This window comes from Delphinus delphis, chromosome X (genome assembly GCF_949987515.2).
Source record: "Delphinus delphis chromosome X, mDelDel1.2, whole genome shotgun sequence".
Classification (NCBI taxonomy): Eukaryota; Metazoa; Chordata; class Mammalia; order Artiodactyla; family Delphinidae; genus Delphinus; species Delphinus delphis.
In genome coordinates, this window is record NC_082704.1 from 29,685,188 (window position 1) to 29,829,366 (window position 144,179).

At 38.4% G+C, this 144,179-nt stretch overlaps 2 protein-coding genes and 1 pseudogene across 3 annotated transcripts; 1 reads left to right on the top strand and 2 right to left on the bottom strand.

Moving 5' to 3' along the window:
• Window positions 1-11,308: 11,308 nt before the first annotated feature.
• On the bottom strand, window positions 11,309-98,619 carry PLS3 (plastin 3). 2 transcript variants are annotated; one of them, XM_060002415.1, is made up of 16 exons: window positions 98,502-98,619; window positions 53,205-53,285; window positions 35,754-35,917; window positions 29,615-29,744; window positions 28,974-29,106; window positions 26,677-26,758; window positions 25,506-25,671; window positions 24,109-24,251; window positions 21,565-21,660; window positions 17,723-17,918; window positions 16,561-16,639; window positions 15,633-15,747; window positions 15,311-15,444; window positions 14,536-14,659; window positions 14,191-14,315; window positions 11,309-12,539 (listed from the first exon to the last, which is right to left on the bottom strand). In XM_060002415.1, the coding sequence occupies exons 2-16, from the start codon at window positions 53,275-53,277 to the stop codon at window positions 12,407-12,409; spliced, it is 1,893 nt and encodes a 630-aa protein (XP_059858398.1). In that variant the 5' UTR covers window positions 53,278-53,285; window positions 98,502-98,619; the 3' UTR covers window positions 11,309-12,406. The 2 variants fall into 2 exon arrangements, with proteins under 2 accessions (XP_059858398.1, XP_059858399.1); XM_060002416.1 differs by lacking the exon at window positions 98,502-98,619 and adding an exon at window positions 68,703-68,771.
• On the top strand, window positions 73,555-74,078 carry LOC132418090 (ferritin light chain pseudogene; annotated as a pseudogene).
• LOC132418091 (heterogeneous nuclear ribonucleoprotein A3-like) lies at window positions 90,285-97,268 on the bottom strand. Its single transcript, XM_060001988.1, has 2 exons — window positions 97,199-97,268; window positions 90,285-91,854 (listed from the first exon to the last, which is right to left on the bottom strand). The coding sequence occupies exons 1-2, from the start codon at window positions 97,266-97,268 to the stop codon at window positions 90,728-90,730; spliced, it is 1,197 nt and encodes a 398-aa protein (XP_059857971.1). The 3' UTR covers window positions 90,285-90,727.
• Window positions 98,620-144,179: the final 45,560 nt, after the last annotated feature.

Genomic DNA, 144,179 nt, shown 5'->3' on the forward strand with positions numbered 1-144,179 from the left:
CAGAGCGAAATTAATACCTAAGAGGAATGTGCCAGTGGGTTGGGGATTTTGTGGTGTTTTACAGCATGCCTGTTTGCATAGAACTCTTCTTTGTTTTTTTTTTTTGTTTTTTTGCGGTACGCGGGCCTCTCACTGTTGTGGCCTCTCCCGTTGCGGAGCACAGGCTCCAGACGCGCAGGCTCAGCGGCCATGGCTCACGGGCCCAGCCGCTCCGCGGCATGTGGGGTCTTCCCAGACCGGGGCACGAACCCGTGTCCCCTGCATCGGCAGGCGGACTCTCAACCACTGCACCACCAGGGAAGCCCTAGAACTCTTCTTGAGGTTGGCGGGTAAGGTTAGAGTTAGGTGGCAAGCACTCTAACGGCTTTTAAGTGCTTGACCTGTACCCACCAATTTTGTGGCTATGGTTTCTGAGATTCCTGTTAGCAATAGATCTATTATTCGTTTCATGAGAAGATTTCTTTACAGTGGCAGACATCCTAATGGTTTTTAATAGTCTGACTTGTACCTACTTAGATTTTGATGTGCCATTGGTCAAAACAGTCGAATTTCTTGTCTTAATTTGTTCCCCCAAGTCCCACTCTGGCTTATGCTGTGGACTTACCTTGAGGCTTTGTGACTCCCCTAACAGCTGCCATCTTGCTTTCTTAGATTGAAGAGTACCCATTATTTTCCCCTGTCGAAATAATCCTCCCTAATTCAATGAGACTTACTGTTTCTGGCTGCCTGTGCCCAGTTCTTGAGACCTATGAGGACTTCCTGAAGGCAGCTCACCTTGTAGATGAAGCTGGCAACAAACTCAAATGTTGTGGTGCAGTAAGTCTCACCCAGAACAATCTGGAGTCTTTCACATCCTAATTTTCCACTCAGAAGAATGAGGACAAACAAACTTAAAGAGCTCAGAACACAAAATAAGCAGGGATAAACCCAAGAGAAGCTTACCAGAGATCCCGGAGAGTGGCTGAAGAGGCCGCAAACTAAAAGGGCTCTGTGGGTAACTTCACCTGTGTTTTGAAGCGGTTCATGGGATCTTCAGTAGCTGTCTTCAGGTCCCAACTCATTGCCAAAACCATCAGTTGACAAAACAAAACAACTTAGTAATGAGCTTGATGTCCTTTATTTACAGGAAAACAGTCCACGGATTGGGGGAGTACAATGCCTCACATGTAGTGAAGCGCTCTTCCTAAGGGATTTTGGCAAGAGCGAGTTTTATAGAGTTGAAAGAGGCAGTGCCAAAACAGGGCATGATTGGCTACGAGGTCGGGGATTTCCTTATAAGGCTAGCAAGTCCTGTTTTCTAAGGTAAATTGCTAAAGCTGAGCTGGAGGATAGTGATTGGTGTATGATAAAATTCCTTGACAGGTGTTTCCTATAAGTGCTGGCTGATTTAGGTTTAGGTTTGTGATGTGGGCCTGGCCACCCGGGTGGGCTTCACTATATGGGTCCTGATATCTGAATCACCTTTATCAATAGGTACAGCAATAGTGTTTGCTGTAGCATAACTTCCCCTTTGGCTGGTTAAGAGGGAATTAAGGACTGCATGATTGTCCATAACAATCCTAACTAATGGGTTTAGACTAGTTTGTCTTTCGAAGCTGAATTTGTGTTACTTATGATTTTTGTTAGGGTCTAAGGCAAGTTTTGAGCCGTGTTTGTCAGTGATATTATCCCTAATGGGGGAATTGCCAGTTACATAGTATGCATGAAAACAGAGTTACTTATACCTTCTGGGAGTTTTGTTTTGTTTTGTATTTTGTTTGGTTTTTTTGCAGTACTCGAGCCTCTCACTGTTGTGGCCTCTCCCGTTGCAGAGCACAGGCTCCGGACGCGCAGGCTCAGTGGCCATGGCTCATGGGCCCAGCCGCTCCGCGGCATGTGGGATCTTCCCGGATCTGGGCGCGAACCTGTGTCCCCTGCATCGGCAGGCGGACTCTCAACCACTGTGCCACCAGGGAAGCCCCCTGTTTTGTTTTTTAATAAGCTTGGGTGCATTGCATTTTGAAGGTTTCTGGGTTGTATTTTTTCCAGAGAAACAGGATCCACAGGAGGGATGGTACCTCTAAATATGTAAAAGTGTCTCACAATTATCCTGAATACACAGGATAAATCAGTGTGTGGCAGATCGGTGTAAGCCTATCCACATAAAATGGAGTACTCTAGTTGGAAGTAAACTGTACTGGACGTATAAGTATCATTTATCACAACAGGGGTAAGCCAGTTTGGTGTCCTTCGAGGCAGACAAATTTTTGAGTGGAACTACATAGTTCAGCAAAGCAGGGTGTTTTCTGAAGAGGACGAACTGACTGTCGTGGTCAAGAAAGCCTCAATAATGTTGCCTACTCCTGGTTGGCAGGTCTCGCTGATGGTATTATAATAACCTTAGCAAAAGCCTTCTGATAATGTGAGGTCAAGGTCCATTTTTATAAGGCTGAAGGTTGGGATTAATGATATGAGGGAAGCTTAAGTGCCAGAAGGGGCCTATAAAAGGGAATCTGTCTTCCGAGATGTTTAAAGGAAGTGATATTATATTAGTGTCAGCAGGGTCTGGTGGAGGATACTAGATCCAGCAATCAGTTAAATTCAGAGCAGCACCTATGAGTGGGAAAAACATATAGAAGAGTTTTCCCTGAAGTGGCAGAAGAGGGCAATAGGGGTTCAAAAATAATAGGATGAAGATAAGGGAGATCACATAGCGTTCTGGAGGGTGTAAAAGTGTCTTAATAGGTAATATTAGTAGAAGGGCAAAGGGACAGAAAAAGAATGTTGAAAAATGAGAAAATTAATCTCACTCTGTCATCTTGGGTGGAACCTATCCCCTTCCGAAGACAGCAGCTTTTGTTGTCTCAGGGAGAAGTTGCCCACTTCCGCTGTTAGAGGCTTCTGGAAGATTCCTAACAATCCTTAGTCTAAGGTCTTCTGATGAAATAGATGTCCAGTAGTGTGGGAGGAAGTGATGTATATCTTTTAAGTTAAACATTTTATATACTGAAAAAAAATCTAAGTATCAATACCTTGGAGTTTTACTGATATATCAGTTGTTAATAGTACCAACAAGAAAGTTTTCACTAAGGGTCAATGGAAGTTTTATTTCTGTTGCCTATTTCAGAAGACCAGACCTCCAGGTGGCAGATCACACGGAGGATGTGGTCATAAAGTTGGAGATATTTTATGAATCTCCTGGAATATTCAGTCACATTAACTTGTAATAGAGTAGAACCTGGGATTGGAAGTGAAATTCTCAAATGCATGAGGCAGTTTTTTATTAACATATAAGGAGGAAACTTGTGGATCCTTGAGTGGTTTATCATCATCGGGCTAATGGTAGTACTTTGGGCCTGGGAAGTCTGAGGGTTTTTGAGAGCTTTAATAATTAAAATTTTAGAATTCTGTTAATTTTCTTTATTTTTTTCTGAGTTTGAATATGGTATGTACAGAGGAATTTCTGAGTAAAATGTAATATTTTAAAGGATTTTAAAATGGCAATACCAGCAAAATGTGTGTCCCTGTTACTGGAGAGATACCTTGGGATTTCCCATATCAGGAGTGGGAAACCATTTCACTCAGCTCTCCAGCAAGCAGAGGCCTCAACCCACCCTAAGAATACACAACAATAACCAGAACACACTCATTGCCCATTTGGAGATGTTTAAGGGGACCTCGAGGCTCTGGTTCCTATTTCCTACCTTTACAGACTTTCAGGATTTGTGAGATTACAGGTAGGACATGCCTCAGCAATACCTCTTACCATTTCCCCACTACTGTTGGTTCAGTGCTGTGGCCAAACCATCTCTGCTATTAAGGGTGATACCATGAAGTGTTTTTGCTAAAATCTGTTTTTATCATGGTTATCTTAGATAATGGCAAAGCATCTCAAGGTCTTTTAAGTCACCATTTATTTTATAGAGGTTCCTAGAGAGGTCAGGAAATCTTCTTCTAAACCATGAGGACATCATGGAATTAACCTAAAATCACATATTTACTATCAGTATGAAATATCCTCTTTTATATTTTGTCAGTTAGTCTGAGCAAGGGCAATTAAGTTAGCTATCAGAACTGATTTAATTTCTATGAGAAGCTTATATTTCAAGGGGACATTTAAGTCCATAATATCATACCCTATTTAGCAATTTTTTAGTTTTACTTTTCCTGTTTGAACCATTAACAAATACAACTAAATCATAGTTATTTAAGAGTCTCTAGAAGGTCTGTCCAGGGCATAGATAATCTCCTAAAAGGCATAAGCAACCATGGGGGTTTTCTGTTTCAGGTGAAGGAAGGAGTGTGACTTACAGCTTGCAAAGTGGATATGTTTTGGTTATTGGATCTAAGCAATAGGACTTTCATGAGTCCTATGTAACTGAGTCAGTACCTCAAGTGCCTGTCCACAAATATTTTGAACAAAAAAGAAAAATGGTTTGTGAATCCAGAATCCTGGAAAAATGTTTGGAAGAGAGTCATTGCATCAGTCTTTGTGCTTAAATGTATGTTTCTTTTAACTTGAAATGTATTCAATCATTGAAAGATATAACTACCATATTTAATTATGCATAACTAACATAGGAAGATAAACTCTTAATTTGTTAAGTTTATCACCATTATTTTTACAGTTTGAACTTAATTAAAAGGTAGAAAAATTTATTCTTATTGTTCTTTCTTGTATAGAATTGAGAAGCAAATCTTCATATTCCCTAGTGGCCATTTCAGGAAACCCAAAGATAGTTTAGGCATAAAAGACATTTTAATAATTTTATTATTCTGAATTTGGAGCCTAGATTTGGGAGAGGCGAAATCAAGGCTAGCTGTCAGAGGAGATAAGGTGTAAGTCATAAGTATCTAAAGACAAGAAATATTTATAATCAACACTGTAAAACTACACTAGATTATACCAAGGCTAAAGCTGTATTGGGGGAAAAAAGACAGCAGCAGGGCCTCATATAAGCCAGTAGAGGAGGATGTTTGTTCATTTCTGAGATTTGGATGACATTCGTATTTTGTCTGTGTTCAGACATGATTACACAGTGGTCTTGGTTTTGTCTCACTTCGTTACCATCATAGAGGGGCCTTGTCAGACGTTGGTGTGTGAATTTCTCTATGCTCACAGGAGAACAGGCTGAGCCTTGAGTGCCAGGCCAGCTTCCATATGCCAGGGGCTGTTTTCCTCTTTCTCATCAGTGACATAGACTCTGAGAGGACTGTCTTATCTATATTTTAAGTGTCAGCTGTCAAGCCTTACAAGGAGCCCCTTCCATGAAATCTGAGTGTAGCAGTTTTGAAATAAGATTTTGAAACCCGGGAGTAAGTATGGGTCAAATCTGGACCTCAAGAAGAAGCCTGCAGGGTCTTTAAAAACTCATCTGGGCCCCTTTATCTCCAGTCAAATTTGTAAGAAATAAATCAGCAGCTAAAGCATCACTTTGCATTGGGGATTTTGCTGACCACCACGACCCCAACCCACACACATTTTGTTTACTCCCATCCAAATTTACCATTTTGGACTTTGTGCTCCTGATACAAACTTTCATAGACATTTTACTTAGTGATAAGTGTTTACGTCCCAGATCCGCAACTATACAGCTCAAGCAAAAGAACGTCTCTCATTCATCTTATTCAGGCCTTGGACAAAAGCCTGAAATTAAGCAGGTGCTCAATATTGTTTAATCGATTAGTGAATTATTAATGAAAAACATTTAAACAGAAGACTCAACATAAAATGTAACTTTGAAAACTTCTCTATCCACAGGAAGTATGTTGAGTAAAAAGCAACAAAAGAGGAAGACTTAAGTCCGAAGTTCTTCCCTGGGGACATTTCACAAAGTGGACAAAATCTGATCAATTCCTCAGGAGTCGCTGCCAAGTTCCTTTACCTGGTTTTTAATTTTTTAAAAAAAATTATTTATTTATTTTTGGCTGCATTGGGTCTTCGTTGCTGCGCATGGGCTCTCTCCAGTTGTGGCGAGCGGGGTCTACTCTTCGTTGCCATGCATGGGCTTCTCATTGCAGGTGGCTTGTCTTGCTGCAGAGCACAGGCTCCAGGCGCGCAGGTTTCAGTAATTGTGGCTCGCGGGCTCAGTAGTTGTGGCTCGTGGGCTCTAGAGCGCAGGCTCAGTAGTTGTGATGCACGGGCGTAGTTGCTCCATGGCATGTGGGATCCTCCCGGACCAGGGATAGAACCTGTGTCCCCTGCATTGGCAGGCGGACTCTCAGCCACTGCGCCAGCAGGGAAGCCCCAATGGTTTTGTTTAAAAACCTTTCACCAATACTATTTGTTTCCCACTAAGTCGTTGTCATCTCCCATCTTGTTGATCCTTAAAATACACCTTCCCATGAAGTGTTTCTGGGAAGGTATATGAAGGACAGAGGACCACTTCCCATTAAATTCGAAATGATTTGTTTTTATCTTTAAAAACATTTAACAGGGAGATCTACCCTCTTAACAAATTTTTGAAGATGACACGATTGTATACGTAGAAAATCCCAAAGAACTTACCCCAAAACTCAAAATAGAATGAAATACTTACATATAAACTTCAAAAACTGTACACATTCTGTATACAAAGAAATTTTAAATGCTGATTAAAGAAATCAGAGAACACCTAAATAAATGAAGAGATACACTATACTCAGGGATTGGAAGAGTTATAATAAAGATGTCAGTTCTCCCCCAAATTGATCTATAGATTTCACACAATTCCCAGCAAAATTCCAGCAAAAAAAATTTTTGGTAGACATAGAAAAGCTTATTCTAAAATGTGTGTGGAGGGACTTCCCTGGCGATCCAGTGGCTAAGACCCTGCACTCCCAATGCAGGGGGCCTGGGTTCAATCTCCAGTCAGGGAACTATATCTCACATGCTGCAACTAAGAGTTCGCATGCCGCAACTAAAGATCCCGTGTGCTGCAACTAGGACCCGGCATAGCCAAATAAATAAATAGAGATTTAAAAAAAAAATAAAATGTGTGTGGAAAAGCAAAGGACCTAGGATGGCTAAAACAATTTTGAAAAAGAAAAATAAAAAATCACTAGACTTGATGTTAAGGCTTATTATGCAGCTATAGTCATAAAGATGGTGTGGTATTTATTGGCAAAGGGCTATATACATAGATCAGTGGAAATTAATAGAGAACCCCCAGATAGACCCCAGGGTTAAGGATGAAGGCTGGTGGGTGTGGCTATTAAAGGGGTAGCACTAAGGAGCATTGATTGTGGTGGTTGTTCCATGACTCTACAAGATACAATTGCACAGAGTTATACATATATACACATACACATACAAATGAGTGCATGTAAAACTGGTGAAATATGAATAAGCTCTATGGATTGTATCAATGCCAATTTCCTGGGTTTTTTTTTTTTACTCTTTTTCAGTTCCTGTTTTTTATTCTTTAAATTGCAGTAATAACTGACATATAACATTGTGTTTGTTTTAGGTGTACAGCCTAATGATTCAGTATTCGTATATATTACAAAATAATCACCACAATAAATCTAATTAACATTTGTCACCACACGTAGTTACAAATCTTTTTCCTGTGATGAGAACTTTTAGGATTTACTCTCTCAGCAATTTTCAAATATACAATACAGTGTTATTAACTATAGTCACTGTGCTGTACATTACATCCCCAGGACATGTTTATTTTGTAACTGGAAGTTTGTACCTTTTGACCCCCTTTACCCATTTCATCCATCTGGTGTTTGATATTGTACTATATACATATACACCTCATTTTATTGCAATTCGCAGATAGTGCATTTTTTACAAATTGAGGGTTTGTGGCAACCCTGCATCAAGCAAGTCTATCAGCACCATTTGTCCAACAGCATTTACTCACTTCAGGTCTGTGTGTCACATTTTGGTAGTTCTCACAATATTTCAAACTTTTTCATTATTATTATATTTGTTATGCTATCTGATCAATGATGTCACTGTCGTGACTTGCTGAAGGCTCAGATGATGGTTAGCATTTTTTGGCAATAAAGTATTTTTTAATTAAGGTATGTACAGTTTTTTTTAGACATAATGCTGCTGCAAACTTAACTGACTACAGTATAGTGTAAACATAACTTTTATACATACTGGGAAACCAAAAAGTTCACTTTATTGCGGTGGTCTGGAACTGAACCCACAATCTCTCCAAGGTATGGCTTTATTGCTATATAGGACATTATTACTGGTGAAACTGGACGAAGGGTGCATGGGACCACTTGTTCACTTTTTGACACTTCCTCTTAACTTATAATCATTTCAAAATAAAAATTTTAAGTGACCCCCTCCCCCCAAAAAGCCATGTCACTTATTCAATTGTACCCACCTAAAACAAATGCTACAAACTCATCATAAGCTCATTTATACCAGGTTTTGTAAATATTATTTTGTCTAAATGGCAAATAATTTTTTTCCCTTCTTTTCACAATCAAATTCAGATGTGGGTCATCCTACTACAAAACTGGTCTAAACTCTTAACAAATGTCAATGGCACAAAAGACGAAAAGAGCAACAGATTGTTCCTGTGTCTTACATTTTAAAGGCAGAACAGGGACTTGACAATCAAATGCAATGTGTAAATTTTTATTGTATCCTGGATTAAAAAGAACATCTTTAAAGATACTTTTGCATATAACAAACCCACAGGTATCATCATTCTCAGTGGTCAAAAGCTGAAAGCATTCCCTCTAAGGAACAAGGCAAGGATTCCATTGTCACCACTTTTATTCAACATAGCTTTGGAAGTCCTAGCCACGGCAATCAGAGAAGAAAAAGAAATAAAGGGAATCCAAATTGGAAAAGAAGAAGTAAAACTGTCACTGTTTGCAGATGACATGATACTATACCAAAGAAAATCCTAAAGATGCTACCAGAAAACTACTAGAGCTCATCAATTAATTCGGTAAAGTTGCAGGATACAAAATTAATACACAGAAATCTCTTGCATTCCTATACACTAACAATGAAAGATCAGAAAGAGAAATTAAGGAAACAATCCCATTTACCATCATATCAAAAAGAATAAAATACCTAGGAATAAACCTACCTAAGGTGGCAAAAGACCTGTAGTCTGAACAATATAAGATGCTGACGAAAGAAACCGAAGACCACACAAACAGATGGAAAGATATACTGTGTTCTTGGACTAGAAGAATCAATATTGTTAAAATGACTATACTACCCAAGGCAGTCTATAGATTCAATGCAATCCCTATGAAATTACCAACAGCATTTTTCACAGAACTGGAACATAAAATTTTTAAAATTTTGTATGGAAACAAAAAAGACCTTGAGTAGCCAAAACAATCTTGAGAAAGAACAGAGCTGGAGGATTCACACTCCCTGACTTCAGACTATACTACAAAGCTACAGTAATCAAAACAGTATGGTACTGGCACAAAAGCAGAAATATAGATTAACAGAACAGGACAGAAAGCCCAGAAATAAACTCATGCTATGAACCTAAAACTGCTCTAAAAATAAAGTCTACAGGAATTCCCTGGCTGTCCAGTAGTTAGGACTCCACGTTCTCACTGCTGAGGGCATGGGTTCAATCCCTGGTCAGGGAACTAAAATCCCACAAGCTGTGTGGTGTGGCAAAAAAAAATAAATAAATAAAGTCTACTAAAAAAGGCAATTCTTTGTTGGTTTCATTACTTTTTGAGAATCAGCATTTGCTTTTTATGTTCATTGGTTAATTATAGGTTTTAAGTTGGATATTTACCTCCTTTGCCCATTTTTCTAAAGGAACTTTCTCTTTCATAGATTTGTTAGTGCTTTGAATATATTAGTGATTTTAGCCCTTTATTTGGAGGAAAGAAGAAATGGTGTGTTCAGGCCAATTGCTTTATGTGAACACTTAACAGACCAAAGGTGCATTCCTACAGACTGTGGGCCTTGTACAGTGAACCACCCAAGAAACCAGCTCTTTTTTTGAATAAAGGACAAGATGGAGTAAGCCTTTTCTCTTGCTTCAAAGGCATTTCAAGGCATTTGGGACGTAGTTACCAACAGAGAAGAACTTTTGTACTTGGAAGGAAACAATGTAGATAAGCATTGGAAATATAAGGTAGAAGATAGGTCATAAGATACAGTCATCCCATCTCATCAGTTACCCTGGCATATGTTTGCAGAAGACTTGTCTTTTATTTATTCGTAAAAGGTGTCCTTATATTAAGAAAATCCATGATATGGGCACCATAGACCAAATGTTTGGGTCTCCTCCAAAATTCATATATTGAAACCTAATCTCCCAGTGTGATGGTATTAGGAGGTGGGGCCTTAAATTATAAGGGTGAAGTCATGAATGGGATTAGTGCCCTTATTAAAGAGCCTCCAGAGAGCTTCCTTGCCTCTGCCACCATGTGAGGCTACAGCTAAAAGACAGCCATCTACGAACTAGGAAGTGGGCCTTCAGCAGACAGTGAATCTGCCAGTGCCTTGATCTTGGACTTCCAGACTGCCTAACTGTGAGAAATAAATTTCTGTTATTTATGTCACCCAGTCTATGCATGGACTAACATATGGGACTAAACTTTTTTCCTTGGTCATCTATATTTTACTTTATTATATTTATTTATTTATTGCAAAAGCAGAATTGTCACATTTATCATTCTTTCATTTTATGTCTCTGGGGTTTGTATCATACTAAGAGAGGTCTTTCTTATTCTTAAGACTATAAATACAAACTATTTTATAGTATCACCATGCACTTCCTCAAAGGACTACATTTCATATTACTCATTCACACAAAACCTTGAAATGGTACCATGAACAACAGGTTGTCAACTAGGGATGATTTTGCTCCCACCATGGAACATTTGGCCAGGTCTGGAGACATATTTTATCTACACACTGGGGGTGTGCTACTGACATCTGTGGGTAGAGGCCAGGGATAGAGCTAAACCCCTGCAATGCACAGGACAGCTCCCTCCCACCTCCAACAAAGCATTATCCAGCTCAAAATGTCCATATGGTGATGAGGTTGAGAAAACCTAACGTAAACCATCTCTCTTCCCTGGTTGTTCTGATACCCACTGTTTCGATCTTCTGTATAAAATCAAACATTGAAAAGAGTGAATGAGATGGAAGAGAAAGAAAAAGGGAGAAATTGGATAAGGAAATTTTGGTAAGTTGGAGAAAACCATCTCACCCCACTGATCGTATCCTTAACTCAGTCAGCCCCTGTAATTCAGCTGCAAAAGCTTAAATTTAACAAACATCATTATAAAGTACACCAGAAAAAGAGTTAGAATATTGGAGGAAAAAACCTGGCAAACATTACTGGCATACTACTAAGGGACAGAAGCATGAAGAGACTAATTATTATGTAAATGCCTTTATTTGAACTAATACATTGCTACCAGATTACATCACTTTTCAGAGTTAGAGTAACATTGTGATCTTGAAAACTATAGCAAACAGCTTGACAAAGCAAGAGTACATTAAGTCCTACATATATGTTTATTTTTTAGTGACCACATCTCCTTGTCTTAGGTGTAAAATTAGAAAATTTATTATACACTTAGCATACTTGGCCTACCGTATCCTGCCTAAATTCTGAGCCCACTCTCTCCTCAAAAGTGTCATATTCAACAGCACTTTAAATCTAAAGAGAGAGTTTGATGATACAGGTTTTAAAACAAATAAGCATATATTGAACCAAGTGTTTTAAGACAAAATATGTCAATTGTTTACAGCTTCGGTGTGAGAGGGAAGATGGAAATTCAAGGTACATTTTTCTTCTACCTATAATGTATGTTTTTTACTTACTTGAAGACCCCTTAAAAAAAGTAGCAAAATCAGCAGTCTTATTTAATGTAATCAAAATATTCTTAAATGTACAAAAAAGGATCATGTAGAAAGAATACTGTAAAAAGATACTGATTTTTAAGAATAAACGAATATGAAAAGCTTCTATTACATTCTACACAGCCAGTTACTTCTGTAAATTTTCAGTACTAGAGAGATAAGCGAAGGATACTCATATCCAAATACCCTCTGACCACAGTTCTTGAATAAGAACTAGCATACTGGATGAAAAGCAGAATTATTGTCTAATAATATTCATATCCAATCATCTAAGCAAGTCCCAGGAGGTGGACATTCTAAGAGGGAAACAGAAACAGAGAGAAATACGTACAGCAATGGGAAACGTCAAGGGCAGCGATCTAGGAGGAGCGAGTAAATGATTTGGCTATGAGCACATTTCAGGTGGGCATGACAAATCCACCTTGACTACGGGAAAGAGGAGTTGTTATTAAAACTCTTTCCCCTGAGGGCTCCCATGATGAGCTTAGTCTTGTTAAAAGTCCTTTAAATAACCAATGGTTCCTTAAGCCATGAGCACTTCACCTGGAAATTGCTGACCTGCTAATCATGCACTTGGGAGCAAGGTTGTTTTTATTCAAATTGGTTATTTTACACTCTCTTCATTCCCCTGCCCATCAAGCATGCAAACACAGTCATGACCATCTTGGGCTTTACTTCCACAAGGTCTTCCGGGAGAGCGTACACCCTGGCTCCAATTCTTCTAGCCATTGACACTGCGTACCTATTTTTGGAGGAAACAATAATTAAGGTGAAATTCTGGTCAGTCAAGGGCACAACATGAGACATCTATTTCCTCTTATATAATCATTTGTCTAGGACGCAAAACTTCTATAGTGAAAGTTCAAATCGGAATGATTTCATTTTTCGTTATTTTGTTTTCTGTTTTATTTTGTTTGCGAGGTCACTTATAAGTGACACCAGATTTTTAAGCTCTACTATTTTGGGCTGATAATATTTATTCACTCTTTTTCTACAATATAAAATGAGAAATAATTTTGGAGCACTGATTTGATATGAAAAAAATAGTTTTCTAGAATATATAATTACCCAGATTGATATTCTCGTTGAGCATGTAATAAGATAATAGTAACTCTCATGAGATCTTAGAGATTTGGGGTGGAAAAAATTATGCCAGACGCAAAATACAAGTTGGTAGATGCAGTGAATACTCCCAGATATTCAAAGGAGGGGAGAGAGCCTACATGGTACATGGCCAGAGTGGCCGAAGCAAGGAATGCAAAGTGTAGAGAAAGGAAGGGAGAAAAGAACATGACATGTCCAGCTGGGGAAATCTGCAGGAGCTTCCCTCAATTAATACACAAGGCATTTCTAGGTGTTCCGTAACAGGAATCTTTAAAGATGATCAAGCATCTGGAAAAAGAAGCCTCAGGAGTTCTCTATAAATTATGGATATTAAATCTTTATCATATTACGCTACAAATATTTTTTTAAGGAGGGCAGAAATGACGTGCTTAACCACGAAGTTTTGCAGTAATGTTTCTTAGCTATCCTGTGAAGCCCAGCTGGGGGCTGATTTTCAGTGTGTACTGGGAAAGTTTTCATGGGTTACCCGTGAAACCAGATCACAGTCTAGGTCTTTGGAGAAGGGAAGAGACAGGTGGAAAAGACCTCAATACTGTTGAAACACAGGAAACTTTCAAGGCACAGTTCCACCTGAGGGTTTAGCATCCTACCCACTTAAGGGACCAAGATAATAAACTCAACATACATAGTAAATTGGTCTATGCAAGTAAGAGAGACATCACTAGATAATGTGTGTTAAAAGAGTGCGACAGAAGAATACTCTTATCAAAGCCATGGTTATTCTTAGCTCATCTTTCACTTGTGAGTTTGCAGCTAAGTTGCATTAAAACATACATTATTTCTGTAATCTACTAAAGCAACGACTGACTGAGCACCTACCTACTAGGTCAGGTGCAACGCTAGGCTCTTACAGATTTTATACATTTCAAAATCTCCAAGGTAAGTATTATTATTATTATTATTATTATTTGCAGTACGCGGGCCTCTCACTGTTGCGGCCTCTCCCGTTGCGGAACACAGGCTCCGGACGCGCAGGCTCAGCGGCCATGGCTCACGGGCCTAGCCACTCCGCGGCATGTGGGATCTTCCCAGACCAGGGCAAGAACCCGCGTCCCCTGCATCGGCAGGTGGACTCTCAACCACTGCGCCACCAGGGAAGCCCTCCAAGGTAAGTATGATCGAGCCCATTTTACTGATGAGGAATCTGAGGCTAGAAGAGGTTTCCCCCAGGTGACATCATTCTCAAGTGGCAGAACCTGAATGAGAATGCAGGTCTGCCTGACTATAACGCCTGTGCTCTTGCCAGGATATTATGCAGCATCCCTTACTTGGCATTATTGTGCTTGTCATCTTCTGTTAGATTGCCGCTCTTAACAAGGTCATAGTTTATGCAGCCTGGCTGGATGGCATCAATTAAATCCACAACTGCCAAACTGGAGCTGATCGTCTTGTCCTAGTGTAAAAGGACAATACATCTGAGAATTTCAATGTGTACAAATTAACGTGGATTACCTATATAAAGCTGCCAGAAACAAAGTCCAGTGAATTAAAAAAGAATCACGCCATTGGCCCAACAATGATTCTCACTCGCAAAGAAACCAAAAGTTAGCCTTCCAAATTACAGATACTTTCTAGAGCAAACAGTGTTTAATAGTCAAACATGGAATTCTTACCTTAAAACTCTGAATGGAAGTTGATTTTCCAGCTTCACTCAATGTTCTGTTCACCCAGCTTACAATGATGTCATCATTAGCTTTCTGACCGTCTCCAAGATCTTCCAGGACATTGAGGGTATATCTAAAAGAAGCAGAAGAAAAGGTCCTGATCTACTTCATGAGAAAAAATTCAATTAGAAAGATGCTTTATCTTTAATTTCTTCTCTTTAGGTTTAGATTTCATGGAAAGAGAGTTGCACTGTATGAAAAAAAAACAACCAACATTTCAAGTAGTAGTGGCTTGCCATTGAGCTGCCTTTTGCACTGGTGGGGGGAAGATTCTCAGTGCTTTAATGAGTAAGCCCAACAGTCTACTGCAGTCTCATTTTGTACTAGTCCAACCATGGTAAGGACTTAAAATAAGCTGTGCTTTGGCTGGTACCCAGTTATAATGAATGCTTTTCAGCATTACAGTTAAGAGATCTTTCTCAAATGTATACGTAGGGTATTCATAATTTTTGCTATTTTTAGTCACCGACACTAAATGAGGCTCAAGTCTGTCTGTCAGGCTTCCTATGCAAAAAGGGAAATAGTCACAGTTCTGCTGCCTCACTTTCAAGAAGCCATCTCTCATTGGCCATCCAACATATATTCATTACTTAAGCTCACTTCAGAGTCTAAACACAGAAATTTCAAAGATGTAGTCCTCGATACATTTGCTTAAAAATAATAAGGACTAGATCACAGACTTGTATTATAGTGAAGCTTAAACAGCTAAAATTGTGTACCATACCTTCTCATCAGCTGCCAGACTAGAGCTAAAGTCAGGGTTTGGTTCCCATCATTCAGGTCTTGCCCTCCAATGCCAACCAGGGAGAATTTGGCAGGATGCTTCCCTAATTCAACAGCATAGTTGCAGTTTTCTAGCTGCAAACACACAAAAGCAAATGCTTAAAAGATTTTTCACTTGTTTAATCTGTATATGGACGTGTGCACAAAACTAAGACACAGTTCCTTTCCTTAAGAAGCTCAGAGCCAACGAGTTTCCCAAACAAAAGAAACAAATTGTGAATTAAAAGTCTGTAAGAAATACGTGCAGCAACCTAATTATCTACCTTTTTCATGTTGGCTCCAAGTTTCGGGTATGGAGGTTTATTCACCTTACTCCAGTCAACAGGAACTTTAATTCGTTCGTATAACTGTAAGATTACCAGGGCATCTTGCAGGTCACTAATGATTTAAAAAGAATTTGATCAATGCTTTCAGACAGCTGGGCCTATGTTTCCTTAAAAACAATAACACTACACTGTCAAACAAGATATATAAAACCATAGATAATACCCAAGACTCCTATTTTTTTAATCAATCTGTGCTGAAAGTAGAGCTAACACCATCCAATTCTCTTAAAAATATTTATTGAGAGCTTATCGTTTGAAAAGTACTGTTCTAGAAGTTGGGCACATAGGACAAAAATCCCTGGCCTTTAAATCAGAGAGAGAGAGAGAGAGAGAGAGAGAGAGAGAGAGAGAGGGACAGAGAGAGGGAAGAAACAAGTATATGGATAATATGATTTGGGGTGTATTTAATTGCTATGAAAAAAAAAAAAGAACGAGGTTAGGGGTTAGGTAGTGGTAGGTGGTGGTCAAGATCTGAATCAGTGGCTTGAATATAGCAAGGGAATAACGCATTAGATGTGGAAAAGAACATTCCGGGCTGAGAGAACAGTGAGTACAAAGCCTTCAAGGCATCATGGATGGTCTGCTTAAGGCACCCTCTGGTCTCTGTTTCAAAATATAAATATCTATTCCCTACGGTGTTAGAAAGACATTTATACATTCTTTCACTTAATGTTAATGATCATGTAAAGAAATAATCTGGGCTTTTGTGTATTTGGAAATGAAAATGGGAGTCACCACTCAACATTTTCCAATATAAGTAATATGCTACAAACTAACATTTAGGAAAGGTTTAGAGCTGTAATTATTTGTGTAGCGTCCATTCATGATGTTCATAACTGTTTACAATAGCAGTAGGAAGGCTTACGCATAGAGATGGTTTACATGGGGATTAACACCAAGAGAGTTCATCCAGTTACGGAAGGTTCTTTCTTCACGAGTTTCTCCTATTAAAAATATTCACAATGTTTATATATTCACTAAATACCTTGTATATGTGCATATAACATCAACCCACATATAAGATTATTTTATTTCTTCTTTACAGATCTAGAGCTTTTTCTCCATTGTGAGTCTCTAAGCAGCCTCTCTAAATACATTCTCTCTAGATACATGCTTCTTTTTTAAACTGGATGAATTTATTTTAAAAGTAAAGAATACAACCTTATTAATAACCAGTTAAGCAATTTAGAGGTGTATGAAGTTTTTAAAATCTCCTCCTCTGTCTAATTCTTCTCCAGTATCTCCCCAAATCCCCATAACCTCTAAAGTAACTGATGTTATCAGTTTAGTTTTTATTTTAAAAATTTGCTAGGTTCATATCATATAAACCTCTATACTCATATTAATCTACATCTTCCCTCTACCCATTTAACAAATACTAAACTACATATATGTACTCCTTTTACATGCCTATATTAGAGCAACAAATTATTTGAAACTTCAAAAGCATAAAATTTAAAGATTTTATAGTAATGATAGTAGACATGCAATGAACTACTATTTACATTTGTTAATTTTTAAGTACTATACTTCATGCATATATAATCTGGCAAAGGTAAACTCTGCCTTTCCTGAACTTAAACGAATAATTACCATGCATTATTATTATTTTTTGAGTAGGTTAAGTGTGAAAGGAACTGGGGCCAGTTTCAGTTAGTCTGACTGGAAGAATGAAACATAAATATTGTAAATTTATAAATTTTGTGCAAATGTGTGTAAATTTTATGCATATAGGCATTTTTCTGGTGAGAGGTTTAAAAAGTGACCTAATTCTAAAATATTAAAATAAAACATTGGTTTACTAAGTGGCCTTAAACTAAGTGACCCTAGGCTAGCTTACTTTAAAAGTTCCCTTGTATCATTCCTTTCTATCAGCTGCCACTTTTTACTCAGCCCTTGGGACTACTTCTAGCAGACGGTTGCTAAAGGGGATAAGGAAACTTATTAAAGTCAAGATTATGAAATCACTGTGGCCTATGTATTTCTACTCTGTAGTCCCAAACATAATTTAAGAAACGTTTAGTTACCTTCTAACAGAGTCCAGTCAATATCCTGGTTCTCTGGCTTAGTTAGTGCCGGGTATTTATTAAACAGGTTAGCCACAAAGGCTAAGTTCAGTTTGGGGTTTCCACTGACGACATCAGCAGGGGTAACAAACTGTCTGCAACCTAATTTGTCTGCTTGTTGAAGCATGCTCTCGGCTCTCTTCAAATCATCTGTTTCCTGTTGAAGTAAAATAAGAAGACATTTTTTAAAAGACCATACTAAAAATATAGAAATGTTTTCCTACAATGGTAGGCTGGGTATACAGTTCTGTTTTCTCTTAGTCAATATATGGTACTTATTGTTTTGAATGCAAAAAAAAAAAAAAAAAAGTTGGCTGTGCTGGATATGCAGTACCTTGAAAATACCCTAGATGGCACCAGATCGTATATCTAAGGACAGAATACATTTAACTCAATAGAGATTACATCTCTCATGGCAAAATTCATCAAGAAAAAAGCAAAACCTGTTCAGATTTTTAAATTAAGCCCTAAAGAAGGTGTAAGGCTGAAAAAGATGATGGAATTATGAGAAAATATTTTAAAAATAATAATCAGGGATACCAGGTTCCGATAATTTTATTTCAAGTTTAAATTGCATATTTTAAATCATTGTTTTTCTCTTCAACTATTTTTTGTTTGTTTTATTTTACTTTTCCACCCGGGAAGCAAAGTTGTCCATTTCTGTAAAAAAAAATACTTACTTTCAACTAATTCCTAGGACTCCTAACTTTTCTTCTTCTCCATTTTGCCTTTCTTTTCTTCTGGAAAGATGCATGCTGATCTCTTGACTAACGTATGGTTTGGTGAAGATTTTTAAGTTATAGATCTGATGATTTCAGACCAATGTAAAAATAGTTTCCCAGGTGCTCACCATTCCCACCTCCCACCAATAAAAGTTCCTCCTCCTGGAGCTGCAGGAGAAACAGTTGCTTTTGGATTATTCCTTTCTAGTGACCTGCCCTCCAGACTGTTCTTGGCAGCTACAACAGACATCTCCACCCCAGTCTACCCCAGGGCAAAAGTAGCTCTTCTGGAAAACAGTGTCATGTGAAAAGAAAAGGGATTTTATAACTGGGAGGAAAAAAGAGAGAAAGGGAACTTGAGGAATGTTACTTCTAAACCAACACGGTGCATGCAGATTGTATAGTTTGAGAGTCTTAACTCTGTCTTTAATGGGTGGTGGTATTTTTAGTTTTTTAATCTCCAGTGAGGTGCCTTGACTGTCTGGGACTCCAGAACAATGTGTATTTATTGTGTTACCCTTCTCTGTTACCATCTGCAGAGCAATCAGTAACCACGAGCAGATGGGCAATCGAGTGGGATTCAGCCTTTCTTCAGGACTCTCTGTGAGCCTAGTGACTTCCTCTCACAGAGCCTATTTTATTTCTTGTAACCTATCAGTTGTTACTTTAATGCCCCTGGTTTATGCTATTTACCATCTTTATTTTAAAATCCCTTATTTATTGATCATCTTGGCATTCCTAAACAAAAAGCATTGATAATATTGGAATAGAAGGAAGCTTTAAAATAGCCCAAAATTTAAAAAATTCAAATAGTTAAATACATTGTAGAATAGTGAAACAAAAAATAATCAAATAAAAAATATACATATGCAAAAAAGAACTTCAGCCCATACCTCACATCATATTCAAAATTAACCCCAAACACACACACACACAAATGTATAAACCCAACACTATAAATCTAAAACCCAAATGTAAAACTAAATGTAAAACCCCAAACTATAAAACCTCTAGGAGAAAACATAAGGAGAAATGCTTGTGACCTTGTGTTAGGCTAAAAGTTTTTAGATACAACACCAAAAGCATGATTCGTAAGAGAAAAAAATAACTAAATCTGACTTTGTCAAAATTAACAACGTCTGTTCTTTGAAAAACACCGGGACTAAATATTTGCAAATCACATATCCAATAAAGGACTTGTATTCAAAATATATAAAACACTCAAAACTTGACAAGAAGAAAACAAACAATGCAATTAAAATGGGTAAAGTGTTTAAACAAAGATATATGGATGGCAAATAACTACGTGAAAAGATGTTCAACATCACTTGTCATTAGGGAAATGCAAATTAAAATCACAATGAGACACCTCTACACCTGTTAAAATGATTCATGTTTAACCACACTAAGGTGTCAGTGAGCATGTGGACGTACTGGTACTTTCACGTCCTGCTGGCGGCAATGTGCGAAGGTACAACTACTTTGGAAAACAACTTGGCAGCTCCTTAAAAAAGTTAAACACACACATACCATACTACCCAGCCATTCCACTCCTAGGTATTTACCCAAGATAAATGAATGCGTATATGCATACAAAGACTTGTATATGAATGTTCAGAGCAGCTGTATTTGTAATAGCCCCAAACTGGAAACAATTCAAATGTTCATCAACAGGTGAATGGGTAACAAATTATAGTATATCCATTCACTGGACTATTATTCAGCAATAAAATAGGAATGAATTTATGATACATGCAACAACATGTATCTCAAAATAATTATGCTGAGTGAAAGAAGCTAGATAAAATAAGAATACATACTGTATGATTCCATAAAATTCTCAAAAATTCAAACTAAACTTAAAGAAAGTAAATCAGTGGTTGCCTGGGATGGAGGAGTATGGGAGTATGGGGGCAGGGAGGAATTACAAAGGATCATGAGGAAACTTGATGTGGTGATGGATGTATATATATATATATATATATATATATATATATATATATACACACCCCTAAAGAAGATATAAGACTGAAAAAGATGAAGGACACTGAGAAACAAGGGGAAAAGCAAGAGGAAAGGCTCAGAGGTAAAATGAGTGTGTGTGTGGTGGGTACAGAGTAGTGGGAAATTGCACTGGTATAGCAGGGCCTTACATGATCAGCAGAACATTTCGGATTGAACTCTAGAGTCAACGGGGAAACCTTGAAGGATTCTGAGGAGGTAAGAGACAATGAAGGGAGTGCTTTAAGATCAACTAGGGAGGAGTGATAGAGACAGCTCCCTTAGTGCACAAGAGGGCCCCTTGTTCGTGCCAAGAGTGACCTGAACTGAAGAATTTCACAGTTAAAAACAGACAGAAATATAAGCACTACAAAGTCAGTTACAAATTCAGTTCTGATAAGGGCAGCATAAATGGTTTACCCAGTGTAATCCACTCAATCCTACTGTGAAATATGCTAGAAATGTGGATTTTTAAAAACCAGTAGAATACATTCCACATCTAATGAGTACTAGCAACAACAGGATCCTAGAAAGTTGGGACTAAATAGTCTAGGCCAACTCTTTACTTCATGTATGAACAAAGTGAAATCCAATTTCGGGAAGGAACTTGTCCAAGGTCATTGAACAAATAAGTGATGTAATCAGGGAACATGTTCTGTGACAGTAATTCCCCAAACCGGATTTCAGGGAGCAGCAGTTTGTAAACATATTCACATTACTCTCAACACAGGAATATTACAGATGCATATATGAATATGTAGTCATTAAATCTATCACTGTGATTGTAATCCAAATACTTGGAAAACGTTAGTCTTTAGTGCTTATTTCCCCACACTTGCTTTGAATATTTTATGCCATCCATATGAACCAATGCCACCATAATTACAGAACTCACGAATAAACTGTTAACGTAAATCAAAGCATCTTTCTGCCTCTGAATTACACCTACAGTAATAAATTTTAAAATAATGCTTAAAATTGTCAACACCACAACATGCAATTATAAAAATTCTTGTTATTTATAAGAAATTGACAACAACTTTGTAAGCTTGTAGAATTCAAAAGAACACCTATACTTACATTGAAACCTGACATGTTAATATCTATCCGTGGTTCACCTTCCTTTTGTCCTTTTGGTGCAATTTGATTGAGAAGATGAAAATAGGCTTTGGAATCCTACAAATGAATTGAAAATGTCAGTGCGATCACATTTATAAAGAATGAATGTATCCTATTGTCCCATGTTTGGAAGGATGCTTGCATCGGATTTTGTGAGAATGTACGACACAAATCTCTATCTTCTAATTTAACAGCTCCTTTCCCCAGAAAAGTCCACTTTTCTGGCCTTAGGTCTGCCTTGAATATGGATGAACTGGATTTTGTCATGACTTTACAATTTATTGAAGTCATCAATACAATAATGCTAGTAAACACGTAACTAGTTCTGTACCTTCACTGAGTTACTGAAGTCAATAAGCTTGATAGATAAAACAAGCAAGAGAAAAAAGTAGGACAGGAGAAATCCAGGAAGCATAGGGAAAGAAAAAATAAACAGGTTACATCATTACAAAGCACAATATGTATATATCATAAGGTATGGAGAAGAGATTAGCTGTGTTAAAGATGTATTTAAGTGACAAAAATTTTAAAACGAGTTAACACTTGAGGTGGTGAAATAACATTAAACCCTTAATTATCTGAATATATTTAACCAAACAAGCTTCTCTTTGTTTTAAGCCCCTGAACTCTTTCATCATTTGAACACTTTCACTTGGAATCCCAATACCTAAAACAAAATGGCATTGCTCATACGGGGTGTGCACTGGGTGCATGCAGGCTGTGTGGACACTGCACAGAACAAAACGTGAAAACCACTGTACCAAGCGCAAACACTTAGGAGGGTCTTCAACACACATGTCAAATTGTACCAGAGGACAGGAACTGGAGTGAAGATTCCTTAATCATGTTATATTTGAAGATCACCTTCCCAGCTATGACAGTTTTCTATTACTAGGCCTTGACAGTCCAGACAGATTATAAAGGAATGTTTCTTGTGGTAAACCCTACGGATTATGTGCATCCTAATCCCCTGGAGAAGTTGTTCAATATGGAGATTGCTGGATCCAACCTCAGACCTACCAAGCACAGATCTCTGGGAGCTGCCCGGAGAGCTGCATCTTAAATGAGCCACCCCAATAAGTTTGATACACTCGCCAGAAACGATTCTAAGATCGGGGAGAATCAGGTGAGTGAAAGTCACTTCAGAGCAATTCATGGAATGCAAACCCAGATCATACCATTAGTGGGCATAAGGGTTATCTCCTTCCAAGGAGTAGTGCATTACAGTTGCACTGCTTTCGCTTACAATTACCTACTAAAGGTGCAGAAACAATTCGTAATCTAACCCTATGTACTTGAGAAAGACAGGTAAAGAGCAGACCCCACAGAGTTTGTACTTACTACCCTGAAAAGGGGCTGTACAGGTGAAAATCTGAACTTGAACATACATTACCTAACAATCCTCTGCTTTTTAAAAATATTCAAAGCAGAATATTTTTTAAAAAAATATTCATTTGTATATAAGATTCCCTTTTATACATTTAAATTATGTGCTCCGAACATAAAATACATTTATGAATGGTTTTTGGGAACATATCTAATGTGTAAAGCAAAATATAGCTGGCTAAGCATGTTGCATAAATTAAAAGAAGAGGTGGGGTCAGTTGGTTTTATAATTTTGGGGCCATCCTTAATTTTCACTGATGAAATCAGTAATGCAAATATATCCCATTACTTTCTCTCACCACTGAATAAACTGATGTGGTCACAGACTATTTTCACAGCCCTATTGGCCAGTGACATCTGGTGAAGATCCTTGAGTTTGTTCCCTGTGTTCCAACATCCGGATTTTGGAGAGTCGAGTTGGTTAATGAGAATGCCAAGATATCTGCCCTGGTGATTTTGGCCCTGTCTCCCCGAGATGCCAGAGGCAACGTGTGGTAAATGAATGCTACCGATGTCTCCCGCCCTTGCGAGTTTTCCCTAGTGCTCGTGGTGAGCAGTGAGTGCCAAAATTCAACTCAACGCAAGAAATCTTTGTGGGTCTTTTATGTGCCAGGTGTTGTGTTAGAGGTGGGCTTTAGTAGGAGGGCGGTAATGCAAGGGCGGGGGCTGAGGTAGGAGACACAGACATAAATAAAAGTATGTAACTACCCTCAAGAACTCAGTGCCTGAAGGAGGGAGCACATGACAGAAGGAGACAGGGAATCCTGAGGCCCTTTCTCTTCCAGGTCTTTACTAAAAGGTACACTGAGGCCTGGGAAAGGCAGTTAGCAACAGAAGAGTCATGACTGCCTGTCCTTTCGTACTCCATGTTGAACAGTAGGTAGAATAGAAAATGTTAGGACTATAATATAATACTTTTTACCCCTTTCCGCAAAATGAAAGCTAGACTTGGCGCTAGTGCTCCTTACTTGGCTCCATCTCTCTACTGAAATCTACCGTCAGGGCCAAGAGGCAACAAGGCTGGGTGATAAACTCATAGGAATGACCCCCTCCTTTAAGCTGGCATGAAATCTCCCGAGTCATTATATTCCCCCAAAGTGTCGATAACTGCACAGTTACCTTGATGTCAGCACTAAAATTGTTGATTTTCTGCCAGCCTGAGTTTTCCAAATGAAAGTTTGCCCATCTAAGCAGAAGCTCTTCTGGAGATAATTTCATAAGCTCCTCCAAGGTCTCACCGTCTCGAAGTAAAGCAGCCAAGGCTATAAGGAAAAAACCCACAACCAATATATTCCATGTAACAGTTATTACAAGTTTATTGAGTCTTTTGACACTCTATTAAGTAAGTAAGAGAGGTACTAAAAGTACTGTGACCTAGTGCCTGGTTTTCAGGTACTCACAGTCTAATAACAAAGATAAATAAAAGTAGATAATTATGATACAGATAGAAACACTGTATTATGAGAATACACAGCAAATATATATTATAACATATTCTTTATTATTCTTCACATTCCAAATACCAAATGTTCTAGCTTTTAAGTTGAACATTTTCACATTATGTCATATATTTACGTAAATTGTTCTTAAATAATATTAAAATCAGAGACTTGGGGGAGTATGTTTAAAATTTTGGAGCCCTTTACTTAACCTTTTGATTAAACGAGTATACAAACCCTAAGGTATTTATATTTAAGTATAACTAATTAACTCTTGAAGTGTTAAACCTACTTTTAAAGGAATAGAATTCAACTTTACATTTTCTATAGCATCTAACATGTAAAGGCTGCTCAATAATTTTTTGTTGTTGAATTGAATGCCTAGAAGAAGCCAAGGGTTTTCTGATAAATATTCCCAGAGGTAAGAGGTAGAAGCTTGGGTGTCTGTACAAAGCACTGTCTAAATTCAAGCACTGTTTTATGAAGAAGTTGTGTAGTCCTTATGCAATAACTACCTCCCATAAGATAAAAAGAGATTTACATTGAACAAGACTGAAACTGCCTGACTTCCAAAGAGGTCTAAGCGATACCTCTAACAGGCAAATTTCATCTTTCATGGACTCTGCTTCATGCCATGTCACTCTGGCACTGAGGGATTTAAGCAAGGGCAGAGGTAACATTCTTACTTGTGCAGAAGCCTCTGCTCAGAAGAGGCCAGCAATTAGAAAAATTTTATTTGTTTAAATATAGGCCCCTTTGAGTGGATTGAAAGTGTAAGTGTAATCAGAGCAGAAAAGAATACATATTAAGTTTGGGGACTTTGGGCAAGTTCCTTAAACTCTCTGGGCTTTCGTGCCTTTATTGTACAATGAATTCTAAAGTGCCAGACAAATGTTAATTACTACTAAAGAAGAAAGTTATAATTAGGCTATTTTCCTGAATAACACTATAACATTACCTTATGTTTAATTCTAGTTATCATCTAATCACCTCAATTAAGTGAAAGCATGACAGTCTGCATGACTAGAAAAAAATAACCAATAAACGACTTTCAAAATTATGACTGTGTTCCATTACCTTCATTCCTGCTTAATTCAATGTCAGCAAACAAACCGATCTTAATGATCTGCCAAAGCAGTCCCAAAACCAGATGAGGTTTCCCAGCCCGCAAATCTTCTGCACCAATATTCACAACGTGACACCCAATGGCAGAAGCAGAGTTCAGTGCCAAGTTCAAGTTTTCCTGCAAGACAGCCAATTTACAACACTTGCTTCTTAACCTTTCTGCGTTTTTGCAGTCTATTTCTCCCTTCACTGAAAATAACACTCAGCAAGGAAATTATGTCTTAATTTTACCCATACGTGATCCACAGAAAGCAATATCCAGGCTTTGGTGTTAAAAGCATAGCTAGGGTCTTCCCTGGTGGTCCAGTGGGTAAGACTCTGTGCTCCCAGTGTAGGGGGCCCGGGTTTGATCCCTGGTTGGGGAACTAGATCCCACATGCATGCCACAACTACGAGTCTGCATGCCACAACTAAGAAACCCACGTGCCACAACTAAACATGCCTCAATGAAGTTCCTACGTGCCGCAACTAAGACCTGGTGCCGCCTAAATAAATAAATATTAAAAAAAAAGCATAGCTAAAACAAATCTAGCCTCATTGTTGTTGTCTTTTTCAGATTTACAGGGGAAGTTAACTCGGTATTTTTATTTGGTCCCTTCTTAAGGACACTGACACTAAAGGGAAAGGCTGAGTTACTAGAGTAAGGATATCCATATGGGTTAAGTGTCGTATTTCTAAAAATGCCTAAATGAGAGGTCTATTGAATACACCTCAGAGTTCTAGAAGTTCTCAATCTCCACATCCCGAGATGCTCTTGCCTGAGGGAATTTTGCTATCTAACAGTCTAATACTCACTAAATGGAAAATAAAAGCCCTTTGTTCTTTAAGCATGCTAATTAATTAAGAGCTTATTTCTGTATGTTTGAACACAAAATGCAATGAAAAGAACACAGAACTGCTTCGCAGTTAGACCTGGATTTGAACTTTACTTCCAGCAGCAACGTCAGTACAGCTCAGAAGCCTTTCTGAGTCTCAGTTTCTCTTTTCTATGAAATCTGGAAAACAATCCTCAACTCAGACTTGTTATAAGAATTAAATGAGAAGATGAAAAGTGCAGAGCCTATGGTCTGTAGAACAGTCCTCAAACAGTAGTTTCATGGAAGGAGGGGAGAATGGTGCATACCTGAATGATGAAGGGTGTAAGTTTCTTCTTGTTGATTGCTCTCTCATCAATTGTATCAGGAACTGAAAGGTTGATCATTTTACTGAAACAAATTTTGAAATGAGTTGACTTATTTTAAAATAATCTTTAATATACACAAATACTGTAAGGCTTATTATAACATGTCTCTCATATAATCTGAAAAAAAATGCAACATATGACTTTTAACATGTTGATCTCAAAAAAACTATACATATAAAAATGCAAATAAAAAAGACCAAAGTATTTACAGTAGTTGAGTATTTCTGAGTTGGGCATTAGGGTATACTGTCTTATTTAATTTTTTGTAACTTCCACATTCTTTTAGAAGAATGAATTACTCGGATATTAAAAAAAACTTTATTGAATAAATATTAAAAACAGATAATATCGCACATTGAAACTGAATCTCTCTTCTAGATTACACAATGCACAATTAAAACGACCATTTATCTACAAAGAGGTAAAATTAGTTGAGCATGAGATTCTTTCATTCACCAAATACTTATTGAGTGCCTAGATGATGTACCAGGTACTATATTTGGTGCTGGAAATACAGTGATAATACAGAGAAAAAGAAAAGTTATCTTAATTAGGTTAGAATCTGACTTAGGAAGAATCTCATTTGGTAAAATTTGGAGTTAGACTCTAATATCTTAGATGTTTATAATACTGCCCTAAAACAAGTTATTCTGCATAGGGAAAACCATGCTTCTTTCCATGCAAAATTTAAATATTAAATAAATAGTACCATATGAGTCTCTATATTAAAACATATCGGGAATATCTCTTTACAGCCGATAAGTGGCAAGTAAGGGGATATTTCACATTTTTAAAATCAGCTTTTCAAACAACCAAAATGACCTTATTGAAAGAAAAAAGAATTTTATATATTGTACACTGTCATCAGAAATATACCCATTGCACTGTTCTAAGTGCTCTATATATAGTCACTTAAAGCTCACAACAGCCCTGTGAAGCAAGTACAATAATATGGGGATCATAATGGATGGATCCTGAAATGCAAAGTGATCAAGTACCTTTTATTTATTAAAAAAATTCTTCCCTATTATGGTTTATTACAGGATATTAAATATAGTTCCCTGTGCTATATGGTAGGACCTTATTGTTTATCTATTTTATATATAGTATATTTTATATATAGAGTGTATCTGCTAATGCAAAACTCCTAATTTATCTCTTTCTCCCCCTTTCCCCTTTGGTAACCATAAGTTTATTTTCTGTCTGTGAGTCTGTTTCTATTTTGTACATAAGTTCATTTGTATCATTTTTTTTAAGATTCCACATATAAGTGATATCATGTGGTATTTTACTTTCTCTGTCTGACTTACTTCACTCAGTATGACAATCTCTAGGTCCATCCACGTTGCTGCCAATGGCATAATTTCATTCTTTTTTATGGCTGAGTAGTACTCCATTGTATATATGTACCATATCTCCTTTATCCATTCAGCTGTCGATGGACACTTAGGTTGCTTCCACAACCTGGCTATTGTAAATAGTGCTGCTGTGAACATTGGGGTGCATGTATCTTTTCGAATTATAGTTTTGTCTGGATATATGCCCAGGAGTGGGATTGCTGGATCATATGGCAACTCTATTTTTAGTTTTTTAAGGAACCTCCATAGTATTTTCCATAGTGGCTGCACCAATTTACATTCCCACCAACAGTGTAGGAAGGTTCAAAGGGGTCAGTATCTTGATTGCAGCTATTGATACATAGCTACTGAGTGGCAGAGCCTGAACAGGAACTAGGCAGACTGATTATGGAGCATGCTCTTAACCACTGTACGCCACTGCCTCAAAAAAGAGTTGCATTCACTGACAAACTGTTGATAATCTTATATCATTTCTGCCAAGACACTGTTGGGTCTGGGGCAGCAGGAGTGACAAATGCATTTTTTCAGAAATAAGTAATTGGAGGGTGAAAAGTGCCAAGTGGCCTGTTTTTCTCTTTTGGAACCTATGGTACTTGAGAATAAAGAGATGCTGACATAAAAAGTTCAACTAAGTTGTATTGTTTAGCTTACTCAGTGGTGAGAAGAAATTGGAAGCTGAGAGCTTCTCTAGGAAGAGGTCTCTGGTCTAAATGACTGAGTTTTAGATTCACCTTTGGTGGTACTTTCACGGACAGGCCTAGAGATGAAATGGGCAGAACCTAGACAAATTTCAATTCTGGCTATTCCCCGAGATGAATCCGTCAAGCATCCAGAAACAACTATGTCAATTACATGGAAGACTATTTTTGGAAATCTTACCAAAGCACAATTCCATCACCAACAGCTTTGAACAGGTCATCGGTATTTGGGTTCATTGGTATGACATGACGGCAATCTGGATCATTTTCCAAAGCTTTGTTTATCCAGTTAACGAAAGCATATTTTTCTTCCTCTAAAATTATGTAGAATAAGAAGACATTAGTTCATACTCTAGGTTAACTATTTGACTCTAAAGCCAGAAATAGTTGTTCAGGAGAGCTGTATGTTAATGTATCACAAGCCTGTTGTTATCCTCTTTGGAAACCCAGACAAGTGAATGCAACACAGTGGCTATTAGGAGCTATAAAATAAACAAAAAGAATAGAGCAGGGTTAACTGATCCTTGGAAGTTAGTTACAAAATTCTTTAGAAATTCTATTTATATTACTGTAGGGCTCTGCTGTAATAAAGCCTATCTGTGCACGTATTGTATCATGGCTCTTACAAGCTAACGAAACCGTACAATAAATACCTGTAATGCCTTTATGGGAAGTATTAGTCCCAAGTCCAAATATAGGTCACAACGACTTCGACTGTATTCTTAATTAGGAGACAATGTATTTCTAGAGCCCCTCCTTGACATTATAGCAGGCAACCTACTTAGTTCACTGTGGTCACCTAACACATGTGAAACTATTTACCTGAGTAAGAATGCTGCGTTCCTTCACTGGACAGCTCTGAAGTTCCTCCCAGAGCACAGATCCCTTCTTTCCTATTGATTGCTTTGCGGAAGGTTTTGGCAATATCGCTGCTTTTTACCTCTTGGAAAATCTAGTAACGAAAATATGTTGTTGATTCACAATTTTCAATCAGGTACAACCATAAGCATATTTATCTTCTTTTATACTGTGGTAACCTACATTTTCCCCCATAGGTGATGAGTGTTAAAAGATAAGGCAAACTAGGCTTGAGTTTTAAGATGCTAAACAAGTACTTCAATACTGCTACCAAAAATGAAGTGCCAGAGGTCAACTGCACACACTTGTCAAAAACATCAAGTGCCACATGCGCTGAATCCGTTTTAAGCCAAAGACTAGTGTTGTTTAAAGGCACAGGTAAATCTGTTAATTTTCTAGAACAAGGAAGGCTTTGTTCCTTTCCTGGAGAGAAAAGACTGAAGGATTCCCCCTTCTTTAAGCACGATTCATAGTGCAAAGAAAGATGAAAATTTTGGGACCTCCCTGGTGGCGCAGTGGTTAAGAATCCGCCTGCCAGTGCAAGGGGACACGGGCTTGAGCCCTGCTCTGGGAAGATCCCACATGCCGCAGAGCAACTAAGCCCGTGCGCCGCAACGACTGAGCCAGCGCCCTAGAGCCCACAAGCCACAACTACTGAGCCCGAGAGCCACAACTACTGAAGCCTGTGTGCCCAGAGCCCGTGCTCCGCAACGAGAGAAGCCACTGCAATGAGAAGCCCGCGCACTGCAACGAAGAGTAGCCCCTGCTCGCTGCATCTAGAGAAAGCCTGTGCGCAGCAACTAAGACCCAACGCAGACAAAAAAAAAAAAAAAAAAAAAGAATAAACCCAGAAAAGAGGCTTTTCAGTGATCAAGCTTCTCTTCACAATAAGGCACATGGCTAATGAAATTAACCTGCACATTCTAAGTGTACAAAAGCAGGCTGTAACGGAACAAATTTCATACCCTACTCTAACCGCTTGACTGAATGACCGGACATTCCAAAGGTCTGCCTATACATGTCTGAAATACTGGAACTTACCTAATCTCCAATTTGTTCCTGAGCTACCAATGTGCATGGCTAAATTAGCCACTGCCAGAAAAACAAGAGCAAGATGTAGCATTTTCATAAAAACTTCTTTAAAACATGTTTAGAACACAATAGACTTATCGAAAGAAACTTACGGCCCTAATGGAAAAGTTGCTGAGCAAACAGAAGATAACCCAAAGGCCTTTAACATTACTGACAAGTACATACTCACAAACACACCTCAGGAGGGGTAGCCTATGTTTGAAGGTCATAGAACAGGGTCACCGTATTTAGCAGTTCAGGCTGTGTCTATGAGAGCAGGCATGAGTAGAAGCTGAAATCCAGCCCATGCTCCCCTAAGCAGGCCTGGTGTCTAGTGAAAGACTGTGGCAGGCAGAAAGAGGAGTGCCTTTTTACATTTAGTCTCTCCAGGAGAGCATCTTTTTGTAATTAATCAACTGAGACAGACTCTTTCTAACTGGTAGGAAAGTTGCTGTAGCCCCATCACAAAGTCATCTTTTCCTGTTACCGTCCTGAAATCCTGGCCTTCCTTGGACTTATAAACCCAATTTTATTTAGGAAAATAGTTAGTAAGCAGTAAGTTTTACAAAATCAAGCTTACTCAATTTCCATAGCTGTGATTTTGTGCTATACCTGTAATTTCAGAGGTAGACTCAGAATGTGTGCGCGCGCGTCTATGTCTGTATATGTATATAGACACACACACACTGACTACTCTAAATATTACACACAGCCAATGAAATCACTCTTCCTCCTCTCTGGCCATTATACTGACTCCTGTTAAGTATCCATAATGTGGAACTGACTCATGTACTCTGGGTAATTTCAAATTATTAAAATTATTTTTACTCACACTGATTCCACCTGTAATTTCATTTAATTTACCTTACCTTCCAAGCCAAGATTAGACAACAAAATGGTTACTTGGGAATGTAGCAATCTTAACTGTGATGCATTCTGTTCCCACAGCTCCCTCTTTGATAACTATACGTATCTGCTCAGTGGAAAAACAATATTTACTATTCTACCTCATTCTGAACTTTACTTCATTTAGTATAACACTGTGTAGTAAATTAAAATATAAAATGTGTGCTTCTCCTGACTGAGATACCATAAATCACTGGAACGACAAAAATCTCCAAAATGTGATTGCCTCGAAGCTACTACCCTCAGAATGACATATGAAAAGTTATTTTTCTTATCACGACTATTTTTGCCTTAAGGATCATTAGCTTCTAAAAATTAGGTTGTTTCCATGATCACTATTTCAGCTGAAAAACTTTGTAAACATCATGGAAAAGAGGAACAACACAAATAACTTTTAAAGAAGAATGTCTACTGTACAATATTCTAATGCAATTACTTACATAGCTCTACTTAAACTCCTGATGCTTGGGAACAACATGTTGAATACAAAGTTGCAATTAAATGAGTTAATTTTCAATTGTCTTACAAAAGTTACATGACCTTCCTTCTCTAAATATTTTAAAATAAATTCTTCTAGCCAGGCTCAAATTTTCAGTTTCATAGTATTTTCCTCTGTTCTTTAGGTTTAAAAAAATGTTAAAAGATAAGTGATAGTTGAAGATTTATGTATCTGTTAAATTGATTCACTACGTGAGAATTTGCATTTTATTTTCTACTTTAGTAAAGGAATCAGTCGAGTGGATGATAAAGCAATTTGAGTATAAGCCTTGGCTTTACAAGAATCTCTGAAATCAGAGACAGCACCAGGCCAACTACTGTGCTGGAGAGTTGTCAATGAATCTTTTCAAAGCTGCCCGTGGTGATACTAATGAGCTCACTGTTTCATGCTGTTTTCCCTCCATGAGGAGGGACTTGCTTTATCATGTGTGAACAAACTCCTGGTGTACACTGCTCACTCTGGTTCTATATATCTTTTCCAGTCTCTTTTATGAAACGTATATGTTTCTTATTCCTTTCAAAAGTGTCATCACCTTCCTAGATCAGCACTAGTGGCCAAACCAAAGCAATGCAGAGGCACAGGACTTAAGAAGGAAAGATTTTAGAATGAATTGCAAAAAAATACTGACTGGCTTCCAGTGTTTGAGGCTTGTTTCCAACGCAGCAGGTTTGAATTTTTACTTTTCGGGGAATCTGTTGTAGGCCTAAACTTAGTAATAATAGGAAAAGAACACTGCCTTTTTAATAAATAGAAATAACTACCAACAACTAACACCTGTATAGCATTTGCTATATACCGGGTATGGTTCTAAGCACTTTACATATATGAAGCTACTTAATCCTATGAGGTCGGTAATATTAGTAAAAGTTCTAAAACAGGTCAATAACTTATTACCATTATGTAAGAGCAAGGTTCTCACTGTGAAAATAAGAGTTCAATGCAGATTTCTCTGCTGAAAGAACTTATCGCCATACCAGTCTTTTTACAGATGAAGTAAAAAACCCCACTATTGGGATTCCCTGGTGGCGCAGTGGTTGGGAGTCCGCCTGCCGATGCGGGGGACGTGGGTTCGTGCCCCGGTCCGGGAGGATCCCACGTGCCGCGGAGCGGCTGGGCCCACGAGCCATGGCCGCTGAGCCTGCGCGTCCGGAGCCTGTGCTCCGCAAGGGGAGAGGCCGCAACAGTGAGAGGCCCGCGTACCGCAAAAAACAAAACAAAACAAACAAAAACCCCACTATTACCTCGGAAGTATAAAAATCCAGTAATTTAGTTTTGAAATACTTAGAAGAAATAAGATCAGTTAATATATTTAATTTTAACACGTGAAGTTTATATATGATTTGGGGGCTCTTTTCTGCCATATATATATATATTCTTCTCCAAAATTAATATAAACATGTTGTTTGTAGCCTGGTTTGCAATTAACACCTCTTAGGTAGCAATTTAAAATAAAAACCAAAAATCTAACATGCAAGAACATGTTTACTTCTACTTCCTATGTTAATCCCTGACAGGAATAATGTGCTTCCTCTTGCTCAGGTAACTAGGATCTACCCATACTTTGTCTGACAATTTGTAAGATGTTTCATTGATGACAAGGCAGATGGGAGTGGACAGACATTTGGTTGGTTACATACCCATCTTTCTTTCAGTACAGTCACGGTGGTATCATTCTGAAACTTCATGTGGGTTATTTTACTGTCCTTCAGATTTCAAATTTCTTGAATAGAAGGGAGGTAACTGGAAAAAGCCACTAGTCCCCTGTGTAATGTTGGGCAAGTCACTTCCTTTTTCAGGAACCCAGGTTTTTTTAATTTGAAGAATGAAGGAGTATAAACATATTGATTTCTTCCAATTCTAAAATATACATTTTAACCAACAAGGTCCTCATTAGTATTTTATTTTTTAAAAAAATCCCTGGTGATGCCAAAATTATTATGCCTGTTATTCACTTTTTAAGAAAATACTAGGGTAATCACAGCCTTCACTTAAGAGCCACAAACAGCTGTGTGGAATCAGCAACGTTTCAAAATATACAAAATTAAATATTTCCCTAAGATGATTTTTCTCAAAGACAATTTCATAACTGTGTCCTTCAAAATACTGGCACACTGCAAATCTTGATTATTTAAGTCTGTTCTTTTTAGTAGATTAAAAAATTCTGAGCAGAAAATTATATCAAAAATAAGTGATCATAGTTATCTACTGCTCTAAGCTGCTTTAAACTCACAATTAAACATGCAGTTACAAGGGAGGCAAGTTATACATCAGAGGACATGCAAGCGCTCATATTGCAAGTCAATTGCAACTTACTATTGAACATAGGATTCGAAACAAAAGGCTTTGGCAATAACTGGAGACAAAAAATGGTGGGGAGGAGATCAGTATTTCAAAAGGAGATGGCAAGAACTATAGCATTATAGTTATGAAATATGTCTGCATTTTAAAAAAAAGTAACACTCCCCTCCTCCCAGCCACGCCCTGCCCTGCCCCACCCCCAGGCAAATGCTATCAGTTGAGTAGACACCACTACTTAGTCAATTTGCTTCTGGAACTCTCAAGGTGTTCTAAAGGGGTTAATTCTAGTTGGAAAAAACATATCAGAATTTCACCTCCTTTACTGAGCTATGGTTACTGATGGGAGTATATGCTATCATTTCAGGTGTCTTGGGGCAAAAACAAACGTGGAAAAGGATAGGAGTGCTAGAAAGTTTGTGATAAGTATTAGGCACTAATTACCTATCTGCAATATATATAAGGAATGCCAAATTCGATCTAGTCAAACTCAGCCTTAAATGAATAATAAATAAAAACAATAAAATCTTAAGTGTCCTTAACTGAGGGGAGAGGCAACAGCTATTCTTTAATGTATATCTCAAATACCTTGTTAATGAATATGGATGGAAAATGCCGTATGTCTAGAAAAACCTTGACCCTGCTAGTTAGCAGCTAAAAGCATTAGGCTTCAATAGTGAGTACCACACATACACTCTCTATGCACTGAGTATGGAACACTAGGTGCTTGGGGGTAGAGGAATTAAGAAATCAGCCCCTAACCTTGAAGAGTATTTGATGATACTAGAGAAGAAAACAAGAATTTTAAGTGCCTCTTCCAATGGACCGAAAAGATGTGCTTCTAACTTTTAATTATCAAAATCATCATCCTAGGGAAAACGGTACAGTTAAATACTACTACCACAAGAGTAGCAAACATCTTTTTAATCAGAAAGTTCAACTCAGGAAGCATCCAAGACTGTGAGTCAGGGTGTATCGTTAAAATTTGGGAGTACACTGTTCCCGACAGAAAAAGCACTTGGAGGATGTCATTTCACACCTTGAAAAATGCCCTTTAAATGATGCCCCCAAAGGAGACTGTTCACCTTACACAGTGAGCAGACGCATTATATCTTTGATTCTGTAAGTGTTCTTTTCTTGATTCTTTTGTTAAGATATTCTAATGGCTAAAAGAATGAACTAAATGTAGTGGGTGGGATGAGAGAAATTTTATTAGTTATAACAGTACTACTATGATATATTTAGGAACTTAATAGGACTTACTACTAAAAGACCCCACAAGACAAAGGAGCAATCATCACTTCTAATAATGGTAGGTTTTCACATACTTACATAAACAAATTCGTCAAAACTTATCTTCCCATCTTTATTCCTGTCACCATCCAGCATGAGTTTTTGAATAATTTCTCTCACTTTATATCCCGGTAATGGCATATTAGCTTCCTTGAAAAGCTCATGAAGTTCATAGTCACAGATGAATCCATTGCTGTTGAGATCTTTGTAAAAAGGGAGACCAAGCAAACAACGGAAACAAATTAACCTATTAGAGTATTTTTCTTCATTTTAGGCTCAGTTCATAAGCTCGCCTAAATACAATGTTTTTCTTTCTTATTGTTTGGTACCAAAGGCTGTTTGAAAGGGAAATGCAAATTTTAACTGAAAGGGCATGGTTTACATCATGTTTTTAATGTTTTAAACAGTGTATAAGTAGCTTTACTTAAAAATAGCATCCCTAATTTTAAGAAAACATAGCTGCTGAATAAAATTATTATTAAATCATAAAGCTGACAGGACTTTAAAAATTAAACAATTAATATATTATACACCAATAAAACACTGCCATGGTATAAAACAATTTCTACTGTAGCTATTTAGAAGATTTATGCCCCTTATTCTCCCCTTAGTCTAATAGAACAGTTTATGAATTAATGCTGATTATATTACATAGTACGTCTGAAATTACAATACCATCTTCAGTGCCAATTTTTTCAAGAGTTAATGTAAATAAACGTTTAGCCAAAACAAATATAGAGTTCATAAAAATAAATGCAGTCATGAGTAATCCAAATGTATAAATAACTTTTAAATTTTTGTGCTTTCATAACTTAACACTGTATCTAAGTGCTAATGAGCTTTATTCTGAAACTGTTAAAAATGGGGGAAAAAACTGATCAATGACAAAAAGTTAATTTATCGGAAAAGAGGGCTAATGTCCTGAGGGTTATAATCACTTGGGTATATTTTTTTAGTAAAGACAGTTGGACTTTCAACAGCAATTTCAAATACTTATTGTTCAAAAATGCTTTTTATTCCTTAGGTCCTCCACTGATTTTCATATATAAATTTAATTATAATAAAGAGAAGCAATCTGAATAGAGAAATGACTCAAGATGAACACAACACCATTCAAGAAAATGTACTATGAAGTTAATCTATTTGATATATTACTGCTTAAAAACTGTACCAGATACTGTTCCTGGGATCGGGGATACTGCAATCAATGAAAGAAAGTCTTGCTGTACAAAAGCTCACATTCTAATGACAACTAATAAGCAAATAACATATAACATAAGGCATGATTATAAACATAATGTAATATGGCGTAAGTGCTATGAAGAAAAATAAAGGGGTTAGGGGTTAGACTAGGGGCTATTTTGCCCCTCAGGGAATATTCAGAAATGTCTGGAGACATTTTTGATTAGCACACACAGCTGGGGGTGGGGAAGATGCTCCCCGCATCCAGTACATAGACGCCAGGGATGCTGCTAAATATCCTACAATGCATATGACCCTCCTTCCACAGAACTGTGTGGCCCAATATGTCAACGTTGAAGTTGAGGAACCCTGCGTTATAGTGACAGGTGGGGATGTGGGCGGTGGTGGGGGTGCTATTTAGATAGAAGGTTCAAGGACAGCCACTTTGATGAGGTTATATTTGAACGAAGACTTATGTGAGGAAAGAAAGCACATCATATGGCTATCGGGGGGGGGGGAATTTTAGATAGAGGAAATAGCAAATGCCAAGTCTCTGACGTGGAAGAGTGTCTGGTGTGTTTTGGGGACAGCAAAGATCCAGTATGACTTCAGCAGAGTGAGCAAAGGAGAAAATGAGAGATGAGGTCAGGGAACTGATCATAAAAGCTCTTATTAAAATATTAAATCCCCTGTATGAAACCAATACATTGAAAGCTGATGATATTGTTACGTTTACTTTTAATGAAGTATATGATTTTAGAGTCAAATATTTTTAAACATAGATTACCATATTTTTAATCTATCAATTAAAATATCTATACTTTTAAAGCATCATCACCAAACTACCCAACACTTCTGAAAACCACTAACATTTCCTTTGAGGTAAAGCACTTGATTCCCCTAGGGCACATCTTCAAGTTTTTTTGCTTTGAACTTACAAAAGGCCATACATCAAACACTTGATTAGTAAAGTGTTTATATGCAGAAATCAATCCAGCAACAACATCTGCAGCTGCTAAAAGGAACAAAGTAATCCACGTGGCAGGATTTTAGCTATTTTTAATGAGTGAAATTCGTGGGTTTCAATACACCTTCTCCTATGCATATACCAGTCTATTTCTCCCATTTTCTTTAAAAAGTTAAATGAGAGCTCAGTACTAGAGAGTTAAGTGTGACAAAGTGAAAGAAACACAGCATAGATGAAGGGACACAACAAGAGAGAGTAATAGGACACCGGATCTAATTTCATCTTGGCTACTAATTTGCCCAAGTCATCTCTCCAGATCTTAGTTTTCTCACCTGTAAAAGGAGGACTTTAGATCAAATGATCTCTAACGTCCCCTTTTAGCTCAAAAAACTGGAGATAGGGCTTCCCTGGTGGCGCAGTGGTTGAGAGTCCACCTGCCGAAGCAGGGGACACGGGTTCGTGCCCTGGTCCGGGAAGATCCCACATGCCGCAGAGCGGCTGGGCCCGTGAGCCATGGCCGCTGAGCCTGTGCGTCCGGAGCCTGTGCTCCGCAATGGGAGAGGCCACAACAGTGAGAGGCCCGCGTATGGCCAAAAAAAAAAAAAAAAAAAAAAACCAACTGGAGATAAAAACCATCATACACAGGAAAAACAAATATAGAGTAATAACATTCTGATCACTACTATACCTCAGTATCTAAATACTATATTCCTTCATTTTACGATATCTTTAGAGAAGGAGATAGCTTATTCCTTGCAACTATCAAAACTCTTTCCAAGAGACCTTCAAGATGGCAGAAGAGTAAGCCATGGAGATCACCTTCCTCTCCACAAATACATCAGAAATACACCTACATGTGGAACAACGCCTACAGAACACCTACTGAATGCTGGAAGAAGCCCTCAGACCTCCCAAAAGCAAGAAACTCCCCACGTACCTGGGTAGGGCAAAAGAAAAAAGAAAAAACAGAGACAAAAGAATAGGGATGGGACCTGTACCAGTGGGAGGGAGCTGTGAAGGAGGAAAGGTTTCCACACACTAGGAAGGCCCTTCGCGGGCGGAGACTGCGGGTGGCGGAGGGGGGAAGCTTCGGAGCCACGGAGGAGAGCACAGCAACAGGGGGGCGGAGGGCAAAGCGGAGAGATTCCTGCACAGAATATCGGTGCCCACCAGCACTCATCAGCCCGAGAGGCTTGTCTGCTCACCTGCCGGGGCGGGCGGGGCTGGGAGCTGAGGTTCGGGTTTTGGAGGTCAGATCCCAGGGAGCAGACTGGGGTTGGCTGCGTGAACACAGCCTGAAGGGTGCTAGTGCGCCACAGCTAGCCGGGAGGGAGTCCGGGAAAAAGTCTGGACCTGCCTAAGAGGCAAGAGACCACTGTGTTGGGATGCGCGAGGAGAGGGGATTCATAGCGCCACCAAAATGAGCTGCAGAGATGGGTGCGAGCCACGGCTATCAGCTTGGACCCCAGAGGCGGGCATGAGACGCTAAGGCTGCTGCTGCCGCCACCAAGAAGCCTGTGTGCGAGCACAGGTCACTGTCCCAACATCTACTCCGGGGAGCCTGTGCAGCCCGCCACTGCCAGGGTCCCGGGATCCAGGGACAACTTCCCCGGGAGAACAAACCGCATGCTTCAGGCTGTTGCAATGTCACGCTGGCCTCTGCCTCCGCAGGCTCTCCCCGCATTCCGTACACCTCCCTTCCCTAGGCCTGAGTGAGCCAGAGCCCCCTAATCAGCTGCTACTTTAACCCCGTCCTGTCTGAATGGAGAACAGATGCCCTCAGGCGACCTACATGCAGAGGCAGGGCCAAATCCAAAGCTGAATCTCAGGAGCAAACAAAGAAGAAAAAGGGAGATCTCTCCCAGCAGCCTCAGGAGCAGTGGATTAAATCTCCACAATCAACCTGATGTACCTGCATCTGTGGCATACCTGAATAGACAACAAATCATCCCAAAATTGAGGCGGTAGACTTTGGGAACAATGAAATATATATATTTCTTTATTGATTTGGTTGCTCTCTTCCTTTACATATATATATGTGTATATTTATATTTTCTCTTTTTGTGAGTGTGTATGTGTATGCTTCTTTGCGTGACTTTGTCTGTATAGCTTTGCTTTTACCATTTGTCCTAGGGTACTGTATGTCCGTTTTGTTTTTTATTTAAGTATAGTTTTTAGCACTTGTTATCATTGGTGGATTTGTTTTTTGGTTTGGTTGCTCTCTTCTTTCTTTCGTTTTATTCCTTTTTTTATTACTTTTAAATTTCTTAATTTTTTTTATTTTAATAACTTTATTTTTCTCTTTCTTTTTTTCTTCCTTTTTTTCTGAGCCGTGTGGCTGACAGGGTCTTGGTGCTCCAACCAGGTGTCAGGCCTGTGCCTCTGAGGTGGGAGAGCCAAGTTCAGGCCATGGGTCCACCAGAGACCTCCTGGCTCCACGTAATACGAATCAGCAAAACTTCTCCCAGGGATCTCCATCTCAATGCTAAGACCCAGCTCCACTCGACAACCAGTAAGCTACAGTGCTGGACACCCTATGCCAAACAACTAACAAGACAGGAACACAACCTCACCCATTAGCAGAGAGGCTGCCTAAAATCATAATAAGGTCACAGACACCCCAAAACACACCAGCAAACACGGTCCTGCCCACCAGAAACACAAGATCCAGCCTCATCCACCAGAACACAGGCACTAGTCCCCTCCACAAGGAAGCCTACACCACAACCCACTGAACCAACCTTAGCCACTGGGGACAGACACCAAAAACAATGGGAACTACAAACCTGCAGTCTGCGAAAAGGAGACCCCAAACAGTAAGTTAAGCAAAATGAGAAGACAGAGAAACACACAGCAGATGAAGAAGCAAGGAGCAAGGTAAAAACCCACCAGACCAAACTAATGAAGAGGAAATAGGCAGTCTACCTGAAAAAGAATTCAGAGTAATGATAGTAAAGATGATCCAAAATCCTGGAAATAGAATAGACAAAATATAAGAAACATTTAACAAGGAACTAGAAGAACTAAAGAGGAAACAAGCAATGATGAACAACACAATAAATGAAATTAAAAATACTCTAGAAGGGATCAATGGCAGAATAACTGAGGCAGAAGAATGGGTAAGTGACCTGGAAGATAAAATAGTGGAAATAACTACTGCAGAGAAGAATAAAGCAAAAAAAAATGAAAAGAACTGAGGACAGTCTCAGAGACCTCTGGGACAACATTAAACGCACCAACATTCGAATTATAGGGGTCCCAGAAGAAGAAGAGAAAAAGAAAGGGACTGAGAAAATATTTGAAGAGATTATATTGAAAACTTCCCTAATATGGGAAAGGAAATAGTTAATCAAGTCCAGGAAGAGCAGAGAGTCCCATACAGGATAAATCCAAGGAAAAACACGCCAAGACACATATTAATTAAACTACAAAAAATTCAATACAAAGAAAAAATATTCAAAGTAGCAAGGGAAAAACAACAAATAACATACAAGGGGATCCCCATAAGGTTAACAGCTGATCTTTCAGCAGAAACTCTGCAAGCCAGAAAGGAGTGGCAGGACATATTTAAAGTGATGAAAGGGAAAAACCTACAACCAAGATTACTCTACCCAGAAAGGATCTCATTCAGATTCGATGGAGAAATTAAAACCTTTACAGATAAGCAAAAACTAAGAGAATTCAGCACCACCAAACCAGCTTTACAACAAATGCTAAAGGAATTTCTCTAGGCAGGAAACACAAGAGAAGGAAAAGACCTACAGTAACAAACCCAAAACAATTAAGAAAATGGTAAATAGGAACATATGTATTGATAATTACCTTAAATGTAAATGGATTAAATGCTCCAACCAAAAGACATAGACTGGCTGAATGGATACAAAAACAAGACCCATATATATGCTGTCTACAAGAGACCCACTTCAAACCTAGGGACACATACAGACTGAAAGTGAGTGGATGGAAAAAGATATTCCATGCAAATGGAAATCAAAAGGAAGCTGGGGTAGCAATTTTCATATCAGACAAAATAGACTTTAAAATAAAGACTATTACAAGAGACAAAGAAGGACACTACATAATGATCAAGGGATTGATCCAAAAAGAAGATACAACAATTGTAAATATTTATGCACCCAACATAGGAGCATCTCAATACATAAGGCAAATACTAACAGCCATAAAAGGGGAAATCGACAGTAACACAATCATAGTGGGGGACTTTTAACACCCCACTTTCACCCATGGACAGATCATCCAAAATGAAAATAAATAAGGAAACACAAGCTTTAAATGGTACATTAAACAAGATGGACTTAACTGATATTTATAGGACATTCCATCCAAAAACAACAGAATACACTTTCTTCTCAAGTGCTCAGGAAACATTCACCAGGATAGATCATACCTTGGGTCACAAATCAAGTCTTGGTAAATTTAAGAAAACTGAAATCGTATCAAGCATCATTTCCAACCACAATGCTATGAGACTAGATATCAACTGCAGGAAAAAATCTGTAAAAAATACAAACACATGGAAGCTAAACAATATACCTCTTAATAACCAAGAGATCACTGAAGAAATCAAGGAGGAAATCAAGAAATACCTAGAAACAAATGAAAACACGACGGCCCAAAACCTATGGGATGCAGCAAAAGCAATTCTAAGAGGGAAGGTTATAGCAATACAATCCTACTTCGAAACAAGAAACATCTCAAATAAACAACCTAACCTTATAACTAAAGCAATTAGAGAAAGAAGAACAAAAAAATACGAAACTTAGCAGAAGGAACGAAATCATAAAGATCAGATCAGATAAATGAAAAAGAAATGAAGGAAACAATAGCAAAGATCAATAAAACTAAAAGCCAGTTCTTTGAGAAGATAAACAAAACTGATAAACCATTAGCCAGACTCATCAAGAAAAAAAGGGAGAAGACTCAAATCAACAGAACTGGAAATGAAAAAGAAGTAACAACTGACACTGCAGAAATACAAAGGATCATGAGAGATTACTAAAAGCAACTCTATGCCAATAAAATGGACAACCTGGAAGAAATGGACAAATTCTTAGAAAAGCACAACCTTCTGAGACTGAATCAGAAAGAAATAGAAAATATGAACAGACCAATCACAAGAACTGAAATTGAGACTGTGATTAAAAATCTTCCAAAAGGGCTTCCCTGGTGGTGCAGTGATTGAGAGTACGCCTGCAGATGCAGGGGACACGGGTTCATGCCCCGGTCCGGGAGGATCCCACATGCCGCGGAGCGGCTGGGCCCGTGAGCAATGGTCGCTGAGCCTGCACGTCCGGAGCCTGTGCTCAGCAGCGGGAGAGGCCACAACAGGTGAATTCTATCAAACATTTAGAGAAGAGCTAACACCTATCCTTCTCAAACTCACCCAAAATATAGCAGAGGGAGGAACACTCCCAAACTCATTCTACGAGGCCACCATCAGTCTGATACCAAAACCAGACAAAGATGTCACAAAGAAAGAAAACTACAGGCCAATATCACTGTTGAACACAGATGCAAAAATCCTCAACAAAATACTAGCAAACAGAATCCAACAGCACATTAAAAGGATCATACACCATGATCAAGTGGGGTTTATCCCAGGAATGCAAGGATTCTTCAATATACACAAATCGATCAATGTGATACACCATATTAATAAATTGAAGGATAAAAAGCTATGATCATCTCAATAGATGCAGAAAAAGCTTTTGACAAAATTCAACACCCATTTATGATAAAAACCCTCCAGAAAGTAGGCATAGAGGAACTTTCCTCAACATAATAAAGGCCATATATGACAAACCCACAGCCAACATCACCCTCAATGGTGAAAAACTGAAACCATTTCCACTAAGATCAGGAACAAGACAAGGTTGCCCACTCTCACCACTACTATTCAACATAGTTTTGGAAGTTTTAGCCACAGCAATCAGAGAAGAAGAAGAAATAAAGGGAATCCAAATCAGAAAAGAAGAAGTAAAGCTGTCACTGTTTGCAGATGACATGATAGTATACATAGAGAATCCTAAAGATGCTACCAGAAAACTACTAGAGCAAATCAATGAATTTGGTAAAGTAGCAGGATACAAAATTAAGGCAGAGAAATCTCTTGCATTCCTATACCCTAATGATGAAAAATCTGAAAGAGAAATTAAGGAAACACTGCCATTTACCACTGCAACAAAAAGAATAAAATACCTAGGAATAAACCTACCTAAGGAGACAAAAGACCTGTATGCAGAAAACTATAAGACACTGATGAAAGAAATTAAAGATGATACAAACAGATGGAGAGATACACCATGTTCTTGGATTGGAAGAATCAACATTGTGAAAATGACTATACTACCCAAAGCAATCTACAGATTCTATGCAATCCCTATCAAACTACCAATGGCATTTTTCACAGAACTAGAAGAAAAAAATCACACAATTTGTATGGAAACACAAAAGAGCCCAAATAGACAAAGCAATCTTGAGAAAGAAAAACGGAGCTGGAGGAATCAGGCTTCCGGACTTCAGACTATACTACAAAGCTACAGTAATCAAGACAGTATGGTACTGGCACAAAAACAGAAATGTAGATCAATGGAACAGGGTAGAAAGCCCAGAGATAAACCCATGCACAGATGGTCATCTTATCTTTGATAAAGGAGGCAAGAATATACAATGGAGAAAAGACAGCCTCTTCAATAAGTGGTGCTGGGAAAACTGGACAGCTACTTGTAAAAGAATGAAATTAGAACACTCCCTAACACCACACACAAAAATAAGCTCAAAATGGATTAAAGACCTAAATGTAAGGCCAGACACTATCAAACTCTTAGAGGAAAATATAGGCAGAACACTCTATGACGTAAATCACAGCAAGATCCTTTTTGACCCACCTCCTAGAGAAATGGAAATAAAAACAAAAATAAACCAACGGGACCTAATGAAACTTCAAAGCTTTTGCACAGCAAAGGAAACCATAAACCAGACCAAAAGACAACCCTCAGAATGGGAGAAAATATTTGCAAATGAAGCAACTGACAAAGGATTAATCTCCAAAATTTACAAGCAGCTCATGCAGCTCAGTAACAAAAAAACAAACAACCCAATCCAAAAATGGGCAGAAGACCTAAATAGACATTTCTCCAAAGAAGATATACAGACTGCCAACAAACACATGAAAGAATGCTCAACATCATTAATCATTAGAGAAATGCAAACCAAAACTACAATGAGATATCATCTCACACCAGTCAGAATGGCCATCATCAAAAAATCTAGAAACAATAAATGCTGGAGAGGGTGTGGAGAAAAGGGAACACTCTTGCACTGCTGGTGGGAATGTGAATTGGTACAACCACTATGGAGAACAGTATGGAGGTTCCTTAAAAAACTACAAATAGAACTACCATATGACCCAGCAATCCCACTACTGGGCCTATACCCTGAGAAAACCATAATTCAAAAAGAGTCATGTACCAAAATGTTCATTGCAGCTCTATTTACAATAGCCAGGAGATGGAAACAACCTAAGTGTCCATCGACAGGTGAATGGATAAAGAAGATGTGGCATATATATACAATGGAATATTACTCAGCCATAAAAAGAAACGAAATTGAGTTATTTGCAGTGAGGTGGATGGACGTAGAGACTGTCATACTGAGTGAAGTACGTCAGAAAGAGAAAAACAAGTACCGTATGCTAACACATATATATGGAATCTAAAAAAAAAAAAAAAAAAAGGTTCTGAAGAACCTAGGGGCAGGACAGGAATAAAGACACAGACATAGAGAATGGACTTGAGGACACGGGGAGGGTGAATGGTAATCCGGGATGAAGTTAGAGAGTGGCACGGACTTATATATAGTACCAAATGTAAAACAGATAGCTAGCGGGAAGCAGCCGCATAGCACAGGGAGATCAGCTCAGTGCTTTGCGACCATCTAGAGGGGTGGCATCGGGAGGGGGGAGGGAAATGCAAGAAGTAGGAGATATGGGGATATATGTATATGTATAGCTGATTCACTTTGTTATAAAGCAGAAACAACGCACCATTTGTAAAGCAATTAAACTCCAATAAAGATGTTTAAAAAAATGAGTTACCAAGAAGAAAATTAAATATAAAAAAAACCTGTTTCCCCGCTAGCAATTTCTGATAGAACGATATTTTTAAATGTATTCTACTTTTCTCTGACTTCTGAAATGACATATCTGAGCAAAATTTAAGCATGTTATTTAATCCAGTTTAGAGCTAGAGTGTTGTTCTTTTTGTGTTCTTAGGGATACAACAGAAGTGGAAGGTAGAGATGTTTAAAAATAAATACTGGAGAACTATAATGAATTCAGGGCTACATGAAACTGACAAAGGCCCTGAGAGTCTAGTCTATCTGGCAGTTTCTTCGCTTTAGGTAGAAGAGAGGTGCAGGCAATGGGGGAACTACCACTTGTGCGCACCCTCTCTGAAATAACCTCTCTTGAGCATTAATTAGAAGCTCACTGATGTGATTAAAAGATGCCAGGAAGTAGCCACCCTAAAATATAACTAACATAAAATAGCCACATGTGGAAATACCATTTTGAAGTAAGTGTAGTAATAACAGATGCTTTTAGTAATGGACAGGAACGTTTTAAAGGGCGGTTGGAGGAATAAGAATTTGTCATTACCTGACAATCTTATGAGACTGTAAATCTCTTGATGAAGATTCTTCTAAACCTTTTTATCTCCCACCCCAATATGTAGCACAGTACCTTGCATAGAATAAGCAGAGGGAAAAGTAATTTTTGTGGAATCATTGATCCTCAAGTATTTTTTAGTTAATTTTTATTGGAGTACAGTTGCTTTACAATGTTGTTAGTTTCTGCTGTACAGCAAAGTGAATCAGTTATACATATACATATATCCACCCTTTTATAGATTCTGTTCCCATGTAGGTCCCAGTACTCATTACAGAGTATTGAGAAGAGTTCCCTGTGCCATACAGTAGGTTCTTATTAGGATCCTCAAGTATTAAACCAGGAAAAGAATGCTCTAATCTAATGAGCATTTAAAAAACAGAACTAAGCAAACAACAATGACCAAAAAATGCAGAAATAGCACTGAAAAACTGAATGGCAATTCATCAGGAAACCCTGAGGACAGAAATATCCCTTAAATAACATTCAATCTCATTCCCTTTGTTCTAATTCTGTCCCCACCCAGCAGCCTTCAGATCTGTAATTTGGTTTTCTAACTGAACACACCCACCAAGGAGTCTCCAAGTAGACTACCAGTGATGGCTGTCAGGTCAGGACCTCTCTCTCATTCTAAATGTAGAAACCTGCTTTGACTTTATTAAGAAATACCTGTGCATTTGTATAGCAGGAGTCAACCTCCAGAGCAAACTGAGTACCTACTCTGTGGCAAGCACAGCGCTAGACACCAAAGATACAGAATTAATCAGACAGAATCTGTGGCTCTTTCTTGAAACTGTGGCTTCAAAATACTTATAAAAATTTGGAGTCACTTTGAATCTCTTTCCTGTATCCTTCCTGATATGGGAAAAGAATCACTGACCATGTGTCATCTACTTTTACATATTTGTAAAGTTTTATCTACTCTGTTTCTCCATATTTTAACAGCAGATCTGGCTTGTACTACCTCCCGAGATCAAAGGCATTTTAGTGTTAGTACTAGTAAATTACTGCAAGGTTTTCTTAGAGTCCCCAAATCATACCTTTTGAAGAAAACAATTTTAATTTCAATAAGGCAGAGGGAGCCTAAAAAGGCAGCTTGCAATTAATTTTGGAAAATCTCCCAGCTGCTAAAGTACTTGAAAGACAAAACAGGGTGCAATTATTTTAAAAGAGTTTTATGCTAATTTTATTTCCAATCCCCAGCCAAAACACACATACGCACACACACACACACCCTTAAACAATATCAGAGATCTAATGTGCTGCACTTTGGAAGGCTAGAATATGGGACAGCACAAAGGCATTTTAGAGAGCTTCTCCCTCTTCAGTGACGTTATTAACCAGGAGCTCGAGACTATGTTTGATGGTGAACTTTTCGTATTCTGAGTTTTGACATAAACATGAGAATTTAATAACAAATGGACCCCAAAACACAGCTCTAGACTGAAAGCAGTTTTAACAACTGGAAATCACAACCTCCTGGCAGGATGGCAGTCCTTTATTTACTCATTAAAGCTGCCAATATTCTGAAGGCCCTTTCTGGCTCATTTGCCCCTTCCTCATTAACTACAGATTGGTGTGGGGTGGAACAGGTTCTGCATTTCGAAGACTCTTCCGTTCCAGCATCATATTTTCGACCACCCGATAAAGTAGATATTATCATACAGCCTGTATTATCTACAGTGTTCTCAATGTTTCTGCAAACACAGGTCTCAACTGTTCGGTTCAGAAAATATGGCCAGTGTGGGCAGACACTGACGGGCTGCAGGGAAAAAGAAGAAACTCCACCTACTCAATGAACAAAGTTCCCGCATGGAGTCCAGAGCTGAACTTCAAGAAATGGATCAAGTGTTCTATTTTTAAAGAAAGATCGCTAGACTTGAAAAAAAAAATCACTAAGACACTCCCAGTGCTGTACCAGAGAGGCCAGTGTCTCAGTGTCTTTCAAACTGGCTGCTGAATTCATCAGAGAGGAACCAAATGTTTTTAACAATAGATCCTCTCTGTCTGTCTGTCTGTCTCTATGATGACACGTGTAGATTCACATCTGCATTGTTTTGAAAGAAACCTCATTATGCTCTCTTACCAAGTATTATTTCAGATGCCAGTTAACTCTCCCAAAACCCTCCCCCCAAGTAACCTTAAAGTAAATAAACTTATTATACAGCCATGTTCCTGCAGAAGTTTGAATCACACCAAGAATGCATATCCTTAAAAGGAAATGTTTTCCCTCCCCTTGCATCCTGTTATTTAAGCTATTTTAAGTACTTGTCTGGCGAAAGCTGAGCCAGAATTCAAGTAGTTTTGATTTTACCTCTGTTTTACACTGCCCATGTCCAGGTGGTATGTGGTACAATCTATCACTTCAAATGCATCTTTTGGGGTGCTACTTTGTCTTATAAATCTGACAGTGAGACAGAATGGGATTTCCCTTGACCCCTGGGTTTTGTGTGTATCTGTGTGTTGCTTTATTCATCCTTGAATCTGTTAAATCTAGTGTCTTTCTTTATAAACAGGTCACGTATGTGTGTCCTCATCTGCAATACATATGCAACCTCTTTACAAACCCACTACGGACAGTACTCATTAGGACTTAAAGAAGAAAACCAATCAAGTGCAGATGCACATCCTTTCAGAAAAGCTGTGTTTAAAAGTTCCATTTAGTTTAACCAATATATTCCACAAATTTTTTGCACTAAAAAAATGACAAAAGGAATCTATATATCTAACAATAATGGATTTAAACACACACACACACGATCCTGATTGCCTATGAAAGCACACAAAATATTAATTTAAAAGACTCAGCCAAAAGACTTGTGCAGAAGAATTTAGATTATATTCCACCCTCAGATCTAAGCAATAAAGTCGAGCTTTCATTAGGCATTAAAACTTTAGAAAAGGCAGCTGCTAAACATCTCCAGATGCTTAAACACGGGTTTTGCCTTTCACAGCTTATACCTTTTGAGGTAGCTCATTCCAGCGAATACATATAAGAGGCAGTTTAATGAGTCCCAGCTAAGGATAGAATAGAGGTCGCTACCAAAGAGTTCATCCTAATAGTGGATCCCCAAAGGTGGAGGTCAATTACAGCTGAAGGCTGGACAGGGTTAGAGGGCTGAGACCAGGCAATCAAAAATGCTGTCTATCAACTGTTTTCCAACTCAAAATTTCCAGCAGTTTGGCTATCATTTTCCACCTGCTACCGCTTTCCCACTTAAAAAATACACACACACACACACACACACACACACACACACACACACACGAGCGCATTCTCGCACACCCCCAATCTGTGTTCCTATCTTCCACACAGTCAAAACATGGTTTTCAGACTATCCTGAGACCTTCATTTCTAATATTCCATCGATAATTAACCAGATGGCACAGTGAAAGAGCACTGGTTTATTTATTTATTTTGGTTGGGCTGTAGTTTTAATTTTTTAAGCCATAATTAAACAAATATGCACTGGTGTCATCTTATTGAATACTAAAAGTAAATTAAAAGAAACCACCATGCTTTTTGCGGCATCATCCTGATGTGGTTTTTATATACTAGAGAATATCAAGTAATTTGAAATAACTCAACTTCCTGAGATGAGAAAATCTGGTACAGCTACAATCACCATAACCAAAAATTGTTGTCTTAGTTTGGTGGGCAGCCTCAAAGGAATAAACCCACATTCTTCCTAGTCATTTATGAAACCCCATGATTTTATTTCAGAAGTGTTGAATTCCTGTTTGGAAAAAAAACCTGAGCGGCTATTGCTCAGGAGAGAAAAAAGCGTTTGCAGGACTAAAGCCAATCTGAGAAGATCTACAATACATGAATTTATCTTTATGACAAGGCATCATTCAAATGACCTTTAGCTTCTATAACAAGATTAAAGTCCCAGAGTGTAAAAGACATTTTCTCCTTGGTAAAATATTTACTTCCTATGTGTTCTGAAAAGTTTTATTTATTCTTCTTTAGAATGAACTTATACAGCATTGCAGCATTTTAAATTAAAACAGAAACATTATGAAGTAGGAAAAAATGAGAGCCAAGGATTCTGCTATCCCAGTGGAAAATACTAGAAACAAATGTTGAGAAAACGAAAATAATTAAATGAAAATATACTGCTTGGAACTTAACACTAAGCAGGTGCAGAAAGTGAGTGAAAGGAGAATGTAAATCTTAATACTCGATTTTTATTGCTAGTAAAGAGAGTTTCAAAGCACTATTAATTGATTGAACAAAACCCATGATTAGTGGTAATTACAGAGATTTTCTCCACACACTATTATTTTGCTGAATTTCTAAAGAGATAATCAAGGCTATTATTTTTAATAGACGGGAAAAATCATATAATGATTTCCATATTGTGTCACAATTGAACTGAGACAAAGTAGTCTTCCCTCCCCTCCCCTCCCCATAAGAAAGAATTGTCAGGAAAATAGGTTATAGAGCTTGTTTTTAAAATCAAGTTTCCCTGAATGAAAAAAAAAAAGGATTTCCATAACACCTTTGACAGTTGCCTAAGGGCTCTGCAAATAAGAATAACTAAAAACTACAAATATTTTAAGGGAAAATCAAGATTCAGTTGGGTCTTTAAACACTTTTCTAAAAGACAGACTATACACAAGCATATTAAAAATATGCTGAAAAATATAAATTTTATGTGTTACATTGTAATGGCCAAAGCCTTCAGAATAAATTCCGCCATGATGAAAATCTTCATAACAAAGACCGCTTGTGATAATGACAAAGTCCCAGTACATGAAAAGACTACCTATAATTCCTTGGAATTCAATCAATTAACTATTTATGTATTGAAAACCTAACATGTGCAACAGTGAGCTAGATACTGAGGGGGAATAGAAAATAATAATATGTGGAACAGGCAGAAATTTTGGACTCCAGAATTCCTATTTACAGCATATAGAGTAATAAGAGTCTACATATCATAGAAGTACATGCCTGGTAGGGCTTCAATAAGACACACGGCTCAATCTCCCACCTTTGGGAAGGTGTTTGCCTACCCTAAACCCTCCAAGATGTATGATTTAAAGTAAGACAGTAGTTCCACAATGACCCTTTCTTGCAGTCCAAGCTCTAATTGATCTCTCAGACCAATTTAGCCCTGTTTCCTCCTTGGAGATAACTGGTCAACCCTCTTTATATCATTAAGCTTTAAAAGAGCAATTAAGCTCTTTTACTGATAAAAGTATCCCAGTGCCATCAGGTAAACCATATTCAAATTAGCTTTAATTTTTAAAAAATACTGCACACAAATATTTCCAAGATGCTGCACATGAGGATAAGGCTTGTATTCAACAATAAACATTGATTTGAGGAGGTGAGGCCTTGAAGATTAAGCAATAGCAATAAGGTCCCCCACCCCCAAATCCTATTCGTAAAAAAAACAAATCAGGCTGTCCCAAACACTGAAAGATGAATATAAATAAAACAGAAGGTTTGAAGGAAACAATTATGATAAGAACAATTTCTACAGAATAATGCGATTTAAAAAGTCTTGCAGCCAAGAATTCACCTGCTGTTTTTCATAATCAACCTATATTAAACTGAGTAGTACACTTCTTCCAGTAAGTGGTATCTATGGCAAGTTAATTGACTGCCTTTTTTTCATACACACACACACACACACACACACACACACACACACAAAAGTGTTAGATCCAGGACTTATTTTTTCCTAGTTAGAATTCTGATGGGATTATGAATAGTCACGCTGGCTGGGGGAGTCATTATTTTTCCCAAGGCATGTTGTTATTACTAAATGACTTCATAGAAAATGTTGCTCATAAATGTATGGGAATAGGGATGTGTATTTCCTCACTTTTCACTGATGGGGTTCCCAACACAGGTCAAAGAGTAGATTCTGATTTAAATAACAAATCATTTTGATTTAACTTCATACCCTTTAATCAAGGAGATACCAAATAGTATTAGTCTTCCTCGCAAAGCACATGTTGACTCATGTGAGCACACACATCAATAATCAGGTCTTACCCTGTTTTCTCATTATCTTCACTGACTTGACCTGAGCACTGAAATTTGGAATGTAAATACTATAAATTGCTTCCAATTCAGCTGCTGAATTCGAAGACATGTTATATGATGTTTAAGGATAAACCAAGTGGCAGGCTAATCCTTCCCATCTTATACTGATGCTAATTCAATTTAAGAAGGTCGAACAGTGTGCATTCTCCAAAGGCACATAAGATCCATGAAAAAGGCAGGAAAGCCACGCTGATTAGGGAAAGGTAAAAACATCATCTAATGGTTCTTAACATCTTCAGGGGTCACCTGGCCCTTTAAGAATATGGTGAAAGCTCCAAATCCTCTCCTCAGAAAAATATGATAAACAAAATAAGATAACAACACAAAATTTGTCTAAAAATTTCAGGAGCCACAGCAGCCCCCAGTTAAAGACTGGGATCCTGGACTAAAAACCTTTGACCATATTAGACACTAGATATAATTAGCAATAACACAGTTTAAAGTGTAGCTTCTAAAACTTTATTCCATTGGTTCTAACCATCTTGCCCTAAGTTTCATGATTAACCATTCATATAATTTTTCAGAGAAATAACTTTGATTAGTACCAAATAAAGTTTGCTTTACTATAGTTACTCTACAAAAAACACTTACCGACTTTTGCAAAGGCCTCTTTGAGTTCATCAAGCTCATCTTTGGAAATCTGAGTGGTAGCCATCTCATCCATTTAAAGATCTAAAGAGAAACCAGAAGGGTTTAAGACTTTAAACAGAAACAGAGTCATAGATACAGAGAACAAACAGGTAGTTGCCAGAGGGGAGGGTGGAGGGGGAGGAAAGAAATGTGAGGGAGCTTAAGAGGTACAAACTTCCAATTATAAATTGGAAAATAAATAAGTCACAGGTATGAAATGTACAGTGTGGGGAACACAGTTAATAACTATGTAATATCTTTGTGTGGTGACACATAACAACTAGACTTATCATGGTGATCAGTTTGAAATGTACAGAAATATCGAATCACTATGTTGAGTAACAGGAACTAACAGTGTTGTGGGTCAATTATACTTCAAAAACAAACTCACAGAAAAAGAGATCAGATTTGCGGTTACCAGAGGCAGAGGTAAGGGGAGGGGGAATTGGATGAAGGTGATCAAAAGGTACAAACTTCCAGCGATAAGATAAATAAGCACTAGGGATGTAATGTACAACACGATAAATATAATTAAAACTGCTGTGTGTTATATATGAAAGTTGTTAAGAGAGGAAATCCTGAGTTCTCATCACAAGGAAAACAATTTTTTTCTATTTCTTTTATTTTGTATCTATATGAGATAATGCATGCTTACTAAATTTATTATGATAATTATTTCATGATGTATAGAAATCAAATCATTTTGCTGTTCACCTTAAACTTATACAGTGCTGTATGTCAATTATATCTCAATGAAACCGGAAGAAAAAAATTTTTTAAGACTTAAAAAAATTTTGTGATGATTATAAGCGCTCCTGCAAACTCTCATTTTAGGGATAATTTAGACTTTCTAGAAATGCAAACTACTAAAACCATCTGAATAGGTCCTCATATTTCTAGCTACAGCCATAATAAAGAAAACAAACAAATGAGAAGTTATCATTTACCAAAAGTTATTCAGAAAAAAATACTTGTGAATCTTCCTTTCAAGGACAAAATCTTACGTTACGTTCAAAGAATGTAAGGAAGGGGAAGGTACCAAGTAATGACAGAAATTCTTGGTTACATGTGCCAAAACTAAGTCAAAATTATGTGACCAAAGATTCGTGTAAAATATAACTTTTTTGGGACTTCCCTGGCGGTCCAGTAGTTAGGACTCCAAGCTTCCACTTCAGGGGGCACGGGTTCGATCCCTGACTGGGGAACTAATATCCCGAATGCCATGTGGCATGGCCAATAAATAAATAAATGAATGAATAAGTGTTAAAAAAAATAACGTTTTCATTTAGCATTTACATATCTATCTATCTTACTGGCTATTTCCATTTTTCCCATCTTTATTGAGATATGTGACATATGATACTGTGTGAGTTTAAGGTGTATATCATAATGATTTGATACACATATATATTGCAAAATGATTACCACAATAAAAGTTAACACATCTATCACCTCACATAGTTATCACCATTTTTTCCATTTATATATCACCATTTCCATATATCACCATTTTTTTTCCATTAAGCCATTTAAAAATCTTTCACTGTGAAAAAACTGATTTTCAGGTAGTATAAAAACAGCTATCAATCATTCCCATTAAAGGAGGAGTCAACTGGGCTTCCCTGGTGGCGCAGTGGTTGAGCGTCTGCCTGCTGATGCAGGGGACACGAGTTCGTGCCCCGGTCTGGGAGGATCCCGCATGCCGCGGAGCGGCTGGGCCCGTGGGCTATGGCCGCTGAGCCTGCGCTCCGCAACGGGAGAGGCCACAACAGTGAGAGGACTGCGTACCGCAAAAAAAAAAAAAAAAAAAAGGAGAAGTCAACTAAAACAAATTATTTTTGGCTTTGATACAGAAACACACACAAGAGCAGGCTAATTAACACATCTTTGTGTACACAACTTATTAATATTATTTGAGTTTATACTCTTTCTGATTTGGCCCTATTTTACCTATTTAACCAATAGTCAGGGCTTGGCAAACTATGGCCTGTGGGCCAAATCTGGCCCACTGCTTATTTCTGTATGGTTCCCAAGCTAAGTATGGTTTTTACAGATAAACATTTGCTGTCAAATGTTTGAACCTCAGTTAAGTGAAATGTTACCCCAGGGGGCGAAAAAAATTCCATTCTTCTCATCAGTTGAGTTGTATTACCAAAAAAGGTACTCAAATATTTATTATATTTTGACTTTTGTCAGTAAAAATCTGTGGAAATAATATTTAAACCCTTGATATTAATAATATAATATTCTTATTTTGCCTCTTGGCGTACAATATACATGATGTGGACCTTTACAGAAAAACTTGACTGAGCCCTGCAACAGAGAAAGGAGGTCTGTACCACAATGGAAAATTCCCACATACCAACCTATTAACAATTTTTAGACAGAAGGAAATGAAAATGATTATGTGTTGTCCTTTTTTGTTTTGGCTTTGTTGTTTTCTGTCTTTTTTATCTTTTTAAAGAACTTTACTCTTTAGAACAGTTCATGGCAAAATTGAGCAAAAAGCACAGAGAATTCAGTTCCCATATACCCCCTGCCCTCACACTCGCACAACCTCCCTCATTATGAACATCTTCCATCAGAGGGGTACATTTGTTACAACTGATGAACCTTCTTTGATACAGCATTGTCACCTGAAGTCCATAGTTTACATTAGGCTCACTCTTGGCATTGTAATACATATTACGCATTTTGACACCATGATAGTATCATACAGAATAGCTTCACTGTTCTAAATGTGTTGCCTTTCCAAAAAAGTGTAAAATTTCACAAACTGTGAAATGCCAATTTGAGATCTTATATTTACCCCTTTTAGACATTTCAAAAATAATTTTTGAATAGCCTTTCATATGTATTTGTGGGATTTATTTATTTACTTATGGCCGCACCGCGGCATGTGGGATTTTAGTTTCCAGACCAAGAATTGAACCCATGCCCCCTGCAGTGGAAGCATGGAGCCCTAACCACTGGACCACCAAGGAATTCCCCCTTTTAGACATCTTTATTAAGAGTTAAAAAATTACTCGCCAACTCATCTTTTTTGCCATGATGACTAATACTTAGTACAGAGACGCTCAAGGGAGAGCTGGGCCACATCTGTCTTTTGCACACCCATAGCTGTCACTTCTAGAACTTATCACAGTCCCAGGCAGGTAGTAAGGCACTCAATAAAATCGTATTTTCATAAATTCATCCATTCAACAACTTGCGTCAAGGCCTACATTAGACAAATTCATATTCCTACTAATTCCCTGAATGCTCATAACAGCCTTTTGAGGTAAATATTCCTACTCCCTTTTTTCTTATTAGAGATAACCTAGGCTCAGAGAGACCATGGACCTGGAATTCAAACTCAGGTTTCTCAAATCCCTGGGAAGTTTTAGCTAAGTTTCCACCATAATGTAACACATTTATAATGACTCATTTATTTAAAAAATTAAATAAAAACAGACTTAAAAAACATAAAACAGAACTTGCCGGTTCATAAACTTTTCTTACCTATGGTGTTAAAATGTCACTAAAGAGGGACAACTTCTCAGTAGAAAGTTGGGTAAATACACCTTTCAGAGCAGTCTAGGGATCTATAAGGTGAAGACCTTCAGTTGGACACGAAGGCAGACATTTTAAAGATTAAGAGTAAAAAGTGATTTTGCATACGTTAAGCTGCAAAGTGATAACAGTACTTTTAAAAAGTATTGTAGGGACTTCCCTGGAGGTCCAGTGGTTAAGACTCTGCGCTTCCACGGCAGGGGCTGCAGGTTTGATCCCTGGTTGGGGAACTAAGATCCCACATGCCCCGTGGCGTGGCCCAAAAAAAATATTCTATATTTTATTCACATGGTGTTCAACACCTCTCATTACAAAAATACTATATAGGATTTACTCCAATTTTCTTCATGTATATTTTAAGTAATGATGTTTTCAATATAAAATTATTGCCCATCTCAGAACAATGGCACAGAAAGTTTGAAAGTGAGACTGTCTCAGAAAATCCAAAACATGTGGCCTCTCCTTTACTTCTTTTCTTTAAAAAATAAATTTATTTATTTATTTATTTTTGGCTGCGTTGGGTCTTCGTTGCTGTGTGCGGACTTCCTCTCATTGCGGAGATCGGGGGCCACTCTTTGTTGTAGTGCACGGGCTTCTCATTGCGGTAACTTCTCTTATTGCAGTGGCTTCTCTTGTTGCAGAGCACGGGCTCTAGGCTCGCGAGATTCAGTAGCTGAGGCTCGAAGGCTCTAGCGTGCAGGCTCAGTAGTTGTGGCGCACGGCTTTAGTTGCTCCGCGGCATATGGGATCTTCCCAGACCAGGTCTCAAACCCGTGTCTCCTGCATTAGCAGGCAGATTCTTAACCACTGCACCACCAGGGAAGCCCCTCTCCTTTACTTCTAAAGGTCTTTTCTAGTTTGGGCAATTCGTGAGTCAATAATAATGTAAAGTAGTTAGTCTTTTTTTTTTTTTAAAGACGATTTTATTCTCATACTACTATATCACTTCTATAAAAGAGAAAATTAGACAAAGATGGTTCTGGACATACCCCCCGCCCCACCTCACCCTTTATCCCTGCTGAACAGTGGGTTCTGACTCAATCCTTCCCTCCCACTTCTCCCCTTTGCAAGCAGAGGGTCTGAACAGGGTAGAAATCTCTTTCCTCTTTTTATACACCTCCCCCAACACACACCTCTACCCTCACACAATTTACCAAGGCGTCTGTTATATGCCTAGTTCCTGCCCTCAAGGAATCTACAATCTGGGGAAGACAAAAAAATGTAGATAATTATAATTTGACACAAAGTGAATTAGTGGTTGTAATAAAAGGTAGAGAAGGAGAAAGACTCTGGAGACCTTAAGGATTATTAATTCCATCTCAGGCAGGCCAAGAAAGTAGTACTTTTGTTCTTTGTGCAAAATTAGGAAATACATAGATCTCATAGAAATGATTTCGAGGCACTTGTTTACTTAAAAAAATATTAACACAATGCAGCATTTAAAAAACCCAAAATATACTTTCTGCTCTTTCTTTCTTTCTTTATATGGCTGCACTGGGTCTTAGTTGTGGCACATGGGCTCTAGTTCCCCGACCAGGGATCAAACCTGGGCCCACTGCATTGGGAGCGTGGAGTCTTAACCACTGGACCACTAGGGAAGTCCCCAAAATATAGTTTAAAGTTTTCTAATTTCTTATTCCTGTCTAATTATCATAATGAAAGCTTAAAGTGTCCCCTTTTACACCTATAACTCAGATTTTTCATCTACAGAAGACATGAAGAGGCACAACTGAGTAAGAGTAAAAAGAACTGCAATACACATATATTCCCAAAACAACATTTGTTTGATCCAGGATAACAAAATAGCTTAATTTAGGAGTCTCTCACTTGAATAAATTCAATTTCATTTATTTACAATTATTTGAAAGTAAATAAATAAATGCTACCCTGAAGCACCTGAGCTAAAAACTAAGAAATCCAACATAAGGTTTAAAAGGCTTACAATATACACTTCAGTTGACAAAAATCACAATATTTAAATTAGCTACTTAATGCAGACTTTTTTTTCCCACTATGAATAAAAAAAGTTTGTCCTTAAGACTTACTCAAAGGTACTTGATGGAATCTTTAAGGAAATCAAGCAATGAAATACTATCTTGGGAGAAAATATCACATTTAAATAATTCAGGGAAGACAGGAACATCAGATTTTTAGAAAACCTTGCGAATTTACTGAAAGCTCTATCCCTCTTCATTGGGCATTCATTGAATTTTTTCTCTCAAAGCAAGTAAAACATCCCAGACTGGGGTTTAGGAAGCAAAATAGATGATGATATCATTATTGCCCTATAGACACGTTGATTCAATCCTGAACACTTGCGGCAAACTGTTGTTCCCCACCCAAGAATGCAGTATGTTATGATAGGAAGATTGTGAGATGTGGAATCAGAAGACATCAATTAATGCCCCGGCTCTGCTACTTCCTAGCAGTGTGTCTATGAGCGAGTTTATTTAATCCTGCTAAGGCTCAGTTTCCTCTTTTGAAAACAGCGATAATAACTACTTCCCCAGGGTCCTTGTGAAGATTAAAGATGGCATGTGAAAGCACACTGTAAACTATAAAGTATTATACAGCAACTTCAAATCCTTAATGAAAGAAAACGGTGAACAAATCAATGCCTAAGTAATTGTAAGAGGCTATATAAATATAAGGCATGAGTTCTACTAAGAACCTTTTAAATGGAATGTACGAAAAGTTATGTCATTTGCCCTATAATTATTGACTCTGACAGAGTATAATAGATCTCCTTCATATATAAAAATTATAAGCCTTTAAGTCGAAATAATTTAAGAAGGATGGGACTAACAAAAATCTGTCAGCCATTTTTTACCCATGACTCAGTTTGGCTCCTGCATAAGACCAGTTTCTAAACACAACTTGAAGAACGGCCAGGAGATTTTTTTTTTAAATACAATTTTTACTTTATATCAGGACCACTTAAAAAAATAGCTAACAGCTTGTCAATATTGTCACATTCCTCCTACATTGCACATTTTTTTCATAAGCAATGCAAAATAAAAGGTGAAGAGGTAAAAAGTAAATATTATTGCTGAATAAAAGTTTAACCTCAATTTCACAGTATGTGATTGGTAAGTAAAAAGAAAGTCTGACTTTTGAAATATGTTGAAATGTGTCCTTTTCCCCAGTCTGTCTTCCCACAAAAGTGAACTTTATTTACATGGAGAGAGCAGGCGCCGATATTAAAGAAAGAAAGAAAGAAAGAAAGAAAGAAAGAAAGAAAAGAAAAGAAAAGAAAAGAAATATATTTTCCCTCCATTTAAATTTAGCCAAATGAAATACCATCAAAAGTAAAAGCTTCCAGGGTCTCTGCATTTTTCTGAATTTTCTCATCTGCAGAGCACTTTGATCTGTCCCCAATTCTGTTTCCTCCCTAGCTCCTATGCCTGCCTTCGCTATAAAGGGAAAGCATCAGGAGAAAAGCAAACCCTCTCCCTAAACATCTGAGACACAGGAAAACAGATTTTCAAATAAGGGAATGAAAGGAAAGCAAACAAAACCTTGTTTGTTTGTTTTGTCATAAAAGGATATGGTGTACAACTGGGTCTGAATTCAGGGCGTCACCCATAGAGGAATCTTATGCCTATGAAGTCATCCCTAATTACAGAGTTTGACTAACAATACAGCAATTATGAAACCACTCCACTGGCTCCTTTAACTATACTTAAACCCTCAACACAAATCTTTGCTGAGAAAGGTGTACCTACAACTACCTACCTGAAACTATTACTCAAATTCTAAAAGGTATTTGATGGAGATGAGGAAAGGGGGGGTGGTGCCTGTTTTCATCCCCTAAGGTGATTCACGTTAGGAATGCTGCTGACTAAATAATCTACTTACTAATCTGTGTCATTCAGAACCACTCGGGTCAGGAAGCAGGGCACACAATGGGAAACTTAACCATAGATAATCAAGAGTTGATTACGAATTTTATATTTTTTTCTTGAAGTTGAGAGGAACTAAAAGATAAAAGCAGGGCATATTCACCATAGACATTATCCAGCCACTTGTATGCCAGGTAAACAGAATTGGTAAAGTGAGGCTGATGACTTAAAATCAGAGATTTGGCCACACACACTTAAGCTGGTAAGCTCGAATCATGAAGAAGAGAGGGTGGACAAAACATGGAAGAATACATTATTTGTAGTTGTGTATCTGTCACCTTCCTCTGTCCAAAACAGGCAGCACTTTGGAGCAGCCACACTTCACATACCTACCTGTACCAACAGAAACCGCCACCCTGCCTCCTCACTAGTAGGTAAGTCAACAGCACTAGTCTCCAGGTCAGATGGGCGTGCAGCACTCTCAGCTAAAGCTCACCCACTCTCACTATGATTACTCAAGCTCTAGTGCCGCATTTCCAAATGACTTGAGAAAATTTCAACTTGAATGTCTATCATATTCACCCACTTATTCATTTATATTCAAGCCTTAATTGAAGGCTTAATATGTACCAGGCACTGTGTTGGGTGCTGCAGATATAGAGATTTAGGACCCAAAGCCTCCTCTCAAAGACCTTACTGTCCAGCGGGGAGAAAGATGGAAAAACAAAGACATAATATTAATGCCATCATCCTATTCACTGAGTGGTGGCGTGACAGTGGTGGGCTTCAGGAAAAGTTTTCCAGAGAAGGTGACTTTTGAACTTTATCTTAAAACATAAGTAGGGCTTCCTCAGACAGATATCACTGGTAAAGGCATTCCAGGCAGAGAGAAGATGATATTCTAGAGCTGTAGAAAGATAGTGTGGTTGGAGCACTGTGCCTAGGGTTTGAGAGAGACACAATTGGAGCAGAAGGTCAGGGTCTAATTTAGAAAGGCCACACTTAAAATCTGGACTTGACCCTCTGGTCAAGGGAGAAGCAAGGTCAGTGAGGAAAATTCCAGTCAGGAGAGTCTAAGTGTCTACATTTGAACTTACTGCCACATTATTTCTCCCCTTTTCAAATCTCTCTCCTGTCAAATCAGGTCTCCTTTTCAACTTCCCTACTTTCCTCAGTCTCCAGGTTTACAAATTTGAGAAGTTTGGCCACAAGAAACCACTGGAGATTGAAGTAAATCACTAAGCTCTCTGGATTCTTCCATCATACCCCTTTATCACCTCATGTCTGGCCTTTTCCAAAGGCCTTTTAGCTGATCTATCTATGGTCCTGTCTCCCTCCAATGTAATCTCTACGCTGCTAACTTCCTGAAGAGCAGATCTAAGGTATGTTTCCTACAAAAGCAAGTCCTAACTTTTTTTTTTTTTTCTTTTTGCGGTATGTGGGCCTCTCACTGTTGTGGCCTCTCCCGTTGCAGAGCACAGGCTCCGGACGCGCAGGCTCAGCGGCCATGGCTCACGGGCCCAGCCGCTCCGCGGCATGTGGGATCTTCCCGGACCAGGGCACGAACCCGTGTCCCCTGCATCGGCAGGTGGACTCTCAACCACTGCGCCACCAGGGAAGCCCAAGTCCCAACTTTTAAGCACAACATCCTAAGCCCTACACTCTTCTGTATTGATACCTGTCTATCTTTCCAATGTTTCTTCCGATTACACACACTGCACACCCTGGAATCACACTCTCTTCACACCCTATTCCCCAAACAGGCCATGTATTTTCCCACCTCTGTTCCTTCTCCTCTGTGCTTCTCTCTAGTGGAATGCTGTTCACCTGTCTCCTATGTACTTTTCAAAAGCATCTTTGAGAAAGTCTCTTTGGAGTGTCCCCACCTGAGAGAAAAATTCTCTGTTCCCAGGACTCTCACAGAACTGCATGCTTTCTTCTGTTACAGCCAGTGCTGGATCCTTCCAGACAGCTCCAATTTTAAATATCTTACTGTCAGACCATATGTACTAATTTTTGAATGGGAAAATATAGTCACCACAAGGATAGCATTTAATACTACTATACATAAGCTCTCTGATGGGATGGAAGGGACCGTTTCCCATTCATCTTCATATTCCCAGCCCCTCTCACTGTGCCTACAGAGTAGGTAATATAAATAATTAATATAATAACATATCATTGTAAGTTTATACTATAGCAGCTAACATTCTTGGAGGACTAATTGTTTATATGGACTGTGTTAAATGCTTTATATATATTATGTAAGTTATTTCTCAGCAAAACTCTATGAACCACGTAATATTGTTATTTCCATTTTACGGAAAAGCAAACAGGATTAGAGAAGTTGAGTAACTTGCCCAAAGTCACATGGCTAGAGAGAGGCAGAGCCAGGTCTCAAACCCAACTCCACCCGACACCAAAGTCAGCATTCTCAATCGTTATGCTGTACTGCATAGCTTCCTCAACCACGGCTTAGTGAATGAATTTATCTCCCCACAGACTATAAACTTATTAAAGTAGAAACACAGCTTACTCATCTCTGTATTCACCACAGCACTCTACGCAGAGACACAATGCATTATCAGTAAATATCTTGAATCAAAAAAGGTCCACATCTAGTACCCACAACAATTTTGATCATGTCAGTCCCATTTCAGGAAGCTATAATTTCTTATGCCTAAACAGCTGGTCTAAACTTTGCCTGGTATTCCTGGTCCTCTAGTGTTCCTACGAGTCACATCTAACCAGTTTAACCTTTCAACAACACTCAAAATTAGCTTTTTGATCACAACCATCCTCCTGAACGATACCCGTCCTATTAACTCTTACATCAGCATCTTTTATCCTGCCGCCACTACCTCCTGCCCTCCCTGCTAGTAAGAACTCCCTCTCTCTGTATCTACCTTTCACACTTATAATGCCCTCCTCTTTATTCCTCTTATCTTCTTATCCAAATCCTACTCATCCTTCAAGTCTCGGCAGAAGCCTCATCCGCTCCCAAACCACATTTCCCAGTGACTCCACACCCCTGCTGACCTTTCTCTTCAACTCCCACAGGATCTAGAATCTTGCCACAAAATTTAGCAGTTTAATTATAGACTTCCTCCTATAGTTATATAAGTGGATGTGAGTACAGTCTGGCTGGGACATCCATCATCCTACTAGATTCAGTTCATCTGCCTCCTCCACACTGATCCTCAAACTTGGTCCAAGAGAATAGTCTTCCCCAATCAAAGACAACCATTCTTTCACCAAGAGCACACAAATACTTGTCTAATTACTTGCTCTGCAAGTCTTATTTCAAGATTGTTTGTTTCTCAAGAACAGAGTCTAAACTTCATCTTCCTCTCGGATACTCCCACAATGATAATCCACTGCTGGATGCTGGGTACAGAGGTATGGCTCAAAAACGATTCCAGTTGACTGCAATGTTTTGAGGGTGGTGCTAATCTGCAACATGCCCAATATTCAATGATTACTGAAATTATATTAGGGAAGAAACAAGAGCCTAGGGTAGTTGAGTGACTTTGCCCAAGACACAGAGCTGTGCAGCAAATGTAAAATTTAAAAAAAAAAAGAGTATGTGAGAGAGAAGGTAATTAACTACTCGTACCGTAAAAATAAAAACAAAGAGGCTACACACTGCTTTGTGGAAAGAAGGCTCATGCCTATTATACCCTATGGAAGATAATTTAAAAACTCCTAACCAGGAATTCCCTGGCAGTCCAGTGGTTAGGACTCTGTGCTTCCACTGCAGGGGGCACCGGTTGGATCCCTAATCAGGGAACTAAGATCCCCCATGCTGCATGGCACGGCCAAAAAACAAAACAAAAACAAAAAAAACCTCCTAACAAATGTGACCATCATATTGAGAAATATGAACGGTTGCCAGAAAATGCAGTTCCTTTCAGCTAATTCGTTTTTATTACTTGAAGGAGGGATTCACTTAATCCTTGAACTGAAATCACCAAAACTCTAACTGTGTAAAATATATAGAATATTGGCAACGGGTTCAGTAGATACTATATATTATAGAGTTCTAAAATTTCTTTATTCAAAATACTGGTGTTAAATAAACAATAAACAGGCCATACTTTTTAAAAAGAAGGACATGAATGCTGACCTTCTCTTGTGGCACATTCATTCCTATATATGACATGTTTCTGCTTCCCTGTATTTAATATCCCTTAATTTCAGCCACTTACATGCTAACTACTGTAAACAACCATTCCCATTGTATCAGTGCTAATAACTTAGTACAAATGTAAGCAAACACTCAAGTATCAATGTGACGATTTGATTTTGAGTTTAGGATTTCTTTTTTCATACATAAGCCATCACTGTGGTACTCCTAGTTTTTTTAGTGATTAGTTTTTTACCTTACCGCTGATTTTTCTCCAGGGGCAAGCGGCTTGGAGTTTTGTTTGCTTACTTTTAGAAAACTTTAATGGAATCTTGGTAAAGGAGCAACTGTAATAATTTAAGAGGTTATATGCCTCTTTCTCAATTTAATGATCTGTTGCTCTGAAAGTCACAAGTGAGTCAAACTCTAACTGGTCTCACCTGTGTCACAGGTTTCTAGTCCTGAAACTTTAGGAAAGGTAAAAGCAGACAGAAGAAGTGGTGAAGGATTTTACTGTTTATTATTCCAGCACCTCAGCATTATTAAAAATTGTTCGTTATAGTCAACGTGGAGAGCAGACTTCTGTGATGAAAGCAACATTCAACATGTAGAACATACTTTACTTAACGAGGTTGTTTTTCAGGCCTAGACCCTCTGGTAATTCTACTTGACATTTCAGCTGCAAATTGGTAAAACTACACAGAGGACATTGATAGATAACCCCCAATAGAACAGACAGTATTTTCCCATGAGGCACTGTTATATATGCTGTTAGGCTGTACAGGATTCGGGACTAGAGAATAAAGCAGCTGGCTGATGGAACACACATCTGGATACATTTAGCAACTATGCTTCTACAATTCATTTAGATTAAAATAATAGGAACACAAAAACATATCATTTTGGTAACATAGCACACTATTTCAGGGACATTTGTGAAATGACCTAAAAAGCCTTACTTACTATTTACATGACAAAATACGTTTCAAATTCCAAATCAATTGAGCAATGAACTCTGGAAGGTTCTATCAGGGACTGAAGGCTAACTCTCCCTTTTATCCAACCTCAAGTAGCTGCCTGCCTATAAGTGCAATTTTGCTTTGGATGTACCCAAAAACATTAAGGAGACTGAAACATTAGCTCACTATATTTAATGTGAAGAAGTGCGTGTATGCTGCTCCAACAATGCCCATGGATGCATGAGAGAGGGTGAAGGTTTATTAAGAAGGGCAAGGGAGCAGAGGCGGCTGTTATTTGCCAAGTAATGCGCACAGAGTTAAACTAGCCCTCTTCCTACTTCCCTAATACCTACAACCAATTAAGCCACCTCAAATGTTCTGTCTGTGTTGTTTTAAAGGAGATGCAGCATAGGGTTCTGGTTGCTAACCAGTGACACCCCTTCCCCAATTACAGGAGCTCCCCACCCCCCAGCGTGTCCCACCATCTACTTCTCTATCTCCTCCGCTAGGCTGTGAGCTCCCTGAAAGCAGGGCTGGTACCTCATTTGACTTTGTATCTTGGCTCACAATAAGCCCCTACTAAATGTTTGTTGAATGAACTGATGTTCGAAAGTAGGGAAAGTGAACAGACTTAAACATACTGCAGGCTAAGTAGTTGTCACGCGTGGTTTTCAACATGCATACTCTATAGAGAAAGCTGGGAACAAAATAGTCAAGACATAATAATGTTCCCACATTCTTCACAGGCACTTGGCCTGTTAGCATGCTTTAACTATCTACTGGTCTTTAATACTTCAAGATACTACAAAACTCTTCAAGATGTTTGCAACCTGTTCTTTGAATTTAGCTGAAAGTCAAACAAAGGTTTTTTTTTCTTTCAGAAACAGTTTTTACTTGGCAACAATTTTGGCAATCAAGCAGCACATTTCACCTTTACAATAATATACATCACGCACACATCATGTTTTGACAAACGTGCAATTTATAGATAAATGTATCATTTAGAAATAAATGTAAATTGCTGCAAACTAAAGCTGTACTTAAAAATTTTATTATGAAAATTTTCAATGTATACAAAAGAGAAAATGTACAGCAAACACCCATAATCCCATCATCCAGATTCTACATTTATCAGATTTATCAGGATTTCCACACTGATTCTCTCTTCCTGTCCTCTTCTTTTCCCTTGCTTCCTCCCTCCCTCCCTTCTCGACCCCCCTTCCCTATCTCCCCCTCCCCTACCCTCTCTCTCTCCCCCACCTCCTGAATTACTGTAAAGCAAACCCCAGACATCCCATGAGTGATTTCACCCTACTTAGCTATTAAATGAGTTCATTTCCTGGAAACACCTCTATTCTGTTCTAGGATCTAGCATAAGCTAGATTCTAATTGATCTTTTTTTCAAGTACCAATATCTGTGAGTCACTTAAACCCCAAAGGGTGCCCAATCCTGTGTCATTTCCTGGAGGAATATCAACTACTTCCATTTTAAGTAAAAGTTTACTTTCCTCTTTTTGTCTTAATAAAGATAAGATCTTTAAGCAATGGCTATTTTAAAATAAGTTAATAATTTTTCCCATAGAAACATTCACATCAATTAAGTCAGATTGAAGACATTCTTTAAATTCTTGCTAGACAAGAGTTTTGTAGATATTTAATATACATCTTAACCGTATTCTAAAAGCCCCCTTTCCTATTATGAAGAATACTATATCAAACCCAAAGACACAACAAAGTTATACCTCTACTTCCCCATCTTTACAAAGCTAAGAAGTATTAACTCCTTGGATTGAAATAGCACATTCTTCTTTTAAAAGGTCCAATCCCTTTATTTCCTAAGTAAACTCTGACATTTTCCAAAAATATCTGAATAATTTATGAAAAAAACATATCTGCCGCTAATGAAATTAATTAACCATCACACTTGAGGAGTAGTTCCATTCTCCTTTCCTGTGAAAAATAACACGGAAGCCAAGGGCAACCTTCAGGTATATATCTCTCAGAAGGCAAGATCAGACCAGTTAACTCAAGACAAAATATTATGATGTACAACTCAGAAATCACTAGAGATAAAATTTCAGCTTAGACTTTGAGCTAAGCTGGAAGTTTATCTATTAGTCACTAAAATGGCCTCTTGCAGTGTAACATACCCTGCTTATATGTTCTCAAATATGGTACTTGTTAATTGAGAAAACTAGACTCTTTTGTTTCATACTTCACTTTTTACCTCATACGGGTGTAGTTAAGTACAACTAATTTGAGAGGTTACCCTTGATTCGGAGTCGAGATTTATACAACCAGCTATATTGAAATAGGAGAAATAAAACATATGATCACTATGTGATAGAAAACTCTGGTGAGTTTGTGAGCATCAGAAATCACTATCACTACCATATTATAGTAACACCACCAAAATCTCATCACCAATGATTTTCATGTATTTTGGCAAGTATGAATAAACACCAGTACAACTGTTTGTCATAAGTTATTTTGTAAGAGTAGAATATCAATCTGTTTGCCATATTCTGTCATGACAGCTACCCTCAACTTCTATTTCACAGAATTTTGAAAAACCATTTAACAGTGATCAAAAGTATTTGAAATTCCATTCCCCTTCGCCCCACCCCCAAGATATAAAGTAAGAGTTTCTGTCATTTAAACCTTTGGCATCTGACTTGATAGATACAGCTATATAATTAGGATTACAAAACCAATTTTTAAAAAGTACAAAGTCCCTAAAATATTCCCCAAATAAAGAAAAGACAATATATAGAGAGAGAACAAGTCAGATTCTAAACTTCAAATTTTTCTCTTAAAACAAATTTGCTTCTACTTGAATACATAAGATTTAGAAAGCGTCTCCAAATGTGTAACTACCCAAACACATAATAAGGATTTCGAGATGTTTAAAGTAAATTTCTGCTTAAATATTCCATAATATAAAAGTTAGAGCCTAACGAAATAATATTAAAATTGTTACCCTTCCGGGATGAGAGCAAACCTGTTGTTTCTTTCTCGCAGCACTAAACAGAAGGAACCTCCCACGCCCAGAACGCCAATCTGGAAACCCAACATTCTTCTCACAATTGCAACTTTAGAGAGCAAGTCATAACACTTCCTGCTAGAGAGAGAGAGCACCCTGACAAAGCTATGATACAATACTTACGAATCCCCTTCCTGTCAGCCTCACAGTATTTTGCCAAGTATTAACAAATTGGAACTTCACAACATTTAGAGAAAAGTGAATTTTTTCATTGCAGCTCCACTGAAATCATGCAAGAACACAAGGGAATTTAAAGTTGGTTCAGGTCGAATAGCTACAACCCACATACCTATTTAAAGTTTGAACATTAGCCAAGTAACCTGCTTATTTTAGAACACATGGAACCAGCTTCTCCCCAGAGGCCAAGTCACTCGTCCATAGGAAAGTGCATTACTTAGAAAGGCAAATGAACTGTCCCAGACCACTTACGTTCTATTATTCATCTCGATCCATACTTACGTCTTTATACAACACTTACACTCCATATGCTAGGTGTCAGAGCATTAACTGCGAGTATCTATATCTTGTTTTCGGTTGAACACATAAGCTGTTAAGTGTAGGAACTATATTTTCTACCAGCCTAGCATACAGGAACGAAACCAATACTTGACAAACTGAATTTTCTATTGAGAGGCAGTACTGCTGAGTAGTTTAGAGTTCTGGAGCCAGAGTGGGTTCAGATCCTGTCTCCACAATTTTCTAGGTTGTCTTTGGACAAACTGCTTAAGCTCTTGTGCCTGTTTTCTCATCCAGGGATGATAATAGTAACTACATCACATAATGATAACTATTTTGTACATTGTTGTGATGCTCAAATGATTTAATGTGCGTTCAAATTTTAGATCATAGCCTGGTAAATTGTAAACACTAGGTATGTGATAACTGCTATATTCTTATTATTGCAATTTGTTTTTTTAACTGGTCTAGCAATTCTAATCAGTTAATTGTTAAATGAAGCAACTGGTTAGCTATGAGTTCTCACCCTTTATGGGAGAGAACAATAAATCAATAGGAGTACTGTGCTAGGTTCAGGAGACCATTTCTAATACTGACATAGGGCAAGTCAATCATTTGAAAGGAAATGGAGTGCAATGGGAGCATCAGGGCCTTAGGAATCAGACTGACTTCAACTCTGTGTGACCATGAACACATCACTTAGCTTCTCTGAGCCCCAGGTTCCTATCTATAAAAATGGAACTAATTCCATGAACTTCAGAGGGTTGCGATGATGATTAAGTGAGATAAATGCATAAGGGGGTCTGGCTGCAGCAAGGTGCTCAGTAAGTGGTGGCCATCGTTATAATCTGTCTGGGATATAATATGCATGATACCATCTGCTCTACCTACCTAATCTGCTCTACCTACCTAATAAGTATGAAAGTGAGATAATAGATCCTTCAGTCCTTTATAAATAATATAAAACAAAGTGAAGCGTTTTATGCTAACATTGAAATCTCAGAATAAGGAGGCGACTCACATTGCAGTCACTTGTAAAAAGCATCAGGACAGCCCACATCAGGAGGCAGAGTGTTCTCCTGTCCTCATCACTAACCACCATTAGCAGACACTGGATTACATTTTGTCTCCTTAATGGAAGCACTTTATTTCATCGATCACAAAAACTGCATGAACTATCAAAAGGCAACGCAATCCCGAACAGAAGGAATAGAGCGTCAGGAGTCAGAGGATGTGTTTTTCCACCTGTTTTCATTGCTGACTCACTATATGAAGTCTCTTCAACTTTCCTGAGTCTCAGTTTCACCATCTTTGAAACAAGCATAGCACTAGCTGCCTGTAGCCAGTCAGGGAATATGTGGGGTAGTAAGGAATGCTCAAGCACCTTGAGCTAACTGGAAGAAAGGGTATACGTGTATGTATTATCATGCATTTCCAGGGAAAACTGGGGCACAGGCAATTGCCTCCGGTAAGAAGACAGTATCAGTGACAGGCCAGCAATGTTGGGTTTCCCCAGCCTTTCTTTTCTTTAGCCACACTTGTCACTTCACAACACTTATATGGGTCTGTCCCAAGTGCTATTAAATTAACTTCCTCGGGCTTCCCTGGTGGCGCAGTGGTTAAGAATCCACCTGCCAATGCAGGGGACACGGGTTTGAGCCCTGCTCCGGGAAGTTCTCACATGCCATGGAGCAACTAAGCCCGTGTGCCACAACTATGAGCCTGCACTCTAGAGCCCGCGAGCCACAACTACTGAGCCCGCGTGCCACAACTACTGAAGCCTGCGTGCCTAGAGCCTGTGCTCCGCAACAAGAGAAGCCACGGCAATGAGAAGCCCATACACCGCAACAAAGGGTAGCCCCCGCTCGCCGCAATGAAGACCCAATGCAGCCAAAAATTAAAAAAAAAATAACTTCCTCAATGATCACGCTACCCAGAAACAGCTTCCTTGTCTTTCCCTTTCTTGGTCATCTGGAATGTATATGCTTTCTAGCTTTCTGAACTCTAAGGCTAATCTTTGATCACAGTGAAATCTGTCAACACCCAGTTGTTGATTTTAAAGTCTATTCACCATAACATGATAGAATTCACTTCAACTGCAAAATATTGTGGTGAAAGTTCTAGGAATGGATACTCCCTTTAAAAATGGACATCTTCTACTTAGTAAATACCAGGACATTTCCTGAAAGACTGCTGTATCACATCAGTAGTTCAGCCAGTTTTGGCCTGCAGCCCATGCTGTAACCTTCTAAATGTCTCATCATATGACGTATGTGCAGGTGTGCGGGGCCAAGGGGGGGTATTGGCGTTTGTGTATGTGTGTGAGTATGTGTGTGAACAGCATCTCTGTTTTTACTATGGGTAATGAAAATTGCTCTGGGAACAGAAGATGGTGGCAAGGGTTATGTAATCCATTGCACATTTTTATAAGCAGGCCACAGAATGAAAACAACTTTTACATTTCCAAATTCATCATGATGAATGCTGGGGAAAGTCAACAGAAACCAACCTATGTTTTATCTGTACATGTAAAGTGCACAAGCTCTCACTCTCTCTCAAATGTTACAAACAAATCCATAAAGTTAAAAGTTCACACATGCACCTATGGACACATACACCCTTCAGGGTGGAAAGGAAGGAAAGAGGCACACCCAAAGCTGCATGAACATTTCATAGACGTATCAGTGTAATCTGCAGTTAGGACACAAGACCTAGACACAGTATTTTTAAAGTCTCTTCCGACTTTCATTCAAACATCATCCTCTCCCCACCACACCCAGTACGGGTTATATTCTTTCCATGTGTGACACGTACAATGGAGGCCTCTCCCACTGTGCTTAATGCCACACCTCAGTAACAGTGATCTATCGTCCTTTAATGGAACAGGATTTTACCCATCTTCATGACTTATAAAGTAAACAAACAAATAACACTCACAGTGAGTGAAACATCAAAGCAAAGGGATCTAACGTAAAACAGGTACCAAATTAACACGGAGGATATTGCTACTGTAATTTTGGGCTATATTGGAAAGTTTAGGAAATTTATGCCAGGAACAGTATTAGGTACACAAACTTCCTGTTGCTTGGCTGTGTCAGTTTTAACAATCAGGTAGATCTGGTTTACGTCATGATTGGGCGGGGGTTAAATAAGCCACAAGAACATCTTAATTTCAATATTCCAAGGGCTGTCTCCCCAACAGTAAATATTTGTGAGCTCTGTTTTTGCATAACAAAGTAATCAACCTTTTAAAACAGGATGTCTTATTATATATTAAATTATATACCTTGCCCTAATGCCCTAAAACAAAAGGCTGAAATAGGGCTTCCCTGGTGGCGCAATGGTTGAGAGTCCGCCTGCCGATGCAGGGGACGCGGGTTCGTGCTCCGGTCCAGGAAGATCCCACATGCCGCGGAGCGGCTGGGCTCGTGATCCATGGCCGCTGAGCCTGCGCGTCCGGAGCCTGTGCTCCGCAATGGGAGAGGCCACAACAGTGAGAGGCCCGCGTACCGCAAAAAAAAAGGCTGAAATAAATAGAAGGATTTAAAGCATGGGTCCTCCAAAAATTATCAGTTGAACTACACATGGGATAAGGAAGTGATTTGGAAGACATCTGTGGTGACTATATACAGTTAACAACACTGAACTGCATATTTCAAAGTTGCTAAGAGAGTAAATCTTAAAAGTTCTCATCACAAGAATAAAAAAGTAACTGTGGGGTGGTGGATGTTAACTAGACTCATTGTAGTAATCATTTCACAATATATACATATATTAAATCATTTCGTTGTACACCTTAAACTAATACAATGTTATATGTCAATTATATTTCAATGAAACTGGGGGGGACATTGTGTTCTGTTCATAGCTAATAAAATCATACAAAGAAATAACTCATATGCTCTACACCTTCCTATCCTGAGAGTCTCTCATTCAAAAAAAGGATAGGGAAGGAAAAGAAACAAAAAAACCCAACTGAGCAGCTCCTAAACTTTTTGGCCTCAGGACCTGAGGACCCCAAAGAGCTTTTTGATATATGGGTTAGATCAGTGTCTTTATCATATTAGAAGTTACAACTAAGAAAGTTTAAAGATATTTATTTTAAAAAAATTAAACCCACCTCATGCTAATATAAATAACATTTTAAAATGAAAACTATATTTTTAAAAAATGTAGTGGGAAGAGGCAGGGCATGCCTCGCTCCTGCGGATGTCTCTTGCTTCAACACTGTTTGAATGGAACAGACCCAGGGACGCCCCCTTTTCCAGCCTCCAATCACCCTGGAACCTCTTTTCCAGTCACACCCTTAGGAACCAACCACTATGCCGTCCTCAGCCTCCGGAACCAGCCAGCACCGTTTTTTTTGGAGCTTAGCTCCTTACTGCTGATCAACCATGAGCTCCCAGATTTGTCAGAATTATTCCACCCAGGTGGAAGCAGCCGTCAACCACAGGGGTCAACGTGCATCTGGGTCCTCCTACACCTACCTCTCTCTGGGCTTCTATTTCTACCGCGATGATGTGGCTCTGGAGGACGTGGGCCAGTTCTTTGCTGAGTCCACCATTGAGAAGGGCAAGGGCGCCCAGCATCTCTTGAAGATGCAAAACCAGCACAGTGGCTGTGCCCTCTTCCAGGAGCACAGAAGCCGTCCCAAAATGAATGGGGTAAAACTCTGGACAATAAGGAAGCTGCCACAGCCCTGGAGAAGAACCTGAGCCAGGCCCTTGTGGACCTGCACCCCTGGGCTCTGGCCGCGCAGACACCCACCCGTGACTTCCTGGAGAGCCGCTTCCTGGAGGAGCAGCTGAAACTCATCAAGCAGATGGCGACCACCTGACTAACCCCACCTCCCACTAGCGCAGGCTGCCGCCGGGGTTGGAGTGCGGGGGGGTGCTGAGCCAGTAGCCCTTCCAAAGGCTCACCTTCAAGTACGACAGGGGCCTCTGCAGCCCAACGGTCTTTGAGGGGCCCCTCTGCATCCCTCTGGTGTCAGGGCTTCTGCCTAAGCCCCTCTCTGCAGCCCTAGGCAGCTTTTTGACCACCCTGGGGCCCTCACCTAAGCCGTGGGCCAAATGGAAACAAAGGTTTTTGCAGGAAAAAAAAATAGAAGAGTATATTGTTTACATCTTTGTTTAACTAAATACAGTGACAGCTGGATTTTCATATCTGCTTCTGCATTGTCTGTTGCAATATGTTGTTTTGATTCAAGTATATGAAGAAAACAGGGCCTCCCACAGATACGTTGTTTGGAAAAAGGAAGTATTTTAGGAGCCTTTTCGGATAATTATGGATATTCTTCTTTATAATACCACGCCAAAACTGCGTAAGTGCTAGTTTCTTAAATAGTTGTTGCAGTGTGGAATCTGATATCAGATCAATGACGTTATCATACTCTGTTAACGTTAAAATCCATTGGTCTATCTTGCACTTTATTTTTTTGTACTTTTTTTTTTTTTTTTGCGGTACGCGGGCCTCTCACTGTTGTGGCCTCTCCGTTGCGGAGCACAGGCTCCGGACGCGCAGGCTCAGCGGCCATGGCTCATGGGCCCAGCTGCTCTGCGGCATGTGGGATCTTCCTGGAACGGGGCACGAACCCGTGCCCCTATCTTGCACTTTAAATGGACCTTTTACCCATGCTTGATTTCAGAACATCATGCACTGATCATATGGAACAATACTGTTTGACTAGTACAGATGTGTTGTCACACTTCATTTTACAATATCTAACAAATCACTTCCATTAAAAACACCACCAACCTCATTAGAAAAGTCTAAGTATTGATGTATGGTGGCTGACGCAAGTTTTCAAGAATTTGAATTTTTGCTTGAAATCTCTAACTTTATCATTGGCAACAAATACTCCCAGCCGTTTTCCTTGCAGTGACTAGCACACTTGATTCACTTTTGATAACATATCTGCCAAATATTCAGGTCTGAATTATCAGTTAATGCGTCATTCGCTCTTTCGAGTAAAAATGGTTTTCTGTTTTCTAAAAGTGCAGCTAGTTTAGCTTGCAAATCAAAAAACTGCACAAGTGCTTTTCCTCAAGACAATCATTGTAAATCCATATGCATCAGAAATGTTTTTATGTACTTCCCATTTCATCACACAGAATATTGAAAAGATGTATACCCAAGAGTTGAGATTTAATAAAATTAATTTTTCCTGCTTAATCAAGGACATTCATTAATGAACTGCATGTTATAGGTATGTTTCTAACAGGAAGGGTATGGTGTTGAATACAAAGACTACTCATACAGTGTGGGGCTAAGGCACTAGCAGTTTTACCCACCATTGCTTCTGTCAGTATAGTGAAAAAGCAAAGAACATCTTAGCGTTATTATACAAGTAATTTTGATCTCCAAGGGACTCTGTGGCATACTTTTCTATTGAGAACTGGTGCTTTATTTGGTAATATTTATGATGGAGTCATCTAATTTTAGAGACAAAAAACATAAGGTCCATAGGTTTTTAACAAGAAATTTCAAAACTGAGAATGCAATTACCAGAATAGGTTTTAACGCGAGTTCTGTTCTGTTGAACTGTGAAAAGAAGAATTCATTGATTAATATCAATTCTGAGGGGACCAATCTATAGCTTATTTACTCCAAAGAATATTTTGCAGAATCAGGTTCATGTCCATGAGATGGGAATTTATCACGATAGCGTAGTTTTTAGAAACTTTTAATACATTTTTTAAAAGATTAAGAAAGACAATATGTTATAAAACTACTTAAAAATATCCAGTTCATATGTAGCAAATCAGATTTTTCTTCTGATAATCAGTAACAGTTTCTTTTTCTGATACTAGAAAAGAAAGGCTTTGAAAGTTAGACTCTGTATGAAATGCAGAATTATAACTTTTAAAATATTAAAAATGAAGTGAACTATAGTATTTATGTGTAAAATAATATGCAGGTTATTTGAAAGCAAATTCCAAACAACAAAAAAGGGGAGAGAAAAGATGAAATATAAGAACATCAAATATTGATAAACTGTTGAAACTGTGGGGGGGTTCCTTATGCTATTTTACTTTGTATGTTTGAAATTTTCCATAAAAGTAAGCTTTTAAAAATTCCATGAGCTTATAAAAAAGTATTTTGTATTTTGGAAAGCAAAAATAAAATTCCTGACTCATATTCATTCGTTACCACGAACACTGAATGAACATCCACTCTGTAAAAGGCACTGTACTTAGATGGCATCAGGAAATAGAAAGATTTATGAAATATGCCTTTTACATTCAAGGAGCTCAGAGTGTCTGTGTCCATATATGTAATTGATTCCCTAAAATGGGTATAATGCCTCCACTATGACCATTCTAAGGGGTACTTATACTATTACAAAGCACAGCTTGAGCCAACTGAACTGCAAATCAGGATAATGCAATTTTAAGGGGAAAAAAAAGGAAACTGGCATGAAAAGAAAATACAAAAAGGAAACTTAAAAAATAAGAAATGAGACTCTCTTTGGTTTTCCTCTATAAAAGGAAACCAACAAGAGATGTGAGCAAATATGGGCATGACCACATCATTTTTCCACCACAACCCCATCATCTTATTTTACTTCAGGACAGGAACCATCATGTCATCTCCTTTGAGTCAGCTCTTGTACTACTCACATAGGCAAAAATAACTGAGCAATACATTCACTTCCCATGGTGAACATTAAATACATTAAGTATTCTATAATTCTTCCAATGAAAGAAGACAGCAGTTACAGATTCCATATTTTAATTTTCAGGGCTACTATGTCCATTCACACCGCCCGCCCCCCCCATATAAATTAAGACCATCCTAAAGAATAAATCCACAAGTTAAATCAATAACATTCCTCAGTTACTCAAGGGGTCTAATTTTAACACTGATAAATGAAAAATAAAAGTGAGAATCAAAAAAATCAAACATTTACTTTAACTATCATCTTCCAGCTTATTGCCATATATTCCAAACAAATTATCAATTTTTCCCTATTCAAACTTCAGGTAAAATGTGCAAGAGTTCTCAAAACTCATTCAATGTAGGTCTTTAAAAGCTGAGTGATAGATTAAAGGATTTAAAATTGCTCCACTGTTTTCATCTTTAATATTTATTAAGCTCTATGAGGGCAGTGATTTGTCTTTTCACCAATCTATCTCAAGCATCTAGAACAGTGCCTGGCACACAGTAGGCACGCAATAAGTATCTGTTAAGGAGGGTGGGGGTGGGGGGATTGGATGAAAGCAATCAAAAGGTACAAACTTCCAGCTGTAAGATAAATAAGTACTAGGGATGTAATGTACAATATGAGAAATTAACACTGCTGTATGTTATATATGAAAGTTAAGAGAGCAAATCCTAAGAGTCCTCATTACAAGGAAGAAAAATTTTTTCTTTCTCTTTTATTTTGTATCTATATGAGATGATATTCACTAAACTTACTGTGATAATCATTTCATGATGTATGTAAGTCAAATCATTATACTGTACACCTTAAGGCTGTACGTCAATTATGTCTCAACAAAATGAAGAAAAAAATTCAGGAACAAATATTTACTTTCAAATGAAAAAAAGTATCTGTTAAATAAATTTGTGATAATAACATTGCATGCTAAAGGAATTAAACTCACTGTCATGTGCTATAGTGGTGTATTACATAATAAAGAATAAACTTTTAGCACTTTTAATGCAAATCACATAAATAAACATAAAAGACATCTACTCTTGTCCCACTGGGTAACCCTACAAAACAGGGTGATTCCTAAGAAGTAATCCAGCCAAAGAAATGGTAGGTTACATCTTTCTAGTGGCACCGAATCCATGATCATATTTGGCAGCTGAATGATTTTCTAATTCTCCACTTTTCGAAAATAAAGGCATTTCAGAGAAAAGTGGAATGGAAGGTATAAAGAACTCTGAATTTTATCAAGTTTTCCTTCAAAATTGCCACACACACAAAAAAGAGAAATCGCACTTAAGCTGTCAAGATCTCAATGCTTTAGCTTTCTTAACTTTAAAACGACTACTTTTTGACCTCACAAGGAATCACAAAACCTTCAAAAGAAACAGCCGCTTCAGCATTTCCTGCCTGTCTGCCCTAGTCCAAGATTAACCTTGTCAGTTTTTAGGAAGACTTATAAAACTCCTTTAAATGACTAATTCAGATGAAGTGGTAACATGAAACCACAGTTTATAAGATGCTGGTTTCTACTTGTTACCAGATGTTGCCATCACTTCAAAGTGTTAAATGCATTCATGAAGAGGTTCAGATATATTTGCATGTGGAATATTTTCTGACTTCTGCTATTATTGTGAAGACAGAGGAAAACTGTTGCCTTGTTGTCTAATAAAACATCTTTAAGGTTGCCAATATTCACATCAAGAATCACCAAGTACTCTGTCGGTCTAATTCCTCCGTGTAATTCTTGCAAGCACATATATATATAAACACTTTAAAAACACACCACAGGGACTTCCCTGGTGGCACAGTGGTTAAGAATCTGCCTGCCAATGCAGGGGACACGGGTTCGAGCCCTCGTCCGGGAAGATCCTACCTGCCACAGAGCAACTAAGCCCGTGCGCCACAACTACTGAGCCCTCGCTCTAGAGCCCGCGAACCACAACTACTGAGCCCGCCAGCCACAACTACTGAAGCCCACGCGCCTACAGCCCATGCTCCCCAACAAGAGAAGCCACCACAATGAGAAGCCCGTGCACCACGACAAAGAGTAGCCCCCGCTCGCCACAACTAGAGAAAGCCCATGTGCAGCAACGAAGACCCAACGCAGCCAAAAATAAATAAATAAATTAAACAAAACAAAAACACACCACAAATTAATTCCATTTCTTTGGGAGCTTGTCATGAAACAGCCCGCTTAAAGATCTAGCTGAAAAATCCAAATGTGTGTGTGTTTGTGTGCATGTGTATACTTTTGGAGTTGCTTTTTTAGACAAAACAAGTAAACAGTCACTAGCTTCACATAGTTCAGGGTTCCTTTGCCAGGATAACTCAACAATTGCACTAGGTTTTCTGCTTCTACACATTCTTCTCTTGTTATGTTAATTTCTTTGGTTATGTTGCCATTGGGGTTTTATTAGGTTAATTAAAAATGTTTTTTAATCTCCAGAGAGAGTTTAAGGCAACAACAATGGTTGCTATTTTCTACACATAATGGTCATTGTTAAGTTTTGGCCCAACACAGCATCCTGAATACAATGTAGATTTATCCTTAAGATTGGCTGCAAAAATACTGTGGTCTCACACAGTGTTATGTGCCCTTTCTATTCAAATGTCTGGGAGATACCCCATAACTCTTATTTTATTTTTGCTGATACCCCGACTGCATTTCTTTGAGGATGGAGTTGAATCCATAAACATAACACTAATGCTGGCTCAGATTTCTAGACACTGAATTATAACTGACCAGTTTTGCTTGCTCAGTATTTTATTTGGCAATCTGTTAACCTGGTACAGCTAAAAAGTCTCATAATTAATTCTGCCACAAATCAAACAACTTTTGTGGCCTTTGCTTGCTAAAAATCATATTGTTAGCAAAAAGTCATCCATGCAAGAGCAACTTCTTCCTTCTCCCAGTTTATCCCTCTCCCTGGTACTCTTACCTCAGAAATTGGCTAAGCCATTAGCAGGGTTCTTTTGATGGGGTAGACTATGGTAGGCTCGCTGGCTCTGAGAATTCGCTGTTTTAGAGAATGAGCTTTTAAAGGTCTCTCATTAGACCAAATACAAAAATGCAGATAAGCGATATGTGAAGAAAGAAGTTGGAATATCTGTTTGATGAGTACCATTATACTGCATTCTTCCTTAAATTACACTTTTTTTCCATCACAGGATAGGTTTTGCTGTAGCTGTGACTATTAACCTAAACAAAGTTAGGAGTAGATGGGGAAGAAACAAATCACTGATATTAGTGGTAGTAAATTTTTTTCAGTATTAATTCTGTATTTAAATGGATTCAATGATCATCATACATCCTTTTACCAAAACTCCTCTATTCTTAAAATCTTAATTTTGCCCTATTTTTTAATTGGCTGAATTTCACTTTCGAGTATTTCTCTTTTCTACGAGTTCTTTTATATTCATGGGAACTGCCTAGTACCTTTATTTTTGAATGACATCTTGGCTTACTATTCTTGGATCGCATTTTTGTCCTTTCAGAACTCTGTACACAATGCTTAGTGGTAGTAAATTTCACTGTAATAATTATACTAAAACTATATGAGCCACATGCTATAACTTAGGTAAGTTTTCCTTATTGAGAAGTAATTCTGTTAATTGTGTTTAAGGTAGTATATCTGGACTGTGATTTTCAAATTCCTGCTTTCTGAGTATAACCACTTAATGCCATATTCATAATGTTATAGGCTGCCAGTGACATATTTATTAAAACAATAAAAGCCAATTTAAAACAGGATGGGAAAGAGAGCCAAGTTTTTTTGGTGCTTCCACCCTGAATCATGAAGCAGAAAGAAGGGTGGAAAAGCTTTATCTTGAGAAAGCAAGACAGAAATGAAAGCATGATCTCATTCACTTTTCCCGCACCCAAACAAGGTGACATTTTCTGTTCCTTTCTTCTTCAGCCCTAATCAGTTTAACAGTCCTCTTTTTTTAATCCCTAATAGTAAGTTTCCAAGTGCCCTTTTTTTTTTTGCAGTACGCGGGCCTCTCACTGTTGTGGCCTCTCCCCTTGTGGAGCACAGGCTCCGGACGCGCAGGCTCAGTGACCATGGCTCACGGGCCCAGCCGCTCCGCGGCATGTGGGATCTTCCTGGACCGGGGCACGAACCCGTGTCCCCTGCATCTGTAGGCGGACTCTCAACCACTGCGCCACCAAGGAAGCCCTCTTTTTGTAATTTTTAAGATTTTATTTTTCAGAATCAAAGATCAAAGCATGAGTATGCACAAAAGTTTTCATTTAAAATGTTTTGATTTACTATTCATGACTAACAAACACATCCTAAACTCCAATACCCTAAATCCCAATGATTTAGTGGCATATTCTGTTTTGCTATGTGGTTAATGCATTTGTTTGAAACAAAAGAAGAGGTAAACCATACTTAAGGCAGTAGGTTTAGGAGTCTTGCAAAGAGAAATCTAAGGTGGGGGCAGGAGTCTTTAAAAATTCTGGAAAGAACTCTTCAAATAATTTTAAAATTCAAAAACATATCAGTGATTTAGAACTTGAAAGTTATATACCTAAATCAAGAATGTGTCATTCCTTTGAAAAAGTTTCAATATTGGCAATTAAAAAAAAAGATATCCAAGTTATATCTGAAGAGAAATGACCAATTAATATTTGTTCAGTGATTTAAAAATCATAAAAGTAGGCACCACTTTAGAAAATAAGACCTAGCATGAGACTATAGAAGAAATTAAATTGTCTTCCTTAATGGAATTGCCATTTTTAACTTAATTAACATTACATATGCAATCTCAAAATTCTAATTTATTAATGTAACTCCTATTGACAGCACAGTTTTTTGTGGTCATAGACCAGCTTATTGTAAAAATTTATGTGGAAAAGAAACAGGTCTTAGAACAGGTAAACTTTATTGAAAAATAGACTGGGTGGACTCACTCTGCCTGGTGTTAAGTCATTCCTTGTAGCTACAGCAATCAAGATAGTGTGGTTACAGAGCAACACATGCAGAACAATGGAACAGGCCAGAGAACTCTGAAATAGACCTACACGAATAAGCTCAACTGATTTTTGACAAGGGTGCAAAAGCTCATCAGTGGAGGAATGGTGCTACAGCAACTGGACAACCATAGGGGAAAAAAATAAGAACTCTGACCTAGACCTCATTTTGTGTAATATCGTGTAAAGATTTACACCAAAATTAACTCAAAATGGGCCACAGACTTAAATGTGAAACATAACACCATAAAACTTTAGAAAAAATTTTTTGAAAAATTCATCAGGAACCATGTTTGGTGAAGAGGGCTTGGACATAACATCAAAAAGACAATCCATAAAAGGAAACATTGATCAACTTGGCCTTGTCAAAATAATACTTTTGTTCTGTGAAAGACCTTGCTTGGAGGATGGAAAGACAAGCTACAGACTAGGAGAAAATAGCTGTATACCACATATCTGACAAAGGATTGTTATCTAGAATATATAAAGACCTCTCAAAACTCAACATTAAAAAACAATCCAATTGGAAAATAGGCAAAAGACACGAACAGATATTTCACCAAAGAGGATATACAGATGGGAAACAAACACATAAAAAGATGCTCAGCATCATTAACCACTGGGAAATGCAAAATGAAACAAAAATGGGATATCACTACACACCTATCAGAATAGCTAAAATAAAAATGTGACAATACTAAGTGCTAGCAAGGATGTAGAAAAACTGGGTCACTCATACATTGCTGGTAGGAGATTAAATGGTACAAGTCACTACAGAAAAACATTTTGATAGTTTCTTATAAAATTAAACATGCAGCTCTCATATGACCCAGAGATTGCATTCTTTGGGAATTAATCCCAGAGAAATGAAAATTTACAATCACAGAAAAGCCTGTACACAAATATTTGTAGCAGCCAATACTAGAAATGGCCCAGATGTCCTTCAATGTGTGAATGGTTAAAAACACTATGGTACATTTACACCATGGAATACTACTCAGCAACAAAAAGGAGGAAGGTATTGATATACACAACTTGGATGAATCTCTAGAGAATTATGCTGAATGAAAAAAGCCAAAAGATTGCATACTCTGATTTCATTTACATAATATTTTTGAAATGACAAAATTATAGAAATGGGAAACAGATTAGTGGTTTTCAGGGGTAGAGATGGGGCAGGTGCAGGGGAGGGTGGAAGGAAGTGCATGCTGTTACAAAAGGGTAACAAAAGGGATTCTAGTGGTGACGGAACTGTTCGGCATCTTGACTGTATTAATGTCAACATCTTGGCTTGGGTATATTGTACTATGGTCTTGAAGAGGTTACTACTGGGGGAAACTGAGTAAAGGGCACACAGGATCTCTTTGTTATTTCTTACAAGTACATGTCTACAATTTCTGCAAAGTAAAAAGTTCAATTAAAAAATCCAACTCAGAATTAAACACAGAATATAGTATATATTATATATATATATATATATATATACTATATACACAGTATATAGTATATAGTGGATAGGAAAAGGGAAGAAAACTTATATGCAATAATTTCATATCCTATTTTAAACATTATTGCCACGAATTTTTCCAAAATACTATAGACATAACTACTGACACTATAGTCTTAGCATATATGGTCAATTCATGACTCCACTAGAGTATTTGATCTGGGTAAACGATATTTTTTCTGTTCAATACCAAAATAACAAGCTGATATAAAGGAGAATTTCAGGGCAAGAACCCACCAATGCATGACAATTTTGGTATCTGTTATTAGAAATATTTACTTAAGTGACACTTCTCCCCAGATAGTCACTCCTTGATCTCCTTCATGTCTTGCATCAAATATCTTCCTTTCAGTGAGGCCTCCTGTGACCACATGATTTGAAATGGCAATGCACTCTTCCCACTCCCTATACCCTCAACTTTAATTTTCTCCATAATACATTACCATCGAATATACTATATCGTTGTTCATTTTGTATCTTCCCCTAGTAGGATGTAAGCTTCATAAGGATGGTAATTTTCATTTGTTTCAGTCACAGGTATAATCCCCAGTGCCTAGAAAATAACTTGACCTATAGAGGCACTCAGTAAATATCTGAATAAGTGAATGAATCAATGAATAAAATGGAATTTTTTTTCTTGGTGAGGAGTGTACAAAAGGGGAAATGCTCTCTGAGAGAGAAAATCCAGTTTGGAAGAAACCAAGAGTGATAAATCCAGGAATTCTCTGGAGGTCCAGTGGTTAGGACTCTGCACTTCCATTGCAGGGGGCACGGGTTCAATCCCTGGTCGGGGAACTAAGATCCTGCAAGCCACGCGGTATGGCAAAAAAAAAAAGAGTGATAAATCCTACAATGTATATCCAATATATTGGCATTAGAGTTTTCAAAATCCTTTGGATCGGGGCTTCCCTGGTGGCGCAGTGGTTGGGTGTCCGCCTGCCATGCAGGGGACGCGGGTTCGTGCCCTTGTCCGGGAAGATCCCACATGCCGCGGAACAACTAAGCCCATGAGCCACAACTACTGAGCCTGCACTCTAGAGCCCGCAAGCCGCAACTACTGAGCCCGTGTGCTGCAACTACTGAAGCCCGCATGCCCAGAGCCTGTGGTCCACAACAAGAGAAGCCACCGCAATGAGAAGCCTGTGCACCGTAATAATGAGTAGCCCCTGCTCGCCGCAACTAGAGAAAGCCCACGCACAGCAACGGAGACCCAACACAGCCAAAAATAAATAATAATAATAATAAGTGAAATTTTAAAAAATAAATTAATTAAAAAAGAAAGAATCAGGAAAAAATTAGCTACACTTAGATGTAGAAATCAATATTGTTCAGAGTCAAAGCAAGTATCTACATTAACAGCAGACCAGTGATAAATGAAATGTTATCTTGTCAGTACCATTTCTAACTCATTAGCTGACCCATGGTTAGACATTTAATATTAACATATCCCATTATTCATAACAGCCAAAATGTGGAAACAACCCAAATGTCTATCAATGGATGAATGGATAAACAAAATGTGGCATATCCATACAATGGACTATTATTCAGCCATAAAAAGGAATGAAGTACTGATACATGCTATAATGTGAATGAACCTTGAAAACAATATGCTTAAGTGAAAGAAGTCAGTTACAAAAGACCGTATGTTCCATTTATACATAAAAGTCCAGAACTGGGAAATCTATAGAGACAGAAAGTAGATTAGTGATTGCTTAGGGATGGGGAGGTGGTGGGCTGGGGAGAGGCATAGCTTAAAACTCTGGAGTTTTAAGCCTCCTTCATCCTTCCAAGGCGATGAAAATATTCAAAACTTGCTGATGGTTGTGCGTATCTGTGAATATACTAAAATCCGCTGAACTGTACAATTTACATGGTTGGTACACAATGTGAATTCTCTCTCAATAACACTGCTTTAAAAAGTGAAAAAATATTAATATGTCCCAATATCCTCGTTGATTCTAAAGTTAAGCAGTTCTCACAATGAAAGTGCCATCCGTGTGTAACATTCACTCCTGACCATTCACTTAAGACAAGTAAAGGAGGAAGAAAACCAAGCAAGCCATTTGCTTAGTTTTCTGACAGGTTCACATCAATACGTATTTTATTCAATATGATTCATAAGTTACCCATTTGCTGATTAGGTTTTCACAATTTAATCTTTATCAGCAAGGGCCATCCATGGCCCTCTTTCAAATGTATTGTATTTATGGAGACCTGCTGTGTGCCAGGTGTACTGTGAAAGAACCAGGAGAATGGGTTTATTTTCTTTTCTCCCTAGAAGAACAGTGTTTTCCATGGTACATGGCAGGAATTTAGTACCGTCTTTGAAGAAAACCATGTACAGCAGACAGTACATCCAGATATACTGCATTCATTTGATCCCCTCCCACCAAATGAAATGATGACCAGATTTGGAATCCTGGGTTTTCCAGCTCATTTTAAAGTCTGGGACAATCAAGAAGTTCAAGGCAGAAAATTAAGGTGTCAGCTATACCTGTAGTTACTCGCTATTATCCTTGAGTCAGATAAAACTTAACAGAATGCTGTACTACAGAAAGTATGAGAGCTGCATGTGCAAGTAATGGCGAATCAATGTTTTTTAGGGCTTCTACATGCATGGATATTTCCACAGCTGCAGAACCAACTACTGCAGAAGTACACGCTGTGCACAACATCTACAATTTAGTAAAGCTGGAAAGAATTTTATTTTTGTAAAAACTAAATGGGGTGTGGCTCATTTTCTTGCCAAAGGGCTATTTTATTCCAAGACACTGGTGTCTGCTGACCTTCATTTATAGGCTGAGCAATGTTCTATTTAAGTAAAATTAACTCATGGTCGGCACCTTTTTTAGGATGCAATAATTATTGCAAAGAAATAACAATGTTTAAATTTGATTTGTTCTTAGTTTAGATTTGATTATATTGGGTTATACATGAATGTCTTTGTTCACACAAGGTTTAAATTTAGAAATTATTTTATGTTGAGAAAAAAGGCCATATTTAAGTTCCTTTTCTACATGTAAGAATATTTTTAGGTTTCATGAAATCCAATATTACGTTTTTTTCTTCCAGACTGCAGGAGTATCTTACCATCTTTGTAGCCCTAGCACCTAACAGTCTTCACTAAACTTATTTTAGTTAAATGATGAGGCCATTCCACAGATAGACTAATTAAGGCATTGTCCATGTTACTATCTTTGGCTATTACTCCATCTACAGTTTGTACTATCTCAATATATACTTGAGAACTCTGGGCACATTTTAAAGTTTTCCTGAGGGTTACATCTCTTTATAAATGCCTTATAGGCCGCCTTTTATATAATCTTTACACATTTCAAGGTACTTGACACAGCAATCAATCCTCCCTTCATCTTTACACAAACCTTCTCTGGTTAGGGAAGTTTGCCGCCTTCTGCTTGCACCTATCAATATATTCTAGTTTGCTTTTATTTTTCGCGGGGCTGGGGGCCCAACTAATGCTGGAAAACTTTGATTTAGGATAAGATACCAAATGTATGGGTTGGCTTATACCTTTAAACATGTAAATCTATCAGTATTACTTTTTGGTTATCTATACTGCATGGTAATTTGGCTATATTTGTTTTTTAATTATCATAAGACAAAATATAAAATTTTAATTATTCATAACCACTTGCAAAACTGATTCAACTGCAGCTTTAAACTGGAGACCCACAAACTGCTCAAAATATTTGTTGAATGTGTCAATGTCCTTCATCATTTCCTGATTTTTGCTTTTGAAAACTTCCACTAGAGGAAATAATGGGCATCGTAAATTTTAAATTAATGTTTTGGATTCACCCATGTCTAAAGGCTACATGTCATCTTGGAAAGATACTGATTTAATTTATAACTCTGCCTTCCCCAGCATTTTAAGTTTTCACTAACTTATTTTCTCTTTTCTCCTATTTTTTCAAAGGTAAACTTCTAAACATTCATGTTTATACTATTTCTACTATTGTAGAAACACTGAAGAACTTGAAGCTTTTTTTCCCTCCCCCCCAAAACAGGCATCAACATTACCTATTACCTTTCACCCTGCTCTAAGCTAAATTTGTTAGTGGCAGTGACTTTATAATGGTGTCCGTAATGTATTAAAAGAGTCACGTTTCCAATTTTCCTTTGAGGGTGAATTTAGACTGTTGGATGGCATATCCTCATAAAAGGATAAATTAATGGTAAAGGGGTTTCTTAGATAAGCCAAAAGGCTTCTTCAACCTGGAACATTGTTAAAATCCTCCACATTTGTAATGAAAAGCATTGGAAAGTCATATTTTCACAATACCATTAAATAAAACAGAAAAAATAAACTATCTTATTTATCTTCAATGGTGATGCTTAAGGAAAAAAACGTTTAAATTAGAGGAAAATGAAGAGGTAGCTACAGAGACCTGATAAAGATCACCTAAGGCAACATTAATTGACCTGTAAATGGGAACACTGATTGAGCACCTAATATACACCAGTTTCTTTATAAATGTTCTCCTTTAATTTTAAAGACAAGACTGAAAACAAGTGATATTATCCCCATTTTATAGATAGTGAAATTGAGGTTTAGAGGAATTAAGGAACTTCCCCAATGTCACAGAGATATAAAATAGCAAAACCACGGGAACCCATATTTTATGCTAAAATCCATTCTGACTATGAAATATAGCATGTACATGATCCCTCTGAGAACAAAAAAAGGAGGTGGTAAGAACGAGTTGTCCAGTCAGACAAAACTTTCCACATCACTTCCGGGTCATCATGGGATGCCCGGACCAACATGGTCCTTAGTGCCACCAGTGAACTGGGGTAAGGAGACAGACATCCAGGAAGGGTCTGTGAAGCAGCATGGGATAAGTTTAGGGAGAGATATGCAGTGTACAATGAGCCATTTAAATACACAAAATATTTGTTAAGTCAAGTGTTGTAATTTGGGGATTCACCATATACTGAAACTAGGCACAAATTAACTGGTGGCGCCAGTTTTACCACTATTGGATCTCCGTTTAGTTATTTAAGCAACCCGAATGAAACATAAAACTTTGAGTTTATTGAGCATTGTCAACGTATAGGTACACATCATTTTATTGCACTTTCCAGATATTGCACTTTCTACAAATTGAAGGTTCGTGCTAACGCTGCATCAAGTGAGTCTATTGGCACCATTCTCCAATAGCATTTTCTCACTTTGTGTCTGTGTCACATTCTGGTAATTCTCACCACATTTGAAACTTTTTCATTATCATTATATTTGTTATAACGATTGGTGATCAGTGATCTTCGACGTTACTAGGACACACTGAAGCCTCAGATGAAAATTGGCATTTTTTAAACAATAAAGTATTTAAAATTATGTACATTTTTTTAGCTGTAATGCTATCACACACTTAATAGACTACAGTATAGTGTAAACATAACTTTTATATGCACTGGGAAGCCAAAAAAATTGATGTGACTCTATTGCGATAGTCTGGAACCAACTGAAGTATCTCTGAGGAGTGGCTGTACTTCAAGAGGCTGACAGCCTGAGATAAAGAAGCCTATCAACAAACACAGCCATTTCTATGTCTGTGAGTCTACTTCTGTTTTGTAAATAAATTCATTCGTATCATTTTTTTAGACTGCACATATAAGTGATATATGATATTTGTCTTTGACTTACTTCACTCAGTATGATAACCTCTAGGTCCATCCATATTGCTGCAAATGGCATTATTTCATTCCTTTTTATGGCTGAGTAATATTCCCTTGTGTATATGTACCACATCTTCTTTATCCATTCATCTGTCGATGGACATTTAGGTAGCTTCCATGCCTTGGCTATTGTATATAGAGCTGCTATGAACATTGGGGTACATGTATCTTTTCAAATTAGGGTTTTCGTCTTTTCTGGCTATATGCCCAGGAGTGGGATTGCTGGCTAATATGGTAACTCCACAGATATAGAAAACAAACTTATGGTTACCAAAGGGGAAGGGGGGGTTAAATTAGAAGCTTGGGATTAACATATATACACTCTATATATAAAATAGATAACCAACAAGGACCTACTGTATAGCACAGGGAACTACACTCAATATCTTGTAATAACCTATAATGGCAAAGAAGCTGAAAAAGAATATACAAATATATATCTTTATATATATACAGCCATTTAACCAACTTCAGGATTAAAAGTCTCTTCATGATACTGAAAGTTTATGGTCACAAGTAAGCTTTCTGTACTTGAACTGAGTTTTACAGCAATCTGAAATCTAAAGGCTAATTAAATACAAACCTGTCTCCCTTCCCCAATTAACAGTTCTGTTTCAAAAAATAGAACTTCCTATGATTGTACACCCCACAGGATTCTACTTCATCCTCCTTTGCACCTGCTAACTAGATCAGAGGAAACCAAAATATTTCCAAGACATATACTTTACCTAAACCAGCTCCATACGAAACACTATATAAAGAATGGCTTTTTTTTTTGAGAGCCGCTGTTTGAAATCAAGGCTCTTTTTGCTTACACCAATGTTTAAATTTCAGAAATTGTCAAAGGAATTCATCTTTAAAACAAAAATCTTTGCAATTTCTCTTTATCTCAAAGAGATATTTATCTCAAAGAAATAATCAGAGTCATGAAATGGTTTTTGCCCCAGGGTGTTCGCTGAAGCATTATCTATAAGATATGGAAAGAACAAAAACTTCCAACAACCTGGAATTAGCGAAATAAATTATGAAATATCCATTATATAGAATATCATGCAGTAATTTTAAATATTTTCAAAAATATCTGATTACATGAAAACATATTTATAATACAAGTTAAAAGAATTGGATACAGACAGTATATACAGTATGATCCCAATTTTTAAAATATCTAATGTTCTACACAGGAAACAGATGAAAAATATGAACAGGTGGTACAATTATGAGTAATTTTTATTTTTCTTCTTTATAAACCCTTTTGTTTTCTTCTCATATATTTTTTTTGAAAAGTTAAAAGTTCCTTAATTTTTTATTCCTGGTACCACTACCACAATTTACAGGGCAATATACCTGATGTAATAAAAAGAAAAAGACAAAGCTACAACAGATAAAAGACCTCAGGAATGTACATGTAATTGACACTACATTGCATTAATCAATAGCTGCACTTTTTGCAAACTGTGGCTATGACAGTCCTGAACAAGAAGGGTTTCCTGTTTAAGCTGCAGTAACTTTTCTGACTATGGATCATCGTTCCTTCTGTGGCAGATTTTTACGGTTCCTCTAATGCATTTGGGACGACTGTCTCAAAGTAACCTGCAGCTTTCCTGACAACTCCTCACTCTCTCCCCTGCTAAGAACTGTAGCCCTTTTCTTCTGAGTTTTTAGAACCTTCTGCTACCATATCCACCACTTCCACCACCAGATCCATAACCACCACCATAGGGACTTCCCGAGCTTCTTCCACCAAAACTGCCCCCCTTCATGGGTCCATAATTTGATTGCTGTTGTCCACTATAATTTCCAAAATCATTATAGCTCCCACCACCACCATAGTTACCTCCAAAATTTCCTCCTTCATTGTAACCATCATATCCTCCACCACCGCCACCACATCCACCACCTTGGTTTCCATATCCTGGTCCACCACCACCATAGCCTCCTCTACTACTGTAACCAGGACCACCGCCATAGTTACCACCATTGCCTCCAAATCCATTATATCCACCATCACCTCCTCCATAACTACCTCTGCTGCCACCACCTCCCCCACCATAGCCTCCTCTTCCACCAAAGTTTCCACCACGGCCCAAGTTACCTCCACCACCTCCAAAGTTTCCTCCACGACCCATAAAGTTGCCAGATACACCTCCACGACCTCTTTGTGATCCAGCAGATTGCATTTCTTGTTTAGAAAGGGCCTTTTTCACTTTACACTTATGCCCATTAAGAGTGTGGTATTTTTGAACAACAATTTTATCAACTGTATCATGATCATCAAAAGTTACAAAAGCAAATCCTCTCTTTTTTCCACTCTGCCTGTCTTCCATAACCTCTATGGTTTCAATCTTGCCATACTTTTCAAAGTAGTCTCTCAAATTATATTCTTCTGTATCTTCTTTAATACCACCAACAAAAATTTTCTTCACTGTTAGATGGGCACCAGGCTTTACAGAATCCTCTCTAGAAACAGCTCTCTTTGGTTCCACTACACTCCCATCAACCTTGTGTGGTCGAGCACACATTGCTGCATCCACCTCTTCAACACAAGAGTAAGTCACAAAACCAAAGCCCCTGGAACGTTTTATTTGGGGGTCTCTCATCACCACACAAACTGTAAGTGTGCCCCATTTCTCAAAATGTTCTCTTAAGCTATCATCTGTAGGTTCAAAGCTCAGACCACCAAGAAACAGTTTTCTCAACTGTTCTGGTTCCTTTGAATCATGGCTCTCCTCCCCCCGGCGGCGGCGGCGGCGGCGGCGGCGGCGGCGGCGGCGGCGATGGCTGGAGTCTTCTCATATTTTTAAAGTGGTCTTGTATTTTTTTAATCCAAAGTAAACTGATTAAAAAATATCCTAAGTACACACTACTTAAGACACTTTTCCAGCAGATTAACTAAATATACCTATTGACTATAATAGCAATAGGATATACCCTAGGAATCATGTCTCATCATTTTCACCTCTGAGAAAACAATCTTAAATGGTAATTCTCCCCCACCTGATATACAAGCACCAAGATGTCAAAAACAACAATAAGAAATGGCAAAAATGGGAATATGCAAGCAAGTAAAGAAATACAGGAAAAAAAGCTTAAAAATTACATTCGTCTATAAAGGACAATGTATTATTCAGTGTCAATAGCAGAATGTCAATCTGAGAGCAACACTATGTAATTAGAGCATATAATGTAGAACGCAATAATATGAATATTCAAAGCTATTATGCTGCCCTCTCAAATTCTATTTTATAGAAAGTAAAAATTTTATATATATACTTTTTATGTAAACAAGTATTCTGTATGCATATAAATTTAAAACAGCTTAAGAGAATCAGAGTTGTATTTTCAATATATGGGTTACAAGATTACAAAAAAATGATTTCCTATTTAATCTTTTAAAACAGAGATGGTAGAAATAAGAGGTCAGATTTTATAAAAGAAAATGATTTCTTTTAACAAAGAGAAACTTCTCTTCAGAACTAGCCATAGGATATCAGGTTATTTCAAAAGTCCTTTAACTCAAGGCTTTCTGCTTATTCCATTTTCATGAAGTGCTATCACTTCACAAGTGCTATTTTAACAAATGTTAGCAAACATAATTTTAACAAAATAAAAATGCATAATAACACAAAGAATGACAGAGTTAAAGAACTATCATGTAATCGGCAAGATGACAATACACAGTGAAAATTAATTCCAAGTTAATAGTTTTGAGGGTGGGGGTTGAAAATAACCCCTAAGGGGCTTCCCTGGTGGCGCAGTGGTTAAGAATCCGCCTGCCAATGCAGGGGACACAGGTTTGAGCCCTGGTCCGGGAAGATCCCACATGCCACGGAGCAACTGAGCCCGTGTGCCACAACTACTGAGCCTGCACTCTACAGCCTGTGAGCCACCACTACTGAGCCTGCGTGCCACAACTACTGAAGCCTGCACTGCAACAAAGAGTAACCCCTGCTCGCAGCAACTGGAGAAAGTCCACGCACAGCAACAAAGACCCCATCTAGCCCAACATGTTTGTTTTTCAAATGAAGACCTGCATTAACTTCTCACCTTTTCTGTGTTAATGATGGCACACCACTTAAACATAAGTTTATCTCCTCCATTATGCACTTTTCCATACCTGCATGTGCAATTTAGAGTGCAATTATAAGGAGAAACATTTGATTTTTCATGCGTAATTTTACACAAAACCTCCTATTACGGGCAATCACAAAACTAAGAATGAAGTATGATAAGCCAAAGTATTTTGTAACCATTACCAATGAACGCCAAAATACTGCTCAGTAGTTACTTGGGAAAGGTTAAAAAAAAAAAACACCACCACATTAATGGCTTTTACAGGCTACTTGGCACAATATTTGAGGGAAAAAAATTATAAGAAAGTATTACACATATAGGTTTTTATTCTCTTGTTATCAACCATTTCTCTTATTTTTCATTACATTATGTCTGGCTTTATTTCTTCTTAGCTTGTAAAAGTGGATGGCTGGAGAACATTTACAGACAAGTAAAAATGTGGCAAGGCTTAAGTGATGAGAATTCTACCATTTCTGTAAACTCTTATTAAAGCTTTAGTGTTTCTATGATATACTACTACAGTACTTTGAATTTATATAGCACCTGTCTGCTGAAGAACCAAGACTTACATAGCTCATTTATCCTTTCAGCATGCCTGTGAAATACACAGATTGAAAACAGATGGCTTACAAATAAAGTAAAATCCAGATATCAAAACAGAGAACTTCCATGATTTACTGAAGATGGCCTGTCTGTGCAAACTGTAGTAGCCTAAAAGATCCTGGAGTCCACACTCAATGCCTTTTCCAATAAACAACACTACCTCCTTATCATCAAACAAATTTCTAGACCGTTAAGAGAAATTAAGCTTTGTCATAATATAAAATCAGTAAGTTTAATGTGCCAAAAATCCTTGATAAGGAATGATATAAATGGTACCTCTATATTTTAAAGAAATAACATTAGTCACAGAATAAGCCACTGGTGACCGGAGAGTCACCAATTTGCCTACAAGGTATTTAGCTTGGTTCAATATAATTGCATTAAAATTGGGAAAAAAATCAACTGATAAATATAACTGAAATAAGCCAGACTATATCTATATAAAAGATATATCTTATAAAAGAAAAAAAAATCCCAGCAAGCCAAAATCCTTGAGCCATGCCCTCATTTTATAATTGAGAAAATGCATGGTGTCTGGCACACGTATGTACTCAATGTTAATTATCAATATAATAATCTTAAGTGACTTTCTCAAGGTCAAACTATGAGTCAGTGGCAGAGCCATGTCTAGAATCTAGTTCTTCTGAAGCAAGTCCAACATACGTCCCCCTTAGCATTGTAATTTTCATTTAACAGCAATGCTTTTTCATCCCTAAAACAGTTTATACTCACCAATATTTATCTTTCAAGTGCTAAGAATAGAGCAAATTCAATGTTATTAAGCATATTGAATTTTTGGAAACTGTCTCACCTCCATAACTACCATTGGCCCAAGTATTATCAGATCTTCTCCTGAGACTGACATTTCATGATCAGACAGTTTTTTATATTTCTAGGCCATAATTTTAACCAAAGCTCTCATCACTAAAAACAGCTAGCCGTGACCACTGGTATCTAAAAGACCTTCCAACAGTATAATGTATCCAAAAAACTTTTGAAACCTCCAACACAATGAACATACATCATATGGTGTGTCACTCTCTAGAATAATTACAGACTCAAAACATGATCTAGCTGTTTTCTTCTAAACTGAGTTTTATTATTTTCACAGATTAAACTTTCCCCCTCTGGATTACTTTTCACCAAAAGAGCATGAGCAAGTACAAAATGATTCCAAAAACAGTTACCCAAGTTTTCATGTATTGATAGATGTTCATTTTCAATTTTATACCAGCTACTTTTGGAATCTGTACTAAACAGCAAAAACAAACAGTTTGGCATATTCATTCCACCTAGATTATAGCAATAGCAAATTCATGAATTTATCTTATGTGCTAAGAATATTATGTCAGTAAATTTCTTGGAAAGGCAAGTAGAAATGCTTAAAACAGAATATGGAAAAATGGCAAGTGAATTTTCTTCCTTTTGTCATCAGTTTCACCATACAGAATCTCCTTAGTGCTCAGGCACCACTACCAAGTTACTACCCCCTTCTTTTCTGTAACAGTCAGGCTGTTTGCCTAGGAGCGAAATTTCATGGGGTTCCTAATAGTGCCCTGGGATATTGACATTCTGCCAGTATAAACAGTCACAGTCAAGTCTAATGTGCTTGTAACCATTGGTAGAAGAGACTTAATCTCAACCCAAATATTACTCACTAGTTATAATTAATCCTTCTACCCAAAATGCATTGAGCCTAGACATTTTTAGCAATTGACTCTAAATGATGGCATCAGACTAGACTAGAGACCTTGGACCTCAGTGTTGATTGTCTGTGTTAAATCAAGGCAGAGCATAATTTATTTGGCTCTCCCACCCCAGGTAAAGAGTCTGATAACTTTCTAGATCTAATTGTAGAAACTAAGAATTAGACTCATAATCCTCTAATTTTAATGAAAGCCTGGGTTCATTAGATCATATGACTAAAAAATGAAGTCAGTAGTTGTAAATGAGTGGACACACCGAGACAATGAAAGACTGGTTGGAGAGCCTAGAGAGGATCCTGTTTTGACATGAGTTAATACTATTTTAAAAAGAACTTATCTCCCTACCACTTTAACCTAGTTGGATAGTTGTGCTCTTCTTTTTTTAAGGTTAAATATTTGTTAGGAGTTCCATCTAAAATTATATTATCACCTCTCTTCCACTAGGGGGGGTCTATCTCCCAGTGTAGTTAACTCCAATTAACTCAGGTGCAGTTTGAGTCCACTTCCAGCTAATCTGTGCCGCAAGGCTAGCCTTGTGGTCAGAACTATGTGCTTTAAAGTTGTTCTAGTTTTTAGGCTCAGAAACCCATTCACAGCATGAAAATGTAGTGCTCAAGTCATTCAGAGGTTGCTGCAGTAAGGAGACAAGGATTTTTGGCTGAAGCATACAAAGCCAAAATCTCTTAAATATTCCCAGTTTCATTTTTAGCTGCCCTAGTTGTTTTCAGACTGAATACGTATCAACTGGATCCATTTTTGTAAATAAGTAAAGCTTTTAAACTCTCAACCTCAGAGATTCCTCTGCCCATTTCTACACTCTGCAATATATAATCTGAATAGCAAAAACTGCCATGTTTTTCCAACAGCAACCTTAACTTGGGCCACTTGGGTGGGTATTGGTCATTATGGGAGTTGTTTCTGTGGCCTCTCATTATTCTACTAAAGTACTGACAGGTAAAAACCCAACTAGCTCGATTTCTTAAATTTAGTGTCCACTGTTTCCCTGCCTGATTTCTGATCCAATTAATTCCAAACCACAATAACTGATGGTTAATTTTAGCCAAGAGATTATCCACCACCTTCAAGCAGATGCCTAATATAGAGAACAGTTCAACTGGAATATAGGCCAGACCCAGGGACATGGACAAAGCCTAATTTTTTAAAAAACACTATCTTATGGGATATGGCTTCAAATCTATCATTTAGGAATGAAATAGGGCATGAATAAATGGACGATTTTTCTAGAAAATAATTAGTAAGATATTTTTAAAATTTAGAAAAGCCATAACTAGATTGAAGGGCCACAGGGGAGATATATATCCCAGCACAAACATATTTCAAGCACTTATTTTAAAAACAGCTTCCGTTTTTTATTTTGGATAAAATCTGAGCATCCAATTTCCCTTTCTGTTCCCCTCATCCAAATCCAAGTAGAACTCCCTTGAGTAGAGGCTAGTTCACACCGCCCCCTCCCCTTTTTTGTCACGGTAGTTTTGGGAAAATGAACTTCAGCCATTACATTCCAGTTTTAAAGTCAAAAGAAGTCATGTGACCATTACCCTAGGGGCATCAGAGACTTGGGGCACGTGATGCCAATTGACATATGTGGGGCTTCGGCCACTATGTTGGAATTCACTGTAAATTGGATCTTCAGGATCAAGTTTAAGCTCCCAAATACACTGTGACATCCTGTAAAGTGGAGTGTGCGCTTACGTCTCAGTAGTTTTTAATTTCACCTAGGTTTTCTACCTACTGTGCAGTCAGCCAGGCTCTCTTCCCCACCCCCCATCCCTGGTAACAGGTCGGGCACCCCGAGCATCCCGTCTATCTAATCCTAAACGGCGAGGCTCTCCAACCCAGTTAGTTCTAAACTCAACCTTGAGTACCACCCGGCATGTTGTGCAGATAGGGTGTGGAGCAAGAATTTGCGTCGCGTACAGGAAACGTCAGAAAGCATTAAGCCCACTCCACCTCCCAGGTTGGGATCTTCTGCCCTGGAGCCTGGCCGTCGGAGCCGCCAGCACATTAGAGCAAGTAGCAGCAGCGGCGGCGGCAACTCTGGGACTGGCGAGAAGCCCGGGCAGGGGTGGTCGGCGTCCCCCGGCCTCTCATTAGACCGCTAAGTACTGCGAGTCGGGAAATGTAAACACCGGCAAGTGCAGCTCTGTGGGAGGAGGGGATGTTGCCCTCGCCCCCCGCCCCTTCGGCTCTGCCTCCAGAGGAGCCCCGGGAGGTGCCGGGCGGCCGCTGCCCCGACCACGCGCTCGAGGCTGCAGAGCCAAAGGAGCTGAGAAGGGAGCAGACGGGCGGCTCGGGATCTGAGGAGAGGAGAACGGAAAGGTACTGCCCTAATGGCCCGGAGATGTCCTGCTACAGAAAGGAAAAAAGTGCTTACTCATAGGGAGACGCGGTGCGATAGCGATTCGCTCGCTAATGGTAAGGGAAGCAGGCGGCAGGCAGGCAACCGGAGCCTCGTTCCTTCCCTGGGCCACCGCACCCCGTGGAGCCCGGGGGCCGGGGTGAGCCCGTGAGGTCACCCGAGGAGGGCGAGCGGGGGCTGGAGGCGTCGCCGGCGACCGGCTCCGGGATTTCCTGAGTCCGGAGCCGGCGGAGGAGGGGGGGAGGAGGGTGGCAGTAGCTGAAGAAGGACGACAGAGGGAAGTTAGGCGCTTGGTTTCCACTTCGGGGCCGCCGCCACGGAAGGGGAGAAGGGCAAGGGCTGGCGTCAAGGACTCCAGCCCAAGTTTGGCAACAAGTTAAGAGCAACTAGTGAGAAAGCACCATCTCTCCAGTGAAAAGCAGAAAACGTGTTTGCGGCGGGCGGTGGTCGTGGGGAACACTCGATCACTCCCACCCGTTCTTGATGCGAACGACCGCTTTGGCGCCCAAGGTCTAGGACAGAAATTTCTGCAGCCTCCCTCTCAGTCCCCCGCCTCCCGTGCCAGGCACGTTCCTGCCGAGGTTCCCGGAGATGCTCTCTCCTGGACCCACTCATGCCCACGCCCAGGGATCCCGCTCCCCTAGTGCCCTCCCGCGCCTGCAGAGCACTTACATAAAGTCGCAGAGTACCGGATCTGGCCAGACAGCCTCCAACCGACGCACTCAGACAACTTCTGCCGCTCGGAATTTTTGCGGCTGTGGTTCTAAAGCCAGCGCTCCCTCCCCTCCTGCCAGCCCCCTCCGCCCCTCGGCCGCCGCCATTGGCTCCGGTGGTGCTAGCAGTCAGCTGGGAACCAGGAAGGGGATTGGGCCACGAGCCTGTCACATCAACTGGGTGGGGAGTTGGGAGAATAGGCACCGGGATGGGCGCCCTGGAGGGATGGGGACTAACTCTGCGGCTGGGAGCGGAGATTGGTCCTCCGCTCTTGTTACTTCCCCTCCCTGGCTATGAAGAGATTAGAAGTCCTCAGAGCCTGGCTCGGGGACCACGTTCCAAAAAATCGTATGGAATAAACGAAGAGATGAGAATGTTGGAGCGAGAGTTTGAACGTCACCAAGCCCCTATTTAAGTCTCTGGAGAGTACAGTTTCAACACAGAATCGTAAAGAGAATCTCGGCATGGGAAGGGACTAGTAATACTAGTACTTAGTTTCTTCTGCTCCAATCAGCCTGCGTGCGGAACAACGCAGAGGGAAAACCTCAGCAATCTTCCCTTTCCAGCGAGGTCTAGGGAGCAGATATATGGACAGGACGAGGCTCTCATGTTTTTGGCTTCGTGCCCAAGTAAATTGTTGACCCAAATCACCTGTCTGGTCTGTTTGTCCATGCGGAAAGGAATGAGAGGTGGAGGTGGGAAGGGAAGGTGGAAATAACGTGGTTCCCACTCGTTTGACTGGAAATGGATGTCAATTTTCATCAGTCTCCTTTCACCAGAGAAAACTTGGAGACATGCTCCTGGTTCCCAGAGGACCCTTTCTTCTTCTTGGCCTCTGTGTCATAATTGACCTCTTTCATTAATACACGTGGAGGTTTCCCCTCCTTATTGTGCATTCCAATCCTTTGGCTCACTCCAGGTCCAAAATCAGCTCCAAGGACCAGAGTTTGACGGATTCTCCAGGGTCAGGTCAAGAGCTTGTGGCACAGCTGTAGAAGAGAAAGGCTAAGCCCTTTCCTGTTTCAGTCACAACCATTTTGTTCAGGAAATGTGTGCTTGGAAAGTTTTTTAAGAATTAAAAATTGGTTCACTTACTTCTCATTTTATATTCACTACAAAAATTGCTAAATTAAGAGTGGCCTGGGACTTCCCTGGCAGTCCAGTGGTTAAGACTTCCAATGCAGGAGGTATGTGTTCCATTCCTGGTCAGGGAACTAAGATCCCGCATGCCTCAGGGCGCGGCCAAAAAAAAAGAGTGGCCTGAAAATCGAATGATCTTGTCAAGGAACCCTCACTTCATCTGCTATTATGAATTTCCTTAGAGAAATTAACCTATAGTGAGTGCTGGCGCTTCTTGAATGGGCAGAAGAGGGGAGTTCATATACTGCCTAAAGGCTACACTAGCAGAGAAGGAATTGGCACTGGGAAAAAGGCTCATTAAATATTAATTAATGATTAACCAACTGGAAGAACATATGAAAGGCACAGAAAGGTGAAAAAGAAATGAGAGAGCAATCTGGCTATCGGAAATATTAAATTTCTGGTATGAGAGATTTTGTATTGGGTCAGGTTTGGGTCAGCACAAAAATACTGATTTCAACATGTTCGTGTTGTGTGGACTGTGAAGTGTACCGCCACACACATTTACGAGAGGATCCACAGTGAGATTTCTGGCTTTCAGTAATTGGCCCAAGGTTTGGTATGGTTTCTGGAATTCTTTACACAAAATTTCTAGATACACTAATACAGTACTTCAGTTTTCTACATTTTATGGCGTCTGTTAAGTCACCACTGAAGAGCTTCCACCTGCTTTAAAACTTAAATTTACAGACTTAGAATGTCTGTATGAAGGGACTGTGCAAGCTAAATTTTTGAGTATGGATATATTTGTCTCAATTACTTAACTTAGTATTCTATTTTAGTTTATTTTTCAAGTGTTAGAATTTAGAATAAGTCAAAATAGTAAGAATCCTATGCATATGCTATTTACACTTTCCTGTTTTTTTCTTTTCAAAAAAGCTTACATAGAAGCTTTACTTTATTTACTAACACTGATGTCAGAATTCAGTAAGAGTTTGTGGTCAAGAAATGCCACTTTAATGGAAGTACAGTGGTCACAGTTTCAAAGCCACAGGGTGCCCAGGTAATGGCACTGTGTCTCAGTGCCTCGGTAGTTTCCAACAGATAAAACTTGCCCTATTTGGATGCTGGTTGAGATTCCTGTTTAACAAGCTCAACAAAGTAGAACTCCATTTTAATGAATACTGCTATGATAGCCATCTTGATGTAACTAAGCTACTTTCGTGTTACGCAAAATCTAAAAGTCCTTTTCAGAGGCTAACATTTTGCTCTAAGAAAGGAGCCTCAGACTCAAAGCTCTATTCAAACTGCATTTCTTTCTGATCTATCACACCATCAATTTAAGCCATATAGGATCATTCACAAAGTAACCCAAAGTTGGTAGTTTTCCTATCTATATAAAGAGGCTTGCAGGGACTTCCCTCGTGGTCCAGTGGGTAGGACTCTGCGCTCCCAACGCAGGGGACCCGGTTTGATCCCTGGTAGGGGAACTGGATCCTGCATGTATGCCACAGCTAGGAGTTTACATGCCGCAACTAAGAAGGCTGCATGCAGCAACTAAAAGATCCTGTATGCCAGAACTAAAAGATCCCGCGTGCCTCAACTAAGACCCAGCGCAGCTAAAATAAATAAATAAATATTAAAAAAAAAAGAGGCTTGCACATCTGGTCTTCAGGGTTCCTTTCAGAAGCTCAAAGGCAGATCGTAGGGCCTAATTCATCTTTTAAAAACTGAGTTATAATTAACATACAATATTATATTAGTTTCACGTGTACATGTTGATTTGATACTTTTATATGAGATGATCATCACAATAAGTCCACTTACCATCAACCACTATACAAGTTGTTATAATATTATTGACTATATTCCGTACGTGTACATTACATTCCTGTGACATTTATTTTATAGCTGGAAGTTTGTACCTTTTATTCCCCTTCACCTATTTCACTCATTCCCCCATGCCTCCTCCATTCTGGCAACTACCAGTTTGTTCTCTGTATCTCTGAGTCTGTTTCTGTTTTGTTTTGTTTGTTCGTTTGTTCTGCTTTTTAGATTCCACATATAAGTGAAGTCATACGGTATTTGTTTTTCTCTATCTGGCTTATTTCTCTTAGCATAATACCCTCCAGGTCCATCCATGTTGCCACAGATGGCAAGATTTCACTCTTCTTTATGGCTGAGTAATATTCCACTGTATGTACGTACATCACATCTTCTTTATCCATCCCTCTATTAATGGGTACTTGGGTTGCTTCCATATCTTGGCTATTGTAAATAATGCTGCAGTAAACATAGGAATGCATATGTCTTTTCAAATTAGTATTTTTGTTTTCTTTGGATAAATACCCAGAAGTGGAATTGCTGGATTGTATGTTAGTTCTATTTTTAGCTTTTTGAGGCACCTCCATATTGTTTTCCATAGTGGCTGTATCAATTTACATTCCCACCAACAGTGCAAGAGGGTTCCCTTTTCTCCACACCCTCTCCAGCATTTATTGTTTCTAGATTTTTTGATGATGGCCATTCTGACTGGTGTGAGGTGATACCTCACTGTAGTTTTGATTTGCATTTCTCTAATGATTAGTGATGTTGAGCATTCTTTCATGTGTTTGTTGGCAATCTGTATATCTTCTTTGGAGAAATGTCTATTTAGGTCCTCTGCTCATTTTTGGATTGGGTTGTTTGTTTTTTTGATATTGAGCTGCATGAGCTGCTTGTATATTTTGGAGATTAATCCTTTGCCAGTTGCTTCATTTGCAAATATTTTCTCCCATTCTGAGGGTTGTCCTTTCATCTTTTTTATGGTTTCCTTTGCTATGCAAAAGCTTTTAAGTTTCATTAAGTCCCATTTGTTTATTTTTATTTCCATTTCTCTAGGAGGTGGGTCAAAAAGGATCTTGCTGTGATTTATGTCATAGAGTGCTCTGCCTAGGTTTTCCTCTAAGAGTTTTATAGTGTCTGGCCTTACATTTAGGTCTTTAATCTATTTTGAGTTTATTTTTGTGTATGGTGTTAGGGAGTGTTCTAATTTCATTCTTTTACATGTAGCTGTCCAGTTTTCCCAACACCACTTATTGAAGAGGCTGTCTTTTCTCCATTGTATATTCTTGCCTCCTTTATCAAAGATAAGGTGACCATATGTGTGTGGGTTTATCTCTGGGCTTTCTACCCTGTTCCATTGATCTATATTTCTGTTTTTGTGCCAGTACCATATTGTTTTGATTACTGTAGCTTTGTAGTATAGTCTGAAGTCCAGGAGCCTGATTACTCCAGCTCCGTTTTTCTTTCTCAAGATTGTTTTGGCTATTTGGGGTCTTTTATGTTTCCATACAAACTGTGCAATTTTTTGTTCTAGTTCTGTGAAAAATGCCAGTGGTAGTTTGATAGGGATTGCATTGAATCTATAGATTGCTTTGGGTAGTACAGCTAGTCATTTTCACAATGTTGATTCTTCCCATCCAAGAACATGGTATATCTCTCCATCTGTTTGTATCTTTAATTTCTTTCATCAGTGTCTTATAGTTTTCTGCATACAGGTCTTTTGTCTCCTTAGGTAGGTTTATTCCTAGGTATTTTATTCTTTAATTGCAATGGTAAATGGGAGTGTTTCCTTAATTTCTCTTTCAGATTTTTTATCATTAGTGTATAGGAATGCAAGAGATTTCTGTGCATTAATTTTGTGTCCTGTTACTCTACCAAATTCATTGATTAGCTCTAGAAGTTTTCTGGTAGCATCTTTAGAATTCTCTATGTATAGTATCATGTCATCTGCAAACGGTGACAGTTTTACTTCTTCTTTTCTGATTTGGATTCCTTTTATTTCTTTTTCTTCTCTGATTGCTGTGGCTAAAACTTCCAAAACTATGTTGAATAATAGCCTATTATTCTTGATTGTTTGATTCTCAAATATTTTAGGCCAGATATTAGTGAATTTAAAAGTGTCTGTGTGCATAAGAGCATGTGTGTGTGTGTGTGTGTGTGTGTGTGTGTGTGTGAGAGAGAGAGAGAGAGAGAGAGAGAATATAATATGATTTTTAAATGATATTAGTATTTGAAGGCAGATGGATGGATCAAGAGACTGAAAAAGGAGCTTTCACCACATAGGTCATTGGTTAAATACCATAAATATATGAGTCTGTGTCTACTAAACAAACAAAATGTGACTTTAAAAAGAGATTGACAGAGTTATAACATAGATGAACTTTGAAAATATTATGCTAAGTGAAAGGAGCCAGTTACAAAAGACCACATATTGTATGATTCTATTTATCTGAAATGTACAAAAAGGGAATATCCATAGAGACAGAAAGTAGATTCATTGTTGCTGGGAGCTGGGGTGGGGAGGGGTGGATGTGAAGGAAAATGGGGAGTTACTGCTGATGGGGTTCCCTTTTGGGGCCATGAAAATGTTCTAAAATAAACTGATGGTTGCACAACTCTGTAAATACACTAAAAACCATTGAATTGTACCATTTAAGCAGGTGAATTGTATGGTGTTGTGAATTATATCTCAATAAAGCTGGTATTAAAAAAGAGACTGACACAATTAGGCTGCTTAAGCACAGGAAAACCACACTAGTGAAGATATGGCATGTGACGGCAGGAAACAAGTATAGAAAGGATCGGTATTGCAAGAGACAAACTAAACTCAGAAATCAAAAGGGCCTTGGGAGATAAAGTCATCTACCTCTTGTTCAGCATGATCCCTTGTTTGCCACTGTCATTGCAAGAAGGACAAAGTGCTTCAATTTACCACAAAAGAGATTTCAACACTGCAAAAACATTTGATTTCAACAAATCAAATAAGCCAGAAACAGAAGCTGGATAGCAAAAAAAAAAAAAAAGATATATTTCTTCTCTGATACTTTTAGAAAGGTTTAAGTAATCATGTGACTATACTGGTTTAGGGATTATATCATGCCAATGTTTTCATAACTAATTGCAGTCAGAAAGATAATTGGACATTTGGTCTAAATAACCAAGAGTTTCCTTATAAAATGTCACAGAAGGGCTGAGGACAAGAAGTTTCATTTTGAACCAACAAACATCTCTTTGATAATTCAGAACCAAGAATGCATCCACTGGTTTGTTTCTTCGTCAATGTCATAGGGTCACCTGAACAAGTGTGTAAATAGAGTGTAAACCTGTCCATTCAGAGAGGATTCCCTTTCACACACTGGCACCATTATAGTAAGATACATCTCATCTAGTGGACGGAATGGAGTAGGCCTAGAAGTAACTAAGCTTAAGTAAACTTTGAATTTTTTTAAAATATTTGGGAGTCTTCAGGAAAGTACACCATGTGAAATGAGATCAGACTCGTAGGAATATTCTAAGTCAGGAGTCAAAAACATTGTCTACAAAGGGCCAGATAGTAAATATCTTTGGCACACAGGCCATATAGTCTCTGGTACAACTACTCAACTTGGCTGTCAAGAGTACAGAAGCAGCCACAGACAATAAGTAAACAAATGGCCTTGGTGATGTGCCAATAAAGCTTTATTTACAAAAACAAGCAGCAACAGGTTGGGCCTGGAGCAGCTTAGTTTGCTGACTCCATCTGGGTTCCTGTGCTTGCCCCAATTTGGACTTGGTATCCGGGTGGAGTTGTGTTCTTAAAGGGGTATATTTACGTTAGAATTGGTTCATGACTGAAGATATGAAACAGATTAAGATAGAAATTAGCTCCTTTGCACATTACAATCTTAGGTCTTTACAATCTTTAATACCAAGCAACTGATGGATAGCTGTATTCTACTCTCATTTCTTTATCACTATTCAAATTTGAATGTAATCACAATTGCGGAATTCCACGGGGGTGGGGGGAATGACAACTACAGCTACCTCTTATTGAGCTCCTGCTATGTGGCAGGACTTGTACTAGGAACTTTATGTATATTATCTCATTTAAGGCTAATAACTATTCCATGAATGGAAGTGTTATTATCCCCATATTCAAATGAGAAAATAAGGCTTATAGAATTAATTAGTAACTTTTGCCCAAGATCATTTGGCTTGTAATGTAGAAGCTGGAAGGTACAGGAGTGGGGAGGAGATATTCCATCTCATATCTGACTCTACAGCCTGTGAATAGAACCATAGGATATTACAGGAAACGTTCACTGTACTTTATCCCAAAAAATAAAGCATGGGGGCTTCCCTGGTGGTGCAGTGGTTGAGCGTCCGCCTGCCGATGCAGGGGATGCGGGTTCTTGCCCTGGTCTGGGAAGATCCCACATGCCGCGGAGTGGCTAGGCCCGTGAGCCATGGCCGCTGAGCCTGGGCGTCCGGAGCCTGTGCTCCGCAACGGGAGAGGCCACAACAGTGAGAGACCCACGTACCGCAAATAAATAAATAAATAAATAAAGCATGGGAATGCAGCTGATGATTTTACCTTTCTTCTCAATTCCATGGAAAATTGGTTAGCCCACTAGTGGTAAATCTCATTGATAAGCAGGCATGTTTATTACACTTATGCCTAATCTAATGTTGATGGTGTATAGTAGCATGTATTTATTTTTATAATTCTACACATCGTGCTTTCTTTCCACCAAATGACACTGTCACCTTTGAAGAGTAAGTCAGTGGATCCGTGAAATAGAAATTCATGCCAATGGCAGCAGGAAAAATATAATTCTGTTTTCCTCTTAAGCAATATTTTAGGTGATGTCCAGGATTAATAACATAGATATTTTAGGACTCTGAAGACTGGAAATAAAGAGAGTTTATTTTCAGGCTATATTCTACAGGATATTAAAATATAGGATAGCTTAGTGAAACCAGTTATTTGTTACAAACAGAAAACAACAGATATTCAGTTTATCCTCTAGGCAGGATATAGACAGAGGCCTAATTTATCAAATTTTCCAGAAAATATACTATTATAGCCCAACTTGTCCTACCTGATGAACCCTGAATTACGAGTCACATAAATCGTGTGTCGGAGGGAGGTAGTTTTAAACAAATGAAATATATTTCAACATAAATGTGTTGATAACAAAACACCCATAGCATATGGCCGACATTTTCTTTAATTTGTTTAATATAGGGTCTCCTGAAGCATCACATTTAAAAACTAAAATAGAGATTGGGATTGACATATATACACTAATATGTATAAAATGGATAACTAATAAGAACTTGCTGTATAAAAAAATAAATAAAATTCAAAAAAATAAAATAATTTGAGAATGAAAATCATAGAATTTTTGTGTTAGAAGGAACATTATAGACCATCTCCCTCACTTTACTGATTAGTAAAACAGAGGCCCACAGGAGCAAAATGACTTGCCGTAATCTTTTGGTTCTTTCAAAGTCCTTTTATAGTTACCTTACCAGATGGCATTTTCAGGATTATAATCTTCTTTCTATGTAATTCAATTTTAAGTGTGGATTTGCAAATATGCTAGATAATGATGTATTCCAGTGACCCTGCCTTAACTCAGGCCATGTAGCAGGATAGAGTCCCTTCCAGCTGTCAGTTTCCTGGAGAAGGGAAGTCAACAATAAGGTACTACCTGAGTGTACCCAAATAGCAGGTAGGGTGTAAGTGGGTCTCCAAAACCTTGCACTTACAGAGCAAAAGTAGGGCCGGGACTGACCAAGATCAGGAACCCTGTCAACCAAAAGAAATGCAAAATCCAAGTTTTAAGGACCCAGTCCAAGATGAGGGCTTGACAAGGAGGCAAGGGGAGGCAAGTGAAGACAAGGAAAACCTGAATAGCAGCTCAGCATAGAGATGATTTGCTGGTTTTGAGACAGTGCCCCCTACAGGTCACACGATGCAAAGATCCCTTGTTCCGACTACTTTTTTAAGTCGGCTCTCTAATTAATTAGTCTGATTCTAAGAGGCATGAAAGTCAGTACATTATTCCTGGGGAAGCTGGAGTAAATTATTCACAACAGGAGGAACAATTCAATGTCTGCAAAGAGGTCACTTGACAGGTCATTCTGCGCCACAATGGAAAGACTTCACCTAGTTTGCCTCTTTAATTCTCATTTCCCCCTTTCCTTATTGTTGAGTATACAAAAGTCCTTCTCTTCTGTTAAAGGAGGGCAAGCCCTTTCTCTTCAAATCTGAGAAACAGATTCTAGGCTTATTTATCCTTTCCAGTTTCTTTGTTACCTTGTCTGAAGCAGGTACTTCTCAGTCAAGTACATGACTTAATCATTCTGGATCAGTGTAAATTACAAGAGCAGAAAACCCACCAAGGAGAGAGGCATAGGTTAACAGATTGCAAAGGGTTGGCAGTACTTCCTTTAAACCCAGATATGAATACCAGCCTCTCCTACCTCCCAGTGACATATGATTATGCGTTAGAGCTCCCCAGATGCACAGAACGGATGGATGTGCCAGACTAGAAGCAGTCATTCGGGAGTCTTTCGTCTTTAAAATTTAACTTGAAATATTTAAAATAGTAATAGATATCATTCTTTTTACCAGAAATGATTCAGAACATTAAGGTCTTTTCTCAATCTTACTTTCCGTTTTGAAGTAAATATAAATTTCTCAAAAATGAACCAATACTTCCATTAGTATTTTTTTTTTTTTTTTTTTTTTTGTGGAGGAAAGAAAATCCTCTGAAGGTTTGGAACAGCTCAGCCTCCAAAGTTCAGGCCAGAAAAGTGGACTAATTGAATGCTTACCGGTAGTAGTATAATTTTTTCCAAATGTCTCATAGAGTTTTGGGGTTTTTTTAAATATATTTATTTATGTCTGCATTGGGTCTTTGTTGCTGTGTGCGGGCTTCCTCTAGTTGTGGCGAAGGGGGCTACTCTTTGTTGCAGTGTGTGGGCTTCTCATTGCGGTGGCTTCTCTTGTTGCGGACCACAGGCTCTAGGCGTGCGGGTTTCCGTAGTTGTGGCACGCGGGCTCAGTAGTTGTGGCTCGCGGGCTTAGTTGCTCCGTGGCATGTGGGATCTTCCGGACTTTCCGGACCAGGAATCAGACCCGTGTCCCCTGTATTGGCAGGCAGATTCTTAACCACTGTGCCACCAGGGAAGTCCCTCATAGAGCTTTATAAATAATTAGAAGTACGGTGCTTTGTGACCACCTAGAGGGGTGGGATAGGGAGGGTGGGAGGGAGGCTCAAGAGGGAGGGGATATGAGGATATATGTATACATATAGCTGATTCACTTTGTTATACAGCAGAAACTAACATAACATTGTAAAGCAATTATACTCCAATAAAGATGTTTAAAAAATTCTGTTTCTAAAAGGGAAATTGATATATAAATTACAAAACTGTGTATGAAAGGATAAAGTATTATCGAAATCCAAAAAATGCATAACCATTAGTAGGTTTTTTTTCAATTACTTAAAATTTTAAAATGAAAGTACCATGCTCAGAGCTAATTTCTGTGTTTTCAGTTATTCCTATTAAAAGCCATTAAATTAATTATAATGCTTTGATGCTTCATGGAAGCTAAATATTTGCTTAAACATTAACATCTACAATCTTAAAACCGACATCTTAAATCTCAGTACAGGGGACAATTCTTTCCCATGATCACTAAGATAGGTCATTTCAATTACTGCCCTGAAGGCTTAATAGAAATCCTATGAAACTGGTGGCTTGCACCACACAACAACTTAATCTTTATTGCAAAACACTTTCTTTTGTAACACTTCTTAATACATTTATAGATCATTTAATGAGATTTAATTTTATAAGTAATGAATTTTCAAGGTGTATGCACAATTTGGCAATGGTTTTTGGAAAATGAAAACATGAGATTATATAAATACAATATAGTTATGATGCAACATGAAGGTTGTGGTTTTTATTTGGTATCCTCATATTTGCTTCAGACAGCTGTTCCCTGCTCCTCGGTTGGGTTCGGGCATATTGTCTGGAAAGCTGGGTGATAAATATTCATGGTGTTTTAACGTAATTGTAAGTAAAAAATGGTTGCATTGAGAATCAATTTTAATTCTTTCTTGGTTTGTTTTCCTCTCAACATTGCGGGGTCATAAGTTTCTAAAAACTTTAAAAAGTTATTATTATACCTGTTCCAGGATCTTCTTGAAAAGGCACAAAAAGGAATTATTTCTCCTTTTCTAAAATTGAATGCAAATGATCAGATATATAAACCTTAACATGCAAATTAGTGAAACATTCCACAGATTGTCTGCCGCCACTTCTCACCCCACCCACGCATTCCCTCATATTCTAGCTAAACCAACTATTTCATCATTTCCCAAATATGCCTGTATACCTATATAATCCACTTTTGACAGTGGAATAGAAAATGTGTATTTAAGGAGAGTCAGAACTTGGTTTGAATCTGTCCCTTGCTATCTGTGTGGCTTTGAGAAAGTTAGTCTCTGTCTGCCTTGGTATACTCATAAGAAAATTCAGAGGATTAACACTTGAGCACAGTGCCAGGTATATAGCATGTGCTCAATTAGTTGTTATTGAATGAAGGATCAAATATAACATAAATAAAGTATCGGTACGTAGTACATCTATCATTTACCCTCTGTTCCTCTGTGAGGTCTGCTTTCATGTTCCTTTTTAACCTAGCAGGTCCCTAACCATCCTTCAAGTCCTGTATCAAATGACATCTTTGGAGATGACTTCTCCAGCCCCTCCAAGGCAGAGCTAATGGTTCTATCTCTGCACTCTCACAACATCTCATACTTAGCTCCCAGAGCATGGTGCTGTCATTGTTGTCTATGTCTCCGACCAGGTATAGGGAGCTCTTTGAGGGCAGTGATTCCACCTTATTGGGCTTTGTGTCCCTAGTTTCTAAGTCCCAGGTACATAATAGAGCAAATAAATGTTTGATGAAAGATGAAGAAGAGGCTGAGTTGTCTGCCAAAGCTTTTTACTAGAATGTAAGATTGGACTAAACTTCTGAATTCACATATTCCCCACATCCCCAGTAGACCATGAAATCTAAGGGAAGGCCCCTTGCTTTGTATTTGCAGTGCTGACACAGTATCTGGCTCAATAAATGTCTGTTGAATTAATGTAGGCAAAATCCATCTTTAGAGCTCTTTCACCCATTCTTTTCCATTATTTGAGTAACTCTCTTCCCCCACTTCATAGGATCCCTACAATATCTGCCTTTGCTTGTGTGCTCTCAGTCTCTGATTTCTTTCCCTAAGTACCAATGGATAGGTTTGAATTAGATAAACTCATCACTGTTAATGTGTTATTAGCTAACTCCTTGCCATCCCTCCCAATCAGTAAATGTCCTGGCGAATGGTAGTATATCAGGACAGCCAGTTTCAAGGGGTTAGGGGAGGGGAGATTTGGATGCATAATCCTTAAAATATCTTTCAAATTACACTGTATACAGTGACTACTCAGTGTGTTAATTGGCATGTCTAGCCCTGGACAGAGGTTCGATAAATTAGATATCGAACTGAAATCCCTCAGTTCTGAACCTATCCTTTTAAACATGAAGAATTAAACTCCCTTTTAAACATGGAGAATTAAACTCACCAAGTCTAATTCCCCACTTTGAGTTTGGGAATGCTCAAGTAGTGACCTCCTGTGGAGCTGGGAGAAAAATCTTGGCTCTAACTCCCTTCCAGATTACCTGAAGTGACCCCCACTTAGTTTTCATTTGCCCAGTAACCAAGAAGGGACCATTTTCCATGCTGATTTTAATATGAAGAAATTTGGGCTCTGGGTGGGTATTCAGCTAGCAAGTAGTGTACCAGAATTATCTCTGTCCCATCAGTCTATCAAGCATGATACAAACAAAATTAATATGGATGCCTAAGATTCTTTGGTATTTTCTCCTGCAAAGTTGGTCTTTGATGGGTCGGGTCAAGTATCCCAGCCTGTGTCATCTTCCTTTTCAGTCTTTTACTTACCAAAACTAACCCCTGTCCAACCATTCAACTGTCAAGGAAGGAATACGACATTTCTCTTATGATTACAATTTAAATATCTTGAAGGAAAGTCTTTTCTGTTAAAAAAAAAAAAGAACAACAAAAAACTCAGAAGTGTTAATGGTGTTACGTTGGTCAATTCGGGTACCGGATTGTACAAGGAGAAGTGTTTTGGTCTAAGACTCCTAAATTAGAATATAGTTAGACAAGGATTGTTAGTAAAAATTTCCTTTTGCTTTATCCTGATAACTGTTTTATTTTCCTTCAGACATCTGTTCCCAGAGACTGTTGCCTTGAGTCCATATCCCCCTCTTTCAATTAAGGAGACAGATAAGCAGTTGTCTTCAGAATATAAGGTCACTGGCATTCCATAAATGGATTCCAGTGCCTGCTATAGAAACAAGTGGTGAATGTTCTCTGTCACTTGCAAACTATAAATTAATTAAGTTGACAACTTTTCCTTCTTTATGTTATGCTTTCAGAGGGACTTTTGAAATACCATTTGTTGCATTTTCTGATTATAAAAGTAATGTATGGTCATTGTAGAGAACTGATAGTACAGAAAAGTACTAAGAGGAGAATAAAAATCTCAACACCCAGATATAACAGCTGTTAGCATTTTGATGTAGTTATTTACAGCTTTTTAATGTGCATATAAAATATTTTAAAAGAAAATTGGGATCATATTATATATACAATGCTATATCTTGGCTTTTCAAAGTGTCCTTACATCTGAAACATTTTCAAGAACCATTAAGTATTTGAAAACACCAGTTTAAATTGTTATATAACATTTTGTCATACGAATATACCACGGGCTGTTTATTAAAAATAACATGCTTTTATGGTTGGACATTCAGTGTGAGTCCAATTTTTCCATCTTAAAAATAATTCTGTAATCTTTGAATTTCTGATTGTTTCATTAGAGTGGAATCCTACAAAGGAACTTACTGGGTCTAAGTGTGTGATTTTTTTTCAAAAAGCATTCACGATAAGAATTTTAAAAGTATCTTTAAAAAGTTTGTACCAATTTACCCAGCCACCAGCAGTGTTTGAGCATGCCTGTCCTTTTCACTGAACTCTCTCAAATAATCATTTAAAAGTTCTTAATTTGATTGACAAAAGTGGTATTTTAAAATATTGAGCATCTAAAAAAATATATCCATTAGGTTCTTGAACTTGCCTCATGTGTATTTATCTCTTTTCTTGTGCTTTACCCATTTTCCATTTTGATTTTTGTGAGCTTTTTAGTATTTTAAATCGATCATCCCTTTTTAATGTTCGTTGCAAATATTTTTCCCAGTTTGTGGCTTGTCTTCTAAGTTTTCTTATTTAGTAATGGCTTTTGAGCTTCAAGTTTTTCCATTTTTGTGTAGTCCAAATCTATTGGTTTTTCCATTTGCAGTTTCTTCCATTGCTTATGTGCTTAAAAATTCCATTCTTATTGAGTAGAGTTTTTGGTTAGTTTTAATTAGTCAGATTTATAATTTTGAAGGCAATGGATTTGTTCTACACGACTGCAAATATAGCTATAGCTGCACTTTGTTCATCTTAAATATTTTATAGACAGATTTGGAAGTGTTAGTTACAAAAGTAGGAGCAGCTGTAATTCCTTTTAAACAGGACCGTGTATAGAGAGAGTGATTCTTAAGAAGTCTTTTGAAGAAAAGACTTGAAATGTTGACATTTTACTGCGGTGAACAACTGTGTTGATTGAATGTTCCACATTATTCACTTCACATTGTGTAAGAGCTCTGTAACTCAAGGCAACACAACACTCAAACTGAAGAATCCCCCAGCAGTTTTCACTTTGAGGATTATCTGATTGTAGCCTTATTTCAGAATAGTTAAAACAGCATTTCTCAAAGGGTGGTCTTTGGACTCCCTTCCATCATAATCACTTAGAGTAATTGTTAAAATGGAGATTCCTGCATCCTCCCTTCAAACATACTAAATCACATCCCTTGGGGTTGAGGCCTCAGAAGCCACATTCTAACAAGCATCCCGGATGATTCTGGTCCACTGTAAAGTTTGAGAATCTCTGGGCTAGAGAGGAAAATGAGAAGTGGACCCCCAGAGGCAAAAAACAAAAAGCAAGCATTTGCGAACTTGAAGTCAAAAATAGATCTGAAATCAGTATATCGGCCAATGGGCAGAAAGGATAGTCAGAATGCAACAGGGCAGAGATGAAAGAGCACTGGCCAGGAAATCAGAAAAAGGAGCTCTGCTACCTAATATCCTTGTGTCCCAGGGCGAGTCAAAACTCTTCAGGCTTCTTATCCTTAAAATGAAGATAAGAAATGCACGTACCCAAGCATACAGGATTGTGAGGACCGGGTGAAATAAACAAATGTAACAATGCTTTGTAAAGTTCATAGGTTTTATTGTTTATGATAGACTCAAAAAGGAAGTGCTGGTGGTGGTCAGCATCTGGAAGATGTGGCACTGGGTACCAGTGATTCATTAGAGTCATTAGAGTTCAAGGTCAAGAAATCCAGTCCCTGGAAGGACTTGAAGTTGGGGGCAGGGATGTGAGGGGAGAGAGAAGGCAGGACAACATTTGAAGGGCTATAGTAGGAGTGCAAGTTATTGGCAGACCTACATCAGAGAAGGAACAAAGCCTTCAGTGGCTCTTTCAGTGGTCACAGTCTCATCGAGTGATGTGAATAATAGCCACCAAGTTCTTTTATCAGGCTTCACACCACCCCGCAACCCCATTTAGAATCAGGATTGGGCCAGGGTATGAGGTGAGGGCACCCCTGTAAGAGGTGACTAAGTTAAACTGTTCCGTAAATTAGAGGATTGAGGGCTACATTGGTTAAGGGGAGGTGAAAGGAGCCCAAGTATGAACTTTTTCTGTTGTTGCAACCTCAGGAAATGGGACATTTGCTTTCTGAACAATCTAATTTCCCTTTTGACTTCTCTCCTCTGAAGGACTTTATTTACTGCAAAATTAAATATATTCCAGTGTTATTAAAATCTCAGGGGGTAACAAATAGACTATATAGCAGTCAATATAGATATACATAGTTATTTGAACCCTCCCGATGCAAACTCTATTCATTAAGTATAGTGGAAAGAGCATGGGCTTCTGCCTTTCAGGAATCACCTGAATTACCCCTGAGGTTTCCGGAATTCCCTCTCAATTTCTTACTATCTGTGAGATCTTGAATATGATTGTATATGAGCTACCGTTTTTTAAATCTGGAAAATGGAGATTAAAATGTCTACTTGAATAGTTATTTGAGGGTTAAATCAGATATCCTGGCAAAAGAAACTGGTACAATGACTGGTACATAGTAAGTACCTGGTATCCTTGTTTAATTGATTAATCAACTTTCAACAATTCTTATCTGATTTTCTAATAGAGTACCTAAACTCATTCCTTTAGCCCTGACCCTATGGGATCCACAATTCTTCCTCCCCAGTTTTAGCTTGGTCCATCTCTACTCTTTCTCTTTTATGTTTTCTCCCTCCCTCCCACGTTTATTTCTAAGGCATCCAAGTTCTTGTGTTCTGGAATCTAGGACCACTTCTCTCTAGATGAAAAATTCTCTCCTTAGCCTCCTGAATATTGAATATATTTCCCTGATTTTCTACTCAGAGAAAACTAGCCGCCCACTTTTTTCGTGGCCACTTTCTTATTTTGCGTGATTTATCCTGCTATTGTATCAAAGACTTAAAAAAAAAAATCTCCCCTCCCCTTATGCCAGAATAACTTTTCTAGCCCTTCAGTGTTTTTCATCCTCTTCTGGCCACATTCAAGTCTTCCTACAGATATGCAAAAACATGCTGACCTAAAACCCAACTAATTATGGATGAGATCCCAACCAGGCTGGAGTTTTCACCGCTTAGCTTTCAGAGGATAAGAGGCCTGTTTTAAGACTCTAGACTACACTGTACGCACAGTCAATACTAACTTCAGCTAAACCTCTCTACTTACCCACAGGGGCCCAGGAGTCTAGTTGCTGAGCGTTACTTACATTTTAGACTGTCAGTGAGAAAAATGCCAAAATCTTTCTCCTCTTTCTTTCTGCATCCAAGTAGTTTCGGATAACAGAACTGCAAAGTCTTTTATTTTGAGTTAATAAAAGGGAAGAAACTCCTTTCTGAGATGTTTGCCTGGAAGTCCCACACATCTGGGTATGATCATTCTATAGCTGTAGTTAGTACAAAATAAAAACAGTCCACACATTCATTCATTCAACAAATATTTTTCAAGAATTTACAATATGCAATGTAAAGTTCTGGATGAGGGCATTAAGATGAGTAAACATGGGCCCTGCTGAGATCTCACAGTTTATCATTGAATAGGGGAGATAAGCCACAAAAAACTACAATACACTGCATAAAGGGATAAACACTGTACAAATGAAAGAGAATGTATCTTCAGAGAAGGCAGAGGTTCCTCCAGGCTGAAAACCTCATGTGATTAGCTTCCCTCAGTGACTGACCAAATGATATGACAGTCTCATGAAGCCAGATTCAGCAAGACTTAAAATATTTCAACTTAATATAAGGAAACAAATGAAATTCAATTGTCTCAACAATGAGCATAGTGTCATTGGATGAGGACACCCTGTGGGCACCAGAAGACCCTGACAATTGCAGTGCTCCATCTGTAAAGCTGTCTTTCTTTTCCTCAGGTTGTGGAAATAAGATAAAACAGTCTTCAAAAAGAGCAAAGTGGAGAATTTCCAGTTTTGTCCTTTAATAAATGGTTTGTTGGCACTGAATAGAATGAAAATAATGATAGGTCTTTTGCCACCAAATCATAATGACCCTTGTGGCCTTTCTCCTCACTCTGTACCCTGTACTTTAGATGGTAAACAGCAATTTGAGTGGCGATATCGAAAAAGATTTTAACCCTCTGTTGCTCAGCAAGCATGAAGCAGACACAGAGGCCACATTGTACGCACTGAGCCAGGACTAATAGCAAAGGGGTGTTCCTGGGTTTTCCCCCTTCCCCCAGCTCAGAAAGGGCGGTATTGATATAGGGTCCTGACTGAGAAGGCAGAGGATCCATGGATGGTCAGAAAACTTATAAACCTAAAACTTACTCTTACATTGATGTTGACACTGCGTAGGAACTTAGAGTCTAAATTCTGTAGATGAAATTATTACCATCCTAAACCTTTAGAAAAGTAATGGAACAGTCAGATTTCACAGTTTTTTTTTTACAGTTAAGGAAAAAACACTTTTTTCCCCCACATAGCAGTGTAAGAACTCTTTGACTGTTCTTTTTTTTTTTTCAGTCATTTAGCAAATATTTATTGAATACCATTGACTGGGGTATTAAACCAAGCTTCTCCAAAACTACAATGTCCTATGAAAATGCAGAGAGTTATCAAAAGCACTGAATAAATAGTTGATATTCTGTACAGTCATTATCAACTCAAGTATGCTGAGGAGTAACTTTTTTGGACGACATTTTTATTGAGATAGAATTGACATAGAATATCATATTGGTTTCAGGTGTACAACGTAATGATTTGATATTTTGATTGTTCTTTAAAGAATGCTAAATTAGAAAACCTGACTGAATTTTAAATGCCACAGATGTGATAAGTAGCACCTTAATAGGGTTGCCAGATTTAGCAAATAAAATTATAGGGTGCCCAGTTAAATTTGAATCTGAGATAACAAAATAATTCTTTAGTATAACTATGACCCACACAACACCTGGCAACTCTAACCTTAGAGGCGTTGCTTGATTATATAATATTCCAGTGGGCTGGTTAATTTTTAGGAGGCCTGTTTGCTTTTAGTCTCCGGCTTTTCAACTTTCCCCATTCCTGCATGTCTCCACAGCATACAAGATGAATGACTGGAAAAATCTTCAGTGAAGAAGACTATTCATTTCATAAATGAATTATTTTAAAGCCCTGCATCCCTCTGCAAAAAAAAGTGAACAGAAAGCCCCCTTTTGGTTCCCTTTTTGTGCTGTCCCAGTTGCTCTTCACGGTTGATCTGGGTTGAACCATCCAGATATGTGTCTCAACTTTAAGTGCCTTAACTCTACTCTTTTTGGTATGAAGTCTCAACCAGAATGAGGTGGGGATGGGGCGGGGAAGGGAGGAGGCTAGGAGCCAAGTCAAAAAAGTAGAAATATTTTAAATGAGAATTTGGAGAGCGCCCGAAATGCATATGTAGTGAGCCAGAATGTAGACCTCATTTAGAATTTTTCTTTAATTAAAGCATCTCACCTCCCCGACTAAAACTCAGATGGTTTACCTGTTCTGATCATTTCAATGAACATTCAATTCACACTTCTATCGGAAGGTTAAAAAACGTCTGAAAAGTTGATGGTTCCGCATTTAGTTCTTAACAAATTACAAGGAAAAATACACTCTCTTCACATTTGAATACCTTGATGTCAGCTTCCAGGATTACTTACTTACTCCTTATCTCAAAAAAAAGATTGGTTCCCTCCACCTCAGGCTATTTCTGAAGACAGATTCTAAGTATGACAAATAGTACAAATGAATCTTAGTAACATGGGCTGTTCCCTAAGTTTATAACAATTTTGAGAGGGGCATCAAATTATGCAAACAAAAACTTGTAAGAAAGAAATATTACAGATTTTCAGTTGTTAATTTACTGTATCATAAGAAAACCTTCTTATGAAACCCTGAGACAGCTTATCAAAGTTTTAACTATATTATGACAGATAACCTTCATGATGAAATAACCTTAAATATCATATTCAAATTTTTTAATTATTGCTTTTCAAACATTTCTTATAAATCTTTAATCTTTTAATTTTAAAATGGGATAGGGCTTCCCTGGTGGCGCAGTGGTTGAGAGTCCGCCTGCCGATGCTAGGGGACACGGGTTCGTGCACCGGTCTGGGAAGATCCCACATGCCGTGGAGTGGTTGGGCCCGTGAGCCATGGCCGCTGGGCCTGCGCATCCAGAGCCTGTGCTCCACAACGGGAGAGACCACAACAGTGAGAGGCCCGCGTACCGCAAAAAAAAAAAAAAAAAAAAAGTGATTTACATACTCCTGTCTTTTGTTTATACGTTTTGTTAAAACATACAGTATGTTTGTATGTATACTATACTTACTTGAAACCTCATGAATTATTGAGTTATGTAGGTAATATTACTTTATTTTACTGATGAAAAATCTTGAGATTTAGAGAGGTTAAGTGTTTTGCAGAAGGACACACAGCGATAAGTACCTGAGCTGCCTCTAGAAACGAGTTAGAACTCTATTTAGGCAATTTTACATACACTGTCTGCCCTCGTCAGGAATCTTTTAATGGAAAAATGTTGGTGTGCTTCTGTTTATGATGATTATTAAATCTTTTGTTCAGCCCCCAAAACACTCCACAGGCTTAAAAAGGTATCATGTCCTCAAGATGCAAAAGCACAACTTCAGATCAAGCTTCAAGGTTGATTAAAATATATTTTTCTGTATGTGACTTTATACCATATACATTATACAGTATGTCTTTTGTCCAAGGGAGCTTCACTTATAATAACTAAATTTAAATAGATGCCTACATGCAGATAAAAAGATATTTTAAGGGTAATTTTAAAATTTCCCACACTATGAAATATATATATATTTGACAATAATACTGGCATTTAAATAAGTATGTACTATAAAACTACAGTAACTAAGATTCTAATAACATAAAATACATGATAAATTAGTTATAGGCTAGCCCTAAGTATATAGTTCCACTATCATTTAAAAAAATGTGCCAAGCAAATTAAATCAGGTCCACAATCCTTAACACAGGTACTCTGAGAACTTTTCAAGCAGGTACACACACACACACATATATACATAGACTATATATTAATATGCTGATTGTAAAACATTCTTTTTAATAAAGAATGTCTTGACAGAGCCTTGCAATGAAAAGCTTATTAGCTTAGTTTAACTTAATGTACATTCTTAAACATAAAAACCTCATATTTTAACATACTGGAAGTTCTAACCAGAACAATTGGGCAACAAAAGGAAATAAAAGGCATCTAAGTTAGAAAGAAAGAAGTAAAGACAACATCATTAATCATTAGAGAAATGCAAATCAAAACTACAATGAGATATCATCTCACACCAGTTAGAATGGCCATCATCAAAAAATCTAGAAACAATAAATGCTGGAGAGGGTGTGGAGAAAAGGGAACACTCATGCACTGCTGGTGGGAATGTGAATTGGTACAGCCACTGTGGAGAACAGTATGGAGGTTCCTTAAAAAACTACAAATAGAACTACCATATGACCCAGCAATCCCACTACTGGGCATATACCCTGAGAAAACCATAATTCAAAAAGAGTCATGGACCACAATGTTCATTGCAGCTCTATTTACAATAGCCTGGAGATGGAAACAACCTAAGTGCCCATCATCAGATGAATGGATAAAGAAGATGTGGCACATACATACAATGGAATGTTACTCAGCCATAAAAAGAAACGAAATTGAGCTATTGGTAATGAGGTGGATAGACCTAGAGTCTGTCATACAGAGTGAAGTAAGTCAGAAAGAGAAAGACAAATACTGTATGCTAACACATATATATGGAATTTAAGAAAAAAATGTCATGAAGAACCTAAGGGTAACACAGGAATAAAGATACAGACCTACTAGAGAACGGACTTGAGGATATGGGGAGGGGGAAGGGTGAGCTGTGACAAAGCGAGAGAGAGGCATGGACATATATACACTACCAAATGTAAGGTAGATAGCTAGTGGGAAGCAGCCGCATAGCACAGGGAGATCAGCTCGGTGCTTTGTGACCGCCTGGAGGAGTGGGATAGGGAGGGTGGGAGGGAGGGAGACGCAAGAGGGAAGAGATATGGGAACATATGTCTATGTATAACTGATTCACTTTGTTATAAAGCAGAAACTAACACATCATTGTAAAGCAATTATACCCCAATAAAGATGTTAAAAAAAAAGGAGTAAAGATATCTCTGTTTGCAGATGAAGTGATCATATATGTAGAAAATCCTGAAAGAATCCACAAAAAATTACAGCTAATAAATGAATTCAGCAAACTTACAGGATATAAGATCAACATGCCAAAATTAGTTGTATTCCTATACACTAGCAATAAACAATCCAAAAAGGAAATTAAGAAAACAATTCCATTTATAATAGCATCAAAATGAATAAAATACTTAGGAATAAATTTAACCAAGGAGGTGAAAGACTTCTACATAGAAAACTATAAAACATTTCTGAAAGACATTGAAGAAGCTCTAAATAAGTTAAAAGAGAGCCTATGTTCATAGTTTGGAACACAATATTGTTAAGATGGCAGTTCTCTCCAAAATGATCTACAGATTCCATGCAATCCCTACCAAAATCTCAATGGCCTTTTTCCGGATATGTAAAAACCAATTTTCAAATTCATATGAATTTGCAAGAGGTTCTAAATAGCCAAAACAATCTTGAAAAAGAACAATGTTGAAGGACTCACACTTCCAGATTTTCAAACTTATTACAAAGCTACATTAATCAAAAGACATAAGGGTAGACATATAGATCAATGGCAGAGAATACAGTGTCCAGAAATAAAACCTCACATTTATGATCAATTTATTTTTCCCCAAGAACATTCAATGGAGAAAGAATAGTCCTTTGAACAAATAGTGCTGGGGCAACTAGATATCCACATGTAAAAGAATGAAATTGGACACTTACCTCACATATATTAAAAAATCAACTAAAAATGGACCAAAGATCTATACATAAAAGATAAAATTAAGGACTTTTAGAAGAAAACAAATAAGCCACATCTTCATGATTTTGGATTTGGCAATGCCTTCTTAAATATGACACCAAAAGCACAAGAAACAAAAGAAAAAGTATATAAATTGGACTTCATCAAAGCTAAAATCTTTCATGCATCAAAGAGCATTATTAAGAGAGTGAAAAGACAAGCCACAGAATGGGAGGAAATATTTGCAATCACATTTCTGATAAGGGTCCAGTATTCAGAAATTTCAAAGACCTCTTACAACTCAACAACGAAAAGGTTCATTTCTTGTAAAACTCTCAAAATACTAGAAATAGAAACCTTTCTCAATTTGAAAACGTTCTCATCTATGAAAACTCTGCAGATAACATCACACTTAATGGTAAAGAACTGAATGCTTTACTCTTAAGATCAGGAACAAGAGGAGGAGGTTTGCTCTTTCCACTTCTATTCAGCATTGTACTGGATGTTCTAGTAAGTGTAATAAGGCAAGAAATAAAAGGCATTTGGATTGGGAGGAAAGAAGTAAGACTGTCTTTATTCACGCACCACATGATCATCTATATAGAGGATCTTAAATCTACAAAAAAGCTACTAGATATAAAAAAATGAGTTAACAAAGTTTCAGGATACAATATAAAAATAGAAAGATTGATGTTTTTTCTATATACTAGAAACTGGCAATTGGAAATTGTATTTAAATAAAACAATACCATTGACAAGAGCATAAAAAGACATGAAATACATAGGTGTAAATCTAAAAAAAGCTGTAAAAGACTAGTATACTGAAAACTACAAAACACTACTGAGAGAAGTTAAAGAAATTATAAATAGAGGGCTTCCGTGGTGGCTCAGTGGTTAAGAATCCGCCTACCAATGCAGGGGACATGGGTTCGAGCCCTGGCCCGGGAAGATCCCACATGCCACGGAGCAACTAAGCCGTGCGCCACAACTACTGAGCCTGCACTCTAGAGCCCACGTGCCACAACTACCGAAGCCCGTGCACCTAGAGCCCGTGCTCTGCAACAAGAGAAGCCACCACAATGAGAAGCCTGTGCACGGCAATGAAGAGTAGCCCCCGCTCCCTGCAACTAAAAGAAAGCCCGCGTGCAGCAACGGGGACCCAACGCAGCCAAAACAAATAAATTTATTTTAAAAAATTATAAATAGATATATGGTGTTCATTGATCAGAAGACTCATTTTTGTCATTTTGTCAATTTTCTCCAAATTGTTGTATAGATCCATATATACTCAAATTCATCTGGAAATACAAAGGATCTAGACTAGCTAAAACAACTTTGAAAAAAAAGTACAAAGTTGGAGGAGTAAGAGTATCTGTTTTCAAAACTCACTATAAATCTACAGTAATCAAAACGTTATGGTACTAGTGTCTTTACACTAGTTTATCTTTATAAACATGTAGGTCAGTGGAACAGAATAGAGTTCAGAAATAAGCCCCCACATATATAGACTGCTGATTTTCAACAATGGCTCAAATGCAATTCAATGGAGAAAGAATAGTCTTTTCCACCAATTTTGCTGGAACAAACATCTATACACAAAAGCATTAATGCAGGTCCACACCTTCATTATAAAAGAAAATTTACCCACAGTGGGTCATAAACCTAAATGTAGAACCTCAATATATAAAACCTCTAGAAGAAAATATAAGAGAAAATTTTTGCATCCTTGGATTAGGCAAAGATTTCTTAGATATGACACCAGAAGTACAATCCATAAAAGCCAAAAGTTGATAAAATGGGCTTCATCAAAATTTTTAAATTCTGCTCTTTGAAAGACACTGTTAAAAGAATGTAAAGACAAGCCACTGACTGGGTGAACATTTTGTATGTAGGTGATAAAGACTTGCATGCAGAATAACAAACAACCCAATTTAAATGTGGGTAAGATTTGAGTAGACACTTCACCAAAGAAAATATGTGAATGGCAAATAGACACATGAAAATATACTCATCATTAGTCATCGAAGAAATGAAAATTAAAGCAAAATAAGGTACCAGCACACATTGATGGGCATACCTCACTTTATTGTGCTTCATTTTATTGCACTTTGTAGATATTGCTCTTTTTACAAATTGAAGGTTTGCGGTAACCCTGCATCTAGCAAGTCTACTGACGCCATTTTTCCAATAGTATTTGCTCACGTCATGTCTCTGTGTCTCATTTTGGTAAGTCTTAAAATATTTCAAACTTGCTTATTATTATTATATTTGCTATGGTGATCTGTGATCAGTGATCTTTGATGTTATTACTGTAATTTTTGGGGGGTGCCACAAACAGTGCCCATATAAGATGGTGAACTTAATCGATAAAGGTTTTGTGTGTTCTAACTGCTCCACCGACCAAATGTTCCCCCATCTCTCTCCCTCTTCTTGGGCCTCCTCATTCCCTCAAACACAACAGTATTGAAACTAGGCCAATGAACAGCCCTACAGTGACCTCTAAGCATTCAAGTGAAAGAGTCAATCGAAACAACAAGGTCCTACTGTATAGCACAGAGAACTATATTCAGTATCCTATGATAAACCATAATGGAAAAGAATATTAAAAAAAGAATGTATATATATGTATAACAGAATCACTTTGCTATACAGCAGAAACACATTGTAAATCAACTGTACTTCAATAAAGAATCAATTCCGCAAACTTCATTTAATCCTTTTTTTTTAAAGAAATTTCCACAGCCACCCCAGTCTTCAGCAGCTACCATCCTGATCAGTCGGCAGCCATCAACGTGAGGCAAGGCCCTCCCCCAGCAAAAATATTAGGACTCACTGAAGGCTCAGATGATGGTTAGCATTTTTTTGCAATAAAGTATTTTGAGTTTTGTATATATACATATTTTAAGACATAATGCTGTTAAAGACTTAGTAAACTATAGAATAGAGTAAACATAACTTTTATATGTGCTGGGAAACCAAAAAATTCATGTGACTTATTATGATATTCACTTTATTGATGTAGTCTGGAACTGAACCCTCAATATCTCTGAGGTATGCCTGTATTAGAATGACTAAAATGAAAATGACTGACCATACTAAGTGTTGGCGAGGATGTGGAGGAACCAGAACACTCATATACTGCTTGTAGGAATGTAAAATGTACAGCCACTTTGGAAACCAGTTTGGCAGCTTCTTAAAATGTTAAACATATACTTAACATATGATATACCTATTCGACTCCTAAGCAATTATTTAAGAAAAATTAAAGCATATGTCCATGCAAATTCTTTTACACAAATGTTCATAGTATTTTTATTTGTAGAACAGCCCCAAACAGGAAACATCCCAAATATCCTTCAACAAGTGAAGGGATAAACAAAGTGATATATCTATACAGTGGAATACTACTCAGTACTAAAAAGAAATTAACTTTTGATACATGCAAAAACTTGAATGAAATTCAAAATAATTATGCTGAGTGAAATGAGCTAGCTAAAAAAAGAGTTCAGACTGTATGATTCCATGTTTATATAAAATATTAGAACATGCAAATGAGTCTGCAGTGAACAAAAGCAGATCAGTGGTTGCCTGGGAACGTGGAAGGTAGGGATTGAGTGTGAAGAAAGGATTACAAAGGGGCGCCAAGGGAACTTTTCGGGGGTGGTATATTTGTCCACTATGTTGATTATGGTGATGAGTTCATGTGTATACACACATGTCAGAACTTACCAATTGTACAATTTAATTATATTCAGTTTATGGAATGTCAAATTATATCCTAATAAAGCTGTTAAAAATTAAATATTAGCTTATAATACTTTTTTCCTGAAAAGCTTTCATAGTGAATGTCATATAAGCGTCTTGCTGGCATTTCTATGTTAACTTAGAGCCAAATGACAGGCCTCCTCTGAATGAACGCATTGTACTTTCCTGAATTATCATCTCATCTTAAAAATGAGAGCAGAATGGCCTAGCAACTGTTCCGAAAAACTGGAATAATTGAGGCCAAGAAAACAGTGTTATCAGATAGAAGTGATTTTACTTAGCTGGCAAAAGAAGTTAAATATTGTCTGAAATGAAAGATGGAGAGATATACCGTGTTCATTGTTCAGAAGACACAGTATTGTCAATGACGTCAATTCTTCCAAATAATATAAGGTGGCTAGCACAGAGAGGGGGCATCTACCAGGTGGTCAGTGAATCGTTACTCTTGTTATCACTTTAAAATAAGAAAGTTCTATAAAACAGAAATCATTATAGACTTTTGGTGGTAACCAATTAAAACTTGAGACAGTCTCTTGAAGTCACAAGTACACTACAATGGAAAACTGGAGACCTAGTTGTATTCCCACTGTGCCAGCATTTACTTTTGTAATATCAGGCACATTGTTTCACCTCTCTAGGCTTGAGTTCCTCTCTTATGAAATCAGGTGGTTAATATATATACATTCTTGGGCTTCCCTGGTGGCGCAGTGGTTGAGAGTCCGCCTGCCGATGCAGGGGACACAAGTTTGTGCCCTGGTCTGGGAAGATCCCACATGCCGTGGAGAGGCTGGGCCCATGAGCCATGGCCGCTGAGCCTGCGCGTCTGGAGCCTGTGCTCCGCAACGGGAGAGGCCACAACAGTGAGAGGCCCGTGTACCATGCAAAAAAAAAAAAAAAAAAAAAAAAAAAATATATATATATATATATATATATATATATATATATATATATATATATACACACACATACATTCTTTTTAAAAAATACTCTTTTCCATTATGGTTTGTCATAGGATATTGAATATAGTTCTCTGTGCTATGCAGTAGGACCTTGTTGTCTATCCATTCCATATATAATAGCTTATATCTGCTAACCTCAACCTCCCACTCCATCTCTCCCCCAAACCTCTCCCCCTTGGCAACCACCAGTCTGTTCTCTGTGTCCATGATTCTGTTTCTGTTTCATAGATAGGTTCATTTGTGTCATATTTTAGGTTCCACATATAAGTGATATCATATGCTATTTGTCTTTCTCTGTCTGGCTTACTTAGTATGATAATCTCTAGATTCACCCATGTTGCTGCAAATGGCATTATTTCATTTTTTATGGCTGAGTAATATTCCATTATATATACATCTTCTTCATTCATCTATTGATGGACATTTATGTTGTTTCCATGTCTTGGCTATTGTGAATAGTGCTGCTATGAACAAAGGGGTGCATGTATCTTTTTGAATTATAGTTTTGTGTGGATACATGCCCAGGAGTGGGATTGTTGGATCATATGGTAATTCTGTTTTTAGTTTTCTGAGGAACCTCCATACTGTTTTCCACAGTGGCTGCACCAACTCACATCTCCAATCAGGTGATTAATAGATGCTTACTCCTGTCCCGCTTCTCATACTTATTATCTAAGACATAGTGAGTTTAACATCAAATTTATTACCATCAACAATTTTAAGACACCGCCTCACTGCTGCACCTTGAGCATTGACGAGCAGAGAAAAATGCTTTATAAATGCAGGTGAGAGCGAGCTTTTTGCCTGGCTCATTTCAGATAATTGATTACTTATCAATTGGCATTAAAGATCCATCCACAGTGTGCTAGTAATATAAAAAAAAATCAAATCAAATCCCCAGAATTTTGTACTTTCCCAAATCAGATGATTAGGAACAAGCAAACAACAAGGTTTTTTTATGGTCTTATGATTTAGACTTTCAAGGCATTCACAGGGCAGACTACAAATAATTACAAAGGCCTTAAAGTAACATTTTTTTAAAAAGTACCAGCAGTTTTGTTCTTACGCTATATATTTGGGCCCTGTTTGGAGGACACATAAAGCTTTATACTCAACCAAGTAGATAGCCAAGTTGTCAGGTTACACGCCTTACCAACAATGTTATTTTTATTTCCCTGCTATGTTTTCTTTAACACATTCAGATGTTATAGTCACTTTCTTTGAATATATTGTTTTCAAAAGAACTAAAAGTGATGTGTGCATCGTTCTATATAGAATACGAACCTTAGAATTGGTGATGTGCTACACAATTGTCTTTTTTTCCCTTCTTTAGAATCAGCCTCTTTTCCTACTCGCTGATACCAGTTCATTTGTTCCATTCACCTACTCATATCCAGTAGTAAAGTTTGGTTTATATTTATTAGATTGCTAAGTGATTTCATATTCATAGACATCTATAGATAGGGAGATTGTCTGAGGGTTCAAAGCCTTTTGAACAGTTCAACTTTCAAGAAATATGAAATGTCTTGCTTCATTTGCATGTTTTTCATGATTTGAATATTTCACTAAAGTTGAAAGCCTTGGTCTCTGCAGAGTTTTTCAATGGGTAACAAACTTCATTTTATATAGTATATATTTTTTCTTCTTTAGAGTTTCTACAGTGGCACATTTAAATTATGAGCCAAGGTTGTTTCTGCATTCCAATTTGATAATGAGCCTTCACCGTGTATCATTTCATTCCATTAAAAGAGAAAAAAAAAATACTTACTTGCAAAGCAAATGGCTCATAAAGTAATCTGAGTGATGGAGAAAGAACAGCTTCCAGCATGAAATGAAAATATCTTTCACCAAGAATGAAGTAGAATTCTAGAAGTCCTCCAGCTGTAGCTGCTTTCGACAGTTGATGATCTTAGATAAAATTCTCCTTGGGTCCCTTGTACTGTCTTTGACTACTAATGTTTTAGAGCCTGAAACATGATTAATTACCTTCAACCTCATAAAATTCTTTACAAATTTACCTTATAAACTTTTAGATTTTTTTTCAAATAAAAAATTTTCTAAATATACCATTTGTTTTGTGATGTCAATATTGTGGGATCGTTGGATCATATGGTAATTCTATTTTTAGCATGAAATAAGGAGCCAGACTTTGGTTCTAATAGCAGCTTCATTGCACAATTACTATGTAGTATTGGAAAAGTCCATTCATCTTTCTCATCAGAGTTATTGTGACGGTTAAGGGCAAATATATGCGAAAGACCCTTTAAACTATAAAGCACTATACAAATATGAAGTGTTTTCTCCGAAAAGCCACCCAAATTAACGTTGCCAACAACTTATCTCCATTCAAATTGGTTTTTCAAATTACATCTATATTTCCACCTTTCCAATCTCCTCACTTCTCCATCTCTTCAAGCATGTTTTAACATGATGAGTTCTGACCTATTGCATCCTAGGAAAGGGAGCCAAAAGTCTTTAATAGCTTGTTCCCTGAAGACAGCTGCCCAAATGTTGCTTTGGCTAAAATAATCAGAAAAAAGTTGAATATCATTAAGAAAAATAGGAGAAAAAAAACCAGTAAGTAGTCATCCTACTTTTTCATAAATCCTTGGGGTGTCTGCACCTGGGCCTTTTTTTTTTTTTTTTTTTTTGTAGTCCTGGTTTGTGTACAAGACAGGAATAATAGTGTTGGAGTAGATGCAGAGAAAAGCAACTCAAATGATGAAGAGGATTACAGAAAGCAAGGCAGGTGGGGGGATAGGGATAAGGCTACATATATAGTCGGGTCCTCCGTATCCATAGGTTCTTCATCCTCAGATTCAACCAATCACGGATCAAAAATATGCAAAAAAAATGCCAGCAAGTTCCAAAAAGCAAAACTTGAATTTTCCAGACACATGCAACTACTTACAGAGAATGTACATTGTATTTACAGCTATATACATAGCACTGACATTATATTAGGTATTATAAATAATCTAGAAATGATTTAAAGTATATGGGAGGATGTGCCTAGGTTATATGCAAATACTATGCCATTTTATATAAGGAAATTCAGCATCCATGGATTTTGGTATCCGTGGGGGTTGTGGAACCAATCCCCCCGGATACCAAGGGAAAACTGTATATAAAATGACAACTCTTTTTTTTTTTTTTTTTTTTTTTTTTTTGCAGTATGTGGGCCTCTCACTGTTGTGGCCTCTCCCGTTGCGGAGCACAGGCTCAGGATGCGCAGGCTCAGCGGCCATGGCTCACCGGCCCAGCCACTCCGCGGCATGTGGGATCTTCCCGGACCGGGGCACGAACCCGTGTCCCCTGCATCGGCAGGCGGACTCTCAACCACTGCACCACCAGGGAAGCACATGACAACTCTTCTTAATGAAACTGGGTAAGGGTAAGCATCATCAGAGAGCCATGTGGCTGGCAGTCTTTGTTACTGGTGTCTTGCCAGAGCATGCGAGCTAAACAGATTCTCCTCCAAATGGCCTCGGCCTTGGGGCTGAAGTTTTGCTCTTCCATTTTCTCTATGTTCTTTCAGTTGAAACTTCCTTAGTCCAATACATCCTCACTTAGAAGGAGCTTCTCATTACAGTATGGGGAATGTCAGGATGTCCTTATATTCTGCCAAAGGGCAGGTGAACAGTCTTATTTAATGAGTTTGAAAGCCGGTTCATAAAGGTTCTGGTTTGAATCCCCCTCCAGGCCAATTGACTTACTCTTTAGGTTCCATGTGTCTCAACCAAATTGTGTACATCGGAATCACCTAGGGGAACTGTGGTGCTATAAATCATTCAGCACTTGATTTACCTATTGTGTAAATTCGTAATGTCATATGTGTGTTTCTTCAATATAGAACATAACTAAACAATGAAAACGCATTGGTAAATAGAAAACTGCTTTTAGTTTTATGTTGTATTTGTTTCTCAAATAGAAAGGCATGCAACGTTGAACACGCTCAGAAGCCAAGGTTGGCTTTAGTTAGTTGCCAAGAGCAGAGGCAAATAATCACTTACATAAGCATCTCCATTAGTCCAGGCCAAGTCCTGTTCTCTACAATTCAGTTTCTATGGCTCTCTACAACATCTACCTTAGTTAGACCATTTTCACAGTAACCTTATCAGCCTGTCCTGAAGGAGGCTTGGGATAGACAGAAGTTGAAGTAAAATGTGGGCCCAGACAAGTTATATAATTTATAGACTATTAGCTTGCAATACCCTTGTAAGGCAACGTATCAATCCTACTTCTTCAGGTCTCTAACAAAGCACCTAGCTGAGCTAGAGGACTCTGCTACACAAAACTATCTCTTACTTAAAGAATAGCACCTCGGTGTCATTTTACTGTTTAATAAAAACTTACTTTCGGGCTTCCCTGGTGGCGCAGTGGTTGAGAATCTGCCTGCTAATGCAGGGGACACGGGTTCGAGCCCTGGTCTGGGAGGATCCCACATGCCGCGGAGCAACTAGGCCCGTGAGCCACAACTACTGAGCCTGCGCGTCTGGAGCCTGTGCTCGGCAATAAGAGAGGCCGCGATAGTGAGAGGCCCGCGCACCGTGATGAAGAGTGGCCCCCGCTTGCCGCAACTAGAGAAAGCCCTCGCACAGAAACAAAGACCCAACACAGCCAAAAATAAATAAATTTATTAATAAACTCCTACCCGCAACATCTTCTAAAAAAAACCCCAAAACTTATTTTCACCACTTTTAGCTATAATTCAAAGAAGGAAGCTTCAATCCCTTCCTCATTTGGTCTTTTTATTTAGGGTATTTTATTTTTTGTTATTAAAAATTTTTTATTGGAGTATAGTTGATTTACAATGTTGTGTTAGTTTCATGTGTACAGCAAAGTGAATCAGTTATACGTGCACCTCATTTGGTCTTAAAACTGGTCATATTGTTTCTGTCCTTTGTCCCTTTACATTCTATACTCTACGCTGCAGCCAGAGTGACCCTTTTAATGAGTTATTCTTTTGCTCAAAAATCTCCAGCAGCTAATACTCACAGTAAAAGACCAGGTCCTTACATTATCCAATAAGGCCCCATAGGAAGGCTCTGCATCTCCCTCCCTTATTCCTCTCCTACTAGTTCCACTGGGCTTCAGCCACATTGACCTCCTTGCTTCTCCTAGACAAACCTGGGCTTTTACATAGATGTTCTCTTTGCTGGAATACTTTTACACCAGATAGAAGCATGACCCTTTTCCTCGCCTATTTAAGGTCTCTGCTCAAATGTCACTGTCAGTGAGGCTTTCTCTGGGTACTCTAAGTTTCTCCCATCCACGTTTCCTATCTTCCTTCCTTGCTTCATTTTTCTCCATAGCACTGATCAAGTGATATACTGTATGCTTTCCTTATTGATTTGTACACCCTGTGTATCCCTGTTCCCCAACTGAAATGTAAATTTCTTGGGGCTAGGAGCTTTTCTCTGTACCTTGAATGGTGCCTCTTGAACAGAGTGTGGCACATATTAGGTGCTCAATAATTTTTGTTCAAATTAAGGAATTAAAACTTCTTTCTTAGCAGCCATCTGCCTAACTCTCAAACTTTTACCTTCCTGTGGAATCCTTCTGGCTACTCCTTATCAAATATTTCTTCTCAAAGACCTATCTGCCTGAATGTGTTTTCCTAAGTGGCAATCTCTTACTTCTGTTACTGTACAACTTTTGGGCACCTCTTGCAGCCCATTCCAGTAGCACCCAGTTAAATATTGCATGGAACATACTTATACTAAGTATTATTTGTTGTATTTCTGAAATTCTGATTTACTGAGGCATTATGTATTTTATCTGGCAACCCTACCTATGATGGACATAGATATTGTTGAAAGGGCATTTTCAACTTGATTATTTTCTAGAAAAACTGTATGTAAAAGGAATAGATTATCAGAGTCTACAAATAAGATATACCTGGACTATTTCACTGTATTCAAAAATACCAGAAATAGGGAGTACTCCCTTGAAATTTAAGGAAGTGATTTTGAATTTTAAAAAATTGAAATGCTTAATGCAGTAATAAACATATGGAATTTATTACCTCCAGGAAAAGATCCAGCCAGAACATTTTTGAAAAAAATGTTTTAAAAGTTCTAGAAATATTCATGTATAAAAATGTAAATCAAATAAAGATGATAAAACACCTTCTGTATTTTGGGCACTCATGATCCAGACTTGAGGACACTGTCCCAGTACTTAGAGTAATACAGATATAGTCCAAAATAACAATATAGTGTTAGGAGAAAAACAGAAGTAAATAATAAAGTGCAACTGTAGTAAGAAAGAAAGTAGTTGATTATCTCTAGTGGGGGGAAGATGAGAGTAAGGGCAAAGCTCTCTAATAGATGACCCTTGAATTTGACTTTTAAAATCCATTTTATTGGGGTATAGTTTACATACGATAAAAATTTAGCCATATATCCATTTAAAATCAATTTGATGAGTTTTAATTTATTTTATTTTTATAGGTTTATTGAGGGAAAATTTACATAAACTTTAACCTTTTTAGGTGTACAGTTCTATGCATTTCGACAAACTTACTCAGTCGTGTAACTACCACCACAATCAAGATATAGAGTATTTGAAAGTGCTAAGAGAGTAGATCTTAAAAGTTCTCACCACAAAACAAAAGGTAACTATGTACGGTGATGGATAAGTTAACTAACCTTATTGTGATAATCATCTCGCAATCTATACGTATTATCAAATCTCCATGTTGTACACTTGAAACTTACACGTTATATGTCAATTATATCTCAATAAAGCTGGAAAAAAAAGTCTAAAACAAAAGATATGGTATTTCCTCTACCTAAAAGACTTCCTTCATGCCCTATTGTATTAGTTTTCTATTGCTGCCAAAACAAATTACGACAAACTTAGTGGTTTAAAACAACACCCACTTATCTCACAATTCTGTATCTCAGAAGTCCAGGCACAGTGTGTTGGGTTCTCTGCTCAAGGTCTCACAAGGCTGAAATCAAAGTGTTGCCCAGATCTCCTTTTGGAGATCTGAGTGAAAATCTGCTTTCAAGCTCATTCACGTGGTTGGTATAATTCAGTTCTGTGTGGCTGTAGGACTGAGGTTCCCCATTTTTTTGACATTTGGCCCCTCCATCCTCAAGCCAGCAACGGCCAAGTTGAATCCTTCTTGGGCCTCATACCTCTCTGCCTGCCTCTTCTGCTTCAAGAGCTCATGTGATTACATTGGGCCTACCTAGATAATCCAGGTTGATCTTGTCATTTTAAGGTTAACTGACTAATAACCTTAATTATATCTACAAAGTTCCTTTTGCCACGTAACATATTATAACATATTCATGGGCATAAAACCAGGGTTGAAGGTCACAGGGGTCAAAATTCTGCTACCCTTACCTTTTGTATCAATCCCTTTGCTCCATTCTAGCTTCTGGCAACCTCTGATCTGATTTCTGCCCCTATAGGTTGTTTTTTCCAGAGTGTCATATAAATAGGATTATACAGTATATAGTCTTTGAGTCTGGCTATCCACACATTGCATGGATAAATAGTTCCTTTCTATTGTGGGGTAGGTAGCATTTCATTGTATGGTTATATCATAGTTTGTTTCACCGGATGAGATGGTCCAGTCACAAATGTAATCTAAGAATATGAGTAGTGGTCACATTCAGTTTAAGGGAACAGGGAGAGGACAAAGGTTAGGAATCCCTTAGTGATCTAAAGTTACAGGTAGATTCACATATTCAGGGGATGACCTGGTTCTAGGAGATCATCTATATGCGCCATTTTTTCAAATAAGAAAAGAGAAGCTCCAAGGGTTTATCTAATTAGCTAAAATCACACCGCTGGTCAGTGCCTGAGTTAAGACTTAAACCTATATCTGTCTGACAAGAATTACATTGATGATTCCTAACTTTTGATATGATAAAAGTTATGGATCTTCTCTCCAGAAAAATTAATTATGCAAATACATACCAGCCCCAGTTTAAGAACCGCTGTGCCGTGGCGCTGTTCTTCAGCATGAGCTACGGCTCTGTGGGTAATTTGGGTTGATGATTTCTCCCCAGATACAAGACTAGATCTTCAGATTCCTTATGGTTCTAAAGGCTGGGGTGGGGGTGGGGTGGCAGGGAATTTCATTTACTAATGAAGGCATCTCCTGAACCTATAGGACATTTTGATGGGTCAGCAGGGGTTCCCTAACTTTTTTGTTAAAGGGCCAGAAAATAAATATTTTAGGCTTGCAGGAATATAGTCTCTGTGACAACTACTCATCTCTGCAGTTGTAGACTATATGTAAGTGAATGAATGAGCACAGCTGCGTTCCAATAACACTTCATCTACAAAACCAGGCTGTGGGCCTTCAGGTCATAATTTGCTGACCCCAGGTCAGAGTGGCCACAGTCTGTTGTAAAGATATAATGCTATAGAGTCGAATGTGTGCATTTGTATCCCTTTATACACTTATCCCTAATCCCCTAGGGCGAAATACATTACTCCTTGTGATAAAAATGCAGAATATTACTGCAGGTAGGGACAATTGGAGTAGGAAGACCCGGTTTCAAATTCTGTCATTTACTGTCTGTGTGACCTTGATCCTGTTACTTTGAGCATCAGTAAAACAGTATAAGACCAGGAAAATGAGTGTAATAATGCCAGCCTTGCACGGTTGTTGTGAAGCACACAGTGGGTATCCGGTGATGCCTGATAAACTGAACCACTCAATGAATTTCACCTCCCTGTCCCTATTTCCTTTCTTCTGACCATCCCATCATAATAAAGAACCCCATCATCAACTTTAGTGGCGGTTACTCTAAAAGTCAGGTGCGACTGGTTAGTCACATCAGGAGGTTTGATAAGACATGAGCATCAAGAAACCTTCTGGGAGGGACTTCCCTGGAGGTTCAGTGGTTAAGACTCCGTGCTTCCACTGCAGGGAGCACGGGTTGGATCCCTGGCTCGGGGAATTAAGATCCCATATGCCCCACGGTGCAGCCAAAAAAAGAAAAAAAAAAAGAAACCTCTTGGGAAATAAATCATCCAAAGTTAAAGGGTGACACATAACTTGATTCAAGGGTAGTTGGGCTCATGTTAGGAGCTTGGCTAGATTATGAGCCCAGCACAGTGTCTGTCACAGATACCATCTGGCCCAGCCCCCTTGAACCCGGGCCCGAATCTAACGTCAAAGGATCTCCAATAGAAGAACAAATGTAAAGGAAAAGCACTTTACTGTAATATGTCAGCATCCTCAGTGCTAGCTTTTGTGGCACCCTGGGAGGCTGTAGCACTGGCTTCTGCAGCGTTGGAAGATAGCACCTTCCTTATTGGGCACTGACAGCCTGGACATGGATACTCCTGGCCACCAGTCTTGCCCTTGGCAGGCACCAGTAGAGGTCTTGCTTTTGATGGCCATTGGCCAAGACAGTATATGTACCCAGAGCAAGTCCCAGAAGAAAAGAAGAGAAATGGGAGATACATGGTGGCCATGAGTACCAGTTCCCAGAGAACTTGTGAGATATTGTCTTGGTTTGACAGAGGTGGGTTTTTTTTTCCTTTTTTTTGGCGGGGAGGGGGTGGGGAGGGCGGTGGGGAAGGGTGAGAGAGAGGACATATGGGAATGTACGGGTACGGAATGGGGAGTGAAGCTCCTAGAGATTACATAGGAATGGAGCCAGAAAAACACTGACTTGTGATTTCCCCCTTTCTTGCAAACCTAGTGCGATCATGGAAACTCAGGTGCAAAGTAGTAATGTTTACTCTTCCTGAAGATTGTGTACTTCATAACCCTCTTTTTCTTTTTTTAAGTTATTTATTTATTTATTTTTGGCTGCATCGGGTCTTCGTTGCTGCGCGTGGGCTTTTCTCTAGTTGCGGGGAGCGGGGACTACTCTTCGTTGCCGTGCGCGGGCTTCTCATTGCGGTGGCTTCTCTTGTTGCAGAGTTCGTGCTCTAGGCACGTGGGCTTCAGTAGTTGTGGCTCGCGGGCTCTAGAGCACAGGCTCTAGAGCGCAGGCTCAGTAGTTGTGGCGCACGGGCTTAGTTGCTCTGCGGCATGTGGGATCTTCTGGGACCAGGGCTCAAACCCGTGTCTCCTGCATTGGCAGGCGGATTCTTAACCACTGTGCCACCAGGAAAGCCCTTTTTCTTTCTTTACTTGAAGTACAGTTGATTTACAATGTTGTGTTAATTTCTGCTATATAGCAAAGTGATTCATAACCCTCTGACCTTTGCATGTGGGTTTTTTCCTCTAGTACTATCTCTTCTCTTGTGGTTTTCCTCCCTGAAGCCTCCTCTTCATGTCTTTTGATCATCCCAAGGTTCACTTTTAGTCCAATTTTCTTCTAAGGTATAGTATGGTGGATTCAGGCACAGGCTATGCTTTACTAGGGAAGTCATTCTCAAACTTGCTCAAGTGTTAGAGTACTTGAAACGCATGGTGCTCTTTGTGGGACTTTAACAAATGATATTTTTTTCATTTGGTTCCATGAGAATGAAGTAATAGCTGTATCACAGCACCTGTCATTGGCAGCACTTACTATGTACCAAGCACTCTGCAAACCTCTGTACGTGCATGACCTTATTTGCCCGTGACTATAACCATGTGCGCTGTGTGCCATGTGAAGATGTAGGCTCAGAGATATTCAGACACTTGCCCCGGATCACACGACCAGGAAGTGACAACCAGGATTTGCACTCTGGACTTCAAAGTTTGTGATTGTAACTTTTGCTAATAGAAAACATGCCTATGTGACAAGTGGGCAATATTAAATACGGCCTCTAGAATATGGATTTGAGCACAGAAAATAAGCTGATGAATACGTGCATTCCCCCGAATAGTCCATGAATATTCTTTTGCACACCATAGTAACATGGTCTTTTTTGTCCCTCGGGATGATTTATAGTAATTAGCTGCACTTCTTTCTCTCTCTGAGGTTCATTTAAAAGCATCAGTTGATGATATTCCCATCATAGAACTACTGTGAGAACTTATACACTATCAGCAGTGACATTGCAAAGACTCTAAGGTACTTCAGAGGCTTGGGGACATGTGAAGATAGGCCAGTCTGCCATCCAGTCTGCCATCCATACTACCATTTTAGTGATATCTGGAATGGATAGGACACATGGAGAACAGAGCATGAATGTCTCTAATCTTGCCTCAAAATCGATATTCTGAAATGCTTATACGAGAAAGTTAAAAACCTTTCCTTTCATCTTGCCACTGTGTCAATTCTGGTTTACCTCACATATGTTTCTCTGGGATGACTTTTCTTCCCGCTTTAGTTCCTTACTAGATGTCTTAGAGCTTCAGCCTTCACCCGGCTCCAGGTTTAGCAGATCAAGTACTCGAAATTAGTATAGATCTTAGACATCCACTAGGGAGGAATGCTGACACATTTTGGGATTAAGTGGATTGTTTAACAGAAAAGGAGATTGCCTAGAAAGTAGGCAGTAAAATTTTAAAATTTGGGGTCAACTATGACTATAAACCCCAATACTTTTGTGGGGAATCACTGAATACTTAAATGCCCTTAACACCACCCTAATACTGATTGCCCACCCCACTGTAAGCAATGAATAAGAGGTAGCTATTACTTTTGTGATGATGAGGATGATGTTAATGATGGATAGATGGCCAATTGGAGTGTTCTCAAAGATTATTCAGATTTTTTAAGGTACATAAAAAAAATCAAAAGGGGAAAGTCAAACTGGAAAAATGTTTGTATCTGTTTACTCTGGATACATAAAATGAGTGATATCTGTGATTTCTATTTGTCCCTCAATATTCATTCTTCCCTTCTTTCTATTAGTAACAGAACTACCTGAGTTTGACTCAGCCAAAGACTACGTATCCCAATCTGCTTTGCAGCTAGGTTTGGCCATGCCACCATCTGGCACGTGTAAGTGGCAAGTGCAGCCTCCAGGTCACATACTTGAAAGGAAACTCCTTGCCCTTCACTTCCTTGTTCCTTTTCTCATGAGAATTGAGTGAGTGTCAATCATGTGAGCAAGGAAAACAAAGATAGAAGAACGCCAAGGACTTGGATGACCTTGTGGAGCAAAGCCATCTACCTCCAGACTGTTACATGGGAGCCGCTAATTTCTATTTTGTTTCAGCCACTCTGTTTCTGAGTCTCTTCATTATTTATAGCAAGTTAGCCTAATACGTGAAATAAAATGCCTGGTACAATGCCCGCCAACTATAAAAGAAAATGACACATTTTAAAAAGAAGCATAAATGAGAGCGTGGCATGGACATATATACACTACCAAACGTAAAATCGATAGCCAGTGGGAAGCAGCCGCATAGCACAGGGAGATCAGCTCGGTGCTCTGTGACCACCTAGAGGGGTGGATAGGGAGGGTGGGAGGGAGACGCAAGAGGGAGGAGATATGGGGATGTATGTATATGTATAGCTGATTCACCTTGTTATACAGCAGCAACCAATACAACATTGTAAATCAACTATACTCCAATAAAGATGTTAAAAAAAGAAAAAGATGCAATTAAAACAAAATATAGTTGACCCTCGAACAACTTTCTAGAGAGTTTTAATCATAAATGGGTGTTGAATTTTGTCGAAAGCTTTTTCTGCATCTATTGAGATTGTCATACACTACCAAATGTAAAATAGCTAGTGGGAAGCAGCTGCATAGCACAGGGAGACCACCTCATGCTTTGTGACCACCTAGAGGGGTGGGATAGGGAGGGTGGGAGGGAGGCCCAAGAGGGAGGGGATATGGGTATATATGTATACGTATAGCTGTTTCACTTTGTTATACAGCAGAAACTAACACACCATTGTAAAGCAATTATACTCCAATAAAGATGGTAAGTAAATAAATAAATAAAAAGCAGCACAAATAATAAAAATACATCATTAAAGATGATATATCTAAAACTGTGGGGGGAAAAGCATCAGTTGATACCAAATGATGCATTATTTGCTATCAGCACCTAATACAAGAAAGGAAAGAGAATTGCTGTTCTTCAGGATGTACTTTTGATTACTTCCAGAAACTGTTCTTTGAAAAACAAATGTATTTTAATCATTCTGTTTTCAATTTCCTTCACAAAACTTGAGATCTCCACAGTTTTAAAAGAGCAGAGTGTTGGAGATGTTCACTAGAAAAGTGTCTGAGACTTTTCTTTTAACACACTTTCTTTGGCCAAAAATGTCAGGACTACTCAAGTAACAGAACATTCGCCATTATTGTCATCGGCTTCCCATCCCCATTCCTCAGAGGATGAAGATATTCTCCTTTTGGATGTCAGTACCCCCTCAGAATTGACCTTTACGCCCCACCATGAAGGATGCATGAACAGCCACACCGTGAAAAACCTCAGGTTCCAAACCATACCCAGGAAAACAAATGATAATTGCCTAGATAAGGCTTGAGCCAAGACTACATTTGTCTTCTTAGTTTCAGCCTCCTTCATCTTTACGTCAACCAGGACAACTATTAAGCCCATGGTAACTACAGAAAAATAGGTCTTTGTGACTGGACTTTAGGCATAAGCCTAAGATTCTAGACCAATGATAAAATAGCAATTGCCCTGACAGCCCAGATGGACCACTCTCCTTCAAATCCCCTGAATAAAACCTTAGCTTGGACACTTGACCTAGGTCAGGTTACACGAGCTGTTCATGAATCAGTCACCCAGTTTCTGTATCTTACTTTTTCTCTAGTCTGCTCTTCTTGTCACTTCAGTCCTTTCTCTTCTTGTCATCATATGGTTTATATTCGACTCAGAGTCATCTTAAATTCTCGGTTGTCTGCACATTTGTATTTTCTCTCTCATGAGCCAGCATCCATGCTGCCTGAATTTTCTTCAACATACATAACATTGCTTTTCTTAAAATAAAATGGAGCTACATAGATAATACAGATGGTTCTTGGGAGGCGTGTGTCATCATATCTTCAGTACATAATGTAATTGGTGCATAATATCAAAGAAACACGCCTCCAAGGTCTCAGACCATTATATGTATACCAAAACCCAGAGAGGAGAGGAGGACTCTTACAGGAAATGTCTGTTTTTTTAAAAAAATATATTTTATTTATTTATTTATTTTGGCTGCACCTGGTCTTAGTTGCGGCACGTGGGCTCTTCATTGCAGCATGTTTAGTTGCGGCATACGGGATCTTTAGTTGCGGCATGTGGGACCTAGTTCCCCGACTAGGGACCAAACCCAGGCCCCCTGCATTGGGAGCATGGAGTCTTACCCACTGGATCACCACGGAAGTCCACAGGAAATGTCTGTTTTTTAACTCAGCCTTAAAAGCAGCATTAAAAAAAAAATCTCAAGCAGTGAACTGAAGATCTTATTTTTCAGTGCAAAGATTCAGGAGCAGCTGGTTCATAAAGTATCAGTTCAGATCTCTTTTGGGGAACCTAAGTTGCCAAAAAATATGTGAAAACCCACAAGCTAATTGAAACGCAAAGTTCTCCCAAGGTAAAAGTTAAATACCAATGATATCTTATCTTGATGGTTCCAATGTTCTTAAAGCTGCTGCCTGGTGAGAATAACTTTGTTCCACAATAACTTGCTACACAGAAGCATCTTTTGTTAAATTGTGAGTCCTTGACCAAAAAGTTTTCTTTAAATAAAATTTCTAAAAGATCATGCAGAAGAAAGAGCAGCTAGACACTTGTGTTTAGCAATTTTCTTTTTAGATTTTTAAAACCATGATCAGATGGCTAGGCTTTGTGCCAAATTATGAAGACTGAGCTTATGTGAATGACATTGTAACCATAGAAACCTACTCCCTAATATACATGTTTGGCCCTGACCTCTCACCTTTTTTTGGCCACACCTATGTTTTCAGCTATCTATAGTTATCTTCATTTGAGTTTCTCAAATTTGGGTCTCCTCAAACCCTTTATTTAAAAATAAACTCATGATTTCCCCAGCTTTCTGTTTCTCTTGTTATTGTTCATCTATGCTTCCAACCTAGAAATCTTGGTGTCACCTTGAATACCCACCTTTCCTCCATTAACAGACATTTATTGAGCATCTACTGTGAGCCAGGTCCCATGCAAAGTGCTGGGGTACGGTGTCAGCTCTCAAGTTCTATTTTCAGATTGTAACTGAGTTGAATTGTTACCTGATTTACACGAAGGCATATAGAAAACAATGAATGTTGGCTGCTCTTATTTTAATATTGCCAGTGTTGTTTTTTTAATGTGTTGGATTCATCCTCTTCTCTCCTTTTCCCATCAATTCTTTTTAATTGTCTTTGATTTTTTTCCATTAATTCTTTTAGTTCTCTCCTCTTCTCTCCTTCTTACTCTCTAAATCCTAACTCTTAAAACCTGATGCTTAAAATATTGCAGCAGTTTTTCCTTGTCTTCAAAGAGTATTCATGGTTACATGTGATCATTTTAGTCTTGTTATTTAGTCTACCCGCTGAATTTGCTGTGTTTAGGCCTAACATTACAGTCTTTTATGAATATTCTCAGCCCCATCCGTCTTGTGTCAGATTCTGCAGAAGCAGCGATTTGGTTGTAAATAATATGTTGAGGGAATGCTCTTTAGGAAACACCTATCAGTGAGTGAGAGAAGCATGATAAAAGGGAAAAGAACCAGGAAAAGCTGTGGTCTCAGATTAAAGTCAAACCTTGATCTGATCCATGGGATTAGGATTCTGGAGCATAAACCACACTGCAGAGTTGTTCCCATTTTTGTCAAGAAGTCAGCCTTTCACACCTCTATCAGTGGTTCAGAAGTTATGGGCCACCCCCAACCTGGGGCACAACTGCCCGGGAGAGGCGGCTCTGACAGCTGAGGGCAATTCCCCCGAGAAAGGGGGACAACTGTGAGACTTTAGCAGCTGCTTGGTGGGTGCACTGGTGAGATCTGGGCAGGACACTAACAGAGCTGGCTATATCACTTGTTTTCTTTTTTTAATTAAAATTTTTTTATTTTATATTGGAGTATAGTTGATTAACAGTGTTGTTAGTTGCAGGTGTACAGCAAAGGGATTCAGTTATATGTATACAAGTATCTATTCTTTTCATATTCTTTTCCCATTTAGGTTATTACAGAATATTGAGCAGAATTCCCTGTGCTATACAGTACGTCCTTGTTGGTTATCTATTTTAAATATAGCAGTGTGTACATGTCAATTCCCAAACTCCCTAACTATCCCTCGCCCCCACCCTTCCCCCCTGGTAACCATAAATTCTGTTCTCTAAGTCTGTGAGTCTGTTTCTCTTCTGTAAAGAAGTTCATTTGTATCATTTTTTAAGATTCCGCATATAAGCGATATCATACGTATAGCGGTTGTTTTCAAATTTTAGTATACACCAGGATTACCTGGTGGGCTTGTTAAAAAAGATTGCTGGGCCCCAAGCTCAGAGTTTCTGATTCATTTGTTTTGCCTGAGGTAAACCCAGGAATTTGCATTCATAACAAGTTCCCAGGTAATGCTGAGGTTGCTGGTTTCAGGATCATACTTTGAGAACCAGTGCTTTATACAGAATAACATCTCATCATAGATATTCAATCAACCTTGATGAATTTAATTGAATCCTGCATAGGACTGCCAGATAAAATATAGGATGCCCAGTTAAATTTGAATTTCATGTAAGCCACAGATCATTTTTAGTATAAATACAACTATTCTATCATATACTCCATATACAAATATATGTTTATATGTAATATAAATATAAACGCAAAGCATAAATATGTCCCAAATATTGCATGGGGCATATTTATACAAAAAATTGTTGTTTCTCTGAAATTCCCATTTAAATTTAAATGTATTAGCTAAAGCTGGCAACTCTAATCCTGCATCATCATGAGTACAAATGTAGAGAAAGTGTTGTGTCACGAGATCAGTGTATTCATGACGAAAATAAAAGTAGAGAATAAAAAAATTGAAATTGGTGGGAAATGACCAGTATTTGATGGACTAACTCCTTCTGTGACAGAAACAACTGTGAATGACAAATAGCAAATAATGACAGATATAAAAAGTTCTGTGCCTTTGCAATCCACGATAATCAGGGAGAGGACATGGAGATCTACTGAGGAAATGGAAAGCTTTTGAATGTGGTACTGAGGGCCCAGCATCAGTGTCCTATGCCTGTTAGGGTACTATTAATTTAGAAGGCTAGTTTAGAAGTTCAAAACCTCAAAAGCTAAGCCCGATAAACATGCTGTGAATGAAGATATTTTGCATTAATTTAATATGATGACCCTTTTTATTTAATACTGCAGCCTCTTTCTCTCACCTCTCTCCCTGCTCTATCTTTTCTTTTTCTACAGCAGTTATTTCCTTCCAATATATAATTTACCTATGTACTATGCTTACTGCCTGTTTCCCCCCTGCTAAAATGTAAGCTCCATGAGGGCAAGGATCTTTATTTGGTTCACTGATACACCTATCCTGAGAACCTAGAACAGTCTCTGACACGTACTAAGTACTCAATATGTATTTCTGAATGAATGAAGAGATGAATGAATGCTTCACAAGCAATGGCTTATTCCCTATGCTCTAGGTTCCCCGAGTTCAGGGTCATTTGAATCTAGTCAGGAAATTGAGATCAGGTGGTGAAAGTTTAATGATTGCTACAGGATTCTCTATGACACCAGTTACTGTGCAAGATAGGGGCTGGTGCTGGGAGCGGGTATTTACCTGAACAGATTTTCAGTATATTCGAAACTGGTCTGTTTGGAGGAAGAGATGCTTGATAGATCAGATCAACAAGGAGGAGACGGGTGTGCTTGGTTTTAGAGCTGGAAAGGACAGCCCCACACTGATTGATTGATGGCAGAAACTGCACAGCGGTGCTGCTCCTTGGTGACCAGCCTTTTGAAGCTCTTATCACTCAATCTCTGGTTATCTGGCCCTTCCAGACTGGAGTGTACCCTTCTTAGTGGGCAGCTCCTATCAGCCCAGGCCAGTTCTCCAGAGAAGAGGGGCAACTGTGAGCCCTCAGCAGCCGACAGACACTCATAGCAGCTGCTCGTAAATGTTTCCAGGGACTGTAACCTTAAAACTCTCCCTTTGGACTTCTGTACACATCGACTTATATATAGCTCTTTTGAATTTATCCTCTCCTTAATTGTAGGAGTATTTGTATTTAGGCAATGGGAGGAGAGAGGCCCTGGTGGAAGAGTTTGAGTTGGGAGAGAGAGGCCAGGATAGCTAAGAGAGGGCTGAATGGGAGTGAAGGCACAAGGTTGGGGGGCGGGCTGGCAGGGCAGCAGGGAGGGGGATTCAAGGTAGAGACATTGGAAAAGTAAGTGGGAAAGATGGTCCTGTGTCTGGCTTGGGAAGATTCTCTGTCTCTGGCTTGCAAAGGGAATACATC

What these genes read in the sequence shown, in the direction of transcription:
- PLS3 (XM_060002415.1), bottom strand. Translation starts at nt 53,277, where the DNA reads ATGGATGAGATGGCTACCACTCAGATTTCCAAAGATGAGCTTGATGAA. An exon ending in AACGCAGCATTCTTACTCAG is followed by an intron (nt 29,107 to 29,614) that starts GTAAATAGTTTC and finishes ACATAATTTTAG; the next exon opens with AGGAAGAAAAATATGCTTTC. An exon ending in TTAACATGTCAGGTTTCAAT is followed by an intron (nt 17,919 to 21,564) that starts GTAAGTATAGGT and finishes TTACTTCAACAG; the next exon opens with GAAACAGATGATTTGAAGAG.
- LOC132418091 (XM_060001988.1), bottom strand. Translation starts at nt 97,268, where the DNA reads ATGCTCGGGGTGCCCGACCTGTTACCAGGGATGGGGGGTGGGGAAGAG. An exon ending in CCTGGCTGACTGCACAGTAG is followed by an intron (nt 91,855 to 97,198) that starts GTAGAAAACCTA and finishes AAATATGAGAAG; the next exon opens with ACTCCAGCCATCGCCGCCGC.